This window comes from Xiphophorus maculatus, chromosome 7 (genome assembly GCF_002775205.1).
Source record: "Xiphophorus maculatus strain JP 163 A chromosome 7, X_maculatus-5.0-male, whole genome shotgun sequence".
NCBI classification, from domain to species: Eukaryota; Metazoa; Chordata; class Actinopteri; order Cyprinodontiformes; family Poeciliidae; genus Xiphophorus; species Xiphophorus maculatus.
In genome coordinates this window covers 29,795,484-29,939,662 of record NC_036449.1, presented here as the reverse complement: position 1 = coordinate 29,939,662, position 144,179 = coordinate 29,795,484, and the positions used below count along the sequence as shown (strand labels likewise).

Genomic DNA, 144,179 nt, shown 5'->3' with positions numbered 1-144,179 from the left:
TTCACCCCCACTCCAGCCTTTATACCTCCGCTCTGCTCTGACAGGTGCAGATATCTGAGAATCTGTTGCCTCTGCTGGACTCTGTCCAAGTCTTCAGATTCCTGGGAAACACCAGGAGGGATTTACTGTGACATTTTAACCCAACATGTTTCTCCAGAGTCACTGAGGATTAAATACAAACAGTTCAGGTTACTTTAATTAATGCAGCCGTTTCTCTTACACTAGAGCCTCGCTTCTGCAGACAGGAGTCAGTTAGCATGAAGCTAACAGTTTGTCCTGACAGGATGTGGAAACGTTGCTGAGGAGAAAAGAGACTAACATGAAAACCATCAGGTGGGAAAACAGCAAAAACCCAAAATCTTACCAAATATTTGTGTCCATATTCTAGTGCAAATATCTTTTAGTCCATTTGAAATAAGACAAAGCTAACAGTAATATTAGAGGTTTTTAAAGTCAATATTTATTGAATAAGTTTAAAAGATTGTTTTACTTATAAAATGAGAAAAATGTAAAATAATCCGCCAATAACGATTTAAAACAAGCTTCTACATCTTGCTGAAGTTAGTTTGTCTTATTTAAAGTGCACTAAGATATTTTCACTAAAAGCTAAACCAAATTTATTGGTAAGATTTTGTGTTTTTGTGTCTGAAAAAAGTTCCGAAACAAAGTGAGTTAATTGATCAAATCTGAAGCTAAACGTTTCCTTCCGGCTCTGGGACGCCATTTTGTTTCCTAACAGGTAAAATCCTCCGTCAGCAGCTTTCTGCCTCACTCATTCGGTCTAAATTCAGCCTGCAGCTCTTCGCCCTGAAGGCCGTTTGGCGGCTCGGGTTGAGGACAGAGGAGACCGAGGCTGTCGCTGTCTGTCTGTCCTGTAGCGACACAGCGTCAGCCGTCAATAGTTTGCATGTTTAAGGTTTCTGCGCTGCAGACAGCAGTGCCGCTAAACACGCTGCAGCTCTGCAGGCTGCGTATCCATGGCAACGTAAACAGCACCGCTGCGACAGCCGGACTTCCTTTACCCTTGGATTTGACACCAGCGGTTCAGGGATTTAGCTCCGTGCTAAATCTGTCAGCGACGCTGGATGAGTCCCAACATTCAGCTGGAGCCGGTCCCACTGGATCTCACAACAAGCTTCAGTCTCAACCATAAAACAGAACGTTTTACGACCCTACGGAAGCTCAGAGGGGACATTTTCAGCATGGCTTTCTCCAGATGGTGAGTTAAATTCTGCAAACTTTCTGAGGTGTATGCAAAAATGTCATCGGCGCTGTTGTTCCTCTCTACTTTGTTTTATTAAAATATTGTATGTTTACTTTATTACTGAGCAAGTAAACATAAAAATTCAGAATGAAATAATTTTTTATTTTAAATTTTTTTTAAAAACGTTCAACTTCTTCAACTTCATCTAATATATTAAATTAGGGACATTTCTTTGCAAAACCGCTCAACAAGAAATTTTCAATTTTAAGAGTTCAAGTCTTAAAATTGAAAGAATTTTAAGACTTTTAGCTAGCTTGAATTTTGACAATTCAAGCTAGCTAACAACATCTAAAATAAGAACTTCTCATGAAGATTTTCTCATTTTACTGTGACGGTTTGTTGCTGCTGCCATATGAAGACCCAGCATGGTTTTCCGGTCCAGTCCGGTCCGGTCCAGTCCATCACTCAGCTGCTCAGACTGGAATGTATATGGATCCAGCCGCTTCCTCCCGGCTCTGGTACCGGACAGACGAGGCGTCCAGGACGTCTCCCATCAAGACGAGCCTCAGCCACACAGGGAAAGGTTCGTCTGAGCCGCTGACTGGACCCAGAGTCTTCCTGCGATTGTGCAGAAACTCTGCGCTTAAAGAGAAAACATAGAAAACAGGAAAAACGTTAAAATAAACAACCTGAAACCATGATGCTCCAGAAACTCGTCACAGAACTTTTCAAGAGTTTAAGAAGTTAAAATTTACTAGAAAAAAATAGTCTGATTTTTTTTTTTTTTTACTAACCTCAGAAAATTTCTAGAAAAAACATGGAAATTTCTGAGTTTCAAAAGTTTAAAAATTTGGACTTTTCCATATATTATTTTAGAAATTTTCTGGGATTAATCCCAAAATAATTTCAAGCAATTATTTTACTTTTGGAGCTCAGAAATGTCATCATTTTTTCTAGAAAAGAATTTTGGTGCAAATTTATTCTGTAGAAACAGACTTTCGGTTTGGTAATTTCTTTCCCTTTTACTAAATTACAATCAACTGCAAATACCTAGAATTTTACAAAATTTTCTCTTTTTAAGCGTCTCCAGTAAATTATCATGTGAGATTAAAGAGTAAAATCACTGCTATTGTGTATTTTAACAGGAAGCAAACAGAAACTTGCAGCCTGCTGAAGGTTGAATCCTCAGGAAACAGATCCTGAGGTCAAACAGATAAACATCCTGTCCGCTGTTGGAGTCCGGCTCCGGGGAAAATGACTGATGGTCTGAATTATCCCATTAAAGGCGAAAACAATGAACCCAAAAGCAGCTTTTCCAAATATTCCTAATTCCATATTGAAATCAAAAACTTGACTTTGACTCAAAAGAAAATTTCAGTTTGATGTGAAAAATCAAATCAATTGAATTTATTTTTTAAGCTCCTCCAAAACAACAACCATTAGTTTGGTTAACATAAGTACATTTTTAGCTAGCAGCTCCCACTGCCAGGGTTTCTTCATGTGATGCCAAATATTTTGAAAAGTTGATATTTGGTTTTTCTACTGATGCTGTTTGGCCCAAATCTGAAAATCTGTTCTGAAAAATGATCAGCAAACAGTTTCTAATGTTGGTTAACAGAGTTTTACGTTTTTCAAAGGGAAGTTTAACTGAATATCATCTACATAAAAAGAGATGTCCTAGTCAAAGCAGGGAGAGTGAAAAAAAGCAGAGGTCCAATAATACTGCCCTGTGGTACACCCCAATAATGAAGAGGATTTAAATGTGTTTTTGGCTCGCGTTCAGACGGAGTTTAATCAAATTAATTTAGAAAATGTGATTACATTGCTTTGCAGAAATGTTCACCGTGTTTAATTTGTAATATTTTGTCATGTTAGAAACACAAATTCAGTATTTTGGGTATTTTACGGGGATTTTCTGTAATCTTACAACAAAATGCTAGTGAAGAATTAAAGTGAAGTGGAAGGAAAATGATGCATGGTAAATAATGTAATGAGGAAAAGTATCTAAGCTGTAGAAATAACGAACATCAGTCAGAAAAGGAGCGTCTTAATGTCCTCAGACTTTATTTTGTCCCTTTTCTGATTATTATCGCTATTCGTCACTAAGATGCACAGATTGTCCTCAGCTTGTTGCAGCAGCAGTAATCTTCTTCGTGTTTCATCCCTCAGATAAGACGTCTGTGTAAACAGTCAGAGGTTGTTTACTGAAATCCTCGGCCCTCTTTCGCCCTTCGCTCATACTTGAACATAATTAAGGAAACGATATTGAATTCAGCTCCGCTTCGGTGTGGGAGTGCCGCCGGGCTTCTGTGTCAGACAGCAGGAAGGGAAAGGGAACGTTTTATTGCTGCGTTTAAACCTCAAATGAGAAAAAAGAAAACTCAAGCATCAATTTATATTCATGCACTGAACAACAAGGACGAGACACACACCGAGCGGAGGAGGCGATTCAAGATGTTCAGACCAAATGCAAAACATAAAAACAACTGACTAAATAATTCAACCAAACTCAATAAAAATACTTAATTCATCCCAAAATTAAGATAAATGTTGAAGTATCTTCAGATCCATTGTTGTTGGTGGTGATGCTGTACATAGGAAGGAGCTCCAGTAGCAGTCAGTCTCGCAACTAATCTGGAGAGGCCTCTGACTGAAGACTGTGTTGTATAACAGCCTCAGGCTAACATGCTAGCAAGTCATTTTCCAGGCAGAAGAGACGTTATTCAACAATTTGTTTTTGCTATTTAAATGTATTAGTGCGTACGGTTAGAGAGATGCTGGAGTAGGGGAGAAGATCCTCGTTCATCACGAGGGACGCCAGGGTCCTTCTCTCTTCCACGAAGCTTCCTGTTCAACTCCTCTGGGATTTGGGGTTAAAGTTCAGGTATTATTTGAGCTTTCCAGATGCTAATTAGCTGCTGCCAGTTGTAAAAGCAATACCTTGTAACCACGGTTACACATCATAACAACTGTTAAAAGTGTAGAAAAAAGAAAAATCAGAGCTAAAATAACAGAGCTGCTCCATTATGCTGCCGTCATGAGTGGACGATATTCCACAGTAACATGTCCAGCTCTGCTAATCCACTTCATTTGCTTTTGCTGCTTGATGGTTTTGCTGCCTCCTTTCCAACTCCTGGGTAAGTACTGTTCAGGTTTTGTGTTTTTATCCACTAATGATTGTTGCGCACAGGAAATCATCTTAATTTGCTGAAACATAAACAGAATTAGAATTATAGACGTAAATCATGATGAGAAGTTTCTTGTGCTCCTTGTCAGGCTGGAGTAGGGGAGCGAGCCGCTGGATCTTGTTAACGATGACATGGAAACAGCTCAGTGTGTTTCCTGTCTGACGCAGAACTCTCTTCTTCTGGTGCATGAATGACTCATCAAAACAATGACTAACACAACATGACCGCCAGCTCCCTTCAAGTGACACTTCACTCTCTGATCATAGTCGGCTTTCATAATGTCGCATTATGAAATAAAGGGAAAAAAAGCCAACCCACACAGCTTGAAGCACTCAGGAACAGTTTCAGGGACGGACCTCCGAGTGCTGATGGCTCGCACATCGACCGGAGGCCGGAGGAAACCAAAACGTTGCAGAGTCAGACGGGAAAATGTTCATGCGATTCTGCTGCAGCAGAGAAGCAGAGCGGTGGAAATAAAAGACGGGAGCTGCTGTGGAGACTTTCTGAATCATCTGGAGTCACCAGCTCCTCAGAAAAGTTTATTATTGATGAAAGTTTCTAGCATTTAAATGAACGTGTAGCTTTACTAATGGCGCCCATTTTAATTTTTGGCTGAAGTGATGAATTCACTGCGATCCAGGAAGTCCGTGTTTTATTCCAGCGGTCAGCAGTTGGAGCTGCAGGAACAGGTGCATCCAGCAGAACCGCCGTCGGTGGGAGGATTGGAGCAGAAATGGGAAGTCCTGAAATATTCTCTCTGTCCAAAAGGGAAACTTGGCAGCAAGCGGAGGAAGTCATAACTCCGGCTCGGTTACAACCCGTCCTAGTTAAAGCACCGAGTTTGGCTCCATTAGATGAAACCTGGAAGTATTCAGATCAGCTTACAGCAGAACTTCACAATCAGTGAGTTAGTCCAAGAAAACGGGTCGTTTCCATGGAAACTAGCAGCTCTAAAGCCCCATAACTCGCTGTGACTCCTTTCCATCAGAATCAGCACTTTGAGCTGTTTTATACTACCAATGGAAATGATTTTAACTGATTATTTTAACAGCTAATTACAGTTTATCATATGTTAACGCACACAGTGGAAACCGTCCTGGCGCCGCCACAGGCTAGTTAGTACCTACAGGTTTCTTATGTCCAGCCAATCAGCTCCAGAGAAAATAAACGGCGCTCTTGGCACATCCATCCATCTTGGATTGATGGATGGATTTTATGTATTTTTTGTTTTTGCAGGACTTTTCTTTCAGTCAAAAGTTTTGGTCACACACATTCATCTTCACTGCGTTCTGTGACTCGAGACAGAAGGCGCTGCTGATAATTATGGCCATTAAATGGCCATTAAATGGTCACTTAATGGTCATTTAATGGTCATTTAATGGTCATTTAATGCCAGTTGGCTGGACAACGTTTAGGGATAATCTCTGAAGTCTTAAATTCCATTTATGATGGTCTTAAAATGTCTTTTTAAGGTCTTAAATTAATGTATCTAAACTAAGACCTGAAAATATCTTTTTTTTTCAAACTTTGTTTATTTGGTTTTTAACAGGAATTGCATAGCCATACATTTACAATGTGATACATATAAAACAAACCATACAATTCCCTTAAGTTATAAAAAAACACAACAAAACGACCTCCAATCACTCCCAGGCAATAAGAAAAAGTCATAAGAACAAGGACACACACAAGACAAAAAAAAAAAAAATGTTTTGAAATAAATAAAAATTAAGATGCATTCTGCCACACCTAAAGAAAGTACAGTTTGTGCCCAGGAAAGTAAATATGGAACCATAAGAAAAGGAAAATCCGAGAAAAAGGACACAGGATGAGCAGACAAATACAGACAAGAAGGACTAAACTGGGACAGAATGGAAATTAACTTGACCAACCAATCGTAGCAATGGCTGCCAGATTTCTGCAAATTTGTCAGAGGAACCCCGCAGTGACATCCTAATTTTTTCAAGTTTAAGAAAGTAAACAATATCCCTCAACCAGAGTATGAAAGAAGGAGGTTGTGGTGATTTCCATTTAAGAAGAATTATCCTCCTTGCAATAATGGTCATAAAGGACAAAGAAGTTTCTTGGGAAGAGGACAAAGGAGATGGCCCCGAAAACACCCCAAACAAAACACTCTGGGGGTTCGGATCAATTTTTCTGCCAACCACGTCTGATATAACAACAAATATCTCTGTCCAAAAACTCTTCAGCTGGGGGCACAACCAAAACATGTGTATAAGGTTTGCAGGAGACTGTTGGCACCTATCACAAACTGGGTGCTATAAAATTTAGGCAGATGAGCCCTGGTATAGTAAACGCGGTGCACAAGCTTGCATTGAATAAGACAGTGCAAGCTTATAGAAGTACATATAGAAGACTTATGTACCCGTATTAAGATACGTGACCAAAGCTCGTCAGGGATAGCCTCTCCTATATCCTCCTCCCAGAGGGCTTTGATTGAGCCTAAAGACTCAGAGCGGATCGAAGCTATGCGGGTATAAAGAATTGAAATAGATCCTTTCAGCCTAGGAATGGGCAAAAGCAAGGAGTCAAGGTCAGAGTCCTCAGGCAGCCTAGGAAAAGTGGGAAAATTACTATGAACAAAGCTGCGCACCTGTAAAAATCTGAAAAAGTCTCGAGATGGAAGAGTAAATTTGGCAGAGAGTTGTTGAAAGGTAGCAAAGACACCATCAATAAATAAATCCCTAAAGGTCTGAATGCCAAGGTTTGACCAAATCACAAAAGTTTTGTCTGTGAGAGAGGGAGAAAAGACATGATTGTTTGCGATAGGAGCATATGGACCTGAAAATATCTTAAATTCATAAAATTTATTGCGTTCTGTGACTTGAGACAGTTGAATCTACCGCTAACTATCTACGAGCTAGCTGGCTTTTTGTTTATAACGGATAACTGCTAATTTATGTGAAGATTGAGGTCTTAAATTTAATTTACAATGGTCCTAACATGTCTTAAAAGATCTTAAATTTAAGTATGTGTTGCAAAAGCTTAGAATATAAACACAAACATTTTACATTGTACATCACATTGTGGCGGCGCAGGGGGTTAGCACGACCCGCGTTTGGAGGCCTTAGTCCTCGTCGCGGGTTCGACTCCCGGTCCCGGCGACCTTTGCCGCATGTCTTGCCCTCCTTCCTGTCTGCCTACTGTCTCAAACAATACGAGCCACTACCACCGCAAAAACTCTTTGAAGAAAAAAATAATAAAAATTGTTGGTAATAATTTTATCCTGATTAAAATAAACAAACCTGTGTGATTCTTAAATCAGTCCAAGGGCCACAAAAGGCCCCCGGGCTGCACTATGGACAACCCTGCCGTATAGTTTATTCATTCTGAGATGAACTTTGACCCCTCAGAGTGAGAGCAGTGCTGGGTGAGGTTTGCTTTATGAATAATCAGTCCTGACCCAAAGTGACCGGAGCGAAAAACAGGGCAGAACAATAGCAAATGAAACTGTTTAAAGCTGAAGTTCCTGTTTTCTGTTGTTTTCTCCCTGAGTGAGGGAGTGTGTGAGGCCGCCCGCCGGGGCGTGAGCGCGTCTCAACGTTGGGAAACTGGGTTCAGGGTGGGCTGAAGACCCAATCTCTGGAGAATGCAGGAAACCGAAGAGGAAAGGAAGGAAACGGACGCAGATTTTTCTGTGGGATTGCAAAAGGTTCACCAGACTCGTGTTTTTACTTCCAAGACAGAGAAAACAAAAACCCACTTTGTTCATGTTAATGCATGCTAAAATAAAAAAGGGAAGGTGAAGACTGATGACAGAGGCTTTAATGGAAGGTCATGGGTGGAGAAGAAGAAATCAGAAATAAATAAGTCATGTGTTATGAGTTTTATAAACTTCATGATAGAAAGAACCGAGGTCAAGAAATGGAGGAAACAAACAACTGGGAGGAAAATATTCACATTTCTTGTGTCTGATGGGCTGAATAATTCATAAATGAACCGATTAATATCAAAGAGATTAAAGCATTAAAAACAACCAGCTCTTATCAGCGCTGCCACCTTCATGCTTTCAGCTCTTTTCACGCATTTAGGAAAAACTAAAAACAGTTCAGGCCGAGCCGCCCTGCAGGCTGCCAGATTAATTTCCTAGAATCAGCCTGAATGTGTGAATCCACACCCAGGTTTCTCCCCCGTTTAATCAGAAAGTTGAGATAAATCTTTGGAGGTGTCAGCAGGCGGACTGCATGTTCCCTGGAGCCACAACTTGGACGGAGCGGAGCGAATGGTTGCTGGGTGTGATCGAGTCCGGCATGAAAAAATACTCACAAATAAAGAAATAAAGACATGGAGCAGCTTGAGCAGGACATAGCCACTTTTTAGCTCTTAAATACATTTTGTTACATATCAGGAGTCTCTAGAAGAGCAAAGAATTTTTATTTAGTTTCTCCTGGTTCTGCATAGAAACCTTTATGATCAGTTTAGAATCAGTTCAGTTTTCTCTATTCCCTATTATGTTATTTGAATTATTGCATCACAGTATTTGCTGCTAAACTGCCAAACCAATGATTTTAATAAGCCATTTAATGCCACTTTTGAAACTCTGAAAATTCACACATTTTTGACGTTTGCAGCTTAGACATTTCCAAGGTTTGTCTATAAAATTTCTGAGTTTTTTCTTGCAAATTTTTGCAACTCTGAAGTGTCTTTGTTCTAGCAAATTTCTGAGATTAATCTCAAAATATAATTTATTTGGAGCAAATATTTGGAGTTCATAAATCTCTGAGTTTTTCTAGAAATGTTCAGAAATGTCTCTCAAAATTTCTTTGTTTTTCTAGCAAATTTTCCACTTTTCAATCTCAGAAATTTCCAAGTTTTCTTTCTAGAAAATTTCTTGGATAAATCTAAAATTTTTCTTGTTTTTCTCATAAATTTTTGACTATTTGAGCTCAGAAATTTTATTGTTTCTCTTAGATCAATCTCTACATTTTTGCGTTTATTGGTGAAAATTTAGTCCACCTTCTTTTCTGTCAACAACTGCTCTAACACGCTGTCGTAGTTTTCTCACCTGATAGTCCAATAGACTCGGTTCGATTGACCAACGTTTGGTGCATTTTTAGCCAGCAACCTGTTCCCCTCCTCGCCTGTGGGGGCGCTGCACCAAGAATCACTGAAGGAAACAACACTTAACCCTCTGGAAAAGACACTGAGAGCAACTTCCTTCTTCACAAAATGTAAATAAAAATGGAGTGGCGTCAGATTTTTGCGGTTGTAGGATTTCTCTTTTGTCTTTGGAAATCAATTTCTCTTGCTAGCGCTGAGCTAGCTCGTTTGTTTTGGCTGTATTTATCCAGTCATTATTTCAGTAAACCTGCAAAATATTTTCCAGTTTCACAGATTAAGGTAAGATTCAACCATTAATGTCCTTTTTCCTTATTTTCAATATGAATTTCATTTAAACTCTGCTGACTATCCACAGGCAAAGTATGGTTTCCGTGTTCAAGGTCTTAATCTCTCACCAGAGACTTTTCTCTTCATCTCTGCCTCTCCATCAAAGTGCAGCAAGTCCAGCTTTCCCTGTAAAATCAAGTCCAGATGTTAGAGCAGAAAACTCAACAGAAAGCAGAAGAGAAACGCATTTCTTTAACCGTAAAGGAAATACCAAGCAACAAACGGCAGACAAAAGCTACATGAAAGATGCTTTTTGATGGGTTTTTTAAACTTTAATTGCGCTGACAGAAAAATAGAAAGAAAAAATCTGTAAAACAGGGAAGAGCCTGAATTTAGAAGTAGAAATCACAGCAAAGCAGTTTCTAAAGATGTCTGAAATGAGCTGTCAGCACCTGACATGTTGGCGGCCATGCTGACTCTTCGTGGCGGGGTGTCATGGCGACCGCTGACCCGCTCACATGTGTTCGGTGCTCTGGTACCAGCCGCTTCCTCTGAGGCCGCGGCAGCAGAAAGGCAACAATAAGCGTCAGGCAGGGAGATCAGGAAACCACACAGCTGGCTTTGGTTGGCCTTAGACATGATTTCCAGTTTAGATTGAATTAGTTTCTCTCTGACTGGATATGAAATTAAAGTAAAAGTAAAAATGTTTTTAGAAAATGGTTAAGTTGTTATGACCAGCAGACTTAAAGCAAACCAAGATGCAATGTGATGCTGTGTAAAAACTCATAAGTGCTTCAAAAACTCTATATCTTAATGTTACTTTTCACCTACAGAGGTCACCATTGGTTTTTTTGTTTTTTGTTTTTTTACCAGCGCAATGCATGATGGGCCGATGATGTGGGTAGATAACAGTGGACTAGTCTGTAAACGAAACATAAGAAGTCAAGGCTGTGGAGTTTCACAAAAACGTACTTCCAGTGTTACGACAAACTACCTCAGAGTTTTCATGCATCAGTAGACATGAGAAATCAGTTGAAACAAGCTAACGTGACCACCTTGTGATCTACTGTTTACCATATTAGCTACAGCTACCACCATTAGCTAGAGCTACCATCATTAGCTACAACTACCACCATTAGCTAGAGCTACCATCATTAGCTACAACTACCACCATTAGCTAGAGCTACCATCATTAGCCAGAGCTACCATCATTAGCTACAACTAACACCATTAGCTAGATATAGCACCATTAGCTAGCACTACCATCATTAGCTAGAGCTACCATCGTTAGCTAGAACTAACACCATTAGCTAGATATAGCACCATTAGCTATCACTACCATCATTAGCTAGAGCTACCACCATTAGCTAGAGATAACACTATTAGCTGGAGCTTAAATAAAAAGGGCTGATTGTTACTCAGTATGCAAAAATGACCATTCTAGCTGGACGGAGCTAACTAGTGCTGTACCTAGCATACATCATCTACCCAGGATGCATTTCGGCATAAACAATTTACAGTATTTTTACCGTGTTGCTTTTACATCTGAAATAAATGTTTCTTGAATAAAATCTAATATGACTAATCGTTGATCCTTTTAAATGACTTATGTAATTATTTTTGCAATAGTCTTCAGGGACGTACAGATTTTCATGGTGGCTTATCCAGTCAGAAAGGGGAAGGAAGCGTAAAACATTGTCTCAGAGCGCAATAGCTTGGAGATCTACCAAACCGGCACCCTAAACTGGGAATTTGAAAGTTCTCAGAATTTAAAAAACAAAAATCCTGGCAGCATTTTGGTCGGCGCTGTAACTTCTGCTCCAGTTGTGGCTTCGCCAGCATAAACGCTCCCAGTTCTCTAAACATCTGTCTCAGTAGAAAACCTTTTATGTGAGCCTCACTTTTTTCCATATAATCAGACCATCGTTTACTCTGAGTCCGGTTGTTGTGGTCTACAGTATTGCTAATGTTTTGAAGAGAGCATCCTGTTTTGAAGGAGGTATCTTAAAAAGCTTTTCCTTAGAAAGTGGGAAATTATTTCTCTGCTTTGAAAAATATAAACAGATCAAAATTTCAGTTTTACACTTTCCAAAGGTTTTCTGACTCTGAAAGACGATGAAACAGAGTTTTAGTGGCAGATGATTAGCTTGTGACAACAAAAGTTTGTTTGTTTTTCCATCTGATCTTATTGTGACCAAAATAAAAGTCCGAATCCACCGTCCTGTTCTGGTTGTTCCACCAGAAATCCAGTTTGGCAGGAAAACGGAGCCAAAGGCCAGAGAAAATGCTCAGCCTGAAGTTTGCTTGCACTCAGATTGAATTTTCTTCTGTTTCTCCTCTTCTTTTCCTCAAGCAGCCCCCTGCTGTGCGGATATAAAAAGGGTATAGTTCAGACACAGAGGGGGTTTGGGGGAAGATGTCAGGATTAGGAAGCGTTCCTGAGAGGCTGCGACCAACACGACAACCTGGGGTTGCAACATTTCCCCCCCAGCAATCCTAAAAAACCAGCTGCAGCTTTTCTGAGTCTGGGAACTTTTATATTTTACCTAAAACCTTTTCCTTATCGTTTGTTTTTTAACTGAGAGAATGAGCTCACTGGAGGTCAGACGTGTTTTACAAGCGTTGGCTAACCGTAGCGTTACATCAGAAGAAACATTTCCACACCGAGTTTCACCGATAATATGAGACGTTCGTTATGAAACCGTCTGAATCATGACATGTAGTCTGACTTGGCGAAAGTAAATTAGATTAAATTAATCTTTTCCTGCAGTCGCGTAGAGGTCATTGCTAAAAAAGATGGACGGCTAATTTCTACTTTCAACAATAAAATGACAAGTTTGCTTTCCATCCTCGTGTGTTCAGCCGACCGTGCAGCAACAAGCCACCAGTTTTACTGTGACATAAACTAAATAAAAGTCATATTCTGCAAGGCTTTATGACAAACTTTACAGAAGTTAGCGGTTGGATCGGTGGTTTTGCAGTTTGACGTCACGTCGAAAATCATTTCTAGAACACAATAATAAACATAAATATATATATATTTTTAGCTGCAGTTGTATAATTATGCATCTGTTTGTAGCCATTTTCACATGTTTGTGTAAATGTTGACTTGGGGGCGTGGCCAGCTGCAGCTTGTTTGGATTTAAAGTGACAGAACGCCATAAAACAGCTCAAAATAGATAGACATGTATGGAGCTAAATTGGGGTCATAAAGTTTGCTCAAAACAAAAAAAATTAAAATATAAAATTGAAACTAGGGCCGAAACGATTCCTCGAATGATTCGAGTACCTCGATTATTTAAATCCTCGACGAAAATTTACCTGCCTCGAAGCTTCGTTAATTTATGTTTTATTATTTAGCGCACCGTGTTCCACCCGGAACATTGTTTGCGTTGCGTGGAGCTCTGACTTCTGCCTCTGAGTTGTTGACGAAAGCTAAGTGTTAGCGGCATAACGTCCAATTTTCAAGTGTGGTCCATGGGGAAATTTTATTAATTGATGATAACGCCCGGGTTTTCATCGTTTTTGGGGGACCATTAAAATGACTGGCATGATGCCTGGAGTACGGCAGCCTTTCTCCTCCAGGAGCTGCTGGTTCAGAGCGAACGGCGGGAAGAGCTTCAGGTATTAATACAGGTGAGCAGATAAACTGAATACGGCGGGCGGCTGAGTAGTTGATGGTTACAGTGTAAGTGTAGCTTTACGGACGAACCGCACAATAAATTTCATATCATCCTGGTCTCAACAAACGGGTGGCGGAAAACACCATGGCGGTTCATGGCTGTAGTTTCTGAGTGTGACGGATGAAGGTGCTGTAAATATCCCGTATTGCTTCACCCCATGCTTACTTTCGTCCCCTGGTCTACCGGTCGTCTCCCCCCCCTCCAGCCCACATTAGGTTTGATCGTTCGTATTTCGTTGGCCCGCCCCCACCACCACCACAAGCCCCTTACCCTAAACGACATTTCCCGTATTCTCAAACTCAAAGCTTGACAGGTATGGGGAAAGGTGAGAGTTCATCTATTAAACTGATAGAAGATGAAATCATAAACCAAAAGCTGGAGCATAGACATTTTTATAAGCGTATCTGTGAGCCTGCCTCTTTATTATTAAATTGAATATAATTTCAGATCTTTGTATAATTTCCCCCAGTTTCAAACCTTTATTTTATTTTTTCCAGTTTCAAATCTCTTCTTGTTCAGTTTTAAACTTTTTTCCAGTTTCAAATCCTTTTGTTTCTTTTTAAAGTTGAACAAACATTTAGCCCCAATTTAGCTCCTTATAATATAGAAAACACAAAAAAATGAACAATTTCTCTGAGAAAACATCAGAATAACCAGATTTATATCAGGATTTGTGAGTTTTCTGCCACCAGACTAGGATAAAACAGTCTTTAACCTTTCAACATTAACATAAATAAGTTGCACCTCCGGCTCTAAGCATTAGTCTGCATGATGAACTGCTGTGTCTGCTGCTTAAAGGGGCAGCAGGAGGTCGTCCAGCCATTTATCCATGGACCCATCGCCTCTCCAACCCTTAACGCCATTATTCGACTCAATTAAACTGACATTTGATGCTTCGCCTCAGTCTCGTATTATCTCATTTGGAGCCGTGCACGTACACACGCTCGCCGGTCTGCTGCCTCTGATTTGCAGTTTAAGCCCGTCTCTGTGGCCGGGGGGAAGGATTTATCTGAATCATTTCCAAAGCGCAGCGCAGCCTGTCTGCTCACTGTTCAGCAGATAAAGCGGAGCCGGCTCACCCTCAAAAGGCCGTAACGGGCGGAGCGATCCGGACCGCAGCTCTGACCCTTATCTGAGGCCACGCAGGTGTCAGGATGCAAACATGGCAACCCGAACGCATTATCCCAGCATGCAGGCTGCTTCCCCTTTATTTGCGCAGCTGAAGCCGCTGCGGCTGAAAGGCATTAGTGATGCTGCTGCTGCGTCGCCAAACAGACGAGAGGCCATGAGAAAGTCAGGTTGAATAAACACAGCCGGCCTGACGCGACTCTTTTCTGTCGCAGCGCTCGTATTTTGCTTCGTATTTTGCTTCATATTCAGCTGCTGATTCTCACAGTTATCGCGCTTTTGGAGCATCCAAACACAGAAACACTAAAATCTTGTTCTTAATCCTTAATACGGATTACACAGTTAAAACCTGACGGCAATAATCTGGGTTACTTGATCTGTCAGAAGAGAAAAATGGGGTTTCATTTCTCAAAGTCATATTTTTACCATGTTACTCATTGATTTATAAATGTTACTGTTTCAAACTAAATATTTAACCCTTTCATGCATAGTGGTCACTACAGTGGACAGCTATCTAAAAGCCATTTTCTTGTGGATTTTTATGTTATAAATGCACACAGACCACTGAAGTGGACACTAATACATCATAAAATACACTATCAACTACTGTCCATCAGCTGCAAATGCAAGAAATTATTTTTGTTAAATCCAATATGGCCGACAGACAAAAACTCATGCCAACCGGCCCGGTCCCTCCTTCTACTGTAGACGACTCTAGCAGGTAAAAAAGATATTGTGACATCAGATAACCCCTACAGAACAATACTACTGATATATTTTTCAAATAACAACTTTGTATTTGGAGAAAATTACAATTGATCACCTAAAAAAAATTTTTTATAAAACTTTTTTCCTACCTTTTTTATGCCTTAATAAAATAAAATAAAAAATGAGAAAAAAAATCCTGACACAAAGAATCATAATTCAGGCATGAAAGGGTTAATTTACAAATTAAATATCAGAGCTAAATATTCACCTTGCTAGATAAATATTTAGTTTGCTAACAAAATATTTAAATAGTAAGCAATTAGCTAATAATAACAATCTAACTGTTACATTGTAAACAAAATATAAAGATAAATGTAGGTAAGCATTTTTGGTGCTAAGTTTGTTACTTTGTGAATAGATATACATTTAGTAAGCTAAACATGTACTTAGCAAGCTAAATATTAGGCTAGCTTGCTTAAATGTTGAAATCCAGTTGCGTTAGATCTTTGTATCATATAGTTTGCTAGCTTTGTCTAAATTAATGTCTAGCTCTAAGCAAAATATTTAGCGAGTAAGCCAAATATTTAGCTTCAAGCAAAAATATTCAGTTTATAAACTAAATTGTTACATTTCTAATTCAATATTTAGTCAGCAATGTGAATATTTAGTCCAAACTGAGCATTTAACTAGCAAGCTAAATATTTAGCTAGCAAGATACAGTTTCAGTTTAGTTAACTGAATATTTAGCTTGCTAACTAAATGTTTTGTTCTGAGATATTTAGCTAAGCAAAACTAGCAAACCATATAATTCAAAGAAACATTCAATGCTGCTCAATCTCAACATTTACTTAGCAAGCTAAACAGTTAGCTAACTAGTTAGCTAAACAGTTCGCTAACTATTTAACTTGCTAGCTGAATGGTTAGCTAGCATCCATCCATCCCAGAGCAAGTTGTAAACAGCTGCTCTGCATTTGGGCCCAGAAATCAGCTGAACTCTGATCCGTCCGTGTTCCAGCGAATGTTTGTTTGTAATTAAGTCAGCTGTGAACGGCTGAACGTCCGCCATCACAAATCCCTCTCCCCTCCTCCCTTTATTTGAGCTTTGAGAGCTTTCTTTGATCCGCCCGGCCTGCAACGCACATGTCCCGCTCTCTATTGCTCACAGACGCTCAAAACGCCTTGAAGCTTCAAAAAGCAACATGTTCAAATTAGCATCAGCACAACGTTGGATTGCTTAAATCCTTATTTATCTAATTGTTATAAATGTTCTGTCATGTTTTCATCCACGCTGCCTGTTGCTTCCCATCCAGCCGCCACTTTGATCCTCCAAGGGAAACGATTGTTGCAGAGGAGAGATCTGCTCTCATGGCAGGGAGGAGAAACTCAATCTGCACCACAGACATCATAATGACTTTGTTTTGACAAAGTGGTTTAAATAAATCCTTAGGAAAAAGCCCATTCATCCAAACATGATTAGCTGGGTGGGAATGATTCAGATGGATTTTCCTCCATGTTGCAGCAGTAAATTAGCCACAGTAATGTGACGACGTTATAATGACACTGGTAAACATTCATAGCCTGTTTTATGATCTTCAGTTTCATCATCATGAGCAAGTCTGAGGTTGTGGTTTTCACACTTTTGACGTGAAACACTTTTTTTCTTACATGGTTGGAATAATCCGAGGCCATGGTCTTGAGCCGGAAAAGGGTAGAGTGCCTCCTCCGGGTCAAGGGGGGTGTCCTGCCCCAAGTGGAGGAGTTTAAGTATCTCGGGATCTTGTTCACGAATGGGGGAAGAAGGGAGCGGGAGATCGACAGGCGGATTGGCGCAGCGTCTGCTGTCAAGCGGGCGCTGTACCGGTCCGTCGTGGTGAAGAGAGAGCTGAGCCAAAAAGCGAAGCTCTCGATTTACCGGTCGATCTACGTTCCCACCCTCATCTATGGTCATGAGCTTTGGGTCATGACCGAAAGAACGAGATCGCGGATACAAGCGGCCGAAATGGGTTTTCTCCGTAGGGTGGCTGGGCTCTCCCTTAGAGATAGGGTGAGAAGCTCAGTCATCCGGGAGGGACTCAGAGTAGAGCCGCTGCTCCTTCACATCGAGAGGAGCCAGTTGAGGCTCGGGCATCTGGTCAGGATGCCTCCTGGACGCCTCCCTGGTGAGGTGTTCCGGGCACGTCCCACCGGGAGGAGGCCCCGGGGAAGACCCAGGACACGCTGGAGGGACTATGTCTCTCGGCTGGCCTGGGAACGCCTCGGGATTCCCCCGGAGGAGCTAGAAGAAGTGGCTGGGGAGAGGGAAGTCTGGGCCTCCCTTCTGAAGCTGCTACCCCCGCGACCCGACCTCGGATAAGCGGAAGAAGATGGATGGATGGATGGATGGTTGGAATAATGAAGCCAAACGACGTCTTATTTCCAAAGTTGGATAGTAACTACTTACTTTTACTTGAGTAATGTTTTCTGAAAAAACAAAAACAAAAGAAAGTACTTTTTGGATTTTTTACTGGAGTAACTTTATTTTGAAGTAGTTCTTCTCTTACTTGAGTGAAATTCCTGGATTTTCTCCTCACTGAAAAGTGGAGAAGCTGTGTAAAAACTAAGTTCATGATTTCATAGAACAACATTATAGCCTTATATTAGCATTAACTGAAACACACTGATTTCCACAGCACAGCTACATGCTAAGATTGTCAAAGTCAAGCTAGCATGACTGGCCTACTCCCCACTTTCTTGTCAAGTTTTTTGTAAATGAAAACTTCTCCTAACCTGTGAAATGTGAGACCCTTGGATCTTGATATCTAGTTGTCGTAATGTATTTATATCTTGCTGAAAAGTTATGTCTCACTTCTGTCTGTATCTTTTAGGAAAATAAACAGAGTTGAGCGGCTACATGCTAAGATTGTCAAAATCAAGCTAGCATGACTGGCCTACTCCCCACTTCCTTGCCAAGAAATTGAGGAATTATTGACTTTAAAAACTGTTATATCTTGCTGAAAAGTTACTTCTAAGTTAGTTTTGTCTTATTTCAAGTGTAGTAAGATATTTACAGAAGAAACTAAATGAAACATTTTTGCAATGTAAAAAGATTTTTGTCTTCTAAATGTTGGAATAAGTGATAAATCAGTGTTGACAGGGAAACCCCCTCTGTCATAATACCTACTTGGTCACAAAGCTTAGTGTTAGAGGAAAATACACTTTTAAGACCCTTCCATCCCTCTGGGTATCCGTGTCAGTCCTTGTTCAGCTTCAGGCTATTTCTGAACCCATTTACAGCAAGTGCTGTTATTTTGGGTCAATGGGAGCACAGGTGGGCATGCAGTGTCATAACAACCCCAAGAGACATCACTCAACTGCTGCAGAGTGACAAGGTGTGTGAGGACTGCAGGGAGCTGTCAGCCCAGATTCTTACTCCACACTGCAGCGCTTCCCAAAACGGGTCAGAACTACGTTAAAATAGCCTCCATGATGAGTTTATTTGGTTAATATAACTGAACTGAATATATTATACTGTAATATTTAACTGCTTCTGAATGAGAATCATGGTGCATATGGAGATTATTTACCAAGATATTCAATAATAAACATTCACAAAGCAAATCACTTTGCAGATTGTTTTTTTGTTTTTATTGAACTTTTTAGGTCTAAAAAAATGGGGGTTAATTTTTCATATTTTTACTATGTCATTCATTTAAAGACATCACAGTTACAAACTAATTAACTCGCTTGCTAATTGAATATAGTTTGAAACTAAAGTATTGATTTGTTCTGAAGCTTAGTTAAATTCCTACCTAAGCTAATAATTTAGCTTTCTTAGCTTAGTCCCTAAGCTAACTAAGAAAGTTTTGATAGCTTCCTTACTTAGCTTACTAAGCTTAGGAACTAAACTAAGGAAGATTAGTTCTTAAACTTAGTTAGCTAAGCTAAGGAAGCTTAGATAACTTTCTAGCATAGTTAGGAAGCGTACGTAGCTTCCTAACTATGCTAAAATCAAGCCAAGTTGAGATGCCAAACTGTTGGTTTCGTTCATTTATAAATGTCACAGTTCACAACTAAATATTGAACAAACAAGCAAAATATTTCTCTTTGACTGCGTAACGTTACAAAATGGCGCCGTATGTTTCAGTCTGGTTCATTTTGGACTTGGTTTGCAAATGTGAAAACATGGACTATGGTTTACCTTTAGTTGAGGTTGCTAAAATAATCATCCATTTGCTAGATATCATCACAAACTTATTGAATGTTTTAAAACATCTTTTTCCTTTCATAGAAAGAGGTTAAATGTTGAATTTTATTTTTTAAATAACCAAGAGTCAAAGGTTTGTGCTTGTGTGAGCAGACTGGCTCTGAAGCGCAGTGAAAGGTGATCTTTGCATTTCGAATGAACTGAAAACGAAACCCTTTTTCCATGCTGCTGATTTCCGACACGGCTGTAACCAACGCTGGAGACGAGCCGCTGCTGAAACAATCCGCTGCTCTGTCGCCTGTGTAACGGATCCGCCCTGTCCCACAGCCAGAGCGTTGGCTGTCTGGCCTGACGGGGTTTGAGTTTCCAAAGCTGTGCAGAGCAGCAGCATGTCCCACGTCGGGTCAGCGGGTCGGGACCGCCGGGCCTCCACTCCGTTGGTGCTCTAGCTGAGATAGATTTGGTCTTTATCTTGGGTTTCTCATTGGTTGGGTTTGACTTTGTTGTTTCTGTATCCATTGTTTATGTCTGTTTATTGGTACAGAGATTTTTTCTTTTCTAATAAGATGATTTCTGATGAGTTAGTAGCTGAAAACCTGACAAACAGCAGATGAAATCTCTCAGGGTCTGTGTCAGATCTGTGTTTCCTAATAACATGCTGTCTGCTTTGAAAGTTTTCTTCATACTGGTTTTTACACACAGTGAAATGTTAGAAATTCTAGCTAACTGCAAAATCTAGAGATCAGAAGGTTAGCAACTAAAAGCAGTGGTGGACACCACTAGCTAAAACGTTAGTTGCGCTAACCTAAAGCACTAATAAAGTTAGATCTGCTAATGCTAAAGCGATACATGAACACAGTATTTAGAGTAAGCTAATGCTAAAGCGCTAACTTTAATTCAAATTATAACTGCCTTTGAAAGATTGCTTAAAGACTTATGAAATGTATCCATAAAAATTATTATAAGGGAAGCTACGTGTGCTAAATGTTTTCAAAGTTATCTAAAGCAGTAAATGGGACATTAGCTCCGCCACTAGCCTGATTAGTGATCAGGCTAGTGCCTGATCACTAATCAGGCATCACTGTTCCACTAATCAGCCTTTAGCTGATTAGTGGAAGTGAGCCCACCACTTTCAAAATTAGCTAAAGTACTATAAATAAAAAATTAGCTATGCTATTAGCACATTAGCCGATTCATGGAAGTGTGCCCGCCACTGGCAGTATTGTTTTCAAAATGAGCTACAGGCTAACTTAAAAATTAGCTCTGCTATTAGCGGAAATGTGCCAACGACTGGGAGTAGCATTTCCAAAATGAGCTGAAGCGCTAAATAAAAATTAGCTCCGCGGAAGTGCTCCTACCATTGGCTATATTTTACTATTTGACGGATTTAAAGTTTGCCTGCCAGTTGAACAATTAAGAAAGAAAGAAATGTTTATTAATGATCCATAACTCTACACTTTCGCCTCTGTTCAATTGCTCCAACTAACGGGGACAGGAAGGTTGGAGATTAGCTCCGGCTGAGCGCGGCTGCTATGGAGTGAGTTGTTGGAAACATCCATCCTGATGGGTTTCCGTCTGCGCCGGAGGTGAAACCGCCTCTCATTAGCTGCGGTTAGAGGAATCAGACTCTGGAGAGAAGCTGGTTACCAACCCAACGGAGCTCTCTGCAGCTGATGGAGGTGTTCACTGGGAAAGCAGCGAATTCCCTGCGACTCTCAACTAATCCGGCACATGTGGGAGTTTTTATCTCCAGACAAGATGTTCGGAGTTGTAAAAACGTCAGGAAGAAATATGGCGGTGAGGCAAGCGGGAGGTGTGAGAGTGTTGTCCTCCTGCTGCTGTTTTATGATCCACCAACTGCGTCAGACTGTTTCCATTCCAAGCGCGTCTTCCAGCCACCGGCTTTCTGCGCCTTGGTGCGCCGCCAGAAACCCGAGATCCCGTCCCAGACTGGAGACGCGACTCCGGCCAATATTTACTGGCGGAAAGAAAGCAGCGAATGTCTTATTCTCTGAATAAGAGAATTATTCAGACTCTTTCCCGAGTCTGAATAATTTAAAAGGATGTCTGTCAGAGAGCCATTGGAGCTTTTAATTCAAACTGTGAATTAACTGCGTTATTAATGAAAGCAAATCTGTGAAAATTCTTGAGGAACACCCATCATGACTAAAGGCCTCCGAAACAAACCTGGGGCGATTCTGCCCTCTGGTGGTTGAACTGTCAAACTGCAACTGGATCATGTCGCCTTCTGTAATTACATTAATTGCGGATCATGTAAATTTAAAAAAGAACCTTGAAAAAATATAAAATAGATTATAAAATAATATTGAATTCAATTTATCTGAAATAGTTGACTCTTAATGGGAAATATTTGTTAATTACAAAATCTGTGATTTTGATTGCAAATCACAAAAACAATCGCGACTAATCAACGTGTAAAGATATTTATTATTTAATGAGAAAGTGTTTTTTGAATACAGACTTCTATTTATACATTCTGCCACAACTGGCTCGAAATGAAAATGAATATCACATCCATTGACTTAAATCCATCCATCCATTTTCTGTTCACCCTTTGTCCCTAATGGGGTCGGGAGGGTTGCTGCTGCCTCTCCAGCTACGTTCCGGGTGAGAGGCGGGTTCACCCTGGACAGGTCACCAGTCTGTCGCAGGGCAACACAGAGACATACGGGACAAACAACCATGCACACACGCACACCTAGGGAGAATTTATAAAGACCAATTAACCTGACAGTCATGTTTTTAGACAGTGGGAGGAAGCCGGAGTACCCAGAGAGAACCCACGCATGCACAGGGAGAACATGCAAACTCCATGCAGAAAGACCCGGGCCGGGAATCGAACCCAGGACCTTCTTGCTGCAATGCAACAGTGATACCAACTGCAACCTAATCAGATTTTTTATTACACCGAAGCAGAGATCGAAGCTGGGTGGTTCACAGCTCTGTTGCTGGAGGGAGTGCGGTGTGGTTGCTGCAGGCTGCTTTCATATTTTTTGGGATTGTCCTCTGTTGAAGACTTTCTGGAAGGATGATAATCGAGTAATCTATGAAATCCTGGGTATAACTTTAGCCTTTTCATTTTCCGTTATGTACCTCGGAATACTTCCTGAGGGACTCAGTAATGGGGAAGCATACTCGCTGAAGATACTTTTGATTGCAAGCAAGAAAGCGATTACTAAATGTTGGCTCCAACCTAGACCTCCAACTCTGAAGCTTCTTGTGAATATTATAAACCTGATCCACAATATGGAAATGTTGACTTTTACAATACGGCTCAAGAAGGAGAAAGGAGAGAAACTCTGGGAAAAATGGGATCATTTTATTGCCAAAGGTGTGTAACAGATGATGTCTGTGACTCCACATCACTCGGACAGACACCTGGGAGTTTTCCTTGTTGCTTACCATTTGTGATTTTAAACAGTGAAATATCTGTAACATTGTAATGCCCATCAGTGTGAATACATGCCACCTGCCCTAGCCCTCATGTTCGATTGTATGTAATTGTATGTTTAAAAATTGAATAAAAATAAAGTAAAAAACAAAAACAGTGCTACCAACTGTGCCACTGTGCAGCCCACATTTAAATTTTAAACAATTTAAAATCTTTTATGTGGAAACCGTTAAGTAATATTTAGTAGTTCATTCTCAATTAAAAACATTAAAATTCAGAAGTGTGCCCACCACTGGTTTTCAAAATTAACTGAAGCACTAAATGAAAAATTAGCTCTGCTGTTAAAATTATTATTATTAATAATATTACAGGGTTAATTTTACCCAGGTGCTGTTTGGTACTAAAATAAAAGTCTGGATTCAAACATTATTCATCCTAAATATGATTAATACAGCGCCGTCTCTAAAGTTAGAGCATCAACAGAAAATAATATTTAACATATTAATTTTGATGTCTAATGTCTAAAATGTCCCTGACCAGCGGAAATGTGTCCAGAACTTCAGGATCTTTGAGAAGCTGAAGGAAGTCGCCACATTTCTTTGGTCCTTTGCCGAGAACCAGATCCAGAAGCCCGGTGATGGTTTCCTGTGGGCTGGAGGAAGACTTCAGGTTCTGGTATTGTCTGAGTGAGACGATGGATTTCTGGTGGACGAGCTGCAGGACGTAGCAATGATCGGTCATCAGGCATTCGATCAGCTTCACCTTCTTCTCTATGATCGTCTTTCCAGCAGGATGCTGCAAAATTCAGAGCAAACGTTGAAGATATGTAAAAAAGTACAATGAAAAATGTAAATATTTTGAGTTTTTAGAGTTAAATCTTGTTGGACTTTACGTTGGGTTAGAATCTGTTACCTGGCAAAGATCGTCAGCAGTTTCTGCTGGAGCTGAATGGAAAGCAGGAGAAAACACGACGGCGTATTAGGATAGAAAAAAGAGGAATACATTTCTGCTAAAACACTGACATTTTCTAGAAGAAAATGAGGGCATTTCTGAGTTTGAAAATGCCCTTTTTGAAAACTTGCTGGAAAAAAATGCTGAAATTTTTATATAAATCCAATAAAATTCTCAAGAAAAATACTTTGAAATGTCTGACTTTGAAAAGTTTAACATCTTTTAAATCTTTCGAGTAATTTCATAAATTTTTGACCAAAAAAACTTGGGATTTTCTGAGTTTGAAAAGTCTAAGAAAATTCCAAGTTTTTTTCCTGAAAATGTCTGAGGATGAGCTCAACATTTTTTAGCTAGTGGTGCCATCACTGCTTACTTACGTCTAAATCTATGACAGAACTGGATGTAAAATGGTGGCAAAAGCATCACAAGTTCCCCAGAGAACAACGTTGAGGGTTTGAAGGCGCCAATATTTCTTTAAATATGAAATTTCCCTCAAAAATCTTTGTAAATCTAACAAACTAACAGGTTATCGTTGACTCTACCCTAGCTTGCCTGATGATCTGATCTGATGTTGTGATACGTTGTTAAAAATGAGTGTCGCCTAAATGTGTAAAGTCTGAGTGTAAGCTGTTACCTGAGGGGACCTGGGATGGTCTAACGTTCACAGAGAGGTTTATGTTTTCAGCATTGGCTCCGTCTATCCTGTCAGCAATGATGACACTCCCACCTGTTGCAGTATAACGAGCGCCTGATGCAGAATTACCTGATTTAAAGGAAAATTAAGACAAAAACAGAATGAAAATCATCATTAACTCACAGAGAAATGAGTCAGAGATATTTATCCCTACCAGATGAATTTCCTCTTGGGCTGCTCACTGTTTCCACGTTGCATGTGAGAAATTTCGTATTTATATTACGGAGCGTTCTGCTGGTCACAACACTGTTTTCATCAGCAAATATTGATGTAACAGGCAAATCTGCAAACACAAAATAATAAATCAGAAATCTGCGATCCAATTCAAGAGATTCACTCAGTAACTCTGAGGCTCTGATAATTGTCCAATCATCCTCCTGATGATTGGACACTCAGTTTTATTTGATAAGATTCCCATGTATTTGTGGCTCTAGATAAAGTTTAAATGATAAATCTGATGAGATGTTTCCTGACCGTCAGAGGAGGAACTGAAGAACTGCTGGAGCTGATGGTACCGTCCCTGATTCCTCCTCAGGATGTCCATGAACGCCTCACAGGTGTCTGGTCCTTTTCTAATGATCATTTCCAGCAGGAGGCTCATCTGCTCTTCCTTCGGCTTCTCTGTTATCTTTTTATGTTCATTTACACTTAAAATATCTCCGCACTCATTGAGGATGTGAGCAGAATCTGCTGAAAGCCACAGGCTCAGATTGTCCTGCTGGGACTGCAGTAGCTCCATGGCCTGCAGGGGGCGCCAGAGGGTGACATTCCACCTTCACCAGAAGAAGAGCAACGTAGATTCAACTTAAATAAATTGCTCTAATTAGTAAATGAATTAAATTCATCCATGATTAAGTTTATTAAGTTGTCAAGTTGAACAAACATCATAAATTAAATTCTTTCAATTAGTTGGAAACATTTTATTTCATTTGTTTAAACCATTCTTGCTTTGCAGTGTTCAAAACTCAAAACTTATGAAAAGGAAAATAAAAGTTTTCCATCTTTGTTGTTCTGTTTGTTTGTTTTGTTTTTTTACTTAAACCTTCTAACAGTTCATATTTCTGTGTTTTCCTGTTTGTCATTTTCCTGCACAGATCAAAGCTGCATGAAACCCGAACGGCTGAATTGACCTTTAACCTGCAGTTTTTATTAACTCATCTCATCTGAGAACTTCCCCCCCCCGATTAGAACAAAAATAAACGGTTTGAGCATCAACAAAACGAGTTTTTACCTTTTCAGAGGGAAGGCAGCAGTAAGACGGACGTGAAGAAGAGAGGAAGTTTCTACTTCTTAGAACGGAAACAGCGGTTCTTCCTGTTTGGGTTGGTCGGTAACCAGATCCGGTAACGTGGTTTTACGCGCGCAAACAACATGAGCGCGAGCTGCATAGCTGCATAATAAACACATGACGTCATCTTCACCGGCAGCAAGGTGGAGAGGAATTACCAAAGGAGGCATTAAGATACTGATTATTGATAGATAAGCAATGACTAAATTTTATTAGATTATTACAAAAAATAGGAGTTTTTAGTAAATTAATGAAAGCATCTAAAAAATATAATAAATAAAAAAAATTATAATCTCATCTACCTAAATAGAAGTCTTTAAAGCAAAAAAGTATTCACTACAATAATAACAATAATAAAAATGATAGAAACAAAAATAATTAGACTTAAGTTTAAATAAAAGTAGATACAATAATTACACATATTTACATAATTAAATCTAAAAATATTTGGTAAATAATAAATTAATAAAATGCATAATTAAATTAATAAAAGCATCCAAATAAAAAAAATAAACTGAAAAGGGAAAAATAAAGGATCTCACGCATATAAATAAACACAAAAAACGAAAACAAAACAAAGAAACATTGCAATAGTTATGATATATAAGCTTACATATATAAAGAAATATCAAAATAATAATTAATTACATGGTCTAAAACTATAAAAAAAGTTTAGTTAAAAAATATATGAAATATAAATACAACAGACAAGATGTATTAAAGTGAAAAATAAAAAGTCCCATCTATGTAAATAAATGTGTAAAACACATAAAAACTGTAAATAAACCATGCATTATTATTATTACAAATAACAAATATGCTAAACAATATGAATAAAAACATATAAATCAAATAACAAATTAATAAAATGAGCATTTAAACTCAATTAAATTGGAGGATCCATAAATGAAATTAAGGATGTTGTTTTTTGGAGGTTAGAAAAGTGGTAATTTTTTATTAGTTTGGTTGTTAGTGCGCAGGTCAACTTAATGTTGGCGGACATTTTGCAATTAGGCACCTGGTCGGATATCATAGTGGAGTGAGTAGGCCGCTTAGCTTTTGTTTGAACGCCACAGTTTGAGCTCGCTGCGAGGAGTTTCCGGTAGATTATATTTCGGACAGATTATTCTAAGTAATTGCTAAAATTATAGAAGGCGTTGTTTAGATATTCTGCGGATGTTTTTCAAGGAACGGCCCGACCTCAGCGTGCCGGCGGCCATGTTGGTTAGCCCCGCTGAAACACCTGCGGAGGAGAAACGGCGCGAGGCATTAGCATCAGATGAGGATGGATTTCAGGGGAAAATGGCGCCGAAAAGAAAATGGAGAGTCACTTCAGTCAAGCGGGAATCTGTTGAATTCATCATCTAAAGGCAAGTGAAACAAATCCCGGACCGAGAAGACGTCGGACAAGGTAGGAGCTGCTGGGATGCTAACGCTGCTGGGATGCTAACGCTGCTGGGATGCTAACGCTGCTGGGATGCTAACTCTGCTGGGATGCTAACGCTGCTGGGATGCTAACTCTGCTGGGATGCTAACGCTGCTGATGGACGCCAAACGCTTTGGCTAAGTGGCTGCTGGTTTGGAAAGATTTCAATTAGCTGCTGATTTATATAAAATGGCTGCTTGTTTTGTTAGTTTTAGGTTTGTTGAGTTAAATGGTTTTAGATTAGCTGCTGATTTGTTATGGAAAATTGGCTCAGAAGGATTCTGGTGAGGTGAAAATCCTCATCTTAGTGAGTTTTTATGAATCTTCTGTGGTTATGGTGGATCATCTGATGCGAGAAGCTTATTGAAGTTTAACAACTTTTGATGCTTCAATAGAAAGCTGGGAAATGGAAATACAAGTTTCTGGTTGCTTTCATAGATAAAAATCTCTACAGAGAAAATAATTCAGAGGAATAGTAAACATCATCATATTAAACCTTGATAAATCTCACATCACTGAAGTGATTTGAGATTTTTAAGTTGTGTTTATGCTGACGCGTCTTAAAACTGACCTGATGTTTTTGGGTTAAAATAAGGTTTTATACTAAGAAATGCTTTGCCTCTTTGATGAATGACCAATGAGGTCAAAGGTCACTCGGCACATTGCGACTATGACATCTGCAGGATCTGGCATTGAATCTTTATGTATCTCAAATATTTCTGAACACTCTGGTACCCATTCTTTGTTATAATATTTTATTAATGTCATAATTTTTCTTATTTTTTATATGTTTAAATAGGCCAGATTTGTGTAACGCAGACTATGCAGTTTCCCACCGGCAACAATTGTTGCTGAGTATAAAACCTACATTTTCAATAACCTAACCAACATAAAATGTAATAATTCATAAATATCATGTGTTAGGGAGGTCCAGGGATTGAAATTCATGCACTTATTTTGCAGGAAAAAATTTGGGATTAAACAGGTTAATTCAATATTTATCCACAATTTACGTCTGACTTTGTATTTGTTTTTGGGACGGGAGTGACTCATAATATAGAATATTATCGTCTAAAACTAAGTCAATATTTATCAGCAATTGACGTGACAATTATTTTGGCACTACAATGACTCAATATACATAATTTACATTTTAACTAATATTTGAGAAATGGATATCAATGCTCATCAGTACTGTGTATTGTTAATTCAATATTAACAATTTTAAGTTGAGTTTAAATGTGAGCAATTATTTTGGCATGGGAAAGAATGCGGCAGCGTAATTTAATTTCATTTTTGATTTTCTGCACGTTGATTTTTTGAGAGTTGCTCAACCTGCAGGTGTGAGGCCACAAAGGTAACGTTGTTTTTCCACCATCTTGTTTTTAGAATATGTTTGTGTTGTACCCATTCATTTTGTACAAGTAGTTTTTTCTAGAACCCATTGTTCTGTTATTTCATACCCATTTAAAAAAAAGAAAAATAGAAACTACTAAAGGAAGGAGATGACCTGTAAAAGCGACTAACCCCGTTTTCTTTTGGAGTTTAACTTTGTTCTTCTTTCAGCATCGAACTCACTTCTAGTGGCTTTGCTTTCACGGGTTTTGGTTATACTTGATAACTTAACTTGGGTAAATATATGAAAGTTTTTTGTAACGTTGTTTTGAATACAGAATTGTATGATAATGTAAACTTTTTCTGTAAGGGTTGGATATAATGCACACCTCATACAAACGGGCAACTTGGAGAAACCAATGAGCCAAACAGGAATGTTTTTAGATGAAGCCGTAGAAAACCTACACATGCACAGAAAAACATGCAAACACCAAATAGATATTTTAAATAATAAAATTATTTTCTTACAAACTAAACCCAAACTAAATACTTTGAGAAATATGAAGCTTTTCTCCATATTGAGACCACATCAGCATGTAATACAGACATTAACAGACACAAAGGTTTAAAGTGAGTCGTGCAATCCCTTTTTATTTTCACTAGTGCAGACAGTATAATAGATAGTAGACATTTGCTTCAAACTTATTCAAAAATAGAAAGTTAGTCTGATTTTTATAAATGGAGAACTAATGGATGTGAATTGTTTTGGGGCTTTAAGGCAATTTTAAAGGTGTAATCTGCACCATCTGAACCTTAAATCTGTAAACTGAACCTCTGAAGTCACTGAGTTACAAATATTGGGGCTATTAAAAATAATTTACAGGAATAGTCAAATCACGAGAAACCTCATATTATAAATTCAAAAATGACATGAGAATAGTAAATTCAAGAATCGTTGTTTGAGAACAAAGTTGAAATAACACGAGAATAAAGTCATAATAACTACTGTAGCAAAGTCACAATGTTACGAGGACAGAGTTACAAAAATAGTCGTATTGAAAGAAGCTAGAAATTAAGTTGTACAAAAATAATTAGAACAGTCGTAATGACGTATTCTTGCATGTGTTCACGTAATGACAATTCTCATTCTGACTTTATTCTCGTAAAATTTATTCTCATAATTGTGACTTTATTTTTCTTGCAGCAGGCCTATTGCTCCGTCGTCCTGATTGGACCCAGTTTTTACTGTTGAGTGTTTTTATTCGTCGGGTTTTTAATGAACGTAGCGTTTCTCTCCAGAGTCACTCTCCTCCCCGTCGTCTGATTCAGTTCGCTCAGATCCACTCCGGAGTCCAAACTGGTTTCTCGACTGTCCATGGTCTGCCGTCGTCTCTGCTGCTCCGACCCGGCGTACCGGATCTCCGCGGCCGGTTTCCCCTCCAGCGAGACGAACCAGGCCCGCGGCGGCTGGGGCGACGCGACTTTAGACAAACCCGTGACGGCGTGGACTGAATGTCTGTTTCCAGCGAGTTTGTTCAGCGTTCCCGGTACCGACGCCGATTCTGGCAGGCCGAAGGCCGTCCTGGATGCTGGTTCTGATCCGTCAGTGGTCCGGAGCTGTTCCTCGGTTTGGAGAGTCTGGGTGAAGCTTTCTTTCCTCTGCGGCTCAGCGGCGGTGGCTCCGTTTGTGGCTCGCGGCAGCGTGGCGGACCGGCTCCAGTCGGATTGGGCCGGATGTTCCTCCAGGTGGAAAAACGCCGGAGCGGGAAGGATCGCCACGGGTTGGTTGTAGAAGAACAGACCGTCCGGAGTTCGGGTTTGTTCCGAAGTCGCACCAATGAAGTCCAACTCATTACCATCCAACGAAACCACCACAGCGCTGGGGTTGGCGATCACATCACTGCTCTTCGCTGGAACACAGAACCCATTGCGCTGGTTCTGGTTCTGTCCAGATGTTTCAGATTCCTCATAGTCTGTGGAGGTGGTTTGGTCTTTTCTCACCACTGCTGCCGTCTGCCTCGGTTTAATCTCACTGAAATTCCTCCTGAAAACAAAACACAAAAACTAATAATTATTACAGTCTGAAAGTCTTAGTTCATCCTTTGGTTCTCCTTTCAAACTGAAATTACAATTTATTATGATTAACAGGCGGGTAAAAAACCCAAAGATTATAGCACTACTTCGACGTATTTTTATTCAAGTAAAAGTAAAAAGTAGCCATGCAAGAAATTACTTGAATAAAAAAGTTATTTGGTAAAAAGTCTACTTAAGTACTGAGCAGCTTCCTTGAAGCTTCAAAACATTGCAAGATGATAAAAAAAAGAACCTATGATAATTTGATAATCAAATTACCATTTAATATCTAAGAATTATATCATCAGATGGACCAAAATATGAAGTTAAGTGAAAATGTTGGTATTTTTAGGACCAAAATGACAATTCAGACGGGTAACAAAATCAGGCAAAAGAAAATGTTTCTAAATCAGTTTCTTTCAATAAATAATCTAAAACTGTGGTGATGTTCTCAGCAACAGCATTAAACTAAAATAAAAGTTTTTACCTGCAGTAGCATAAAAGTCCAAACAGAAGACAGACGATGACGACAAGCGTTCCTCCAACCAGAACCACCAGGAAAAATGAATGTTGCAAGATAAAGTCAACAAGAGTCTGAAGTCCAAAGAAACCTACAGGTAATATAAAATTAATAAAATAAGTCAAATACTATTCAGAATACTTTTTATTACAAATCTTTCAGCTAGTTTTATCCCGGTTCATATCAAAAGCTTCAGATCGAAATAATTTCTCATCTCTGCTGAAGGTTGTTTTCTCGACCCTCTTCTGTTCATCTCAAACGTCCATCTTCTTAAAATTGAAGTATTTAACGTCATTTCTATAAAGATGAAATATTTCCTCTAAGGCAATCTACCTTTTGACTCTTAAAGTTTAGCTCACCACAAATTAATGATACGATTTATTGCTGCATTTAAAACGATCCAATATTTTGCTTTTGCACCCGTTTTCTTTTTTCTTTTTATGGAGAACAGGTCCTGATGAGGGACCAGACTAAGCGCAGCCTGAAAACCCCTTATGGTGAGAAATATTTTCAGCCAATATACTCCATATTACTCCAGCCTTTAGGCTAAAGCTAGCGTTTGTTTTGGCTCCATTTACCCAGAATGCCTTGTGTTCTAGTCCACTTTCTGCTTTTGGAGCAGCCTCCAGTTCGCTTGCCGTTCACATATGCCTTCAGATCACTAAAGAGTTCAAGTCAGTCGATCCGACACTTAGGTGGATTAGAGTTGGACTAAAGCGGACCAAACAGGGCTGATGTGAGTGCACCCTAAGTTTGTAGTTTTTAATTTTGTCTTGCTGTGTTCTTTTGACAGGACTCAAACACATCTGAAGTGAAAACCTGCCTCTGCTGGAGGTCAAAGGTGCTGCGATCCAGTATCCCAGGTGAGGAGCGGTGAAGGTCCACATCAGTTTCCCATCTACCAGCGTCATCTTTCCCAGTCCTCTCCTCATCCATCCACCTGCGGCGAAATACATCACCATGAAACCAATTAGCAAGCAGCTGGTCCGGTAGATGGATGAATGAGTGACTTATCAGAACTGACCGGTAGTTCTGCTGAAGAACCAGGCTGGAACAACGTCGGACTCCTGGAGCCCTCGGCTCTCGGGAACGTTGAGGCTGATCTGGATCGGGCCGCTGACGTTCAGCTCCACGTCTCCGGAGAAAAGCCGCACGCTGACGGCCGCCACCGGACTCAGCTCCACGCTCACGAACCCTGAGAACATCACAACCGAAGTCAGGACGCCAGATTCCTACGACAACGTGAGTCAGAAAGTAATTCATTTATTTAGCAGAATTAGGGGGTTTGGTTTATTACGGTTACTGTAGATAGAAAAATAGAGCACATTTCCACCAAAAACTCAAACATTTTGAGATTAATCTATAAATTCTGAGCTCCAAAGTGAAAAATGTGAAAATTTAGATTAATTTCACATTTTTTAGAAAATGGCTCATACAGTTATATATTTCACTTTTGGAGATTTTCTGAGTTTAAAAAAAGCAAATATTTGACTGTTGGAGCTCAGAAATTTCTAAGTTATTTCTAAAAACAAATTAAGCTGAAAGTTTCTGCTTTTTTTTTAAAGTGTAGATTTACTCATTTAGTTTTTTTATATCTACAATTAAGGCCTCCACAGTGGCGTAGCACTGTTGCCTTGCAGCAAGAAGGTCCTGGGTTCGATTCCCGGCCCAGGGTCTTTCTGCCCTGCGACAGACTGGCGTCCTGTCCAGTGACCCAGCCTCTCGCCCGAAACATTCGCTGGAGATGGGCACCAGCACCTCCTGATCCCACTGGGGACAAGGTGTTAGAAAGTGGACGGATGGATGGATATCTATAATTACCCTAGAATTGTACTTTTTGTATTTTTTCTTACTAATTTCCAGCGGTTGGCAACCCTAGCTAAAAAGTTAGCTACACTAAGCCTAAAATGGTAATATTAAACATTAGCTCTGCTAATGCTAAAAGGATATATCAACATAGTATTTGTGTAAAGCTAACGCTAAAGCACAAATTTCAACCAAGTTGATAACCAACATACGGAAAACATTTTTTTTAAATAATTTGGTTGTTCATCTGCTTTAAATGGGACTAGGCTTGTTGTGAAATCAGACAATACCAGTAAAGTGGGTGGAGCCAATCAACTCTGAGCTGTACCATTATAACCAATAGAAAAATTCAACTGCAGTAGCCACCTTTCAACCCAAAGGGGGCAGCACTGAGACAATTTCAGGTCAAATATTGCAGAATTATACGAATACGGAATATGTCAGACATGACATATTTGTGTATATGTTTGCATGTTTTATGCAGATAAATTATTCAGTAATTTATCTTTTTATGCAAGTAAAACAGTTGACGTAGTTTAGGTACTTTAAAGCGTTAAAGCCCTTTCTGAAATGAAGATGGCTACCTGCTCAGTGTGGCGTAGGGATGAAGTCGTTACCTGACTTGCTGCTCACGATGCCCAGAGTGTTCAGCGAGTCGCCCTGGTCTGAGGTCAGCCGAGGAACCGTCAAGTACGATCTGATGGCGGTCAGATTCCCGCCATGCGTCAGGTTCAGGAGCCGCTGAGGAAAACTCACTGTGGCCTGAGAAACTGCAGCTTAAACAGAAAAATTTATACATTTCTGTCCAGTTTTCATGTTTTTACTTCACTGAGAAGCAAAAGAAATATTTCCACCACCTGCAGTTCTGCTGGTGATCAGAACCGAGTCGTCAAACAGCCAGATGTTCCCTCGAGTCAGAGCCAGCAGGGACAGAGTCACTGATGAAAAGACTGCAGGAATGATAAAACACAGGCGAAACTCAAAAACTGGAGCCTCCAGGGGGCGCTGTGGGGCCTCAGAGAGGCAGAGGGAGGATGAGGAAAAAAATACTTTTTAAAAATAGTTTTCTTAAATAAAATATAGTGATATTTTATTTTAATGTTATTTTTGGTGGTTGTTTTCTGATTGGCCAGTCAAATTCATCAAGTTAGCCTGGTGAGCAAAAAGCAGAAAAGTTTGACAAGAAAAACCAAAAGAACAATTCAGCATGCAGAAAACCATAAGAACAGTTGGGGACAGAAAATTAACATTTGATGTGATTAATATAAAATAGTACATGTTTTCTTAAAATCAGGAGGCAATTGTAGTGAAAAATTATTTAATAAAGTCATAATATATCCATAATAGTGACGTAACCATTAATATTTCATGTTTTAATGTTTCTCCACTAGATGGCGCTGTTTTGTTCCCTGACTGGATGACGAGTTTATGTAACGTTCATCACAGCTGAGAATTTAAAATCTACTGAGTTGTTGCATAATAAGGAACAAGTTTAGGACTTGGACTAGACCAGGGAATTCCAAACTTTTCATCACTTGGGCCAAAATCGTCGCCTCAAAAGGAAATGCATATTTCCACCGTATTTTAATTAAAAACAAATTCAAATTTTGTTTTGTTGGAGAGGGAAATGTGTAAATTGTTGTAAATCTAAAACTTACAAAAGGCTTTGCAGGTTTTCCTAATTTAAATAAAGGTCTTTATTAAAAAACCAGAAAAAATTTGGTCACTTCTGAGCAATAAATACAACTATTAGATAACTATTTAAAAATGCTTTTATTTAGAAATTTTAATAAATTATTGAAAAGCATAGTTTGTTTTTGAGTAAAAGGCACAGGAGAAAGTTACTTGGAGAGAAATACTTTGACTTTTGTCTTTCAGATATTTTGTTTTTAAAAACAAAACAAAATTACGTTTTGTTTGACTCAATGTAGTTTTACACACTAGAAATTAAATTGTTTTTAACTGTTAAATTTTAAAAATAAATGTAAATATATTCCCAAAATCGGAATAAAAATTCTACAGTGTTAATTTAAAATAATTTATTTTAATTTCTGATCATTTTGCCGTCATTAAAAATGGTCTTCACTTGAATCATTAAAATATTCTCCAAACTTATTTATTTTGTCCAAAATTCTCAAGTTGAAAGTTTTCAAGGACCAAATCTTTTTTTCCTCACCACAATTAAGAAAAGAAAAATATATATTTTTTTAACATGAATTATTTTAATTTTACCTGCACAACAATAAATAAAACATTTACTACTCTTTCTTTGGTTTACTTTTTATTTTTTACATATATAAAGTGTTTTTTAGTTTATTCAAAGCAATGAAAATATAAATTTTCTAAAACAAATTTATCCACATTTGGCCAAATATAATGACTGGGCGTGTCCAAGTTTGTTTTAGAGTTAAAACCCTAGAAGTTTGTCACACAACTTTTGAGATAAAAAATATCTAAAGAATTATTTTTGTTGTAACATTTTACATTTAAGAAGATTGAAACTTGTGTTGGAAAATCTCATCCTAAAAAGTTACACAAATTTATGGCACTCAGAACTAATCCAGGGGCCACAAATGGCCCCCGGACCGCACTTTGAACAACCCTGGACTTGATCTTTGACTCACTGGGTTTCCTGCTGGTTTCCCACAGCAGCAGAGCGGAAATAAAGCCCTGCTTGCTGGTTGCCACGGCGACAGGAAGCCCAGCGTGGAACGGCACGTGGAGCCGGGCGTCTCCGCCGTCGCCGCTGAAGGCCGAGCTGCGTAGGCTGTGGTTGACGAAAAGCTCCACCGCTGCCTTGCTCAGCGGCCGCCCAGTCAGCATGTCGCTCACCTGAACCCTCAGGATGAAGCTGCTGCCTGTCAGAGGAGCACAAGACAAAACAAAGCGTCACATTTCCAGAAAACCTCCATCAAACTTTCACCCAGGTGAAGTCGAGGCCTTGGAATCAGATGAAACTGGAGCCAAACGTTTGTGCTGCTTTTACTCTGAAGATATTAGCAAAACTTTGAAGGTCAGCTAACGCCTTCACATTTATGAAATCAAACAAATGTGGTGTATGTTTATTAAGATCTTTAAAATGGTAGCCACACGACTCCCCCTAGTGGTCTGGAGGACTTCTGTGTTGATCAAGTTTGCAGCTTTTATACTAGCAGTTTAAAAAAAAACAAAAAACAGTACATTGCTGCATTTTTTCCCTTGCTCTCATTTGGTATTTTATTTATGGTTGCAGAAATTTTCATTTGCATTTTCTGCCTGCAGGTTTTTGCTTCTATTGTCTGTGGTTGGAACCTTTACTGTTTAGTTTTTCTGCTGCATTTCCCTTTGTGTGTGTGTTTTAGATTTTTGCATCATTCATGTTTGCAGCGTGTAACGACCAAAAACAACGTTTTAGCTGATTTTTAGAAGCGATTAGAGTCTGATGGCGTATAAAACCCGCTTGTATTATAAAAGTTGAACCTGTAATTGCTCCCCGTCTCTCAGCAAGACATTTCTGTCTCTTTCTGGTCTGCAAGCAGTTCATCCTTTATCTGCTAAAAGGGGAATTGAAGTTTAAAGAGAAGTTTCTTTGAGCAACCTGCAAATTTCACAGCAATTTGCAACAAAGAAGCCATTTTTCTTCCTTAATGAAGCGCTAAAGCTCGACTACAGCAGGCGCCGTCGCATCACAAACATCAGAGTTTCTCCTAATCCTGCTGCTGGAAGATTTGCCAAAAGATTTACAGCTACAATTACGACGCTTCATATCAGCTTTCAGGCTGAACACGACCCAATCGTTACCCCCAACAGTTAGCGGTAGCTTGTAGCCGCGTCTGTTTTCAGTTTCAGTGAGAAACAAGCGAGTGCATTTGTCAGAGATGCTAACACCACTGCAGATGGACTGATGGCGGTTCTGGGAGAGGAAACGTCTCTTTTTCCTGCTTCAGTGCCAACAGAAGGGGCAGGTCACTAAATCTTTTTTTTTGGTGCCAGATTACTATAATCCCTCCATTTGGCAAATTGAGCCGCAGGATGAAACGACTGTAAAAGAAGATGAAATATCATGTTTGACTAAGATGTGGCTGAAAGTGGGTTGATATCTGTCATTTTCATCAGAGATGATTGAAAAATCATGATGCACATGCAGGAGGGAACAGAAACGTGTCGACCAATCGATCCGACGCGACCACCAGCAGAACAGACAGATGGTCCGGCGGGGAATTATCTCTAATGACCCGCGTCAGCCCGGCTTGTGTTTCTGGAACGAGGCCATTGTTTCAGCTGATGGATGAGAAAACGACGGCTCCCTTCACAGGATTTTTATTTTATTACTGCATAGCGTTTCAGAACATCAAACCTATTTATATCAAACACAAGTAAACATAAACTTCAGTTTTTAAACAAAGGTGTTTATTATTAAGGAATTAAAGTCCAGATCAACAGAAGAATTGTTTTTATGGAACCTGATCAGAGTCAATAATCACCATGGACAGTGGAGAGGGGAAAAATGGAAAGTGTATAAATTGTAATTTTAAAAATAGAAATGTACACCCAAAATTTTATTTAACCTATCAGCTGTATGCAGGCAATAACTGGTCAAAGCATTTCTAATGCAAACTAATAAGGAAGAAGATTAGGAAAAAATTTTTCTCAGAATTACGACTTTAAGTCAGACTTCTGAGTTCTAAGTCAGAATTTAACATAATTCAATTTCAAAGATCTTATCTTCTTCTGTACAAATCAAATGTTCAGAGCACTTTTTGTGCAGTCCAAGATTTCAGTTTCAAAATCTGTTCAAGACTTTTTGTGTGAGAACATCTGTACAAATAAAGTGCATGTAGTCAAAGTTTAGTTAAGAGTTAAATTAAATGTTAAATCTGAAAACAACCCTTTAGCTGATGGAGTTTTGCTGTCATAACAGCAGCACAAACACATATAAACTAAACCAAATACTTCATCAGGTTTGAATTTAAATGAATCCTTCAATATTGTATAAGAATTATTAGAAAATTAAGCAGCAGCTCAAAAACCAAACCAGCCCACCGGGAAATGTCCTGATACTCCCGATTAAAAGGCCAGTCAGGACATTCCCAGTGGGCTGAGCTGCTACTTATTTTTACTAATTATCCTTTTAAAATAACTCAATAGCCAAAGGTTCATTTAAATTCAAACCTGATCAAGTACAGCCTGGAGAGGTGGGAGAATCACTTTCCCACACAGGTTTGGATTTATTTCTCTTTTTAATAAAAACTTTCATTTAAAAACTGCATTTTGTAATTATTTATCTTTGACTCAAATCTAAACAGGTTTGATGCTCTGAAAAACTGAGACAAACATGGAGAAAACAGAAAATCAGGAAGGAGGCAAACACTTTGACAGCGCTGCGTTTCCCAGCTCATTAAACAGGAGAATCGCCCTATACTGTGTATTTATGTTTCGCTCAATAACCTCTCAGAAACACGAACTGGGCTGTCCTCTCTTCCCCGGAGCTTTGACTTGGCAGCGCCAAGCGAAGCGGCAGCCGGGCCGGAGGAGTGCGGCGCTGTTTGTGCCGGAGGTAACAGCACGCTTGGCTACATGTCCAAGTGATCCAGCTCCAGAGCGGATCATGTGATGATGCAGGGCGATGCACTCCTACATCAGCATGAATTAGTCATGATAAGCAAACAGGGTCACAAATCCCTCTTTCAGCTCCTCCACTGCTGTACAGAAAAATCCTGGTAAAAGTTCAGGACGGGCTTACGGGCTTGCTTTCACTCTGTTTTCTGTAAATAATAAACCAGAAACCGAACAAGATGATGAATCTGCCTGGTGAACATTTGGTCTGCAGGAATTTAAAGCGTTCAGTTTTTAGTATCTTTTTTCTAAATGCTGAAGAACTCGAATCGTACCGTAAATTATCAGCACAACAGCTTGACAGAGCAAACAAACAGATGGAGAAACCATTACTCATGAGGATCTATGGCAAGCAGTTGTAGCATATAGTTAAACTAAACTTCAGACTTTGTTTTTTCAAAGCTCAAGAATTCATTTCTACAAACGTTCCTTTGGATCTTGCAATTGGGAATTTCGAATATATTTTCCAAACTGTAAACTTTAAAAAAAAAAAAGGAATAAAGGAGTTTTAAGGTTTTTTTCCAGAGTGCCTAAAGTAGATGAGGCCTCAACAGACCGGTTTATATCTGCCTGTTATTCAAGCATAACATGAAATATGATGGTTTCTGTCAGGCTGAATTAAATGTTTCCCAACTACTGATAAAGGTTCATGTTCAGGCCCAACCTCTTTTGATTCCATTTACCTTATATTACAGTTAATATCCTCAGAAATGTAAACAATTTCTGAACAATTTAGGCAATTTAAGATGCATACACGTAGCAGGTGAATGTTTCTCTATCGGATCATCGGCCGATGCTAAACATCAGATATCGGTATCGGTCTGAACCGTCATGTCGCATTTTATGCTACTTTTACATCATTGACATGAGACGTGCATCATAATCCTTCACCAGTAGTCTTTGGATGAGTTCAATGAGAATATTAGCGGCTGAAAACGTCTACTATAATTCTCTTTGGAGTTGTAAACCGTTCACACAGAAGTCTGATTGTGTCAGATTAAGTTTAGTAGCACAAACAAAAAAAAATCTGATTTCAGCAGAAAATCAAAATTGAACCTGCTGTTTTAACGTTGCTGTAAACTTGCCTTTAATTCAGACCTGGTTGATTTGGGTTTTTATTGACATCCAGCACGACTGTAGACATTAACATCTGGATTGTTGATTGTCAGAAAAATGTTCTGAAATCCTGAAATATTTGAAGCGGGGTTAGTTCTTCAGATGTTTAAAGACGTCTGAAATCACACTCATGATTAAAGACTGTATAGCTGTATGGCTGTATGGCTGGTTCAGTTTGCTTCAGTCCAACTCCAGTCTGTTTGGTCCGGTTCGTTTGTGGAGCTGTGAATGCGTCATTGGACCGAAAAATCAAACTCTGGTCTGTTTCGGTTTGGTTGAAGTGAAGTCTGGTGCAGTTTGAATGCATATGTGAACGCTATGCGGGCCGAAAGAAGGACATGGACTACAGAGCAGGAAATTTTGGGTAAATACAACCAAAACAAACACTAGCATTAGCCTAGCGTTAGCGGTTGAAATGGCTTGTGGTTTTCAGCCAAAGAGAAACTCTCCAACCGCTAAAATGTGATCCTACTCCACTTTAGTTTCCATTTCATGAAGAAGGAAGTAGCGCTCAGTGTCTTCAGTGGTTCTTGGTGCAGCGCCCCCACAGGCCAGGAGGGGAACAGGTTGGTTTGACTCAGAGCAAAGAGGAAGAGAACCCCAGCAGCTGGAGGTGGAGCAGATGATGACTTAATGTGGAAAGTTTGATCCCAAATTAAACAGTGTACTGAAATATTAGATGAGAAAACGCTCTAAATTCGCCTGAAAAGAATTCAGTTGCAGACATCCACAATGTTTTGCTAAAATAGGAAGGATAGATCTGTCAGTCCAGAATACTTGGACAGGAACACGTCCTCATATTTGAGATATCAGAAATGTTGATTTCGATCAAAAGGACTGGTTGAGTTTGAAGAGTTTATATGAAAATTACAGCCTATTTTATGATAAAACTGCTTGCCATAGAGGCTCTTTTCTATCACTTCTTACTCAGGAACAGATTAGTAGATTTGTGGGTAAATCCTCAAACAAAAGAGGATATTTTAGTCTTAATCCGATACAAATATGTAGTTTTAATGCAGATGACCCAAAATTAACTGAAATTATTAAAACATCAAAACTTATTTGATCTAAACTGGAAATAATTGAGCTGTAAAATGTGCAACATGTTTAAATTTGTAAGTAGTTCTTGCTCCAAACCTGGCAGGCCTTGCTGCTGCTGCTGCTGCTGTTGTTGTTTTCTGAAGTCCTGCTTTGTGAAGTTTGTCTCATCAGCATGCAGAAGTCGTCCCTCCGTCCCCGTCAACTCTCCGTTTGTGCCTGCCGTCCCACTCACAGCCAGCGCACAGAGAACCCACTGCCACAGCCCACTCATGACCAAACACACGGCTCCGGGTTTCATCCACTGGCTGGGAAATATCCACTGCTTTACCCATTATAACCCCAACCACACTGAGCTGCAAGCTCCGCCCACTCAACCCTTCACCCCGCCCACATCCACATGTTTGAATTATTTTTTATTGTGTTGAATTCTTAATAAGACAAATAAATACAAGAAGCAATAAATGGTTCACAAATACCAGAGAACTAGAACTGCATAATGCTTAATACTAGTGATATAAAATATAAAAAAATAATCAAAATATGATCTCTTTATACAGATTACATTAGAATCAGGCAACAGGTAGGAAATTAAAGAATGATAAAATAAAAATTATGCATGTCTCTTACATAAAAATATTGCTTTCATGATCATATTAATACCAGTAATTATTTTATATGCTGTTTATATTAATATACATGTTAATATGCTATATTTATATAAACTATATTGGTATATAATATACATATATAATCACAGTGTACTGTTTTAATATAAATATAAACACTTTTATTTCAAACAGACAGAAGTAATAATGATTCTCACACTTGAGACTAAATTAAACAAGATAATGCTAAGCTGTAGTAATGATTATATATCGCTAATTTTAACAGTAATTTCTTTTATATACTTTTGCTGATTATATTGTATATTTATACTTATGTAAATAAAGATAATTATTGTGATAACTGTACATCATTAATAGAAATACTAATGAATAAAACCATGTTTGTTCATTATTGCCATGTGAAATCAAATTAAACAAGACATGGCTATGCTGTGTTTCTGCTTATGCAGTGCTAATTATAGCAGTAATTTCCTTTTCTATGTGGTTGCTGTAATTAAAATGATATAAAATAAGAAATATATATGTATGTATTATATTGTACTATCATTATTAATACAAAGCCATTTTATTTTACATTTTTTCCGTTTGAAATTAAATAAATATGCTATGCTACTGTAAATGTTTTCTTTCTCACCATATTTGCCTTTTTAATTTGACTTTACCAACTATTACATGTCATGTAAGTTAAGAATAGTTTTTATTCCATCCAGAAACATGTTGCATGGAAATATTTATATAAAGTTATTATTTAACAAAACGTTTTATACATGGCTGTAGAACCGTTTAGTTTTGGCCACTAGAGGGGGCAATGCGACAACCAGTTGAGGAAAATCAAACCAACCTTTCATCAGACTGAACTGTGGTACCAGAACCGACCCGGAGGACTGCGGCTCATTAAATCTGCAGCTTGGATCTGGGACAAACTGGAAATAAAGTCATTTCTACAGACTTTTCTGGGTTTGTTCTCCATTAAATATTAACATAGAGCCGCAGGCCGTTGTTAATTTTTCTCTTTATACTTCTATATTTTAATAAGTATTAATTCAAGTCCACTTTCAATGTGCTCCACACCTGTGTGCAGGTGCAGAGCAGCCAAAGGCAACCAGCCCCACTGGGACTTTTACCCAGATAAATGCTGAACTCTGAATTCAGCTTCACACCAAGTTAATGTTTTCCTCCAAACTCTGCTAGATTTCCACATTTTTGGGTGGATTCTTTATTCTTCCCAGGCTCATATTGTCTACAGATATCTAAAATAAACCCTGCAAAGCCTGAGCCACCGCCTGCTCTGAATACTGTCTACATAAAGATGGTGAAACAATTTTATTTTCAGGGTGATTGTGGGAAGACGGTCTGTTCCTCCACCTCTCAGCAGCAGCAGTGGAGTAAATTAGACTGTTTAAAGGTATTATTGACTGAATAACTCAGTGAATGACCTCTTAATGACTTGTAATTTAAAAATCATTAATCTTAATCCTTTTATTGCCTCCATTTTGAGTAGCAGTTGGTATTGATTGCATCGTGCATCGCTTGTTAATTCCTTTCTGGTTAATAAAGTGGCTAAAATAAACACAACTTGGTGCAATACTGCTCCTGTTCCTTGGGTAGAAGATGTGAGTCCTGTTTTATATATTTACATTTATTATCTTTACAATGAACGAGGTATAGTACTACACAGCTTCTTTTCATTTTTATATTAAACCTAAGTTTAATAATGCCGTTGCCACAAAACAAGCTGTTATGTTGAAGAACTTTCAACATAATGAACAGATTTTTACTCTTTGAATGTGTTTATTTCGGATTTAAATTTATTATTTTTTGCCTCTGTAGCTGTTGGGGAAACGTGGATCGATGTAACGCCGGTAAAATAACCGCTAACAGTTAGCAGTTCGCTGCTAAGCTAGTGGGTTAGCTAGCATGCTAGCGCTGAAATGCTAACACAATAGAACGGTTATTTCGCCCTGAAACCGTAGTCTACATAAAACTGGTTACTGCAGTAACATGTTGGATGATATTACATTGATATAAATCGCATTTGTGTGATCGGTGGACGTTATTATTAACGTCCACTGACATTAACCAAAAGTAAATCGAAAACTCTCTACTGTTTGAGCTCTTCTTCATATATCTGAGAGCACAGGAAGCAGGAGATTAAAATGAACCAAACTGCCTCATGGGAAGCACCGCCACCCTGTGGTGAAACTTGGTACAACAGCTTAATTCGATATACAGTATTTCACCCCCTTTTAATTATGTTAAATGATCAATTAAACATAAATTTATCAATTTATTGCATGTTAGATTCATGATTGTGTGTAATCAGAAATCTCACAACAGTTTAACTCAAATTCTCAGCTACTTTTCACTCATTCTCCTTAAACCTCATTATTTAACTTATTTGCGCCGTGTTGGACGTGATTGTGGCTGAGCGTAGGTTCTGATGCCAGCGCAGGAGTGAATCCTTCCTCGGCAGGCTCCTTCATCATCACGGCTCCTGTGTGACATGGGGGCCTCAGAGAGTCAGCGAGATGACACATTTGTCCTCCCAGCTCTATTCCCCTCAGACGAAGAATAAATCGCAGTCTAAACACACAGGAGGAGGATGGATGACAGCCCGAGTCGCCAGGATCAATTTGCCACAAATTAGATACAGTGATGCTTCATTTCTCCACATAAATAGCTGCATCCGAGGGGAGTATTTTGGAAATCTGCCGGCTTTTTACTCTGGAAATCTGTGCCGCCGCCTCTGTGCTCCATCCCCAACTTATTTTCCTTTTATTAATCCTTGTTTTGAGGCACACGGCGCTGCAGAGCTGCACCGCTCCTCTTAATAAAACAAATAAATGGTTTCGTTCCATTTATTTTCCAGACAAATCTGTTAGTTTGGGAATAATTTCCCATTCATAATCATTTGTGTGAATTAATGTGAAATTAACTGCCTGAGAAATGAGAGCTGGCTCTGGCTGAAAGCTCCTGGGAAAAAAATCAGCATAAAGATTATTAAGATTTATGATTGATTTTATCAGTGAGATTTTATTGAAAGGTGCATTTGGGGTTAGATGAACAGAACCGCAAGTGTTAAATTTGTTAAATTAATAATTTATTTCCTGCTGAGTTATTCATGTTTGAAACGAGGGGAAACGTATGAAGAAAATGCAGATGGAGAAATGAGAGCTGGCTAAATTCTGGCATTCAGATAATTAAGATTTATGAAAACGCAGTTCAGCATTAAACCCAGGTTTTTAAAAAGTTAACCCTCTTTTCATAATACAGAGATCTGGTTATCTGGACATAATGATACTTATCTGGTCTTTGCTAGTACGTAAAATTTAAATCCAACTTCAATGGCAGGGGTAGCCACGCTAAGGCTAATCTGCTAATGATAATGTAGCATTTTTGCTAACTTTGAAAACGTTTACTAAACTTGACTTACCTTTAAAGTGTTCACAAACAGTATTGTTGCTTTAGAAACAACAAGCTGAAACCGAATGAAGAATCAAGATTTGTGGAACGTTCAACATTAGGGGGCGCCGTTGAGCTACAGACAATTAACAGCTGTAGTTTGAATTATTTAGCCTTTCAAAAGAGTAAAATATGCTATTCATAAATATCTCGGTTTCAAACTAGATATAAATATTTAGTTGGTTATCTAAATATTTACTTTCTAGCTGAATATAGCTAGAAAGTAAATATTCTCTTCTCTTAGTTAGCTAAATGTTTACCTAATAAGCTAACAAAATAATTAGCACAAAACTATAATTTGCTTTAAACTAGTTATCTGACTAACTACATATTTAGCTTTAAAAATATTTCAATAGCAAGCTAAATATTGAGCTTCAAATTAAATATTTAGTTAACAAACTAAATAGTGAGCTAACTAATTACATTGGATATATTTAGCTTTAAGTTAAATATTTCATTTCTTAACAAAATAATTAAATAAATATTTAATTTGCAAACTAAACATTTAGTTAGTTGGTCCAAACTGGGTCAGCAGAACTCGGCAGCAGATGTACAACAGAATGGATGAAAATGAAGAATCAGTGTTACAACTGCCTAGTCAAAGTCCAGACTTGAATGTTATTGAAAAGCAGTGGTTTAAAGTGAGCTGAGCAGAGAAAGGGGTGTACTTAGTTTTTCTTGTCTAATGGTCAGGATAAGTAATTGTCCATGTAACAACCTGATGGTTTTCCTGTAATTGCCTGCAGGTCGCATCGAAAACGGCGGCAGGCGGCTGATGATGACTTGGGTCTAAAACTGGATCTCTGCAGCTGGGAATCGTGTCTAAATAACCCAGCTGGACCGGCGGCGACAGGCGGCCTGGAGAGACACGACTTCCTGTTAACGAGGGCGACGCGGACGGCGGTACGAGTTCAGAACCCTCAGTGAGTTCCTGCATTGGAGAGGAGACGTTACAGGATGTTACATCAGGTAAAACGCCATTACAGCGTAACTCACTCCTCTTAATGCGGCCTCTGAAAGCTTTTTGGGGCTTCATTTCAGTCAATATTTTATTCAATTTATTTAGGGATAACAAGAATCTTCTTGGCAGAAAAATGTCAGAAGAGAGAGGAGGAAACGCAGGAAGTACCGACACCTGTTGCATTAGACATGTTGAAATGAGAAAGGAGGAAAAAATGGTTTTAAAAAGTGGAAAACAGGAGAAGTAAAAGTGCAGCTCAATATTGCTTCTAAAAATAAATACGTTAAGAAAAATCCACCTTTCAATTTGATAAAAATCACTTTAGGGAATTTCGTCTGTTGTGTGACCGTCTCTAAAACATTGAATCCAACTGTTCACCTGTTCAAGGTTTCAGTACTTTTTGCACAACTTCCTACAAAATGAACAGGTTTTAAATAAATTCCTACTTCGATCAGAATCTGTATTTAGGATGTTTAAGACCTGATAGTCCGGTAGACTTGGTTCGATTGAGGTCCAAAAATGCAACATTTCTTTAATTTTCACCGTTTCAAACGATCCAAACCCTTTTTAAAAACCTGTTTTCCTCCTCACCTGTGGGGGCGCTGCAACAGGACCACTGAAGGAAACGACGTGAAGAAGAAACTGAGCGCAACTTCTTTACGAAATGGAAACAAAAATGGACTGACGTCAGATTTTAGCGGTTGGAGGATTTCTTTTGTTTTTGGCTAAAAGCCACAAGCAATTTCTGCTGCTAGCGCTAGGCTAGCACGTTTGTTTCGGTTGTATTTACCCAGAATGCCCTGCGCTGTAGTCCACTTCCTGATTTTGGAGTTTCTGGTCCAATTGGTGTCGACAGTAAGACAAGAGAAAAAAATGCAAAAATAAAACATTTTTATTCTTAAAACATTTTTTAAAATAACAAATAAATAAATTTAAATGTTGTTTTTGGTGCTCGTTTCTCATTGGCTGCTTGTGAATTTCATCAAGCTAGTGTAGCAAGGAAGAAATGAAAAAGTTTCTGACAAGAAAAATACCAAAATATCCATAAAAATCATGAGATCTGTGGGACTTAAATGCAATTTGATGTGATTAATATAAAGTATCTTTTTATATTTTCTTATAATCAATAGGAGATTGTGATTACATTTTTTTAATATTTGGTAAGAAAGCTCAATCTGTCGTCCTGTTTTATCTATTAAAGTCCAAATTCACATGTATGTCCACAGACCCAATCTGCAGCAACGCACTCACTCCTGCATTAACTGGGATCCATCCGTCATTATTTTAATCGTTGTTTTGAGGAATCAATAAACCAAATCCGCGCCGCTGATGTCATCAAACCATCTGATCCAATCTCAACAGGAAGATGTTCAAACCCGGCTGAAGTTTCCAGAAAAGATGATGGCGCCCCTTTACTTCCCTCTGCTTCCCTAAAACCCGTTTCTTTGGTTCTGGGCTTGCAGCCTGATGCCGTTTAATGAGTTTTGTCTGAACATCAGTGAACAGGACGGACTCTTCCACTCTGGAGGAGATTGATCGCTCCGCGCTCAGTTTATTCTGTGGAAGTATTTTTACAGATTCAAATGTATATTTCAGTGGTTACAGGTGAAATACCACTGGGTGCTGATTGATTTTTAATGTTTTTACAAAACATTTTATTCTTCATGAAGCCAATTCCCACATTAAGGAACAATAACACCGACCTGCTTTAAGCCAAATGGAGATTTTATGATTCTGTAGAGGGAAGTTGGCAGTGGAGCCTTTTCTCCACAGTGGGTGAAATCACAGCTTACGTGGGAAACTGTATTGTTGTTGTTCATGCTGGGAATAGTATTAACAAAAAGCAGGTTTCTCTGTTTCTCCCATTAATCTTGCTGAAACTGAACATGTTGCTGTCACGTCTGCGCGACTTCCTCAGAGTTTTTCCATTATCCCTCAGCTTTCCTGCTATCGGCGCGGCTGCATTTTAACTCGGCCGAGATTTATGAACGAATGTTAACACGACGCATCTAAACCCACCGCAGGGGGTCGGTAACTTTTAAACACTGGGGAGGAGCAGACTTTTTCCCTCTTTAACAGCATTCAGGGCATTAATCTGCATTTTCAACAGAACTACAAAAACAGAAATGTTTAAAAATGTAAATTCAGTGGGAAATAGTGTCCTAATATTTTTCATGCATTCCTGAACAAAATCATTAATATAAAGGTGACCTTTGTCTGAAAGACGTTATTCCTTCACCAAATGATTGATGAAGCCATTAATGTTCTGTAGCTCATGTCTGGTTTGACGGCTTCCAGCTACAACGGCTGAAACAAACAGATCACAGAAATAAACGGGTTTAGTCTCAGAAAGTTAGTTTAGATTTTAAACTCCAAAGGGATTCATCATTAGTTGTAAATGGACTCTGTCTGAATAAAACATTTATTTCACATCTAAAAACATCATGGCAAAAAGTACCTGAGGCTGTTTGGTATGAAAATATTTACACTGCTAACTCAATGTTTAGTTTGGTGCAAAAATATTTAGCTAGCTAACGCAATATTTAGCTTTCTAATGAAGCATATTGTTTGTTAAATAAATATCTAGGTTGATGCCAGGTATTTAGCTACCTACCTTAATATTTAATTTACCATCTTAATACATAGTCTATAAACTAAGTATTTAGCTTTCTAATTTAGTTTAAAACTGACATTTCATGAATGAATGAATGATGCAGTAAAAATATGACTTTAAAAACTAACCCAGGTCCTTTTTCTCTTGACAGGTAAATAAATAACCCAAATTATTGCTGTTTATTTTTTGCTTTGTAACTTTACAAACGGCTCCCCATAGAAACCACTTATAATTTACAATTCTGCAGAACTTTGTGTTTCTCTCACATAAAATCCCAGTAATGCTTGGAAAGGGTTGAGGGGTGCGAATACTTCTGTACTTCTGAAGCTTTTATGTCGGGTCGGTGGCTCAGCATCTTCTTAAAAGCCTGTTTCTATTAGCCTCCTTTCTAAAATAGGAGCCTGCTCTAAATTCCCTTTCAGCGTTTCCTTCCAGGACGCTGAACAGCATGAAAAAGGCAAAGGATGATCCGATCTGAGCACATCACCTGATCAGCTGGTGAAGGAGACTCCAGGAGCCAATCAGAGCTGGATCTGGGTCAAACACCTAATGACTGTCATGGAAATTAATTTTTATAATGTGCAGAGGCTGCATGAATGAGTAAATTACTTTTCAGTCCACGTTCATTACATCCCAGAACTATAAGGTGTTTATCTGATAAAATCCAGCCAGTTGTGTTTACAGGTAGGTTCAGGTAAACACAGCTGAAGAATCAATCAGGGAATCCTGGGAATAAAAGCTCTGCCTGATGAGAGTTATCAAGATTTAAATATCAAAGTAAAATAAATTTGATATATAATCAATAGTTTTGGTCCTCATTCGTCTCTAATTACTGAAAAAAAGACATAAAACCCCATAAACCCAACTGGACCTGAAACCCTCCCATGTTTCCTCAGTCATGGATTCAGTATAAAACTAAAAACATTTTGGTGTCTACTTTGAAAGTGTTGTGTGAAAATCTCCTTGTGAAAACCCAAAGACTGTTTTAAGTTTTCATTATCAAACCTGGTGACATTCTGTGAATATTAGCAGAAAATAACTTCATCAAAAAATCAACCAGACCAGGTGGAACAAGCACTATACCAACATGGTATTTAGCGCAAGCTATTGCTAAATGCTACACCATCATTGCATTTGTTGGACGTTAATGCTAAAGCGCTACACCAACATGCTATTTAGCAGAAGCTAATGCTAAAGTGGAACTGCTGTGTAAACAGCTTTCAGACTTAAAAATAAGACCATAAATATAAAGGTCTAATGAAATCCAAAACTTTAACACAGATGTTTAACTTTATTCAACTGAAAATTTACACAAGCCAGCTAGCTCACAGCTAGCTAGCTCACAGCTAGCTGAATATTTAGCTTGTTACTAAATATTTAGTTTGAAACATGGTGAAACTGGCTTTAAAAATTAACCCTTGTTTTTTCTGTTATGACAGGCTATATAACATGAAATATTGTTAATTTTGACTGAGTAACTTTACAAAAGGCTAATTATTTTCTGTACAGCCCAGGTACGGTGGCTTGTGAAGTCCAAAACTCTTTATATTCCCTGTAGTTGTTTCAGATTGAGTGTTTAACATTTAATTACAGTTGAGTGTTAACTTAATTTCATTTTGGATGAATTTGAAAGACTTTTTAAATCTGTATTTCACAGATGTATTAATTCAAACTGTTTCGGTGGCGCTGTGCGGTGCGTTAGTGTCGGGGATTTATCAGCGCTTCGTCTCATCCTCGCCCTTATCTCCCTGGCATGGCTGCAGTTCTGCCTCACCGGATCAATTTTATCCATGAAAGCAACTTTATGATTTGTAAAATTACTTTTAAAAAAATGTCTTGCATCCCTAATCTGGTTTTTATCCAGTTAGAGGGGCTGGAGGGAATAATGGTGGGAATGAAGTTGGGGCCTGGCTGTCGTGTTCCTGGTTTGATCGGGCCGTCGGATAACGGGAAGAGGCTGCAAGCCGCAGCGTCTCTATAAATAATTCCTCTTTCAGATCGGACCGTTTATAGCCCCAACATTCAGGAACTGCAACCGGCATCTTTTCTGTGTTTCTCCACTTACAGCAAATACAGAGTTTCCCTCCACTTTCCCAACAGAAATGTTTGACCTTTTTCCCAGAATACTTTGTGAATGCAAAGCTCACCTTTTATTTATTTATTTTTTTAGAAATGGATAATCTTTTTCCACTGTTATATTTAAAGTAAAGAGACTTTTCCATGGCAACAATAACATCCTGAAAAGTTCCCGCGTTCGATGTTTCCTCCAAGTTGATTCTAATTCTTTTAGCGCTGAAACACAGCAGGGGGTCATGGCTGACATTTGTAGGAACCATAAAACTGTTTATGGTGAGAGGAAACGATGCTGATGATTCCTCCCTGCTTTACTCAGAAAGGCTTTTAAAGAAAATATTTCTTTTTCCTAGTTTTTACCCACTTGATTGATCAAAGTTAAGTATTAAAACAAAAATTTGGTGAGTTCATCATGAACATTTCTACTCTGGTAAAACGTATCACGATGGTATCTATAATCTATCTATTTTATATAGAAAATAATCTATCTATTTTATAGATAGATTATAGATATCAATCTATCTATAATTATTGATTCGTTTTCTGAAATAAATATTTAAAATACTGCCACACTGGTGATGTGACATTTCCTGTTTTATCCACTGTTTTCACTCCAAACCGTTTATTTGATTATTTTAAGCAGTTATGAGCCGAAACCGTAAACTGCTGCTGCGCAGTTACCTAGCAGATTGTTGCTAGGCAACCAAAGAGTTGTGAGTCAGTTAATTTCACCAACCTAGCTTAGCTACCTGTTAGAGATTTAGCAGCTAAACTAATGCTGTGTGGTTCCTCATCAGGGTTCAATAAAGTTATTGAATCTTCTATATTACAAATTGTAACAAAATGTCAAATCTTCCGCATAGCAAAAAAAAAAGGCTTATTTTTGATTGTTGTATTTTAAAAACAAAAATCAAAGAACAAAAAGAAAAGAGTTCACACAGAGTTCTTTACGTACTTTAGAAATCCGTTGAAACATTTCTCGTATGCGTCCGTGAAGCTCCTCCACGTTGTACGAACTCTTTGTGTTCACAGATCGGAGGCACATCCGTCTCATACGGGTCGATCCTGACAGCAGCCATTTTGTTAATAAATCTTTTTCTTGCACATTGGTTAAGCGTGTCCTCATATTTTCTTTTTGTTGGTCTGGGAGCCATGGGTCTGCTATGCTTTTCGCTGCGCTTGCCTACCAAGATGGCGCGGATAACTTCCGGTTCAGACTTGTGAGAACTATGTATAACGAGAATAAAATAATAAAATTACGAGAATAGTCATAAAATTCTAAGAAAGTTGAAATAATACCAGAATTGTCATAATAACTTTATTTTCATAATTTTTTTAATTTTCTCAGAAAGGCCGTAATACTCCATCTTAGGGACGTGAGTCAGGCGTTTCTTGGATGCTGAGGGTCAGTCCTGAGTTTCCTCCTGCCATCACTGAGGGAACACCTGAGCAGCCCGGTTCTGACATAAATATCTCGGCTCCAGTCCTTTCAGAGCGGCGGTGCCAAATGGGGCAGAGAAACAGGTCAGCTGCAGGTTTCTCTCTCCGTTCCAAACCGATGAGCAACCCGACCGAACGCTTTAATTAGCCTGCCGAATGAACCAACATGCTGTCACTGAAATGTGTTTTCACGCAGCCAACATGAGGTGGCATTAAGCCGGTCCGACTGCGGCACACAATGGAGACACAGATACGGCGGCAAACGGGCCTTTTGTCCCAATTGTCCATCACAGAGGAGAGACGCGCGCAACCCGACGTCTGATTGGAGGTTTCTCCTGAATGTAGCCGCGTTTATTAGAGCCTCCAAATGGAGTGAGAACAAAAGGCTGCTGGTCATTTACTGCGGCTGAGAGGACATCAGAAAAAACACCGTTTGTTTCTGACTGGAAGTGTTGCAACAACTAAACATGTCAGTTTTCATTTTAAGAAATGCAAGTATTTATTTTTGCTAATGTCAAGCAATCTGGCATACATCAGTCAAAGGGGAAGTATTGCATAAAATTTTAGCTTTGTCAAGTTTATTTGTATGTAACATTTCAGCAACAAGGCAGTTCAAATTGCTTTACATCACAAAAATGCAAAGACAACAATTAGGGAAAACCTGTAAGGAATTGACGTTTTGCCAGGTGTCGTCATTACACATCAAAATGTTGGTCAATGTTTCATTCATGATTTAAATGTAACGCTAAGCTAGCACGTTACATACGTCAACTGCTAAACTTTAGCTATTGGATAACATCAAATCCAATCTTTAAAAGTTTTAGCGGAGTCCAGAAAGCAATCATTTCTCAGTAATTGAGGGACCAACAAAGGTGCACCAACCTTTGCACCAACAAAGGTGCTTTTTTTTTTTTTAGCTAAATCAATCGTTAAAAAATCTTTCCATCTGAGCGTCATCTCTGACCTATGACAGTTCATGCTAGCTAAGCTAGCTGGGAGCCGTCAGCGGCTCGTTGAAAAGCTCTGAACCAGATCAGATTCTTATTGGATGAATATTCCCCAATTCCCCAAACACTTTGGCCAAAGTTTTGTTTGCAACTCCAGTTTCCAGTGCAGCAGATTCATCCTCCAGATCGACATGAAAATCTTAAAACATTTGATTAACACAAGCAGGTGAGCAATCCTGGTCCTCTGGTGACCAGGAGGAAGTTGTTGTGATTTAAGTGAAATTCTTTAATTTCATTGTTTATGTGTAGTTATTGGAGCCAGATTTGGTGGTTTTTGTCACTGCAGAGAAAAAGTTAAATGTATTTATCTGGCAAATGTGTGATGAGACAATTTGGATTTTCTATTTAGCTTGTTGAATATTAATTAAAGCAAATTAAATTGAAATGGAACCTTTTCCAATTATTGGGGCATTAATTAACAAGATAAGACAGTGATTCAGGAAATGCTTAAAACGATGAGTGAGGCTTGAAGCTTCCCTTTCCTCCTGAGGCTTTATCTGTGTGTCTATACATTTTCCTTCCACTTAACTTTCCATTGAATACACCTCTCTCCTATAACAGTCTGATATAATTTTCTGATTTGAGTTTTTATTTTCTGTAAGCATCAAAATTAACACTAGAAACCATTTACCTCATTTATTTTTTTCAGCAGTTGTTTGATGGTCCACCTCACATGAAAGGTGATCAAATGTTGAATTCTGTACAAAATTGAGTTTTGGGCTTTTTTGGATCTTTTCATTCTCCTTTCAAAACAAATTGTTCGGTTTGGTGGGACACAGACGCTGCAGCAGATGGATTTATTTATAAAGCGGAGATGTGATCAGAGCGCAGTCTGATCATTAGTCCTTTGTGTTTCCATGTTGGGGGTTATGGCTGAATTTATTTTCAGGGAGTTTCATATTTTATTGCTTCGCTAAATGAGCCACGCTCTTCAGGATGGCTGCCCGTCTGTCCAAACGACTTCACGCTTTCTAACTTTAAAACCCCATTAATCCCAGGGGAAAGTTGCTGCATGACTTGCAGAGGGGCAGGTTAAAACGTCCTCCAGGTACAGAGCGAGGTGTAACACGAACGTTTTACTGCACTAACCTTGTCTGGAAACTTTGCAGGCAGCAGCAGAAAGCAAAGAGGCGTTGGCAACAACCCAGGAGGAGTTTCTTTGAACAGCAATGGCTCCAGCATGGAGACATTTCATCTGTCAAATAAGATTTGCTTGAGTTAAAAAAATCATGTTTGTTGGAGGAAAATAGGGAAATAAACAATTGATGCATTACCAATTTACCCAGTTGCTACATGGAAACTGCAACCTGGATTTATATCCTAAATGTGGAAGCTAAGTCCCGCCTCGGGAAACGTTTTGAAATGAATTCTACCAAAGTGGGCGGGGCCAAGACTCCGAGGGGCGTGGCCACGTGTGAATATGAGTGGAGTGTGAGAGAGAGGACTGTTACCAACTTCATGACGATATTTAGCAACTAATCCTCTAGCAACTTTGTCTCAAAGTGACTAGTGTCAAAACTAAAACTTTTTTTCAAAAGTGACAAGCAACTTTTTATGACGATCAGTGATGAAAAATCCTTCTTAGAGTTTTCCAGACAATAATGGAAAACACAAAAACTTGCACAAATTACTAACGTTTTTTTTTTGTACTGTAACCATTAAAAAAATCTCTCCTTCAGTTCAACCTTATAAGTGGAGACACATTGTTGATGTTGTCATTATAAAATAGCTTACAATTAAGTATTGGCAAAGATCAATGTAATTTTCACTGCATTGTTAGCAGCTGCTGAAAATAACTAAAAAAGTTACTTTTAATGTAACTTAGTTACTTTCCAAATCAAGTAGTCAGTAATCTGAGTTACTTTTTCAAGGAGTAATCAGTAATCCGATTAAAGTTACTTTTTCAAAGTAACTATGCCATCACTGATGATGATTTAACACCAAAAACACTCAAACATTTCTCACACAAAGAACAGGACATTCAGTCCGTTAGTTTTTTGTTTTTAGACTCGTTTCTTTCATGACTATTAAGTGATAGCTAATCTGTGATAGATTATCTAAGATAACTCTGTGGTGGTTGATTAGCTAATTTAAACACCTAAACTACTGACGATCTGTCAGATTTGGTGCTTTGGGTCAACTATGTATTTTTAAAACTGAAATGAAACACTGGATTCCACAGCACATCTACATGTTACTTATCATAGTCAAGCTAGCATAACTGAACTACTGCCCTCTCCCTCGCTATTTTTTTATTATTAAAACGTTCCTGATTTTATCTGGTTATTGTAGTGTTGACAGTTAGTAGCAAAGCACTGTTTCTCTCTTTCATATATCAAACGTACTTTTAAGATTTAGTGCGTTATGTTGACAACTTGATGGCTAAAACCAATGCTAGTCATCGCCAGCTAGCAGCTTTTTGCCCCCCAGCAGAGAAATGGGGGTGGGATCTTGCTAATGTGATGTCACGTTAGCAACTGGACCATTGCGACCAGTAGAAAACTTCAGCTGCAGTACCACCATTCAACCTAAAGAGGGCAACACTGAGAGTTCCAGGAAAAATATTCCAGAATTATAGAAATTTATACAAAAATGTAAATTTTTGAATCCAATCTTGCTCCAAATCCTGCCAAGGTGCCACCAGGCCCCTGCTGTAGCGACTTGGTGTCTGTTCTTTGGTTTTTATTGTCTGTTAGCAGCTTGGTGTTACACCTGACCGCAGTAAAACTGTTCTGTAAATAAAGTTTGATTAACTGAGAAAGAAGAAGGGAGAAAGCCTCCTGTGTGAGTTCAGGCTGATGCATTTTGGTCAATAAATTTACCCTGCTGTGTCCTGGGACAAGGACAACAGCTCAGTAAAACACTGTAAGGGAGCTAAAACTCTTAAAAGTAACCATGTTTCTACTCATGTTTGGTTTATGTGAGAAATTCTGTTTATTTGTATGCAGGCGTTATTGAGATCTGCAAAGACTTTAATCAGAATCCGTTCTGTCTTTAGCGAGTGTCTTTGCTGAACCAGATCAGATTTTTTTAATATGAACTACACAGATAGAAGTTGATCCACTGGTTTTCCTAAAATGTAATTAAATCTGAGAGACTGTGATCTACGGAGAGAGGTGTGAAATCTGCTGAGAGCGTAATGGGATGAACTGATGAAAAGCAGATGCAGTGCCCTCCGATCCTCCAGGAGGCGCCGCAGTCTGACAGTTAGTTTGGTTAAAATGTAGACTATTGTTTGGATCCGCGTTAAAACACTCAAACAGCATCAGGCGACGCCAAAATGGAGACGGATTTAAACGGATTTTCAGTTTAGTAAAACGGGCCGTAAACTTTCAAATGAAGTCTCCTTTGAATATTAATACACTGAAAGTAATTTGGGGGAAAAAACAAGAGAAATAGTGAACCAAACCAAATGAAGCAAAACTTTAGGACTAATCTGCTACCTCTTTATATGTGAACAATACCAGTGGTCAGTCCATTAATCTGCTAATAGCAGAGCTAATGCTTTGTTTAGCGCTTCTGCTAACTTTGAAAAAGTTTAGAGCATTTCTTTTCCCCTGAATTAATCTATTCTAAAGCGGTAATTTACTTGGATGTTTTGTAAACTTTCAGTTGAATAAAGTTAAACATCTGTGTTGAAGTTTTGCTTATCGACTGTTAAAGATTCTTCAAGTCTTTTGACATTTATATTCATGCTTTTATTCTGAAGTTAAGAATAAGAGCAACATTGTATTTAGCATTAGCTTCCTCTAAATACAATGACCTTATATTTAAATATAGTCTTAAATGTCAACATAAGTAATTATTTACTGTGTAATCATCACGTCTGAGTAAATAACGATTTAATCGGAGAAATGAAATGTTTGCAAATTCTGACATTTTAAAGAACAAAACAGACATTAGCACTTCAGGAACCCCAGAAAGACAGTGAGCCCAGGTACGCCGTACACTGCAAAAACACAATCTAAAGTATTTTTGGTCTAGTTTTTAGTACAAATATCTTAGTACACTTGAAATTGGACAAAATTAATTTACAATTAACTTTCCAGCAAGAAATAAGAGCTTTTAGTCACAACTTCCTTATTTTTGATGAAAAATGTGTTTAATTTTGTTTGGTAAGTGAAATAATCTGCCAGTGGAAAAGGAATCGTGAACCAGACAAAACACAGATTTATGTTGAATAAAACCACATACACTGGAAGAAGGCAATAATTGCTTCTGAGGATGATGTTGTTTCTCATCTCCACCATCTTGTTCGGCGTCATAAATCCCGACATCGGTGACATTGTGGAACACAACGGTAGTTCAGTCTGACTCCAGCCCATCATGGCCTTGGGCTGCATGGACACAAATGCATAATTCAGAGCAGAATAAGAACCGGGTGTCATGAGAGAGACGCTGCGATGTCAGCCACAGAAATAATAACGCTGCAGCAGGAAGGAGCAGAAACGTCGGCCCAGATCCCGGCTGCCACTTCCTGAATTTAAACTCGGTTTTGGTTCAGTTTGTTACAAAATGTTCTGATCCAACTCGATAAATTAGAATATTATAGAAATATTTATTTTGTTCAGCAACTAAATTCAGTGTAGAAGTCATATATTCACTAGACATACGGATTTTATTCATTCACAGAGTTGTATTCAAACATGACAGAAAGTTTAATGGAAGGAAAACATGCAGGAGGGACAGAAATATGTTAACATCTGTTCAGAAGTTCCTTAAATAGAAACTTTGTGACGGCATTAAGTAGGCAGACGGATTTCAAAAAGCAAAATGCCTCATCCAGACTTGATAAAGATTAAATGAGAAACAAATATTAATATTTATTTACTAAATATTTAGTTCAGAGCTAAATATTTTGTTAATAAAGTAAGTTGGTAAATGAAATATTTTACTGGCTAACTAAGTATTTAGTTTGGAGCTAAATCTTTACCAATTTGAAATTTGGTAAATGATTGATACCAACTAAATACCCAATAATTTAGTTTGGAGCCAAGTATCTAGCTGATGAACTAAATGTTTAGCTACATTTAGGACTGAATATTTAGTTCATAAACTAAATACCAATTTAGTTTGGAGATGAATATTTTGCTTGTAATCAGTTGGTAAACTAAATATTTGTCTTGCTAATGAAATATTTAGCACCTTGCTAATTTAGTTTGAAACTGTGACCTTTTTAATGACGTTGTGAAAACGTAGCAGTGAAATATAAACCCCTTTTTTTCTTATGTCAGTTTTCTAAACCTCTTTATTTCTTATTAAATAACCCAAATTATCCTTTAAAAAATTTTTACGGTTTGTAATTTTGTAAAGTGTTTCTGTTTCTGGCAGCAGAAATTTAAAAAGTTTTCAGTCAAGCACATTTAAATAATTTGATAAGATGGAAAAAAAAACCTAAAATGAAGGTTTTTGAATGTCCTAGTCAAAGTCCAGACAAATGAAGGTGATTCACAGGAAATCAGTGGAGAATGTTGGTCCAGCTTTCTTCCATGTAGATATTTTATAATGTGAAACGTGTTCTGTTAAAACTGCTGGTTCTGACCCGGCGGCGTGATTAGCGCCTGCGAGTTACTGCGTTTTGCGCTTTGTTCTCCCCCTGCGCCCATCTCCTTGTCTGACTTCTGAATGTTCCCGTTTTAAAAAATCCATTAAGCAGCCGTTGCGCTGCAGCAGGTCACCTCCTCCACTGAAAGCCTGATTTACTGCTTCACGCTGCCTGTCAGCTCCTGACATCATGTTATTGAAACTCCGTATTGATTTAAAAGCCAGGTCCTCCAACTTCTGAAGTCATGTATGGAAAACGTTCACAGGCACTTAACAGACAGCTATTAATCTCTGCTGAAGGGAGGGAGTGACTGCTGGAGCCAGAGAGCTGGAGGCAGCAACGCTAGAAAATTATTTATCTTTGAAAAAACTTTCCACTCACCAATCAATACCGTTCATGCAACTGGTAGAATATGAACGCATGCCAGGCCATCCGTCCTGATAAAACTGGGATAATCAATCGATGAACCCTCATGCTAGCCGTTAGCCACTAGCTGGAAACAAAGACGCTGCAGCAGGCGGCTAACTGATGTGAAAGTTTACAGAGAAAACAAAGTTTATTCTGCGAAAACTGAAAATATTACCAAGTAATTTTCTCTAGTTTTTAGTGAAAATATCGTTGTATACTTGAAATAAGACAAAAAAAAGTATTAAAATTGACTTTTCAGGAGCTTATTTAGTCAATAATCCCTTAATATTGATGGAAAATGTTGTTTAACTTGGGAATTTATAACTTTTCTCAAAACCAACTAGAACTTTTTCCTTCAATTTTAAGAAATTATTGACCTAATAAAAGCTCTTATATCTTGCTGACAAATTACTTGTAAGTCAGTTTGGTCTTATTTCAAGTGTTCTAAGATATTTATATTAGAAACTAGACAAAAATACAAGAATATTTTGTTTTTGCAGTGTAACATGTTCTGAAAGTTTGTATGGAAACAGAAAACTGCAAAACATCCAAGTGAGACATTTTGTTGCACACATTTTCTGTTTATATTCAGTCTGTATATTAATGTTTTCATATTCTTGTAGTTTAGCTTGTATGGTGTTTTTATTACAATGTATTAAAGTTGTTTCCTTATTTATTGCTGAAAAGACACAAAAAATCTAGAATACGATGGTCAGCCTGAAAAAGAAGATACTGAAACTTTTTCTTAGGGAGCAAAAATACTGAAGCACTAAATGGAAAAATGAAGTTAGAGGAAGTTGAGTGTGCTAAATGTTTTAAAAAGTTAGCTAATGTACTAAAATCATGTCAAAAACTGACTCCGTTACTAGCGCATTAGCAGAAGATTGCCTGCTGCTAGGGGATGTATTTAGCAGGTAAAAATAAAACAATTTTAACAATTATAACTGGAAAGAGAAACACAAAAGCACTAAATCATTAAGTTAGCAGAAGCTAAATCTTTTTCAAAAGTGAGCTAACATGCTAAGCAAAAAAACATCTCAAAAGCTAGCCCTGCTACTCGAGGATTAGTGGAAGTGTTACCACTACAGGGCAAGCTAATATTTTAACCATTGAAACCAGATTATGTTTAATAATGCAGATTACAATAATCCAGACTATGTTTAATGCTTAATTTACATGACAGGAACATGTTTTAGCTCTGAGACAAAGAATTAGCTGCAACAACAATAATCAAATATGTCATTTCAGACCAAATTTCAACAAAAGATGCAACATTTCTTAGAATACTTAAACTATAAACTTATAATTCATGTTTGAGAAAACTCATTTCTCTCATCCCATCATTCCACCTTTTTTTAAACCATGAATCGTGACTTTTGTGAGTCTGAATGTCTGAAACCATCCAGGACTTGATGATCCGTGACATCGGACAGATTTTGACATGCGGTCGCTTGTCACCATGTTCAAGGACGTGGTGATGCGCCTGGACACGTTCACCATTTCAGGAAATCAAACTGCGACCTTTCTTGGCAGCGGCCTCGCCACCTGCTACCAACGCCCTCCAAACGGCGCCGGCTGCCCAAACCTGGGCGAGCCGGGGCCACAGCGAGACACAAACTGTCACAAACTATAAACAGTCACGTTTTTACCGCCGGGGAAAACCTCAGCCTTTCAAACACGAAGTTTGGACTCTGTTTTTATGGAGACAGTTAATCATAACTGCTGAATGAATGAATAATCTGTGGATATTTGATGAACGAACGTCTCTTTGTGGATATGTGCTGATTTAGCGTGCCAGTATATAGTAGTGCTAAAAAAAGAAAGTCTTCACTTTCACTTCTAAGCTTGTCTGCTTTGTGTAAACAGCAGCTGCTGATCAAATCTATGATTTAACTGATAATTACCAACTACAAAGCAGGAGTTTGGTTTTCCCAGTTGCCTTTTGGAGCATGCAGGTGTGTGAACACAACGCCAAGACGGATATGGATATGCTAGCCGTTAATCTGGGATTAGCTTTTGGGTGACGTTTATAAAATCTGCAGCCGAAAATGAACAACTTTATCTTAAAATATTTGTGTTTTTATAAGAGGAAAAGCATTAATTTTTACTTGTTGTTCTATAACATCAGTTTAAAACAAAAATATTTAGCTTTTGAATATTTAGTTAGCAAGTTTAATATTTAGCTGCAATCTAGGTATGTAGTTTGAGGCTAAATATGTAGCTCACTAAGTAAACACTTAGCTCCAAACAACATATTTAGCTTCAAACAAAATATGCATTTAACAAGCTAAATATCTAACTTGCAAGTTAAGTATCCAGTTAACAAGCGAAGGTGTTAACTTTCACTTGTTAACAAAAGTTAACAAGCTACTAAATAAGCTTCTAACCCTTATGTAGTAGCTAGACTAAATGTTTAGCTTCAAAATAAATATTCAGTTAGGAAACTAAACATGTAGCAATCTAAATATTTAGCTTCAGACTAAGTATTTAGAGACAACATAGTTGGCTTAGAACCAAAGATTTATCAAGCTAAGTATTTAGCTAGCAAGTTAAATATTCAAATATTTAGTTTCTAAACTACATAGTTTGGTTGGTAATAAAATAATTATGTTCAAACTGACATTTACAAATGAATGAATAACATGGTAAAAAGTACTTTGAGAAATCAATATTTTATTTTTGTGTGTGGATAAAAGTTGAGTCCCGAAACCTCAGAGCTCTTCAACTCTTTCACGTTTTGTTCTTTTACATGTGAAATTATGTGTTGCTTTGAGATCCTTTAGCCTACGTCATGTTGTCAGGCAGATTCTGAAGTTATAAAGTTTTTACTGAAAACTTTTGACAATTTTTAAATTCCTTTCTAAGAAAAGGGCCGTCCAAATGGCAACCGGTTGGAAAGACGAAGCGTAGAAAAGGCGACGCAGCGAGTCGGTGTGCAACCAGGTGCATTGCTCTACATGTTAATCACAAATTTTCATGCCCTTCGTTGAGGCGCAGAGCGGTAAGCTCATCAAGAAGAGAGGATCGGGCCCAGCAGGGGGGCTGTCACTTATAGCAGCCATTAGCGAGCGGCTTCACTCGGCCCCAGCATGGCGGCGGTTCAGAGGGGAATTAAAGCCTCTGCTCTACTGTTAAACGTAATTACTTTGTTCAGGTAGACGGGGAAAGGAATCAATATGTGGAAAAGAATTGCATTATAATTAGTTCCCCGACTCTGTGACAACTTTCACCACTTCCTGAACCACAGCAGCAACTTTTTATCAAACTTCACCCAAACCTGGGTTTCTGTTTGAGTTAGCTTCAATAAGATGCAGTCATGTTAACCACAAAACAGATTCTGGCGAAATATTTTCACCACTTCTCCCCATGAAAACGCTCATCTGGATTTTCTTTTTAGCGCACTTAGCTTCCACTAGATAAATTTTTCATTTTGTGCTTCAGCAATTCACTCATCGCTAAATTGCTGAAGCCTAAACTTAAATTTTGGCTATTAACTGTTTTCTCCCTCACATTCTTCAGCTTTAGCTTTAGTGCATTAACATTATTGCTAACTTTTGAAGCTTTTGAAGGTCAACTTCCCTGAGCGATGTTTTGTAGACTTTCAGTTGAGTAAGGTTTGGCATCCGTGTTTACATTTTGGTTGACTGGTAAAGTCTTCAAGTAGTTAGACGTTCATATTCATGCTCTTATTTTGAAGTTTGTGTTTGTGCAGCAGTTCTGTTTCCGTTTTTCTCTTTTTTTTCTTATTTTTTTACCCCTCCAGGGGGTCTTTTTGTGGCTCTAGTGCCCCTTATATGACAGCAGGCTGACAGGAACGGGGAAGGAGAGGGGGAAAGACATGCGGCAAATGTCTTCGGGTCCGGGAGTCGAACCCGCGACGGCCGCGTCGAGGACTCAAGGCCTCCAAATACGGGTCGCGCTAACCGCTACGCCACCACGGCACGCCCCCGTTTTTCTCTTTTGCCAGAAACGTACAGTAATATTACGACATAAAATAATAAAAAATTGCATCGGGTCACAGGCATGAGGGTAGGGTTAGGGTTATTTCTGAAATTATCTTATGATAATTTTAGACATGCACCAAAATTTGTATTTATGTATTAAAGACAAACTATTTACAGTAAGTGACAATAAAACTGAAAAACAGCAGGAATGTGAATATTTATTAGGTACATCATATGTACTCGGCAATATTCATTCCAACTGGCACTTTGTCTTGAAAATGTCTAAACATATTACCATTATGCTGCACCATTGCTTAAGTATAATACGGTGAAATAATAAATAACAAAGACAATACAATTTCTCTTAGACGGGAGTAATGGAGGTGGTTTTATTTATTACATTCTAGTTTTTATTCCGAATTAAAACACTTTTCGAAGAACTGTCTCGATCTTTATGCACTGATCCAAATCCCAGCACAACCACAGATTTCAGCACTACTGGCATTCCGTACATACTTCTTTAAAGACCCTATAGGACTTGTATTCTCCTGATGTTATAAATTTTTGTTAAATGTTAAGAGTCACAACATTTCTCCAGAGCATGATTACTCAGGTTGTTTCGGGTGATTCTGCATTATTTTGGATAACGTGGCCACATGTCTAATGGCTCTGGAGGTCATGACCTCTGCTGGCTGCTGCTCTGCAGGAGGAACTGAGCAGCAATATGTTGAGCATGCAGGAGCAGCGATGCTGGAGGCGCTCAGAGGGGTTACACGCTGTCCTACACATTAATACTTGGAGGAACATTAGCATTTATGAACAGATTTACATTTTCTCCTCTGACCTCCGTATACGTCACTCAGAGAGGCTGAGGTTTAAAACAAGCTGCATGTTTTTGCTCAGTTAGACTGGATATAACAGCAAAACATGTAAAATCTGACGGGCATTTTGCTTTATGCAGGCGATCTGTGTCCGTTCATAAAGTTATGCAGTAAAAATTAGCAGAAATAATTTGGTCTTTTTGACCAGTGGTTGAGAAAACAAACTCAATTTTCAAAGACACTTCATTCAGTTATAAATGTCACAGTTTTTAAACTAAATATTTAGCTTGGAGCCAAGTATTGTTTAGTAACTGGATAATTAACACGCTAATTTTTTAGGTTCCAGCATTCTTTGCTCTGAACTTGTAGTTTGAAGTTAAATATTTAATTCAGAGCAAAATATTTTGTAAACTAAATATTCAACTTGATAATTATTTAAATTGCAGCCAATTATTTAGTTTGAAGCTAACTGTTTAGTTAGGAAGCTAGATATTTTGCTTTCCATTTAATTCCAAAGTCAATATTTAGTTTGCTCACTATGTATTTAACTCCAAACAAAATATTTAGCTGCTAACTACATGTGTAGTACTACTTATCAAGCTAAACATTTAGTTTAGAAAACTAAGCAAGCTGTGGAACTGTGACATTTATAAACTTGTGAATGATTTTAAATTGAAGCCCGGTTTTTTTTTCTCCTATTAAAGGCTAAATAACCCAAATTATTGCTGCATGTTTTTGAGTCGAATTTGAGTGAAAACTCTCCCTTCGTAAACGGGACTCCAGGTTCTCCATGAATCCCTGAAGCTGAGCAGTTTGCAGTCCCAGGTATCGACTAACGAGGCCGACGCTCGTCGAGCTTCTGCTCCGACTCTTAGGACTTGGAACCTGCTGACCAGATGCATTTGTGTGTCAGAATCATTTGTAAAAGCGGAGAGAAGCAGCTGCAGAAGGCGGCGAACAATACCTAACCCGGCAACAAACAGCAGAGAGACGAGCAAAGGCTGTAATTGCTGCTGTACGCTGGAACCTCTGGCCTTTGAATGGGCCGTTCTGCAGGCTCGCCCTGCTCCCTGTAATGAGTGTTTTATTGATCTGCAGCGGACCGGCTGGTTCAGGGCCAGCAGAACGCCTCTGTGAGGCTTTTTACTTTCAGGTTTGTTCTGGATATTCACAAACGCGTAGAGGGCAAGTTAGGAGGTTCATAACCTGCCATCCACCTAGAAAGACCTCGTTCATAAAACTACATCAGTAAAGTAGCAGTGGAATAAAGTCAGAGACTGAAAAAGATACAAACAGCTGCCGGATCTATGAAAGTACAAGGTTAGGTACGGCTCTGTTACGGCATTAAAACAAATAATTTACTATTTAATTCAATAATTGAATGTGAAAAGGAAAGAAAATAATGCAGAATTTTCAAAAACCTTTTTATAAATAAGTCTGAAAGGTGCCAAGGATATTTTTATTAACCTCTTTTTATACTCTTACTCTTCCTTTTCAGCCGCTTTGATCGACTCCGGTCCGTCTCTCCAGAGAGTCCGGTTCGGTTTGTAGTTCGCTAATCGAACTACAAACCTCGGTTTTGGTTCGGTGGAAGTGAACTCTGGTTCGGTTTCAATGCATATGTGAACACTAAGCGGACCGCTCAGGAAGCACGAAGTGGACTCCAGCGCAGGGCATTCTGGGTAAATACAACCCAAACAAACCCACTAGCTTAGCACGGCTCCTGGTTTTTAGCCTAAAACAGCCACTAAAATCTGACGCAACTCCATTTTATTTACATTTCACAGGGTCTTCTTCAGAGGTTTTTATGTTGTTTCCTTCAGTAGTTCTTGGTGCAGCACCCCCACAGGCCAGGAGGGGAACAGGTTGCTCACAGGTCGTCTAAGAGAATAGAATCTCTAAATGAGCTGTTCATATGTTGGTACTTTAACATGTATATTCCCGTAAAACTAATTTTTTAGTCCCTCCATCGTGTTTTAAAAGTTCAAATCAGTTTACCAGCTTAAAGAAAACACTTTATTTTATAAGGTTTAACAAACAAGACAATAAATACCTCAGATAAGAACAGAAACAGTCGATAAAGACAAAAGCTTGTCTAATATAAAAACTTCTGCATTTTGCAGAAATGAAAACCTCCAATAACAAAGTAAAGAATCTCATTCAGAAAATGCCTGAAAGGAGCAAAATGTCTCCAAATTGGGGTCATGTTGGGGTCGCGCCGGAAGCATAATGTGGAAACAAGTGAGGAATAAACCGAGATGCCTGAGCGAGGCTGATAAAATGAAGACGAGTTTTAAAAAACAAGAGTTCATGTTTTTAAAGTGCTTCTCTGTTTGTTTGCTGCATCTTCTGGGGAAATAAAAGCATGGAAATCATCTGCAATCCAGGCTTTTTATGGCTGATTACTGGATATATTTTTACATTTCTACCTGAAATTACAGCTGAAGCACATCCGGGATGGAGAAAACTTCCTGCATTTGGATTCATCCTGGTTCTGACCCGTTTTTAAGACATGACCCAGCAGCTCTCAGCAGAACCAGCTGAAACTTGGGGAGGGGGGAAAAGGATCTTTAGCTTGATTAAAATGTTTAAAAAATGTTTAAAAAAATTCTTCTGGTTTGGCAAACTCAAAATATAAATGTAATTTCTGAATGTTTGACAGTTAAAACCTCAATAAATCTCCCAACATTCAGCTGTTTTTCACTCAAAGTAAATCAATAAGATCAATGATCAAGTTTCAGATTCCTTCTTGAAATGTTTTAATTTGGTATTTAGTTTCCCAAACTTTTCTTTCAGAGGTTTTGCTTTTATTTGCTCTCAGAATATAAGCTTGTTTACATCCTGTTATGTAAATATGTTAGTTTTACTAAATAATTCAAATGTACATTTTCCTTAATGCATTTAGATCTTGTATTTATGTTTATTTTTACTGTCCGTATTTTACTTTTTCTTTGTTTCTTGTTTTTACAGAATATTAGGGTATTACTAAGAAATAATAAAATAAAATAAAAATTAAATTATGAGAATAAGCTCATAAAATTACCAGAATAAAGTCATAATATTATGAGAACATTACAGTTGTCATAGTGTTTGTAATTTCCTCAGTGTTGTCATAATCCTGTGTTTTAAGTAGTTTCTGGGGAAAATTTTGTTCTTTTTTAAAACAAGTCAATTTGGTAATTTATTGGAAAAAATTAAGAGGAAACTAAATGCATGAAATGTTTGTTAGCTCTGCAATTAGCATGTTAGCCCAGCATTGTTAAAGGGTTTACATAAATCAGACTGAATAAAATCCTAACATTGTACTTTACGGGACTCCAACTAAACGGGTGAGAAAAGATGACCAGTGCAAAAATAAAACAAAGTCAAGCTTTGAATTGTGTTGGTGAAACTTTGTATTTTGCTGGTCCACAAAAATAAAAACAAAATAAAGTAATTATTGGAATACAAAGGAAACGGAAACGATCGACATAAAGGAGCTCTTTCATTCCCCAGATAATAATCAGACCAGTCAAAGTTTGAAAAGACGTCAATTTACTTTATAACATACATAACAAAGTATCCAAAGACAGCAAATTACAAATTAACAGAGAAAAACATAAAATATGTAACATGACTCTGTTAAAACTGCACAGACTGACAGACGGAATACAGTAAGTGAAATTAGTGTGGATTTGTCATAAATTAGTAGTTTGCATTTATTTAAACGACTGCGTAGGTCGGCACACGACAGCAGGTACAGTTAGGGCACAAAAACACGAAACATCGACGTTTAAAGACGTTTTCCGCCTCTGATGGCTGCAGTGGACAGACAGACACCCGGCTGCCCGCCGTAGTGCACAGTGCTGCGGTGCAGAAATCCCACAGGATAGGCACTTATTCACAATTAACTCCAACATACGGCCTCAGAAAACACCAAAATCACATCTACTCCCAGGCCAAACGTGGCAAAAATATCTAAAATGATGATTAGTTTGAATTTATGTTTGGAGCTGGAGTTTATTCATCAAATCATAAACCAACTTTGATATTCTCTGTTTTTATTTGTACTCAACGTTTCCTAACTTAACTTTCAATTTCAACAATATTGAAATATTTCAGTAATATAACCAAACAATTCAAACTAATGACATGGAAGGAGGAAACAATTTTTCAAGTAAAACATGAAAGTCGGAGCAAAATTTGAGACAAAAATCAGAATTTATTTAAATAAATTCTTTGGACAAATTAGTCTAAAACTGAATTATTTGGACTTAAGATAAAAATCTGTTTGCCACAAATGAGAGAAAACCTTCCAGGAAAAGAGCATCAATCATAAACATTCTGCGTTAGCAACTAATGTGCGCTAAAGCACATGGTATTTAGCTAATGCTAACACGCTAACTTATATTCAAAGATCATGAAGCAGTGATCAAAAACATTTGTCCCGCTAATGCTACAGAGCTAAACCTTTAGCATTAGTGTGCTAAATAGTAGCACTAGCTACTAATGCTGAAGCGCTAACTTCATTTCAAATTAGATCTTCGCTTGGAAAACCACAAGCCTGGAGCAAAAATGAAATTTTGACATAATTTGCATGTTCTGTGACGTATTTGTTAATCTCTTGTTCTCTGTGGTTTTATTTTATTACTGAATTTGATTTAGCATAGTTTTAATATTGTTTCCATTTGATCTTTTTTCATTTTAACCTCGTTCTAATAATTCTGTAGTTGATTCGGTTTTTTTCTCTGCTGTTTTTTTCATGGTTTTTAATATTTGAAAGTGTTGCGCTTTGGGGAAAAATTCACTCTTCAGGGACTGTTAATTATTTCTTCAAGACATTTATTCATTTCCATTTTTATTGCTAATTTTGGCAGGATGAGTCCTCCGTAGAGTGAATGTTGAAGCATTTCTGGACTCTACATGAACATTTTAACTTCTGCAGCCAAACAAGCAGCAGGTGAGGTGACCAGAATCACATTATTTTGATTTCCAGCTTCTGGCATTTTCCTAAATCAGTTTATTTACAATGTGATAAAATTAACAGTTCAGATCCAAACATCTGCTCATCGCTGCAGCTACAACAAATAAATCCTTCCTTTTCAATAGACTCCAAATCATATTTTTGTTTAAATAAACATATTTCCACTTTATGGAAAGAAAACAGCAGCTCAAAGCGCGCTAATCTTTACAAGGACACAGAATATTGGCAGTAAAAAAAAATAAAAAATGGGGTATTAGGTGGATAAAGTGCAGCAGCTGTAAAAGAACCATAATGTCCTCCTGTTGTCCAGATCAGCAGCTGTTTGCTTGTAATTTATGCACCAAGTCCAAAAAGTCCAACATATTTGATATGCAGGAATTAAGCAGGTTCAAACATTTGGAAACGTCCAAGGCTGTGGAGAGCGTTCGTATATATTATCACATATTAAAGCATTAAAAAGTCAAATCCCAGCCTGGTAAAGACGTTTCTGAGAAGTTTAGGATTTAAACCCAACGATGGGATCCAAAAATCTTAATGATTTCAAAGTGCATTAAAAAGAATAAAAAATCTGGAAACTTTTCCTTTTGTAAATGATCTGTTGGCTCCAGCGGGACATAAGGAGCATCCTTTCTAAGAGCTCTCCAGTTTATTTGAAGCTTTGCTATTTTATGCTAGCATCTGGAGCGGCTTCATAAATTAGCGCGTAGCTCATAAAATCGTCTTCACCTTGACTTTGGGACATCTGCGGCATAAATCAGCCGCAGCAAAGCGACCAGGAGACTCCGGCCTTCCCCTCCACTTTCACGATTCAATCACATCAAAGCATCAACAGAAATCTGTTCAGTAAAAATATATCATAACTGATGAGAAGGTTTAACAGGCCTGCCTTATTTTGTGCTTTTCTTCTCCAGCTGTTATGGCATAGAGGTTTAAGTTGAACTTGGTTTAGAAATCAGAGATGAATTCTCATATTTCAGAATAAGAGCTGATAAATATCAAAAAATGTTGGTTTTTAAAGCATTAGCATCTTTCGGAGTTAGCTAAAACACAACAATCTATTGTATTTACAATAAATTTCCCAAGTCTTTTGCTGTAATCTGTGTTTGGTTGGTTTGACTCAGAGCAGAGAGAAAGAGAACCACGGCAGGTGGAGATGGAGTAGATGTTTCGGTTTTGGTTCCTAACAGAATCTACTGGACCTTCAGGTGTGACAACAGCCTGTATTAACTGATTTGTTTTAAAACTGTGGCCACTCGGGGAAAAGTCCTCCACTCAAAGGTTGTGAGATTGATTCTGGCTTTTCCCTCCACCAAGAGTCAAAGTAGATTGTTAATGTAACCCAAGTAAAATAATCTGTAGTTTTGAATGTTGTGTTTGCAAACAGAAATTATGAGCCATTGTTATGACTGGTAGAAAATGTCGGAATACTCATCCAATCAGAAAAGCTTTTGTTCCATGGTGAAGGTTCGTGGTGACCCTACCAGGACTCTGCGTACATCGTGGCGTATGTAAACGCTTCCTCCAGCCGTCGCACTCGTCTCCTGTTAAAGAACCGTACTGATGGTGTCAAAGTCCTTGCTGATCTGAGAGTTGCTGGGCAGTGACTTGAGGTACTCCAGGTGCCTCCTGGCGTCCTCCTGGTTGTGTCTGACATAGTAGATCACGTACGCGATCACCATGGTGAACCAGCCGAACATGGTGACAAACATGGCCACGTCGGTCGTCTTGTGGTGGAAGTTGCAGAAGTTGATCCCTGAGTCCAGCACCTGGATGACCGGCTTGCCGGCGTACTCCTCCTGCACCGCCGTGTGGCAGATCACCTCGTTGACCGTCTCCGGGTCCAGCCGCAGCTCCCGCAGCACCTCCTGCAGCGTGCACTCGCAGTGCCACGGGTTGTTGGAGAGGCTGATTTTGGCCCGCAGGCGGGCGAACGCCTCCTTGGGGACGCTCTGGATGTGATTGTTGGATAGATCCAGCACCAAGAGGCTGTCGGAGACGCCCAGGAACGCGCCCATGTCCACTGTCTCGATGTCGTTGTTGGACAGGTCCAGCTCCTGCAGGTAGTGCAGCTCTCTGAAGGCGTGGTTGGGAATGTGGGTGATGTGGTTGGCTGCCAAAAGCAGGACGACTGTGTCCCTGGGAAGGTCAGCGGGGATCCTCTCTAGGTTGCGAGACATGCATTGGACCACCGTCAAGCCGTTCTTCTCCATGCAGTGGCAGCTGGAGGGACACGCCGTCACGGACGCGCTATGTAGGAGAATCACGCCCCACAGCAGGGCGAAGCCAAACATCCGAGGCCTCGCAACGTCCTGCATACTCAGCAGGGACTTCCACAACGTCCTGTCAGGCAGAAGACTTCATCGTCCGGCCTGATTGTCTCCCTCATCAGACTTTAGTAAGACAAAATTAGCAGTTCATTTGTGGAAACGTGGAATCTTATCTTGAGATAATCCATTAAAATTGATCCTAAACAGTCTTTTGATGCATGTTTCATCCAGAACATATTCCAGTGGAAAGCTGTAATCTCCAGATTAACACCAGGAAAAACGGCAGATTCCAAACATCATGTCATGTTCTGGAAAGAAAACAAAACGGTTATTATTTAAATCCAGACTCAACTCCTGTGTTGTTTTTTCAGTCTGCAGAGTTAATAGCATCCCCACAGTGCTTACAAAATGGATAATGTGATTAAGGAGAATGAATCCTTTCGTCCAAATCTCATAAAGCAGCAGGCGGACTTACATGCAGGTCATCACCTGCGTTTTCTCATTCAATTAGGCCGGGCATAATGTCTCGCTTCAGTTTTAATTACGTGATTTCACAGCTGGACAGAAAGGAGGGAGCGTCTCCTCTTCCTGCAGCGCTCCCGTCTCTTCAGGACCGCCACCTCCCGGATAAGAATAGCCAGAGACTCTAAATTTACTCCATCTGTCCTCCAGGAGCGGCTCTCACTATGAACCCCGGCTGAGTCTGAGGTCATCCGCTGAGGATCTCCTCATCCAAACCGCACATACTGGCTCCTACTTTAAGGTTTCTAACAGGAGGGGGGCGTCCTGCTGCTGTTATTCTGACTCCGCAGGAGGTAAAACACTAAAATCTCACCAGTTTAATGTTAACTTCATTCAGTTTTAAGATTCAGGAATCATTTCTAGGAAGTAAAACGTTTCTAAAATAATTGAAGATCGTCTAAAGTTGCTCACCGAAACGAGTTGAAGCTTCTTCTCCTTCTTGACGGAAATGTTTGGAGTTCCTCTGGTTTTTCCAACTCAGGTGGAAAGAGGCAGGATGAGTTTCGCCGTTTGTTGTGGAGGAAATCTGTTTCTCACGTTTTCACTTGTTGAAAGATGGAGCAGGTGAACGCGGAGCTTCGTCTCCCTGAACTGAGCGCAGACTGGGCTGCCGTCCGCCTCCCGTCTGCCTGCTGCACCTCCCTCTCTGTCTCCTCCTCCTCCTCCTCCTCCAATTATCCCCACTCAGAGGGAAACTGGAGCGCCAGGATCGCCGAGCAGCTTCTGTGGCGCCAACTTCTTTAAACTGATGGTTAGATTTTGAAAGATTAGGTCTGCGGTGAGTTATTGATTATTCCAGCTGCTCTGAGAGGAGAGCATCAAGATGTCAGCCTTCATGTTAGCAGCTGATTTCTTTTTTGAACAGTTTCACATGAAAACTGAAATCAGCTCATCACCATGCAGGAACTGTCCACTTTGGATGTAATTTACTCAATATGTAAACTAGAGATGGGGATGGATGTGATTTGCAATAGGTTGCCACATGTAGGCTGACCACTAGAGGGCAGAAGTGATGGGAATGACACAGTAAGAGATGAGAAACCTGTGACACTGGATCTGGAATAAAAATAACTGGTTATGGTAGAACACAAACATGACCTGGAAATTCAAAGTTCCTCCAATGAAGACCTGGATCCTCCCATTGAACATATTAAGAGTGAATTCCCACCTTTCATTCCTCTTTAATGCAACGCCAGTCCATTTGTCTAGAAAGTCCGGTTCTTTTGAAAAGGTCTGAATGCTAATCAAACTCTACAAACCTCGGCTCAGTTCGGTTGAATTAGACTCTGGTGCGGTTCGAGAACACCAAGAGGACCAGAGACCGCTCCAAAAGCTGGAAGTGGACTACGCCGCAGGGCATTCTGGGTAAATACAACCAAAACAAGCGCACTAGCTTAGCGCTAGCAGGAGAAATGACTGTTTCTCAAAGACCAAAGAGAAATCTTCCACTCACTAAAATCTGACGCCACTCTATTGTTGTTTTTATTTAGTTGCTCTCAGTGTCTTCAGAGTTTTTAGTGTTGTTTCCTTCAGTGGTTCTTGGTGCAGCGCCCCCACAGGCCAGGAGGGGAACAGGATTTTCAAAGGGTTTGGTTGGTTTGACTGAGCAGAGAGAAAGAACTGGAGATGGAACAGATGATGAAGTTTTGGCAGGACGATATGGCTGAATATATAGATATAATGGTTTCATATCTTCCGATAATTATTGTTAAATTTTTAAATATTTGAAATTCTGTCAAACTGGTGGCGTGACCTTTCCTGTTCTAGCCGGTTTTCTCTCCACAGCATTGTTTTTATTTTTATGAGGCGCAGTGGGGGAACTCGAAACCTCAAAAGTTACTCAGCAGGCCGTTGCTAGGCAACCAAAGAGTGCGGGAGTTGATTCCTCCAACCTAGATGTGCTCAAATTGAGATCATCCCCAGAATGCCGTGCGGTTCTGGATCGGAGTTAAATGAAATTATTGAAAGTGTTTTCTCTGGACATTGATCACAAGTCTCTCAATTATAGATTATTGATTTACTATCCAGCTCTACAGTAAGTGTAAGAAAGTATTTGGTAAAAAAGCCTGCTCGAGTTCTCGCCCGCTAATAGCGATGCTAATTTCTCATTTAGCATTTTTGCTAACTTTGAAAATGTTAGCTTAAAAATTAAGACACTAATTCAGGTCTTCATTAAGGAATGTTTAGATATTCATGATTATCGTAATTGTGAAAAAAGGAAAATTTTTGAGCTCAACACAAATTAACTTCTATTACTCTCTGAAAGTAACTTTCTATTTTTTTATTCTTTGGTTTTACTCGTGTCCTTTGGGCTTTGGTGAAAACTATTCACTAATATCAAAGCAAATTTTTTATTTAGCACCTTAGCGTTTATGGAAAAGCATTTAACGCAGTTAGCTTACCCTTTAATAGATCTAGAGCTCTGCTTTGTAAACTTTCAGTTGAATAAAGTTTGACATCTCTGCTGAAATATTAGTTGTCGACTGTTAGCCGTTCATATTCATGCTCTTATTTTGAAGTTTGTTCTCTAAAGCTCAGAATAGGACTTTGGTTTTCGGCACACAGACACATTTAAATCTGGCTTCCAAGCAGAGTAGGTTTTGTCTGTTTTCAGACCAGCTTTCTGCTGCACAACTCGTTTTTTTTACATCCGAGCATCGGAAACAAAACGCAGCAGATCTGTTGAATTGATTATTAAACAGTTTTCAGAAAATGTTTTAGCAGGAAGTCCTTCAGATGACCTTCCCAGACGAAAGAAAAGGAGCAAAATGAGCTCTTCCATTTGCAATCCCCTCATGTAAATCCAATGTAGGTCAGCGGTTCCCAGCATCCAGGTGTCGCTTCAGCTCCAGGGCTTTTCACTGGTCCAGGCCCGCCTCAGAGGTTCTGGTGATCCGGCCGACATGATGGATTGTTCTCAACTCCCCAGACTTAATTTGGGGAAATTATGCAACACATTTCAGGTTTGTGGGAGCTGCAGGTTGCTGGTATATCACATTTTATAGATGGTTTTTATGTGTTTTTATTATTATTAAAAACTGACAGGGAGTTTATTACCAGATGCAGAAATTATTCTTACTCCAGTTTCACCGTCTAAAAGCTGCAAATGGCTCTGTCTATTTGCTGGATTATATCAGGTTTATCTGCTTTATGGCGGCTTCGTACCTGAGAAACTTGCTAATTGGAGCAGCTTTAGATAGTGTCATATTTAAAATTAGCTATTTTTGATTTGTTATATCAGCCAATTAAATACTAATATTTAATTAAATATTAGCCAAATATATCTAAGCAGATATATTTAGCTAATATATCTAAGTAGACATATTTAGTTAGTATTTAAATATATTTAGCTAATATATTTACCTTTGAGATAGATAAATATTCAGCTAGCTCAGAGTAGATCAAATATTTAAATATTTAGATTAGCTAATTGAATATAGCTACATATATTTAGTTAGCTAAATATGTTTAGCCAATTATAGTTAGCTAAAGTTAGTTAAAATATATTTAGTTTTGAGCTAACTAAGTGTTTGGTTAGCTAAATCTATACAGCTGTAGTTAATTTAGTTTGTAAACTAGTTGGATGTTGAGTAACTGCACTGCCTCCTAGTGGACAACAGGAAACAAAAACAGAACCAGATTTACTGAACTTCAAGCTGGAAATATAGTAAAATATGACGTAAAAAAGTTTATTTTCACCATAAATATTGGTGTATTATCCCAATTATCTGACTGCATAGTCCAGGTGAGCTGAGGTCTTTATGGAGGTATATTGGTGCCAAATTCCCGTCCGTTTGTGACGAAGAGCATCGGACCGTATCGCCTCGCTCTAATCTGATGGAAGATGGTGTCGCCCTCTCACAGTTTGCATCTTTCAGTCGTTCTCGTGTCGCTGGAATGAGAATGCAAGTGTTCAGATAAGAAGGTGTGATTGTTTGAATTTATCAGCTGCACACAGTCGAGGGGAAGAAGTGCTGCTTGCTGTGCAGTGAGCAGAATGAATTTCCCGGCGTGGATAATGAAGCTCCCCTCACTTCTGCGTGAAGTCCAAGCCGCGGGAAATCATGCGCCGTACAGCAGAGGGTTTAATGACAGAAAGAGCTTCATTCTCGACCAGAGGAGAAAGAAGGCAGAGAGAAACTTTAGGCTTTAGGTTTCTAATCCAGTCAGACGAAGCTAACGAGGCTAAATCCCATTACTGCGTATTTACACTCCTGTTGTAGTAAAAGTACAAACTCATGGGTAGAAACTAAAGGGAGAAAGCCTTTAAGGTTTTGAGTTTGTCACTAAGTTTTATTTCATTGTTACTGTCTATTTATACTGTCTATAAGTTAAACTGGGATTATGTGTCTCCCAGGCCCACAGTGTTGTTTTATAAAGTAACTGTTGCCTTCAGCTGTAAAAATGCTGAATATCAAAGAAATTTGACTTTGTAATTTAACCTCTGGAAATTGGGTCTCTGTTTCTTTAAGAAGCTCCTGCTCTTTCTGAAGCGAAATAATGATTTAGTTTGTTATTGTTTTCCCCATTAATAACCATTTTCATTTCAGTTAAAATGTTTTCTCATTTCAGTTTTTATTATTTCGTCAGTTTTATTTAACTACACCACCATATACTTTTATTTTCTGTGCTTTTGATCTTCCTGCGATCTGGATCGATGGTTCTCCAGGATTTCTGGATGTCTTTAATTTTTTTAAGACATCTAGTTATAACAGATGTAGATCAGCAAAGAAAATCTAAATAGAGCATCAAGGCCTGCTGTGGGAACGTGAGCTTTGGGTCTGAATGTATTTAGACACATTCAGATTCTGATTCCTGAATCTGTTTCAGAAATAAAACTTAACATTTTTACCAAAAGCTTCCTGGAGGGAAAAACAGTCCAAGTGCTTCCTCTCCTCCTCTTTCTTCTTCTGCTGCTGGTAATTAGCTGTCACTGACTTTCAGCTGGAGGGGGAGGGAGCGCGAATGAGACCAAACCACAGGGGTGGAAAACCTTTGTCCAAATTAACCGCATCCCTCTTTTAGGAGTGTGTGTGTGTGTGTGTGTGTGTGTGTGTGTGTGGGCGTGTGTGTGTGTGTGTGTGTGGGGCGGTCACCTTGTGACCATCAGCCCTAACCAAATCTTTAATGGTGGTTAAAGATGCCCCGGTTTCGAGCAGCTCCTGATTGCCCTCCCAAAGTCCCTGATTGCATTTAGCGGCACATTCACTGCGGCTAAATAAGTCGAGATAATCCCTGAGCTAAACAAGCGGCAACCTTCCCCCGAAACGAAGACGCTCCAAAACAAACCGCCAGCATCGATACCTCCATCATGACCTCATTGTCGTCAAATTCATGACTCCTGCAGACGTTTCGACCTCAGAATAAATGTCTCCTCGGCAGGGTTCTGATGACAGCCTTCAAAATTAAAAAGCTTTTTAATTGAAGGTTTGAAAAAACAAGACGTTTTTCCTGGAATTTCAGGGATTTTAATGATTCCAGATTTCCATTTAAGCTGTTCTCTTGCCTCTTCAACGGTCCATTCAGACACTGACGAGCCAAACGTGTAATTTATTGAATTTTTACTAAATGTATCCAGTTTGTACTTTATTCTCTGCTGCTTGCCTTCTGCGCTGAAACTGAACCGCAGGGCCTGCTAGGGAGGAAATGAATCCACCCCGGGGGGAAATTACTTCCTAGCAGGAGTTTTTGATAAAAGAAAGTTGATTTGGAAACTTTTGTTTCACACATGGTTGGACTCTGAGAGCTGAAGCTGTTTTATTTCGTCTGTAGCCATAAAAAAACAATAAAATCAATAATTATGTTGTATTTCTGAAAGTTTGCTCATGTGCATGCAGGTATTCACACAGTCTGAACTTTTCATCACTTTCCAACCTTAACTTGGTATTTTATTGGGATTTTACGTGAGGTCAGCACAGACAGTTCATGATTGTGAAGCAGTCTTAGCGCGTTAGCGCATTTAGCTTCCCCAGCTTAACTTTTTCCTATAAGTACTAAACTTTTAGTTGAGTAATTTGTGTTGAAGTTTTGGTTTGACTTAAGAATCCTTTGAGTAGGTAGAGTTTATTTTCACTCTTATTTTGAAGGGGGTGAAGACTTTTTAACACAGCGGTTCTCTTTCCTTTTTTTACCCACTATAAAAGTACAGCAACAAAATAAAACACAGACAGTAGAGACAAGCCTTAAACACAAGTACAATATTTATAAATTTGTAGAAAATTTGAAGTATAATTTCAAAATTAAATTGCACTTTTTAGACTTGGTTCTTAAGCATTACCTTTCACTAAATACTATATCAATTTAACACTTTAGCGTTAGAAGAACCAATGCTAATGATTAGCAAATATTTTTTTAGCTAGCAGTACTTGCTACTGTTGGCTGGAGGGAGATTTAATCTGAATTCAAAGAATCAAAGAAGTCTAAAAACTGTCATCAGAGATATGTTCACCGTTAAAGTAACCCTAATATTTAATCTGGGAGATTAGCTCATTATTCTGACCCAGCATTACATCATTATTCCGTAAACGGACTGAACTTATATAACCCATTTTGACCACTCAAAGCACTTTACACTAGAGACACATTCACCCAGTCACAAACACACACACATTTATACACCGACACGCAGGCAATTGGTAGGCAATTTGGGGTTAAGTGCCTTGCCCAGAGGCACATCGACATGTGGCAGGAGGAAGCTGGAATCGAACCTACGACCTTCCGATCGCAAGACGACTACTCTACCAAAGAGCCACAGTCGCTCAGTATTTAAGTGAAAAGCTTTAAAGTGTTAACTGAATGAGAATAAATTGCTCTGTACATCTGCTTTTCTTTCTTATGCATCTTTGTAAAACCAAGCGGTCCCGTCTGACCCAAACGGACCTGGAGAAATAACCGTTCCGTCCCCTGCCCCGTCCTGTAGATGTCATTAGCTGCTAACTCGCCGCGCCCCTGGGCACCGATACAGTAAACACGTGTAATTGTGATGAATCGATGTGAACCAAAGGCTCCACTCTTCAGGAGGAAATCCACGGCGATCCACTGGAGTGAGTAAGTGGGTGACGGGGGACTGACCTGACCAGAAGCAGCTGACGGGTCATTCGTCTGCGCCGACGGCAGCAGAGACTCATTAAGGAACAAGCAGGAGAAGGTGAAAGGACTCCCTGGTTTTTACCTGCCGACTAAATTCAACCGGCGTCACAAACTCCAAACACCGTCAGCAGCTGCTCGTCCATCAACCGGGGGGGCGATGTTTTCGACAACAGTTGATAATTGTCCAAGAGACAAATTTACACCAGACTGTGTGTAATATAAATAAATGGTGGTCGTTAGGAACCTTTACACTTGTGCTAAATGTGGAAAAATGCAGTCTTATTTACAAGAAAACGAAAAACGGCTGGAAAATCCAGACAGACATTTTCTTAGTCTGAACTCGGCAAATTTTCTCAGCAAATTTTTCATGTAGCGTTTTTGCTAATTTTGAAAATGTTTTCCTCACTAAACTTCCCCTAAATTAGCTTAGTGCTAATTCTGATGCCCTAATTTACTTGGATTTTTATTGTATCATTTTTGTTCGTCTCTTAAACCAGATCTGAATTATTGATACTTTTTTTTTCTTGTTTACTGATTTATTTCCCTGCACCAAATAAGTTGCTGGGGAAAAAACGATAAAATCCTCAAGCACTAATTTAATTTTGATTCTATAACTTAAACGTGTTTGGATATTGTATTTAAGTTTATATTTTGTTCTCTGCTGTCAGTTTTATTTTATTCCTGCACGTTTTATTTTGAAGTTGATATAGAGGTTCGGGGGCTGAGAAAACATAAGGAGAGGAAATGAAACTGCTGTGTAAAGTCTTCATCCACTTCAAAATAAGAGCATGAAGATAAATGCTTGAAGAATTACTAACAAGCAACCAAGTAAATTACGCTTTTGATTTTTCTGGAAAAAATCATTTATAGGACGTTATGTTCTCTATAATCATTTTCAAAGTTAGCCAAAATGGTAAAACGCTACATGAACATTTTATTTAGCTGCAGCTAATGCTAAAGAAGACGAGGGAGGAAACTTCAACACGTCAAACATTGTTCAACCGGATGTTTTCAAAACAGCCAAGTAAATTAGCGCATTAGAATTTATTTAGACAAATTAATTTAGGGGAAGCTAAGTGTGCTAAATGTTTTCAAAGTTAGCAAAATGCTACAGGACTAATTAGCCTTTTACCTATTATCAGAAATGCTCCCATGCTTATTCTATTAAACTAAACTACCTGTTGATGGTTTTCACTGGGAGAAAAGGTTTCTCTGTTTTGTCTCACATTTTTCAGTCGCTGAAGAAATTTTAATACCAGACAGATATATGTACTAATTTCAATAATTAGCTTCTCTTATTCTCAGTAAAATGTGCTCAATATGTTGTAACGGTCAGAAAGAAGAACTGAATGGAGAGAGAGTTGACAAGAGTAGAGGTGATTTAAGACTTTTGCACAGAAGTCTACAGGAAGTATTTTTTTTGTTTGGCACAAAATTGTACTTTCAGCTCTTCTGCGAATTTAAGCGACTCTTAGGAACAGAACAGTTCAGTTTTTGTAGCGTTTGTTGGGACATTGCTGCTTGTTGCATCATGCTGAAAAGCTGTTCTGGGAAATAAAATCTGGGCAAATGTTAGTTTAAAACCTAAAACACCGAAGTGTAAACCTGAGAAGTTCAAATGAAGCAAATGTCTGCTGAGAGTCGACTGCAGAGCTGCCGGGAACATTTAGGCGGATCATTTCTCTGAAACAACACAAAGGTTTCTCTCCCTCTAAACGGCTTACAAAGTTTGTCTGGAGTTTGAAATGCAGAGATTTAAATTTATCTTAATATCAGATGGATTCAATGTTCATCCTGGATTTGTATCCGTCTGAAGAAATGGCCGCTAAACAAAGAGGATAGCTGGCCATTTCTTCTTCTGCTGCTCTAAATGTGACAGAACGAAACAAAATGGGGTTTTTTATTCAAAATATTTATGGGAGTTAATGAGTACATCTACAGTCATGGTAAGAAATAATCTCACCTGTCAGTACTGGACTGGGTTTGAAAATGATTTTAAATTCTGAAGCACTAATTTACTTGGCTTCAATTTATTTACTTGGCAAATTGATTCTTTGAGCCAAAGCGCAAAGTTAGGTGAGTATTAGCAGGTTTGACCCTGTTGAGGGTGAAATACTGCTGTAGCGCATGTTGCTCTGCTGGACAGCTTCTGCTAAATGCCATGTTTCTGTAGCACATTAGCATTAGCTTCCACTATATGCAATGCTATCTTGTATAGCTTTTCAGCATTAGCTTCTGCTGTATATCATGTTCATGTAGCACTTCAGTATTAGCTTCGCTAATGCTAACATGCCATGTTAGCTTCTCTTAAATGCTTGGCTTGTATGGTGCGTTAGCATTACCAGAACTAATGTTTATGATTAAAGATGTCAGACTTTCTTCTTCAGCCCTTCCAAACCACCACACCTGTTCAGTGACCCGGTCGTGACCTTTAACCTGCTAACTTGGTCATTCTCTGAGCGTTCTCTGCTGGGACTCCAGGGCAGATTGGCAGCTGAATGAAATGTTTCCTCTCTTTAATAATCAGGAAATGACCTTGACCTTTCCCAGAGTGTAAGGTCATTGCTGACACACACCTACACACACTCCAGAGCTGCAAACTGATGAAACTTCTGCTTTTCTTGAGCTGCTCACTGATTATAATCTGTTAATCAATATGTTTGATGAGCAGAGAGCCTGCCTGGCTCTGTCTTTGTTTCATAAGAAATAACGGTGGATTCTACGACAAACCGGTGAAAAGAGAGGAATAATATCAAAGGTTTCATTATCTGAAGGATTTATTTTTTTATTTAAGAACAAAGAAAGTTATAATGAACACAGTTTGAGTCAAAGGAGGAAAAGAACAAACAGTTTTTATTCTTATCATCTCTCCTTTACAAAACGCTACAGACAAACTGAATACATAAGAAATCTGAGATCTTAATGATCAAAAACATAATCATCATATTACAGATCATTACCTTCAAAAATCACTTCATATAATTATTTTTGCTCCTTTTGCACAGAAACCAAGATGGGAGTAAAACCAAATACAGGAATATAACAAACATATTGAATGATCAGGGATAAAAGTGACTGGCAACAAGATGGAGAATCATCAGCCAGCAGTGGTGGGCACATTTCTGCTAACGGGAGAGCTAGCTCTTCATTTAGCGCTACAGCTAACATTGAAAACGTTTAGCACACTTAGCTTCCCCTGCATCTGTTTTTCTAGATAAATTATGACTGTTTTGTAAACATTCAGCTGGATAAAATTACATGTTAACAAATTTTCATATTCATGCTTTTATTTAGAAGCAGGTTTGTCACATTTTCTCTTTTTTCCCCCCTTACTAAATTTATTTCAAACAAAAACATGCAGGAGCAATGTATCTGTTGGCGCTTTAGCATTAGCTTCCACCGAATACTGTATTGTTGTAGTGCATTGGCGTTAGAGGAACTAATGTTTATGATTAGTTCTTTTGGATAGCTAACTTTTAGCTAGCGGTGCCCACCACTGAATTTAAATCAGGTGTTGGCAACTCCAGTCTTTGACCGCAACATCTGAAATTAAAGACTAAATTAGCTCCTTTGTATTGTAGCTGGTTCTGCAAAGCATTCATTTGATTCAGGTGTCGGATGCATCAAAATGTTCCAAGATGGCGGCTGGATTTAGTGAGAATGTGGTTCTGTGCAGGTTTAATAACTGCTGGAGATCCATGGATGGATATCAATATTTTACCTTATAGATCAATAATCAAGCTTATCAGTTTCTCCAATGTATTTTTTAAAGCCACATTATACTAATATACAAACAAACCAGTTAAAACATAGCATTTAAAATAAACCTTCTGTACATTCAGCTTTGACTGGAAAATACTATTTTGTCATTCTGCTTTTGTTCAAAAGAGAGCAAAATACTCTGGCACTAATGAAACTGACACTTTATATTTTTGGGAACTGATTTATGCTTCAATGTTCACAACAGAAAGTGGTGCAAAGTTAAAAACATGCAGAACAGAAACATAATCTGTGTAAGAAATCATTTCTCAGAGCTCCAATGAAGCAAAAAGAAAATCCAGAGAGATTTCACTGGCCTGCAAACGCAACGCAGCCGACTTCTCCCAAAGGTGCACAGAGGTAAAATTACAGCATCAGGAACGCAAATGGCTACAGGTGGATACCAATGTTACTCTCTGCTGCCGTCATTTACATGACAAACCTTCATTTCCAATTTTTTGTCAGGTGTCGCATGGAAAACAAGATCGGCTTGAAAATCTAACAAATGTATTCAGTTCCAGCTTCCATTTCCACATGACTTTAAAATAAATCTGAAATGCTGAGTCATGCAAACCGTTACTGAGAGAAACAGGCAATAACTTCTGCAAGCACACTGATTGCATCAGAAAATCATCAGAAAATGAGTAAGAACTCGTCAGAGCAAACGTTTGTGAAACGTAGAGCGACAAAAACAAAAGAAGGCAAAAGAGTCCAGAGCGCTCCGAGAAAAACAAATGACAGTTTCAGGTAAGAGTGACACCTTTACAATATCGATTTAAAACAGCAGAACGGTCAAACGGAGGTCGATAAACCACGTTTAATGCCGTTTACTCAGAGGTCATGTGATGCGCGGAGGAGGATGGAAACTAGAGCGAGCCCATTCCAGTGACTTCAGAGGTCAGCCTGAAAACGGTGGGAAACAAGGGATGGGAGGCGGGCGTGGTGCGGGGAGGGCGGGGACACAAATAAATAAAAAACTGTGAAAGACAAACTTTCGCTGAAGAGTGAAAGTTATTCTGCAGTGAAATCAGCTGGACGTCGTATTGAAGCCTAATGAGGCCCGCAGCATCACATCGCTCTAACCGCATTAAACCGCTCAGCTTTTTATTCACTTTTTAAATAGTTTTGTTTTATTTTGAACTTTATGCATACAATGACATAATTTGTCATTTTATCTATGATAATACTGAGCAACAGAAATGACTTCTTTGAAATGCTACATGCTAAATAAACGTTTAAAATATAGTTTGACATTTTTAATAACATTTATCTTCACAATTCAAGATTTCGGCAATTATAAATGTTTTGTTATCACTGCAACAAAATTTTTATTTCAAAATGTTTCTGGTTTAGATGTTTCTGATGCTAAGCTAACTGGGAATGCTAACGGAGGCTAAGCTAATATATGACTAATTGTAAGTTCATCTACATTAAACAGCAGGATAAGCATGTTTTTCAAAATGTCAAAGTATTTTTTACACTAATACGCAGAAAACAGGCTTTAACAAAGAACGTATTGGCTCCAAGCTAACAGTGAAAGTAGAATCGAGGCGCTAATGCTAGAGCCAGATTTTGGCGGCCTTCAGGATGTAGTCATGGACGATGGGTCGTTCCACATGGCGGCCACGTCTCTGAACCTGCCGTTGGAGTCGTGAGAAAGCAGTTAGCTGGAGGGGGAAATCTTTCTAAAGAAGTCAAAAACACAAAGCTTTGCTCGCTAGCTCTGCTGAGCTAACGCTGTTTAAATTAACCTCTGCTACTTTATTGGTGCTCAGATTTCTTGTTTTGTTTTCAATTGAATGTTAATTTGTAGATGGATTGTTTGATTGCTTCCAGCGTTAACTTGTCAACCTCCATGACTTACTTTTAAGAAATAGGGTTAGGGTTAGGGTTAGGGTTAGTAACCCTCCTCCGACAGAAATTTCTCTAATGTACATTTTCACACTTTGGGAGAAACATTATTAATGGAACAACTTCTAATGAAAAAAACTCACATTTGTTGCCATTAGCTGTGTTTCCATTGGCCAGATGATTGCGCAATTTGGAATTACAAAAATAAAGTCCCTTAATGGAAATACGACAATTTAAACTCATTTTAAGGATGTTACTACTGGTGGAAATAAGTGGAATAAGACGACAGGAAGTGGTTGGAGGATAATGGCGTAACGTGTTTTTTAATGACTTATCGCACATAAAAACTTGTTCACGTGTGATTTTAATTGTGGTTTTTTGACATTGACAGAATTTTGCGCACATTTGTACTGGAAACGCAGCTAATTACTGAGATACCAGATTCTCTCTTTCTTCAAAGAAGCAGAATAACACAGAGCTGTTTTGCTGGTTTTATGTTTTGGGCCAGTTGAGGCCCAGCTGGTCAGGCTGAAACGTTACCTGGCGTTGATGAGGTACTGAGCCAGGCTGATGTTTGCAGGGGTCCCTGTGATGGTTATCTGCCGCTCTGATGAGCCCTCCATGGCATTGGCGATTTTGATCTGCGCCCCAGACATCTGTCGAATCTCATTTATTTTGGTTCCCTGGCGTCCAATAATACAGCCTATTAGCTGTGAAGGAAAACGAACGAGTCAGAAGAAAAACCTCTGGGCTGTCTTGCAGCGTTTAGACTCAATAATTGATACGTTTAATAAAAAGGGAAGTGTAATGGGTTATGTAATGATCTGGGTTTTTAAAATCGTAGGAATTGTGGTTTGAGTAATGACACGGTCAGCAGATGATCTAATGGGGACGTTCAGCTTTGTGCCAACAGGATGAAGGAGTTTAAGTTTGAAGGATTATGTTTTGTCTAAAGAGACAGTGATATATTATGTTACTCATCAGCTTTTATCAGATTAAACCAATATTATTATTTTTAAAACTCAGGGATTCTTAAAAGTAATATCAATTTAAAGAGACCAATTCACCTAACAGTCATGTTTCACTGTTCAACCTTTTTGCTGCACATTAGTAAAAACTACACCATCATACAGCAGTCATTTTTATTTAAACCCTAATCTCTAAATTAACATTTTCTCTGCCAATAAACTTCTATATGGGTTGTATAAGGTTCTATCTTTGTGTTTCTGTGCGAATTTTGAGATTTTTGTGTATATTTGATCAGTTTCAGTGCTGCCCTCTTTGGGTTGAACAGTGGTAGTGCAGTTTAATTTTTCCATTGGTTACAGCTTGGTACAGCAACAACCTGCATTCGTTTCTAAAACCATCTCACTCAGACACACGCCCCCTAGTGGCGAGTCAGGAGGTGGATTAGTGATCGTTCCCATGGTGATCAATAATCGGTAGTGTGTGATTCATTTGCAGTGTGGACACGGAGTGGAACCGGTCTCCTCTGCTCGGAAAACTGTTGATTTGTAACTTTGGCTCCATATTTTGCAACTTTTTAGAGACTTTTTTTTTAAAGTGACTAGCAGTAAATCTAGTGACATTTTCTCTTACCGCTGCAGCGAGAGGACCCTTTCCACCACATGTCCACAATCACACTAGCTTCATAATGCTATGTTCAATGCTATGTATGCTAGCTATTCCTGCTCTGTGTCACCACCAGGGGGCGTGTCTGAGATGGTTTTATACCGGAACATCCACCAACCTGGACTGCTGGAACCAATAGAAAAATTGGACTGCAGTACCACCGTTCAACCCAAAGAGGGCAGCACTGAGAAGGTTTTAGGCAAAAATATTGCAGAATTTAAATAATTTACACCAAAATGTTATAATTTTCACAGAAATATGAAGATAGCACCCTTAAGAATTACTTTACAAAGCTTATTTGCAAAAAAGTAGTTTATTTATTTATTAGTTACATTTTAATAAAGATAGCAAAATATAGTTTTGGTACTCTTTAATTTGTGTGGATCATCAATGCATCAATCCTGTTACATGACTGTGCATTAATGTGCGATGTGAAATAACTCTTATGATCTGAGCTTAAAACAGATCATAAGAGACACACTTTCTTGTTCATCTTATATTTGATCTTGATGAAAAACACACGTATCTATGGATCTGAGGCTTTTCCTGCTGTACTCACATCATTAGGAATGGTGAGTTCGTGGGTGCTGGCTGGTGGGCTGGCATCCAAACCTAAGATCAGGTACAACAGTTAAAAAACTTTGAATCTACGAAGTTACTAAAATGTAAAAGTTAGATCTGTAAACATTAAATATAGATACAGGATAGGATAATAAGCAACATTGGTTCTCTGTTTAAATATACAAACCTATTTTCATGTAGGACATTCAGTAGCTCAGGTTTTTAAAAGTTGACCAGAGTTGCCAACAATCAACGTCGGCATTTTTCAGCATATGGATTCTGATGAGTTAAACTGGGTCAGATTATGGTGGAGAGGGATGTTAGATTATGGGGCTGAAGCAAAGTGAGTGGTTGATCGCTTTAACATTGTGTCAGACGTGTAGAGAAATGCATATAACAAAAGGAACATATTGGTAAATCCTGCCATAATAGCAGTTTTAATATCTGATATCAGTACTGGTGAAAATGTTCATGTCTGTCCATCCCTAACGATTACTCTTCTGTAGTTTAGAAAATTAACCTGTTGCAATAAAAGCTCATTTTCCAAATAACCAGGACAAAAATTACATAAAGCTGAAAACATATTCAACACAGAGATAAAAATAAAAAGCATCAGATAGGAAAATCTGCATACTGGAGTTTGAGTTTTTGTCTGTCCTCTTTCAGTTTTATGATGTTTGTGTCCGTCATGCGACTTACAGGATCTTTGTAAAAAACAGAAACATATTTATTTTCCAGTTCGTCTGTAAAGCTTTTTCTGTGCTTTGTAAACGTCAGCAGAACGCCGTCTTTTCTCTTTCTGCCACGCGTTCGCTGCCGTCCCCTCCTGGTCTGAACCAACCGCGACGCAGAGAGGACGTCAGCGAACGGCAGCCCAGGCAGTTTAAGTGCATTATTGATCCTCTAAAAACGATGAAAATCCAGAGATTTTCATCAAAGAAAGCCAATCAGAACATGAAGAGTGGACATGTCCGAGGAAAAGAAAATGTTTGCTCACTCTGCATCTCTTTTTGCTTCTAGCAGCATTTCTGTGTGCACACACTGGAGGTGCTGATTTTAGCTCTGAGCTAATGCTAACCCATCTTAACACAGACCCATAAAGATACACAAAATTTTAATAAACACCAAAATATAAAGAAATTTATTACAGCAGAAGTTATAATATTTTAAAGAATGTTTAGTAATTTGATTTAACTTTAGACTGGTAAATTTAACTTTAGCTTAGAAAATAGAGTTGGCTAATAGCTAGCCTGGTGAGATATAAGTTAAAGAACAATACAAGAAAATGTTAATGTGAACATTGCTGTGACCAAACTTAGCATTTTGAAGTAATGTGAAGGAAATTAATTGTCTGAGTGTAAAAATATTTATATTTAATGTGAGTCACTGAATGTAAAGGCAGCTACTGGTTAGCCTAGCTTAGCACACTGGGGGTTACAGTAAACGGTGTAAAACATTAGAATATAAACCCACTTCAAAACACAATGTTTTAAATAGTTTACTTTAACTATTCAGCTGTAGTAATGGAACAAAGTTAAACATTGTTAGATTTTATTCTCATACTGAGATCATTTTATAGTTAGCCTAGCTTAACACTAAGTGCTAACGCCTGTTAGTCATCTAGCTAACACTAAACTCATGAGCAAAAGCAGCAGAACTCATTCTCCTTTGCAAAACATTTCAGTTCTCATCAAGTTGAATGAAGATCACACTTAAAACGTTTTCCTTTCACGTGACGTTGTTACTGTCGACTCATCTAGAGGAAAATGGAGCAGATATGCTGCCAACACTGAAACCAAGCTGTAAACCCAACACTACGACCTCAATCCACACGTTGCCAACCTTCAAGCAACAATAATTCTCCAGAGATCCATTCATGTTGTGGCTGTTCACCAGTAACACTTCATCCAGTGTGAAGGTGGTACCAAATATTACCAACATCTACCACTTTGAAAAATAATAAACTAAGTGAACCCTCGCTGTAACGCGGTTCACGGCTTCGCTGAGTTTTTTGTGCAGGTTTTTTTTTTTCATAGTGCATTGTGTTCTGCGTCCTGATTGGCTAAACCGTCTCCGCGCTTCTTCTCTACCTGTGTGCTAATAACGTTACAGTATTTAAATATACGTAGAAGAAAGAAAGAGCGACAACAACTACCGATAATAACTATGTTCTTCTCCTGAAAACACTCACCTGCCGCTCAGGCTTCAGGAGAAAAAGCCAGTAGAGAGCGGAGTCAGGCCGCGGCGTCGCAGAGGATCAGGGAAACACCAGTCACAATTTGTCCTACTGTACTTCGTATTGATGATTAAAATGATTATTTTACTGTAGTGATTTGTAAGAAAGCGTTATATTGGTTAAAAAAAATGCTTAGGCCTGAAAACAGTTTTTGTTCTTTGGTTTCAATGTAAAGTATTTAATTATGCTGTATAGTAATTGTAAAAAATGAAGGTAACTACTCCACAGATTTCATCTATCACTGGTTCTTTTTGGAACGCAACAACCGCAAAAACGAGGGTTCACTGTAAACCTTCATCTAATTACAACATGAGAACACATCGTATGATTCAAGACCTTCCAATGCTCCTGATTTACACAATAATTTGATTTACTTTTTAGTAATTAAGTGATTTTAAGAAAATATCTGATTTGTTTTAGGATTCTGGTCTAGTAAAGAATGAATTGGTATCTTTCAGGCCTGCATATGTATAGACAAAAATTAATTTAATCAACGTCTCCCATAAATTCCTAATCAACTTTTATATGGAAACCTAAACGGATTGAGAACTTCGGACTGGACAGTCTGAGAGAGATTGAATTTCTGGCAACAAACAGGGATTAGAGCTGCGAGACTTGAGTTTTTTCTGTTTTGATCCATTCTTTGTTAGTCATTTATGTACGAAAGGTTTTTCCATATTCACTTCATTTCTCTGTGGTTATTATTGTCAGGAAGATGTTGCCATATTCATTATTTTATGTGTATTTTAGTTCATCCTCTATATCAGTGTTGGTACATTTCCTTTTCTATGACTCTACTTTTAAACATTTCTATGCTAATCCAAATTTCCTGGTCCATTTTGGCTCTTCAACATCACATTACATGCCAACAGTGGTGGGTATGCTAACTAAAACGGTAGCTATGCTAACGTTAAAAAATAATCATAAGCATTAGTTCCGCTAGCGCTAACGTGGTACACAAACATGGTTTTTAGCAGAAGCTAATGCTAAAGTGTCAGGAAGCTCTCAAGACATTTCACAAATATAAATTATTGCATGTACTTGTTCATGTAAGTGTTGTATTATTCTGTATACCTCCTAATTTTTGTATAGTTGCCGTTTGCTCAATAAAGTTTCTTTAAAAAAACAAGAAAGTGAGGAAACAGAACTACGTAAACAGTCTTCACTCACTTCAAAATAAGAGCAAAAATATAAACGTCTAATTACTTGAAGAATTCCTAACAAAACTTAACACATGTTGAACTTTATTCATCTGAACATTTTCAAAACGCTCACATAAATTAGCACTTTATATTTTTTCTGTAAGAATCGAAGCTAGTGAATTAGTGGATCTGATCGCTTGGTGTTTCCATTTTCCTCCTGAATTTGCAATACTTAAATAAAAGGGTTTGATAAGTTGTGATGTTTTAGATGAAGATGCTGCATCAATCTGTTGATTTTCACTTTTAGAAGAATCTTTAAGTGCATTGAAAATCTGTTGGTAGACTCTGTGACCTGCTGCCTGCGATAATGTGACTGAATCAATCATAAGAGCAGCTTGTGTTTTCCTTTTTTCCCTCTTTACTGGAGTAATATCAGAAAGGAGCAAGAAAAAATATATGAGTTAAAGAAAATCAAAGGAGGAAAGAAACGACGGAGGCAAAGTCATGCTGTGCCAAAAGAGAAAGATAAGGTGCAAGGTAGGGGAAGAGAATAAATATATTTCTCTGGATGGAAAGAGGAGAAAACATCTACAGGGGACCTTGTGGGTACGTACCAGGGAAAGCAGGGGTGGTCTGTCCGAGAGGGGTAAAGGGAGTTTGCTGCATAGCCAACTGGTGGAGCTTGGTCAACTGCTGAAGGGTTAGGAGGGAAAGTAAAACTAAGAGGTTACTGTTACACAGGTCACACCAAGAAATGAAGAAAACATAAACCAGAGTGAAGAAAGGGTGAGGAGAAGGAAGACATGAGACGGGGCGGTGGAGGACAAAAAGCAAGAGACACAAAAAGATGATGGTTTTCTGATAGAAGATGCAAATTACCAGATAATGTGAGTCATTTTCCTGCCTTCTTGTGGTTCTCAAATATGTTTTAGTAATTTAATTTGCTCTCATGAATCTCCACAAGCAACCCGTAGCCTAACGCGCTCGTCAGGCGCTGCTGCGCTCTGAACATCATCACAGGTTGCTTTAAAAGCATCCTCTCCTTTTAAAAGGAGTTTTTAACGAGGGTGGGAAGAGGTGGTCAAGTCTGCACTTGAGTGATTGCACCGTCAGCCGCCAGCTCCTCTGGCATCAATCACCGTTCGGCTTTGAAATAGTGGATCTGACACAAGGTGGCTCTTGAGATGCTCCAATGACAAGGACAGATGAAGGCAGATTATTAACGGAGACGGGACGGGCTGCTGAGGCGTCGGCATCAACGCTGCCCCGCCGTCTTTATGATCCGCACCAGGACCGTTTCATGGTATCGGCCGGGTGTCATGGTACCTTTCATGGTATCGACCTGGTATCATGGTACCTTTCATGGTATCGACCAGGTCTTACCGACTGCTGAGCTGCAGGATCACCTGAAACTAAAGCAACTTCAGAAGATCTGAATAGAGCCTCTGTGTCTACAAACAGCGTAAACCAGAGATTTACTGACACTTTGGATGTTAGCGCACCTTAAAAAGCCTTTAGTTCATGCATCTAAAATTAAGGCCTTAAAATGTCTTAACTTCGTCAGAAATAATGTAAGTTGGACTTAAATACGTTAGTCACAGTCTTAGACTTTGTTGAGGCAGGACTATTTAGTCTTATGTGGATTTTCTTGACCCAGGGGACTTTTCCGTCCATGGGGTTCTGTCACTCGAGGCAGATGAGGCTACCGCTAATTAGCTGCAAATATACCTTTGCTAGCCATGTAGCTAGCCTTTTTTGCACCCATCATTGGTACTTTTATTGCCGGTTGGTTTGGTGATGTTTGTCTATGCGTCTGGCTCACGTCTGTTGCCAAACCGTACGACGCTCCGTAGAGTCTGTGCTAAAAAGCTTGGCACTACTACATAAAATATTCATTGTGATGCAATACAATGATCTTAAATATCACTCAAAATTCTCTTAAAAAGTCTTATATTTGAATTGAAACCCTGACGTTACAGATTTCTTTCTCATGTTTCCAACATTACAATGCATCAAAAAACAGTTCATGTCAAGACTTTCTAATCAAATTCCTTAAATTGAAGCAAATCAGAAGATCTGATTCTGACAGGAACTGGCCTGTCTGAACAGAAGAAACCAATTATTGGGGCCTGCCATGCAAAGCAATGGCAGGAACCTATTACTATTGTCGGAGAAAGTGTTTCTTTCTTCTTCTTTATTTTTCTTCCGTAACCGTTAATGCGGCTCGTACCGCTGGGTGCACACCTACAAATGAGGTATCAAAACGTGCAGAAAATTCACGCCATTCCAGCTATTACTTTTGGTGGGATTTGGGCTTAACGTGGCGACATAATTCGCAAAAAACTACGAAAAAAACCCCATTATAAGTCAATGGGAAAAATCCTAGAAATACCCTATTTTTGAGGATTTTCTGTGTCGTCACAATTTCACCTAGAAATGCCATTCAAATTTCATTTTGTAGATACGTCTGTGATCTCTTCGAAAGTGAAGACGGCTCGTCGATACCAGTTACGGTTTGTCCACAATTTGCCTCTAAGCGACCCAAAGTTTCTCATTTTTCCTAAAGTTAGAGTGCGTCTCTGGCTGCTTAGAGTGAGAGATGAAGACAACTTTTTCAGCCCAAATCATTTTTGAAATCGCCATCACGCCCACAAATATCGCACGATTAGTATCAAAATCGGTCCTGACATTGATACGCCTGTCTGCTCCGGTAAAATGTTTTCGAAATTTATCTAGACCGTACGGTTTTCTGTCACGGTGCTTCAGAGCAAAGTCATGCGACAGGATTTTCTGAGGCTGTCTGAGGCTCTCTCCCATGTATTTGAATAGAATTTCAGATCTGGGCACAACATTTCTTTCTCTCATCGCTGTAAATGCTCTGAGTGAGGTACAGATATGAATCTCGGGACTATCGCAGAAGACACATAGGCCTCTCATACGCTCGAAACGCTTTTCGAATATGTATTACGGTTCCCGAACACGAAGGATTTGTTTCCAATGCTTTTTTTCAGTAAAACGTGTAGGCTCAAACACACAATTGTGTGTTTGAGAGCTCAGAGCTCACAGCTCACACCTGCTGAGACCATTATTTACCATGGCAACGGAACTCAAGAGGCTATTGGCTGGTGGTCAGGACTACAAATACGCATCGCTGTAGTTCTATCTATCCTCAGTTGAAACAGATCAGGACTGAGAACTGGCCTTTACAACTACTTGCTGCTATGGGCTGTATATAACTGATTTAACTCAGTAACTGTTACACATGGGATTAGTTTGGAACTTTAAAATTAAGCATATTGAAAATTTCAAAATAAAAGCCCTGAATATTTTTACATGACGTAATTGCTCTTTTTGGCTTTATTTGACTTTTTCATCCAAAGCACTCTTACATGTGGTATTAGTTCGGAACTTTAAAATGAAGCATACTGAAAATTTCAAAATAAAAGCCTTGAATATTTTTACATCAGCTACTTGTGTTTTGAGCATTATATAACTATTTTCACCCAAGGACTATTACGCATGGGATTAGTTTGTCCCTTTGAAATGAAGTTTAACAAAACTTCCAAAATAAAAGCCTTGACAACATTTTAAATCGTACCGAATGGTGCACGTCCACCTCGCTTAACGTTCTTGCGGTTCTCCGCGTGCCACTGATTACGTCGCGGCGTTCTTTAGCGTCGATGCCGATTTGTAGCGACGACGCCGTGCCCAAACCCCACGGGCGCGCCTCGGCAGGCCCCGGCTAAATTTCTTCCGAAATTTTCTAGTTTACTTACACTGTGCAGAAAGACATCATTATTTTTTTCTGTTTTTATTAAACTTATTTCAGACTTTGACGTTTACAGTCGGATAACAATGCTTTCAGAAACTATTGATGACTTTCTAAGCTCCGATAAGTTTAATTTACAAAAGACCTTGTGAATACGTTAAAATGCTCGTTAAACAGTTATTATCCACAATGAAACAAGTCTGAAACGCCGCTCACAGAGGAAGAAGTCACCGCTCCAACAGTAACGTAAGAAACAGATTACAGGGTTAGACTTCCTGTGGGAACAAACTTCATTTCATATCATTGTGTCTGATGGTAATTAAGTTAAGAGTGTGTTGCTGTAATAACCATTAGGAAAGCAAAGGAGTTGCTTCCTATGTGGGAGGCAGCATCATGTTGTGGTGCCGTTTTGCTGCAGGAGGAACTGGTGCCTTTCATAAAATAGATGGCATCACAAAGACAGAACATTATGTGGAAATAATGAAGCAACATCTCATCAAGTGGATAACGTCACTTAGCAAAGAGTTGGTACAAACTTTCTATAGAGGCCATCAAAAGGTTTTGATCTCCATCTTGCTTCTTAGTTTCTAAATTAAAAATTGTTTCTGTTAGTTCACTCAGTGATCTAACAGAAACAATCCAACATCTGACCCAAAAACTGGGGAAGTGACGCCTGGTTTAATCACAGTGAAGATGGAAAGGTTGCTTCTGTTCTCATACTGTGTGTGTAAATGTCTAGTTTCAGGTGTAATTAAATGCAGAATCTGAACTGAATTAGAGGAAAAGAAAACAAAGAACTTACATCTGGGTGTGGGATGGCGTACTGTCCCTGGATTGTGTAGGCCTGAGAAGAAACAACAGCAAATAGAGACGTTTCACTCATGAGTCGACGCCTCGGCTGGCAGGAAGTAGCAAAGCAACAGAAAGGAGAAGTTTTTCTTTTCCATTTTGTACACAAGTGAACAGTACAGACATCTTAATTTTACGGTTTACTGCTCTCTCTTCTTTGCAGGATTGGAAATATTCATTTAAATCGGCTGGTTTCCTGGCAGAAACTTGGCGTTTAATCAAATGTTCAACATGTTTGGGGCTGGAGTCAGGCCAGAAGCTTTTTCAATCTGAAACCAGGCTGGGTGTTTATTTGGGATCATTCCCCTGCTGGGAGATCCAGCTGTGTTCAGGATTTAACCATCTGACCCAAACCGCCCCCTCAGACGGAAAGAAAAGGGTTAAAATGTTCGAGAACAACCAGGGAAGCGCCCAGTATCAAGCCAGAACCAGTTTAATTTGACCGTGGGTGGACAGGCTGCTGGTCAGGAGGGAAACCCGAAGTCAACGGCTTCAAGCTGGACTGAAATCTGCAGCTGCCCACATGGAGAAAAACCAAATCATGATATGAGATTTTAGTTGTTTGGCCAAACTATAGGAAGCATTTTTGGAGAAAACATGAGATCTAGAAGCACTTTTCCACCTGTCAAACATGGCGGTAGCAGCATCATGCTGTGGGGTTGTCTCACTTTAGGTGAAACAAAACTAAACAATAAACACTTTGGGACAATGAACTGGTTCTGAATTTAACAAGATATTAACCATCTGGGAACGCTCCGGCCTCAAACCTGCTGGAAATGTTCAGATTACGCCAAAAAGATCCACAGAAACCAACTTCTGAAGGATGGACCAGGCAGTCAGTTAAGCCGGGATGTCCAGAAAAAAGTTGCAGGAAGAAAGAATAGTTGCACTCTGCTTCATGTCTTTTACCATATTATTAAAAACAGCAGCATGTTTATCTGCTCCAGACTCCCTCTAGTGGTCTGGAGGATCTCCATTTCACGCTGGTTTTCCCTCTGTAGCATTTCATTTGCAACATTTTCTTGTTGCATTTGGTTTTTTGTGTGTTTTTGAGTTTATCGTATTTAAAGCGTGTTTGTGCCTGCTTAGCTAAGGATGCATTTCAAATGTATCATTATAAGTTAATTAAGTTGGACTTACTGAATTAAACTTGGATCAGCAGAGATAAGAACTGCCATGTATTAATCATGCAATGAGATCTGACTTCTCCAGAGAAAACTTGACCATCCTCTGAAGTGCAGAGATGCCAGGCTGACAAGCGGGAGTCTCGGCTTTAAAAGCAGAATCAAAACAGAGTGATGTCACACTAAAGTGGCCGATTTCCCAGCAAGCCTTGCAGCTGCTGCCTGTTTTCCTGGCTGATAAGACTCACGCTTGGCATAGATAATCACAGATGACAAACGCTGAGATAAGATGATTCAGTGGCTGGAGCGGAGCGGGCAGCGGGGTCACCAGGAACAGGGTTCAAAAACAAGAGAGTTTGCAAAAAATGCAACTTTATTTTTGTTTTTAAAGTTTTTAAAACGTAAAATATTAGCATTGAGATAAAATGTTACGTAACGCCATGAGTGGTGACATTTTTCAAAGGAGTAAAAATAATAAGAACCACATTATTAAGCTCCATAAAAAACAAATCTAACACAATTAAATCACTATTTAATCAACAAAATAGCAACTTTTCAATTGGCATTAAATATACTTTTCAGCAAAGCCACTTTTCTGTTTAATTTCTTTTTCATTGGTTGGACGTAATACTTTAATCTCAAATGTCATGTTTTCATAACTAAACAGAAAATCATCATAATTAGCAGAAATAAAAGTTTAATTCATGAGTGTAATTAATCTGTATGTTTGAGTTTTTATGTTGTGAATCGAGTTACTAATATAAACTTCAACATTATCCTAATTTCTAGAATATAACTTTGTATTTAAAGAATCTTACAAATAATGAGCAAAGCTAATTAGAAACATTTCTTTTAATTTTGGCTTGTATTCTTTTTTTAATACTTTTTTTTCCCATAAGAAAAATACATAAAAAAGGTCAATTTTGGGGTTAAGGAAGAGATCTTAAAAACAAGAATACCAAACATGGCCAGGCAGAAAACACCACATGATTAAGCTCCATAAAAAGTTTAAAATCCTTAAAATGTTAATTATTAGATGTAATTTTATGTTTCTCAGCTGGATATATAGGTTTTTTTTAAATCTATTCTTCACTTATTTCCATAAATCTGCATCTAAACCTTTTCAGAACTGTAATTTGGGCTGTGAAGTAAAAAACCTTTGACATTTTTCCACACAGACTTTAGTATTTCCTGTTTCCCAGCAGCATAAAGAAAACAAACAGCTTCTTCTGGACCTTTTGTGCTTCGCAGCGTCTTTCCTTACCGAGAGCTAACGATCTGCATGAGGAGGCAGGAAAACTCTGGGCTGCTGACGCTGCAGTAAAAATCAGGTTCTGCTGTAGGGACAAACTAATGAGCTAACGCTAGCTCAGCTAATGCTAACTCAGCTAATGCTAACTCAGCACTCACCTGGCCACCTGAAAAAATGACTGGGGTGGAGGCAGGCTTTGGGCGGTAAGGGATGGTGGCACCTTTAGGTGGGGACTGAAAGAAACAGAAAAGATGGTTATTCTGCTTCATCAGCTTTATTTTATTTTAATAAATGTAGAGGAAACGTGTTCATCTCTTAGGAAGGACTCTCGTTACATTATGAATGAAATGAAGCATAGCTGTGCTCCGTCCTGCTGTGAGTTTGTTGCAGTCATATAATTTTAGCACTTAAAATAAACTTGTCTGCAGATCCTTTATGGTGTTTGTTAAAGCTGCAGTCAAAAGCTAAAACAACTGAGTTATTTAGTTTATCTCAACAGGAAAAAATGGGGTTCATTTTTCAAAGTTGATATTTTCATGTTCATTTAATGTCAGTTTCGAATTAAATATAAATATTTAGTTGGCAAGTGAAATATTTTGCTATAATTTGTCTTTGTTGTTAAGTTACAAACACTTTAAAAACTAGCCTCAAACTAAATATGTAGCTGGTTAGCTACATATTTAGTTTAGTTAAATATTAGTTTGCTTGCTATCCAAATATTTATCTTTAAACTATAGTAATTTGAAGATAAAGGTTTATATAGCAAGCTAAATATTTAGCTTTGTAGCCTTAAAAGTAAATTATTTAGTTTAGTAACCATCCATCCATCCATCCATCCATCTTCTTCCGCTTATCCGAGGTCGGGTCGCGGGGGTAGCAGCTTCAGAAGGGAGGCCCAGACTTCCCTCTCCCCGGCCACTTCTTCTAGCTCCTCCGGGGGAATCCCGAGGCGTTCCCAGGCCAGCCGAGAGACATAGTCCCTCCAGCGTGTCCTGGGTCTTCCCCTCCTCCCGGTGGGACCTGAACTCCTCACCAGGGAGGCGTCCAGGAGGCATCCTGACCAGATGCTCCTCAACTGGCTCCTCTTGATGTGAAGGAGCAGCGGCTCTACTCTGAGTCTCTCCCAGATGACTGAGCTTCTCTCTCTAAGGGAGAGCCCAGCCACCCTACGGAGAAAACCCATTTCGGCCGCTTGTCTCGTTCTTTCGGTCATGACCCAAAGCTCATGACCATAGATGAGGGTGGGAACGTGGATCGACCGGTAAATGTTTAGTAACTAAACATTTAGAAAGTTAAATATTTTTAGTGAGCTAAATAACTTCACTAAATATTAAACTAAGCTTTATATTTACTCAGCTAAATATTTAGCTTGAAGCTAAAGTTTTTAAAGTGTGTAACTTGACAAGCGACACCCCATAACATCTAGTAAATATAGTTTAATCAGTGCAGATGCAGCATCTGATTTAAATTTTCTCTGAAGCCCAGTGGGAGCAGTGAGGATGTACTTGGTTAAAAAGCAGGTAATTTATCTGATGTTTTAACCAGCCGGTGCTGTGTGTGTGTGTGTGTGTGTGTGTGTGTATGTGTGTGTGTGTGGGTTTTTTTAATGTGACTGCGGCGTTGCGGCGGAAACTTTACCTCCAGCATGACCACACAGATCTGTTTGACACACTGGATGATGGCTTCTGGGGTTCCAGAGATTGTCACGGCGCGTTCGGTGGAGTTGGGCAGCATGTCCCCCGCCACCTGAACCTGGGCCCCTGTGGACTGGAGAAGAAGACGGGTCGAGTGTTTGCAGGGTGACTCTGTAACCGGCTCCTGCTGGGAAACAAACTGTTCTGTCACGCGGCGCCTCCAGGTGCAGGGTGGATGTTTGTTTTACAGCTTCTCAGTTAATTGAACTAATTAAGATGTTTAGTCTGGCCTCGTCTTTATGGACATGTCTGTTATTGGAGACATGTCCATCTGGGATAACAACATCCTGCCTTCAGGACATGCTGCTTGGCACCAATCTCCCTCCGTACAACATTTCCCAGGTCCCATCTGCTGACATTAACCTGAGGGCAACAGCAGCTTGTAGACACTGAGTTTGAGTTAATATAGTTGACAGTAAATGTTACTGTCTTCTTGTCCCCTGGCTGTCGCTTCGCCGTCTTAGAGGGACGCTTCATTGTTTTTTCTTGCATCATTTCTTAACTAGAGGTTCCATCATTGTTACTTGGGCTTGACGGTTCTGTCAATAAATGCCAAACATGACTTTGCCTCAAGCTTCTGTTTTCTCCGTGTCTCAGAAACTGTTCACACGTCTCAGGATGACCAGCTGGACCTCCGCCGTGACGACAACATGGCCGACACATCGTCCTCTGAAGGTTGTCTGGTGTCTTCAGCCACAGTAACACGGACACATTTCTGTGTCTGGGCCTCACCTTCACATGGCAATCGACTTTCTCATCTACTTACAACCAAATCCAAAGTAAAGATGATGTTATGTAGCGAAACTAAACCCCGAATCACCTTTTGTTTCGCAGATGAGCTGTAGAAATGGTTCCTTAAGGGATCTATCCTCATGTTTCTGTGCAAATTATGATATTCTTCTGTAATTTTTTAAAATTCTGTAACATTAGCCTAAAACTGCCTCAGTGCTGCCCTCTTTGGGTTGAAGAGTGGCTACTGCAGTCATATTTTCCTATTGGTTACAGCGATACACATTGGTCAAGGTTTACTACAGTCAGCTATAAAATTATTGGCTATAAAATCACAGAAGATGGGATAACAACCAGCTGAATGAACAAATTTGGACAAAACTCAGATTTTTTAAAGGTTTTTTACGCTAGGATGTGGTGGTTTTCATGGCTGTAACCATAAATTGATGTATTTTGCAAAACTGCAATAAAATGTCTGTATACAGTAGGAACACTCTTATTTTGGCCTCCGTGGACAACGTCCCAAATGAGAGGAGTTTGATGCTGTAACAGCAGAATTAGCCGCCGCTGCCTCCTCTGATACCAAACATATCTCATGTTAGTGTTTACACCTTTCAGTTTTCTTTCCTCCTGAGTCTTTTTGTCATTTCTACGAGACATAAAAATACATTTTTAAGAAATAAATGCACAAGGCTGTGACATCGAAGGGTCACAGAATCACGCTAAACCTTTTTATTGGGTTATGCAGTATCTTATTGATTAGGGGCCTGGGAATAACTGTAGCTGATTTTACAGTAAAAAAAATCACAGAGTTTTTCTGCACTGACTCTATACAGCTTATTAATATCACTGCAAACTAAAATGCAGGAGCTACAGGATATTTGCGGTCGGTTACTTTAAAGACAAAATAGAAAGTACTCCTGGTCCAGGATAAATTTAAAAAACAATAATTTAATTGGCTGTTTTGTAAACTTTCAGTTGAATAAAATTTGACGGCTGGATTAAAGTTTTCCTCCCTCACGCCGTTTAGCATTAGCTTCCACTAAATACCATGCCGATAAAGCGCCTTAGCATTAGCAGAGCGGTTAGCGCAGCTAGCTTTTTAGCCCATCACTGTTTGGCTTGTTTAGAGTTTAAATGAACTGGACATGCCGCATGTTGTCCACAACTTTAACAATTAATTGCAAAAGTTTCTTGGCCAACATGTTTGTTGCTGAGTGATTTATCAGGTGAACTTCAGGTGGCTTACCTCTCTCATCTCTTTGATTTTGGAGCCTCCCTTCCCGATGAGAGAGCCGCACTGACTGGCTGGCACAACGAGCCTCAAGGTGACGGGCGGCTTGCTGGTGGCTGGACTGTTACTCATCGAATTGATTATGTCCTGAAACAAACGGATCATCATTCACCGCAGGAATAATGTGGCCTCAAACGTTCAGGATGTTTAATTGCATTAGCAGGAACCGTCTATGCAAAGCAAATCGACAGAAAAATGTACAGAATATTAGAGAAGAACTTTTTAAATTTTTCTGTGCTTGTTAAGGGGGAACTGTGGCGTTTGGTTTGAAAGCTTCACACAAATGATTAACGACGCACAACTTTGTGTCCGCAGACACATTGCTCAGTGTTGGATAAGATCAGAGGAGAGGAAAGCAGGAAGGTAACTAATTAAACTTCTTTGCTGATATCTGGGCTGTAATAAACACTTTCTAAAATTGGTTTTATATGTTTGAATTAAAAATAAGCAAAACCAAATGTTTCTGAGTCGGATATTGAGCTCAAAATTTGAAAAATCTAAATCATTTGAAATGGTGACTGGTCTAGATTCTCAGTCAACCAGGAAATGACAATGACTTCTGTTATCTTTGGGAGACTGAATGCTTGGAATGGCCTCATCAAAATGTTAACTACAACCCCTGGCAAAAAGTATGGACTCACCAGTCTTGGATGAGCACTCATTCAGACATTTCATGCTGTAAAACAAACTCAGATCAAAAACATGATACAATATTAAGGTCGTTCCAAAGTGCAACTTGTTGGCTTTCAGGAACACTCAAAGAAATGAAGAGAAACTATTGTGGGAGTCAGTGAATGATACTTTTATTGACCAAGCACAGGGAAATAAATATGGAATCACTCAATTCTGAGGAAAAAAGTGTGGAATCACTCAAATTGGAGGTAGAAAAAAAAGGACACACCCAGTCTATTTCCTTTCCCTAAATGGACACCTGCCCCAGATTAGATGTGCCCGTTAGTGTGCAGTTCAAAACACCTGCAGTCATGACACCTTGGAGGGCTGCTGGACGAAGTGGAGTGGTGAGAACCATGGCTCCAACAAGAGAAATGTCCCTTGAAACAAAAGAGAGGATTGTGAAACTTCTTGAGGAAGGTAACCCTTCACGCATGGTTGCTAAAGATGTGGGCTGTTCACAGTCAGCTGTATCCAAGATATGGACCAAATACAAACAGCATGGAATGGTTGTTAAAGCCAAGCGTACTGGTAGACGAAGAAAGACATCAAAGCGTCAAGACAAACAACTTAAGGCCATTTGTCTTGAAAACCGAAAGAGTACAACTAAACAGATGAAGCATAAATGGGAGGAAGTTGGAGTCAATGTATGTGACCGAACCGTAAGAAATCGCCTAAAGGAGATGGGATTTCAATACAGGAAAGCTAAACGAAAACCAGCATTGACACCTAAACATAAAAGAACGAGACTCCAATGGGCTAAGGAGAGGCAATCATGGACTGTGGATGACTGGATGAAAGTTGTCTTCAGTGATGAGTCAAGAATCTGCATTGGACAAGGTGATGATGCTGGAACTTTTGTTTGGTGCCGTTCCAGTGAGATTTATGAAGAGGCCTGCCTGAAGAAAACAACCAAATTTCCACAGTCCTTGATGATATGGGGCTGCATGTCAGGCAAAGGCACTGGGGAGATGACTGTGGTTAATTCTTCTATCAATGCACAAGTTTACATTGACATTTTGGACAGTTTTCTCATCCCTTCAATTGAACAGATGTTTGGTGATGATGAAGTAATCTTCCAAGATGACAATGCATCGTGCCATCGGGCAAAAACAGTGAAGGCATTCCTTGAAGAAAGACACATTCAGTCGATGTCATGGCCTGCAAATAGTCCAGATCTCAACCCAATTGAAAACCTGTGGTGGAGATTGAAAAAAATGGTCCACAAGAAGGGTCCAACCAGCAAAGCTGATCTGGCAACTGCTATCAAAGAGAGTTGGCACCAAATTGATGCAGAATACTGTTTGTCACTCATCAAGTCCATGCCTCACAGACTGAAAGCTGTTATAAAAGCCAAAGGTGGTGCAACTAAATACTAGTGATGTATTTTGAATGGTCTTTTGTTTATGCGTTTTTCATGATTCCATACTTTTTTCCTCAGAATTGAGTGATTCCATATTTATTTCCCTGTGTTTGGTCAATTAAAGTATCATTCACTGACTTCCACAATGTTTTCTCTTCATTTCTTTGAGTGTTCCTGAAGGCCAACAAGTTGCACTTTGGAACGACCTTAATATTGTATCATGTTTTTGATCTGAGTTTGTTTTACAGCATGAAATGTCTGAATGAGTGCTCATCCAAGACTGGTGAGTCCATACTTTTTGCCAGGGGTTGTATGGTAACAAACCCAATCAATCACAAAACAAGAGGAGATGGTAAGTTTTCTTCTACTTCAGTACTCAGTTGTCGAGTCTTATGAGAATCTGTACCTCACCTGAGAACAAAGGACCAAAGAAAGACCTTAGGATGTTTCCTAACGTCCTTATTTGATCCTTCGTTGGGAAGAAGGATCAGGAACGGTGCAGGACGGTGAGAAGATGTTAAGAATCCAATTCCGATCTACAATTAAAGACCATCAATCAAACCGGAACCTTTTCAAAGCTCAGAACAAGTTACTTCAAGAGAACCTGACGGGGTCAATCCAACGAGGGACTTTAAGACGGTGTTGTCCAAATGCACCAGTAGCTTTCCACACTTCTTCCTTCCTCCGACATTGAACAAGTTTCCAGGTTCATTGAAAAAGACAAAGGTGTCAAGATCTAAGAGACTTCCGGTCTGGACAGTCGAGACCAGTAAGTGAGGAATCAGTGTGGAAGTTCTCACAGGAATCACTGGTAGATGTTACAGCTGCCAGACAGTCAGTCATAAGAACATTATAGAGGCAGAGCAACCTTCTCCTTTTAACATCCAAACCCATGAAAGGACGACAATATCATCACTCAACTGTTAAACCGTCACTATTTTGCCAGTAATCAAGAGGAGATGCACAATGGTCTTCAACAAATTTTAGTATCGAAAGAAAACCTCTGAATTACTGGTTTGCACAGCAAATGGATCCAACAAGCGCCTACAAGGAGAAGGTCCCAGTATGTCTACAGAAACTGGAAAAGGACGGAGAGTTTGGCCGAGTTTCCTACAACAGGTTGTACTTTGGGTAGGCCACTACACTCCACCATTTTGACTGGAAGGTCTTCAAGAAACAAGAGAAGAATCTAGTTACTCTCTACTGAAATATACTGATGACATCCTAACAAACACCTGACTGATGGATCTGAAAGAGTTTTACACCAACAGTGTAGAACACGGTCCAAGTCCAGTCCTCAAGAGCCGTCCTGCAACTTTTAGATGCATCTCTGCTCCAAAATGTCTGGATTCGCTCACCAGCATCCAATCAGCTCTGCAATAGGCTGGTCATGAGAAGTTTATTTGATCCAGGTGTGTTTCAACAGAGATTCATTTAAAGGTTGCAGCCCTTGAGGACTGGACTTGGGGACCCCTGGTGTAGAAGATTCGTACCTCCTCAAATTTATAGGCAATCATAGCAAAAGCCTTGAAAATGGTGTCTGTAGGTCCAGTGATGGTGACGATCCTCTCTGGACAGTTTCCCTCTGAAATGTTGATTCTTGCTCCGCTCTGAAAGAAACGGCATAGGAAATGTTTTTATATTTAGCTTGAATATTGGCCATTAATGGCCACCGTATTCAAAGCTTCTCAGGTAGTCAGTCATATTCTGTCAGTAATTATAAAATATCAAAGCAGAAAAGGTAAAGCAGAGAACCCTGTTTTAGTTTTATGTATATAAATAAATATCTGCTACCACTTCATAAGTTGTTCTAGTTCAAAGCTAACAGGTTTGGTCAGCCTGAGTTTTCTTGCATCTTTAATTAGATTTCTAATGTTTGATTCAATAAATGTTGATTCTTACTGCAGGATCTCACCTCTTCACGCATTTTCTTCACAGTTTCTCCTTTCTGTTCAAAATAAACCAAATACAAAACATTAGAGTATCAATTAATGTTTAAGAAATTATATATTTTTTATACATAAACAAGCATACGCACCTTACCGATTATACTTCCCACTTCCTGAAAAAAAAACCAAAAACATCTTTATAGAGTTCATTCAATCAGTAATTACCACTGGTGGGGTTAGCTAACTAAACCGCTAGCTCTGCTAACCCTAAAGCACTAAGCATAATGCACCAACACTAAAGCAATGCACCAGCACAGTCCTAGTGGAAGCTAATGCTAAATGCTATGCTAACATGGAATTTAGCAGAAGCTAATGCTAAAATGCTACCTACCTTGACAGACTACGACCCTCCAGCTTCAATTTGACATAATTTACATGTACATAAGCACAATATGTATAAAATCCATCCATCCATTTTCTATCACTCTTGTCCCTAGTGGGTCGGGAGGTTCTGGTCACCCTGGACAGGCCCAATATGTATCAAATACATATTATATTTATGTATTTTGTTCTCTACTGTCCATATTTTACTTTGTTCCTGCATGTTTCTTGTTTTAAATAAACTTATTGAAAAAAAAAGAGAGAACTTGACAGGAAACGGAACTGCTCTGTAATTTACTCACTTCAAAATAAGAGCATGAAAACTAAAATCTAACTACTTTCAGAAATCTTATCAGTTGATAACTAAAACTTCAACAAAAGACCTCAAACTTCACGTTGTTAAAAGTTCATTATTGCTTGAGATTTTAATAATTTAAGGGAAGATTTGTGCGCTACATGTTCTCAAAATGTTTGGTAGTTTTGTGGCACCAACTTGTTTTTACAGAACTTAAATCTGTAAATATGAGTGGTGGTTCATCTATTAAAATCCTGACATTAACCCAAAAAGCTCAATGTGTGAAGGTGCTGCTCTTTATTTTAAATAAAAGTCTGAGATCTGAAGCGCTGCAGTCGCCACATCCAGGTTTTTCTTACTTTTCCGTGCATGAGGAGGCGGATGGTCAGGGTGACATTCAGCCCGCCCTCTGACTGGACCTTGGTGTTCTCCATGCTGGGCGGGGCAGTGGGACAGTTTCTGCCCTTGGACAGAGGAAGATGGAGAGCAGTGATATTCCAGCCAGCCAGTCACCTGTTGAAGCCAACGACAGAAACACACATCAACGCTCCGAGAGCTGGAAACGTTTGGATCAGGACAACATTTTTAAAAAGCTTTGGTTGAAAGCAAACCATTCATTACGTCTTCCACTGCTTACTGCAGATGCATCCTGTTGTTATATTTATTTCTTCTCTACATGTTTTGGTTTTTGTGCTTGCTTGTCCAAACTTCAGTAAAGTCAGTAAAACCTCTGTGGTTCTGCTTATTATTGAAGTTTAGTCATAAACAAGACAAACACTTTGTGTTGTACCTAAATTTTTCCACTATGATAAAATGATATTGGTAATAATTTCACCGTGATTTAAAAATAAAAAGTCAGTTTGGATGATATCATTCTCAAACTGCTGTTGGGGGCCACAGAAACTCAGTAAAATGGGCCACAAATGGCCCCCGTGCCGCACTTTGGACACCCTGTCTTCAGATAAAGGATGAAATTTAATTGTGATAATTCCTGCATCTTTACGCTGCCATGAATTGTGGTAATGTTGATTAAAGTTAACTGTTCTAATCAAATAAAGGAAATTAAATTGAATGTTTTGACTTGAGAACAAGCTAAATGATTTCTACTGTCATTATTGACACAATATGACTAATCAGAACGGTATTTGTAAGTGATTTAAGGAGGAATTCCTCCATGTGTTAAAGTCTCCCAGGGATCTGATCGTCTCTGAGTTTAGTTCCCTTCGCTGGGAGTCGATATAACCGCCTCCCTCCTCCTGCTGCCGGCTTTTCTCTGCTGTTTTCTGCTTTTATTGCAGCGCCGCAGCTTTGAGCTACAGGTTATAATTTTCATTTCCATGCGGCTTTTATGTGGCGCTCTGAAACAAAAAGCAGCAATATTCTTCCAGAAAAGAGACAAAGATCCATTGTTTGGCGTAACGATTTATGCAGCAGCTCTGTGGATAATAACAGGGACTCCAGTCGCTTCAGACTGGATTGTCAAGTTTTCATTTTCCTGGTAGAAGTTGTCCAACAGTGATAATGATAAAGGATTTATGCATCTGTCTCCTGTCCAAAATGGACTCATTTCTCCACATTATCACCCGTTTCTGTCCACTTCTGCAATGTGAAACTCAGAAATCCCTGCAGCCTGTTAGACTCTCCAGATCATCCTGGGATGTTTTGAAGCTTTTCCAGGAGAAAAAGAGGCAGAGACTTTAACTCCCTCCAGCCAGTTCCAGGAACGCTCCAGAACCATTTCCCAGGATGTTCCACCTCCAGAACCCGACCGACTGAGACTCATCTTCTTTACAAGGTTAGGAAACGATGCTGCATGTTTAGAAAGATCAGCTCAGACCGGCAGGAAGCATCGTCAACATCGTGGTTGTTTCTCAAAATCACAAATAACTAGAAATCAGCTTCAGTGGTCATCAAAGTGCAAACGTGAAACTCTGAAGTAAGATTTTAAAAAAGGAGGAAAACCTCTGGTCTCTCCTCTCCGGACCGTTTTTTCTTTATTGTTCTGCTTCACCTGCAGTTAAAAAAAACTTCCAGAGATAAAGAACAAGATTGGATCTGAATGAGTGAAAGTTTTCTGTATGTTTAATGGGACGTCCTCAGAATAAACTAACATTAATGCTTAAAGTGAGGCCACTTTAAAAACCCACTTCCTGTCGGACAGTAAATGTTGCAGCTTTGCATCAAGGGCTGATTTGACAGTCGGTTCTTTAAAACACGACCTGCACACGTTTTCTGGGGAATAATGGTGACAGAAGCAATTATGCAGGTGGCTCTAAGACAAGGACGCACTATTCAGATTCACAGGAAGTGGCTGGGTGGGTGGTGGTGACCTCCAGCACTCAACTCTAGAAAAGGTAGAGACGCCCTGGAAGGAAATTCATCTCAGTTATTCAGCTCCTTGAAAGAGAAGCATAAAGTCAGTTTGTAGTTCATGAAATAAACATGTGAACCTGAAACTGTTTTATTCCAACGTTTCACATCCTTTATGTATATCAGGCTTTTATCCAAGGATGAACCAGAGTTTGGAGCAGGAAACATTTCTATATACGGTTTATTTTGAGAAAAAAGTAATCAATCTACAATCAGAGAATAATCGATGTATTTAAAGGAACAGTAATCCATGTGTAAAGAAGACTTAAGGAAATAAAAATCATTTTTGTGAATCTAATTTTGCGTTTCTTGCAGCCATGCAAATCAGCAGTGAAACCAGAACTGATGTGGACAAAACGAGTTTAATTTCATGTTGGCTTGTGTGATTTTCTTAAATAGTTTGATGATTATTTGATGTCTGAAGCACCAAAGTAATTAGAAACATGTGAACAACGGTGCTGGGAAAGGTAAAAACGACTTTAAATAAATGTGTCAGGTTTGATTTTGGTGCTTTTCTGAAAATGTGGAGCCTCAACCAAAAGTGTTAACAAGAGAATCTGTCAATTCACAGCTTGTTTTATGAATGTTGGTGTTTTTGAAACAAATCCAAGAGTTTCTGCATGTTTTGCTGGGATCAGGAGGAAGTTAGAAAGAGTTTCTGTGATTACTGGATAAAAGGTTCTCCTCAAACAGGCCTTGGGTCCTGGACCCGGCCGGACGGGTTCGACTCCCGGACCCGGCAGCATTTGCCGCATGTCTCCCCTCTTCCTGTCAGCCTACTTTTGTATAAGAGACACTAGAGCCACAAAAGACCCTGGAGGGGTTAAAAAAAGAAAATGTGTTCCTTTGTGAAATTTGTTTTTCTCATAAAATTACAACTTGATGAATTTCCCAAATTTTTCTGGAAAATATGTGAAATTAATCCTAAAACTGAGCTTTTTTAACATCAGATAATTTCTTAGGTTTTTCTGGATTATCTGTGAAATTAATCTAAATATTTCTGGGATTTTTGGAGAACATTTACTCTTCCTTTGTTTTCCTTTTCTACGAAGGCCCCAGAACGCCGTCGTATCGAAACGGCGACTAGCTTGAGGAAACGAATCTCCATCTGCGTGTGATGATGATGATGATGATGATGATGATGATGATGATGAGGGTTTTTCTGGAGCAGTTTTGGGTCTGAAGCAGGATTTTTTTCTTCTGCCCCCGACTCTTTGCGTCTCCATGACCTACTACCAGGCTGAAACCTGCCATGTCCAATCAGTCGACCCGATTAACATCCCAGCTGAAACCAACAGTCCTGCTGTCATTGTTCTCCTGCCGCGGCGTTAGCTTGGAGGGTTTTAGCTTCTTGGTGTCTGATTTTCCTCCATTGAACCAGAAATCAGAATAAAAACTTCTTAAACACGGTGGAGATTCTGTTTGCTTCATCTGCTACCTCGCGATGCCACAATAATAATAAAACGTATTTATTTCCAAATTTCTGAAACATTGGAAATAAAATCTGTCCTTAAGATATGCAACGTGACAGTCATAGAAACAAATCACAAACCCAACATTTCTCATCATATTTAGTGGAAAAATACTAACTAAATGTCAAATAATTATACAAATATTCTATTTTAGCTCACAGTTTTAATGAACATGAATGTTTTCTGGGTGAAACGTCAACATGTAACCCGTCTGTAGAAGGAAATCATTCTGCTCCAGTTCCTGAAATAAAGATATGCATGAAGTCCTGCAGCGGCGGCGACCGGAGCTAATACAGTAAACATTAACTTACCAAGACAATAAGGACATTAAAACAATCCTGTGAGGTCATTTTCAAAGATTTAGAAAATATTTACCTTCCACGCAGCTCCAACTTTGCAAACGGCGCCTTTAATCCTAAAATATCTCCTGAGCTCCCAGACTATGTCCCAGTTTGACGCGCTGGCGAGCCACTGGTCAGGACGTGAGGTCATGCAGGCGATGAATCACGACTCGTGACGTCACAACGTTTGACACGCGACTCGTAGAGAAACCAGGATGTGGTTGAATGTTGGAGCCGATGGGCTGATTGTCATGTTTTTAGCGTTCTGAGCAGAAAGTTTGAGCAGATTATGAGGAACCTCAGGCTGGGGCGGATAATCTGGGTGGCATGTCAGCTTGTGAAGCTCTGATGTTGACTTACTGCTCTTCACTTTCCATTCATGTAAATCAACCAAAGTTTGAATTTTGACTTTTCTGGACAACAGATCCCTTCCAGCTCAGCTGAAGAGGAGTTTCATTGTCATCTCAATCCTCAGGATGAAGAATTTATTATTCTGTCAAAATCCATGAAGGATGAAAGATTTCAAAGAGACGAAGAAGATCTCTTGCTAATTAGATTCCTTTTAATGTAACTATATATATAATTTAATGTGTTGGATCCCACAGTACATTAATTGTATCTTTTCTGAGTGAAGCTCTGCTGGATTTCCGTTAATTCATGTTCAGTTGCTCGACCAAACCGGGTTAAAACCGAAGTGAAGAAAACCCAGAAATTCAAACCCGGAGAAAAAAGAATGTTAAAACTTTTTCTTCTGTTTCTGATTCTAATTTAACTGAAATTATAAAAAATGAGAAATAGATCCTAAAATTCCTTAAATTACCCTGATGCGCTAATCATAAACGTTAGCTCTGCCACAGCTAAACATGCTAGCTCGCTAAGCTCAACCATGATGGCACCCATTATGTGTTAATGACATAAAATGTGTATATATAGGGTCAAATTTGTCACTAACACCTACCTATACGGTTTATGCTAAGTGTTGTTAAAGTTAACTAAAGCGCTAAAGGAAAAGCTAGGTCCGCTGTTAGCACATTACCAAACGACTCTGTGGGTTTAAAAACACATTGTTTATATTTAAAAGGAGAATAAATCTCTATATTATCCTGTTAGTTCAGGTTTTACCTCCATGGAAAAGTTAATAATTCATCTTTGAACAAATCAACTGTATTGATCAGGTTTGATCGGCCTGACACTCATTTCATGTCGTTGCTACATCGAATAAAATCAATACGAACCAACAGATTCAGGATCCATCTCGGCTGAACCGAATAAGTTATCACCAAATTAAAAATGTTCAGGAGTTGATGCTTTCCAGTAGCTACCAGCTAACAGAACAAACACTAATGAAATATGAAACTGAATGCTTGTATGTTTATGCCAGGAGACGAGGTGATGATTTACTGATAACACATTTGCAATTTGTGCCCGGGTCAATACCGACACCGACACACGGAGCTGATGCTGCAGCCATTCTGTGCCTCTCTGTCTGATGATGTTTGTGCTGCTCGGTGTCTGCAGGTCACAGATACGTTCTCCGCTGCAGCTCTTCCCACTGAGGCTCTGCATACAATATAGATGATGCTCTGTTTGCTTTCTGCTGTATGTGCAGAGTTTATGTCCAAATCAGGTGATAGCAGCTTCACACACACAAACATAAAAATACCAAGTCATTAATAATCCATTAGGAATAAACGAACCTGTTCTGCTTCATTGTGTCCAGCAAATAAAAATATTTCTTCATGGATTTATCCCTCATCTGTTCTGTCCAAACCTAACATCCCTTTCTGTCTGAATGAAGCCTTCAACTGGTGCAGGCAGCGTGAAACCAGCCGTTTCATACTGGGAAACTGGGTTCAGGAAGCGAAGTGAATGACATTGCTCCAGGCGGAAATTAGATGAACAATAATGTCTAATTAATCTTACCTGCTGCTCCGTCTTAAACACATTACATTTAAAAACGCCATGACGGCTTTAACACCTTTGACTTTCACAGAACTCTGGTCCAGACCTGCTTTCATCGTCTTCATTAATTAGCATTAGTGGACAAACTTCTGCTAAAAGTGGAGCTAATTTTTGTTTAGTGCTTTAGCTAACTTTTAAAACATTTAGCTTCGCCTAAAATTTATTGTCCTGGATAAATTTGCTGTTTTGTAAACGTTCAGTCAAATAAAATTAGATTTTTGACTAAAGAATTTTACAAGTAGACGTCATGCTCTTATTTTGAAGGGGACAATAACTCAGTAGTTCCATTTCCTCACCTTAGATTTTCTTTTTTCCTCCAATAATTTCATTTCAAACAAGAAACACAATTAAACTGGTGCTTGAGGGTTGTAGTCTTTCAAGGGCAGAAACGATGTGAGTCAAAGTTAGCACTTTAGCATTAGCTTCCACTAGATGCAGCATTGGTCATGTGGTTTAGCATTAGCTTCTGCTAGATAGTTTGTTTTTGTAACAGTTTAGCATTAGCTTCTGCTAAATCCAGTGTTAGTGTCATTCTGTAGCATTAGCAAAGCTAATGTTTATGCCTAGTACTTTAAGGTTAGCGCAGCTAACTTTTTAGCTAGCAGTGATTATATGTCTGGTTTGATGACAGAATTTGATTAAAATCCATTTTACATCAGAACTTCCTCAAATAGAAACGTGTCTTTCTCAGCCAGACAACATGAACATAATTTATGATAAAAACTCTTCCAGTGGTTCACATGTGGATTCATAAGAACAACCAACAAAACAAAACTCAGAGAATCTCAACCTTCCTGTTTTCAGCCATGATGTTAAGTAGGACAATTCATTCAACCTGCTGTACGTTTTCACCAGATAATAAACGACGTGGCGCAGAATCTAATTTCATTTCCAATAAAACATTTTTCTTCATGACTGCATTTTCAGAGATGTATTGCAGAAATCAAATGGGTGGGCTTGTGAATGATGGATAATCCCATAAAGATGAACAATGTAGATGAACACAGTGGAGCCCAAATTAAATGAGTTTCCCCCAGAGAGCGCCGAGTGTTTCCAGATGCCCTCGACATCGTCTGAACGCCCTCATGCAGCCCCGGCTCACCTGCTGGTTGGTTGTTATTATGAGGAGGATTATTAAGGAGTTTTATTACAGGAACAAAATCAGTCAGAGCACAAAGGTTCATAAATATAAGAGCTCAGTAAGACGATCAGATGACTGATTCCACAATTTAAGCAGAAATATTGCAGCTTCTAATTATCTTGTGTGAAAGTTTGCTTAAATATTTTTTAATTATGAATTTTTACACCAAAAGGAGCCAAACAAAATCAAAATATTTACTTAAATTCACATTTCTGATCCTTCAGTAGTTTTTCCTGAATTTTCTTTCTCTTGTTTTAAATGTTGAATGCTAGCCTGAGCTAATCGGGTCGCACCTCAACTTTTCAGTTTTAAACGTTGCTTACAGTTTCACTTGAACAACTGATAGTTAATTCATGATTATTTCATCCATTAGTTCCTAATTAGACAGACTACACTACTAGAAATGATACCTTCTAGCTTACAAAATATCTTCATGGTATTTTTGCTTCATAAAAGTTTTACTTTTTGTGCAAAGAATGAGGATTTTCATTAAAACAAGTTAAGAAACTATTAAATGTAAACATTTATGTCAGTTTTGACGTAAAGCACGATCTATAACATGAGCTGTGAAATGAAAGCCTGACCCCTGACCTCACGCTCTCCTTGCGTTACTTACTGGGGAATTAACGCACTGAGGTTAGGAAGCCCATCAAACATCCACAAACACGCCATAACTCATTCAGACGGTTGCCTAGCAACCGAGTTGTCACAAAAACACCTCTGACGTTATAGTTGGATTAAAAGCTTGTTGGTGTGTAAACGTACAAGGCGGTTATGATGGAATATCCTGCTGGGTTAAAGCAAGAACTGGGTTCAAAACCTGAAAATACATCCAAGACTTCCTTCAAGGGTCAAAGTTCAACCTCAACACTGTTGAGATTTAGGGAGTCCGACCCAGAAAACCAGAAAGTTTATTTAAAATCCACCAATTCTTACAAGAAAATTGGTCAATAAGCATCAAGAATGTAACAAACCCAAACGGTGTGTAGTTCAGGTGAAACCTGCTAACAGAGATTTAATCAGAACTAGTTGGGGTGTAAACTATTTAGTTACCAAGCTAGCCTGCTAACTAGCCTTCTTAGCTTCTGTTTACTTCTGTTAGTTTATAAATCGCTTGCTAACTAAATACGTAGCTAGTTAAACAGCTAGTAAATAGCTTGCTAGCTAAATATTTAAGTCCAAGCTAATTATTTTGTTTGAAAAATTAATATTTTGTTTGGAAAATAAATATTTCATTTGCTAGCTAAATAATTAGTTTGTAAACTTTAGTTTGTTTTGCTCAGCAGTGTATGAATAACAGTGAAAATATGACTTCTAAAAACAAACACCCTTTTTGTTTTGGCAGGCTGAAAGATCCAAAACTAATTTTTACTGTGTGATTTAACAAATGGCAACTTTCTGTGGAAAAGACAAAAATCTGCTATAAATTCAAACGTGCACCAGATTTTAGTTTTTAAAAAAGACCAATTTAAAGCTCTGAATGAATCTTATGATCATAAACACGATGAATGTTTGTAAACTTCTGACCAAAGAAACAGTAAAGCTTGATGAACTTTTGCCAAACGAGACATAAACGTGTCTCAGACCACAAGGAGCTAAACCCTCTAATCTGATTAAACGAAGATTTGGAAGCACAATCCAACAACAGAAGTGAAGTGGCCTCTTCTTATCAGATAAACCGGGAGACGGCGGTTAAAGCGCCGAGGTATTTCATTTCATTTCATTTCAGCAGAACTGGCTGGGCGACGATGTGGCATGGAATCAAACATGGCTGCTGAAAAATGCTGAGATCTTTTCTGTGAAAATCTTTCCTGCTTTGCTGAAGACGCCTGTAATTCTCCAGCTGGATTGTTCTCCATGGAGTTGATGTAATTTAAACATAATCCTAAACTGGGAATATTTTGTGCCAATAAGAAACAAATGTGAAACTTTCAACATCAAACTGAATAAAAATCTCCTCAGGTTCAATCCAGGTGATAAAAAAAATGGAAATATTTTGTTCTGAATGATGTAGAGCCGAAAATATGCAAGAACTGCCATTGAGAATGACAAAAGCTAAATTTAAACTTTCAGTAACCGCGTCTTTGTGTTTAATTTTCAGATGAGTGAATTAACTGTTTGTTTATGATAGAAATCTTTCAAACACAAACCTTCATTTTATCCTCAGGGATCTGAAAACGTAAAGAACGACACCATTAAAGTAAATAAAGGGCCTCAGTATTTGTGTTCACACTGATTAGGACTCAAAACCAGATTCAATTAATAGATAAACCTATTTTAAAACGACTAAAACGTGAGATTAATGAACAATAAACGGACCTAAACGACCCAGTTAAACTCCCCATGTTCCAAACAAACAAAGCGTAAAAAGCGTTCAGTTTTATTTTAGCATTATTGTTCATTATTACACAGATTTTTAATGCGGCCTGAAGGGTTTCCACAGCGCAGCCTGGAAGAGAAAATTGCCTCATTTGTGTGAGTAAAAGCGTTTTTGGTTGTGAGTAATCTGGGAGTCTGTGGTCGGAGGGAGCAGCAGCTTCCTCCCTTTCAGGGCTCTGACAGGAAGCCGGTATCTCCTGACTTAGTCCTATCAGTCCAACGCAGCGCTCTGCAGAGACAGTCGGCTCAGATTTAAATATTTCTGAGGGATGAAGCGCCGCTGCGAGTATTAAATTGTCAAAACATATATATAGACATGTGCAGGCACGCAAACTTGCTCAAAGGATTTGAGTACAAACAGAAAGACGGACAGGCTAATAAATCCATGCAGCAGACACCTGAAAGAAAATGTGTGCATGTTTTTATTTCCTTCCTCCGACTTGCTTTAAAGGAAGTGGGCAGCGTTGTTCATGGCTCCACGTTCGGGTTCCACCGAGTTTACTTTAATCTGCCACACAATCCTGTTTGGCAGATCAACCGAAAATTGGAAAAGTTGTTTCTGAGAAGGAGCGTCCCGGTTCCAGCTACACTTCACAAATCCTGTTTGTACTCTAAACTGGATTATATTTACTAAACTTGAAAGGCTCCATTATGTAGCTTCAAGCTTGGATTTGTAGAAAGTGAGCTTGTTTTTAAAGAGGTCAGAAACCCTGTTTTATGGAAGTTCTTCTTTTATAATTGTTATGATTGAAATACGTAACACCGTGAAAAACAAAACAACTTTTCTCACACACACACACACGACTATGGACATTTTAGAGCAAGCAGATAAGCTAGCAGTCATGTTTTAGACTGAGAGGAAGTCGGAGTCCCCAGAGAGAACCAACACATGCAAACCCCACACTAAGAGACACTAAGAGACACTAAAAGCTCTGCTGAGTAAACACAAGTATTTTAGCTCTCAGGCTCTTCTCCTCCATTCTTCCATTACTTTAAGAGCCTTTTAATAACAAGTTAGTACAGACGATGGATAGACGAATGGCTATGGCACCACTAGCTAAATAAACATTAGCTCTGCTAGCTCTAAAGCACTACATCTACCTTGTATTTAGCTGAAGCTAATGCTAACGTGCTAACTTCAATTTAAACTGTATCTGCTCTTGGAAGTCTACAACCCTGAAGCACCACTTTAATTTTGACATTATAATTTACATGTTCTATAAAGCTGTTAAATGTCGTACTTATGTTTATATCTTGCCCTCTACTGTCCGTTTTATGTTTCTTGTTTGGCTTCGCCCCCTTCAAAATAAGAGCATCAATATAATCGTCTAATTGTTGACAGTCGATAACCGAAGCTTCAACACATGTTAAACTTTATTCAACTGAAATTTTACAAAACAGCCAAATAAATGAGCAATTTAATATTTATGAAAACATTCATTTAGGGGAAGCAAAGTGTTTTCAAAGTAAACAAAAGCGCTAAATAAAAAATTAGCTCGGCTGTTAGCACATTAGCGAATTACCAGAAAAGTTCTCACCAAAGAGTATTAAAAGCACAGGTGTCTTCACTGCCGTCTCGCTCTCAGCTGCAGTCTACACTGAAAAGCAACACAAACCTTTAAATTACATTGAAATGTTTTATTTGTAAATGTGGTTATGATGCGCCCCTCTCCTGCTGCCGCTCTGGGCGGCTGCCCATAAAGCTCACATCACTGTTTTCAGTTGCTTTTGTGATTTAAATTATGTTCACTAATTGATTTTGTTTTGAGTAACTATTGTGCAGAAATGGACCAGTTCTGGTCAAAAATTATTAAATGTTTCTCCAAAAATATATTACAATGAAATTTGACTGAGTAAAATAAATTCATCCTGGCTTTCACAAAGTAAAATGACTCGGGGGCAGAAAGTGAGAAGCTTTCTTTCTGTAGATTAATCTGTTTCTACTCCTGATAGCATCACTGATCCGTCGTTGATTTATTCTTGTTAGATAAAGAAGCTGTTGTTCAGTCAGACTGTAAAATGCTCCATTTTCAGGTGAATTTCTCTACGGACTCAATCTGGTCAAATCAAACTCTTCCTCAGGATAATTTTTTACTTTGTGGCTTTTATTAGCTTATAAAAGTTATGCCACAGAATAAAAATCTCTTAATGTTTGTGCATCAGCGTGCGAAGAGAGTATTTTTTCCAGCATTGAATCATTTTTTTATTACAGGTATTAATGGAGACAATTTGCTGTATGAACTAATGTCGGTCAGCCTGGGGAAAATGGCTGTTTGATTAAAAGGACATCATCAATGTGTGAATCAGAAATGCTGCAGTTTCTCTTTCCAGATTTCATTTTTGTGCTTTAGATTGTTTTCACACCTGATAGTCTGGTGGATTTGATTTGATTTGGGCCAAAACCTAATCATCTGCTCCACCTCCAGCTGCTGTGGTTCTTTCTCTCTGCTCTGAGTCAAACCAACCAAACCCTGTGAAAAACCTGTTCCCCTCCTGGCCTGTGGGGGCGCTGCACCAAGAACCACTGAAGGAAACAACACAAAATCACTGAGCGCGACTTCCTTCTTTATATAATGGAAACAAAAATGGAGTAGTGTCAGATTTTAGCAGTTAGTGGATTTCTCTTTAGTCTTTGGTAAAATACAACAAGTCATTTCTCCAGCCAGCTTTGTACGCACCCATCGGTTTTGTTTGTATTTACCCACAATGCCCTGCGCTGTAGCCCAGTTAGTACGCTTTAGTCAAACTAGTTTGAACTCTGGTTTGTTTGAGGAGGTGTGAATGTGTAACTGAACTCTGGATCACCGATAAACCTCGGTCTCGGTTCGGCTGAAGTGAACTCTGGTTCAGTTTGAATTCTAATGTGAAAGCCAAGCGGACCGAAAGCAGGAAGTAGACTATGGCGCAGGGTTCTCTTCCTCTCTGCTATGAGTGAAAACAACCAATCATTGGCTGGGTTCCCAATGCTTTTTAGAAAAATGAAAGGTAATAAAAATGATTGAGTGCATCTTTACTATTAGCTGGCACTGTGCCGTTACCTAGCAACACCTGCCAAGCCCAGCCTGTCTCCTAGCAACCTAATTCTAGTTCCGCTGGCAGATTCCTCAACCTACAACATAACATTTTCCCATGGCATAAGTTGAATAATCTGCCAGTAGAACTAGTAATCCTTCAACAATGTCAGGCAATTATTAAACCAAACCAAACCAAGCTCCAAAATCTTGGTTGCATTCTGGGTAAATGCAACCAAAGCAAACGAGCAAGTCCAGCGCTAGCTAAATGGCTAATGGTCTTTTAACAAAGACAAAAGAGAAGTCCTTCAATCACAGATGAAATTTAGGCTTCACTGGATGAGACCAACAGATTGGGTCAATTGATGGTTGGCTGGGTTCCCAATGATTTTTAGAATAGAAAGGGTAATAAAAATGATTGAGTTCATCTTGAAAGCTGTTAAGTTAAAGTATCAGAACTTGTATTTGCTTCAGCAGAAGTTTTACGTCATGTTACTCCTGGATAAAGATTAGATTGGAACCAAAACAATCTAAGATGATGGAAAAGTGGCAAACGGCTAAGGCTGAGAAAATATTAGCTTATCACATCTGTCAAAACCCAGAATGATTTGTCATAAAGAGACGAACATTAGTGGAGCACGTCTGTTATCAGCAGCCGACTTCAGTCCAAGGACACCTGTGTGTTCAAACGCCTCCAGAACAGACGGCAGTTTACTCTGACAGGCTGAATTAGCTTGGTTACCCACCTGATTAGTGCTGGGCGCGGAGTTCCCAGGGCATACAGGACACCAGATGAATGCGCTCCCACTCAGATCAGTTCATCAGCCTTTTGACCTCCCTTCAGGTTGATAGCCAGCCCATGCTAAAGCACAGCAGCAGGAAACAGTCAGTGCCATCAGTTACTCATGAGATAGCAGAAACAGAAACTAGAAGGTGCGTCTCACCGGAGAGCAATCCCAAAAGCCTCCTGGGTTTTTTCTTCCAGGTCATGTGACCTGTGACCTCCAGAACTCAGATGGAATAAGGTCAACTGGATCTCTGGCCGACAAGTCTGGATAAAGATCACAGAGTTAGAATGTGATGGACGGATGGATGGACAGTTGGTCGGTTGGTTGGATGGATTGTTAAATGGTTGGTTGGATAGATAACTGATTGGATGGTTGGTTGGTTGGTTGGATGTACGGTTGGATGTCTCTCAGGTTCTCCAGTAATCATTCCAGCGGCTCCAGCAGAACCATTGAAGTCCAGACTGGATTCAAACTGGATTTGGTTTTAAAGTTTCCTGGTTTCCATCTGGACTTCGGCTCTGCTGAACTTCCTGCTCCACGTTTCCTTAAATTCACTTTCTTTGCTTCTCAGGGAAACGACTTTCATTCTTCATGTCCAAACACAAAGATCCTCTGCTTGGAGAATCCGACTTTCTCAGCAAAACCTTTCTGCTCTCACCATCGATCTGCCAAAGAACCTTTTCATTTTTTATGTTTGGAGGGTAGAAACGGAGTTCTTCCTGAACAAATTGTACCTTTGCTTCATGTCAGAGGACCAGTTCTGTGTAAGTTTTAATACCAAATGGCTGCATTTTAAAGCAGGCCGGAAGCATGTGAAGATGACCGACTTCCTGAGGCCGGTAATTTCCCCAACGCAGCCAGGAGGAGCTCAAAGTGAGATTTCTTTTTCACCACCAGGCAGAACTTGTTATCATCCATGAGAAATTACAGATCCCTGTCAGCAGCACGTGTTATCCTAACGTCTGGAGGCTCCGTTTTTAATATTTATTGTTTCTACAGACACTCCACCAAACTTAACCTTCTTTCTAATAAAGCTTTTAATAACTTAAAAAGCCTGAAGGAGTCTAAAAATGTCACAGTTTCCAAGCTATATTTATTATTCAGTGTGCAGTTTGTGAACCAATCATAAAAATCTAAGTACAGCCCATAATCCAGCAGTTTGTTGATCCGACATCAGGAGCAGCTCCTGGGTTTCTGTTTGACTCTTTCAGTCTCTCACATTATTACATTATTGTGTAGCTTTAGTTTTAATTTATTATTATCAATGTTATCAATATTATTTGTTTTTGAAGCTCTGCTAACTAAAAGCAAAAATGACAAACATTAGTTCCCTAACATTAGAGCATGCTAAAGCCTACATCAACATGCTATTTAGCAGAAGCTAATGCTAAAGCGCTATCTTCAACCATGTTGATACCCCACGTGAGTCGAAGGCGCAGAATAAACGGTTTGCTGCGACATGAGGAAGGAAACAAAACTACTGGCTTCTCCCACTTCAAAATAAGAGCATGAATATAAACGTTTAGCTACTTAGAGACTTCTTAACAGCCGATAACCAAAACTTCAACAAAGATGTTGAACTTTATTCAACTGAAAGTTTAGAAAACAGGCTTGCATATTAGCACTTTAGAATTAAGAAAGATTTATCTAGGGAAAGCTAACCGCGCTAAAGGTTTTCAAGGTTAGCAAAAGCGCTAAGCTGCAAAGTAGCACTGTATTAGCTTATTAGCAGAAATGTACCAAGCAGCAGCTGCTCCTTTGGTCTTATGCTGCATTCAGACCGAACGCAGCGTTAGAGAACGTGGTTCCAGACGTCTTATTCTTCATTTAGCTGCAGATTTTATTCACTTCAATTCAAGAATTGATCCTCTGTTGATCCCTGAGGAAGTTAAATGTTGTTGTAATTCATATTAATTCAGAACTCTTAACATCTCTTAACATATTCTTTCTTGGGCTTTCTTCGTAGACTCTTCCAAACAGCCATATTGTTTCATTGTCATGAACTTTAACCTTTAACCTTCCAGCTGAGTCCTGTAGAGTCTGACCTGGAGCTCTTTGGCTTTTTGGGAATAATCAGTCCGTGTTGGCGTTGTGTCAACCGGTACTGACTGAAGTCCTGGATGGATGATGGTGCTCAGTTTTTCTCCCTTACTTCCTGCTCACTTTGGTTTGTCCATAGCAGCAGAACGCCGTGCCGTTGTTGCAGCCTCTGTTCGACCAGCTCAACCTCCTTTTAGTGAACATATCTTAACTCAGAGATCATAAAAATTGTTGTGATTTGGTTAGATTTCCAACAAATTGCATTTATATTAGCATTTTTGACATTTGAACAGATCCTTTTAACTGGATTTAGGGTGGAATAAAGTACAGAAGTTTATAAAAATGCACTTTATATGTAGGACTCACTTTGCTGCAGACGTTGAGCTGAGGTGTTTTTAGACCAAATTACCTCTGGCAGCCGAGCTTAAGGATCTGTTAGAGAAGGAAAAGAAAAACTGTGCGTTAACGATGCTCAGAGGGCATTGCTCAATATTTCAAAGCACATCATTCATCTGATGTTAGCAGACATTTCTACAGAGCCACACAGCAGCATGGGCTGAACCCTGAGCGGCTTTATTCTTTTAAAGCGGCCCGTTTAATGGCCCATCAGTGGAAATGTGCTGATGTTTCTTACTGTGTGAAGCTGAGGTCTTAGCAGTCAGCACTCCAAACAGAACCAGAGAGGAATCCCTGGAAAGATAAGAAATTATTTATCACAAAGCTAACCTGGCTTTATGTTTGTGCAGCAGCAGCGCCCTCTGTCGGCCACCATCTGATCATTTCATTATTCTAACACATAAAAACACACAGCTCCTCTGAATACACCCGTGAGCGCATACTGCCCTCTGCTGGGGATTTACATAAACAACAAAATAAACCTCTTTAGTTTACAGTAAACATATACACACAAAGATCTGAATCAGAACTTTTTATTTTAATTTTTCACCAAAAAAAGTAAAAATATGTAAAGGCTCTGTGTTAATATCCATCAAAGCAATAAAATATCTAATTTTCTGCTATTACAACTAAAATCAAACTTTACATTTAACTTAAATGAAATCTATATTTATTGTACAATAACTCTGCTCAGAATTTTTTTTTGAATTTGAGTCTGGAAAAATTATTAAGATATTTGAAATTGAGAATTTGTGTAAATCCTGAACAAAATCACTGTTGATTTTTCTCTCTTCTTGTTTGTAAATTTGAAAGTTTTTCCCCACTGGAAACAATTTTACCAGCCAAAGCAAATCTAGGATTAATGCAAACTTTCCACATATCTGTCATTCTTTAAATCTTTTAAATTACATTCACACACTCTTAATGTAAGTTTGACCTCACTACACACTTCTCTGCTAAATTTTTCATTTGAAAACTATAAATTTGATTTAGGATCTGATTCCTCCTTCCTTCACTACATTCTGTAAATCAGTGGGATTTCAGGACACTCTGGCCTGTAGATGGCGCCATCCACACGTTTTTGCCTCTGACCAGTTTCTCTTTGTGCCTTCGGACTCTGATGGTGACAATTTTATTTAGCTTTAAGTCTCTCATGTTTGTGAAGTTTCACATTCAAACATTAACAGCAATAATTTGGGTTATTTAGTCAGTCATAGCAGAAAAAAACAAGGGTTTATTTTTCAAACTCATTGTCATTTTCACCATAAACCAATTTATAAATTTGAGTTTCCAGCTAAATATTAAATTACCAAACAAAATATTTAGTTTACTAAATATTTACTTAAATATTTATTTACTTAAATATTTAAGTAAATATTTGATTTACAAGCTAAATATTCAGTTTGAAACAAAAATATTTAGCTTGCAAGCTAATTATCTCTATAAGTGTGGCTAAATTTTAGCTCAATATGCTAGTACAAAGCTAAATATTTAGCTAATATGCAAAGTAACTTGCTGATAAGTGAGAGTAGACTATCACAATAAAAGATGGGTCTTGTGAACATTTTTATAAACTGCTGGTGAACTGCACAGTTAAAGTGGCTCATAACTTTGTTTTAAACTAAAATCTAGAAGAAAAGTTGAAAGTTTGCTAACCAAATATTTAGCTATAGTTTAAAATTATTTTTTAGTTTGCTAAGTATTTGGTTTGAGGATAGATATGTAGCTAGCTAACTAAATATTTAGATTTAATTACATGTCTTAACTTGCTTGCAAAATATTTAGTCTGAAGCCAAATATTTAGATAGGTAGCTGAATGTTTAGCTATCTAAATATTTAGCTTGAAACAGAAACATTTAGTAAGCAAAATGTTTAGCTTCAAGCTAAATATTTTGCTAGCAAGTTAAGAATTTAATTTAAGGAAAAATATTTAGTTAGCTAGGAACATAGCCTGAAACCAAATACTTAGACTTGCCTGCTAAATATTTTGTATATTTTGCTAGCTAGAAGCAAAATGTTTTGCTTCCTAAATATACAAAATATTTAGCTAGCAAGTTAAATATTCAGTATAAAGCTAAATATTTAACTAGCTAGATAAATAAAGTAAAGGTTTAGCAAGCTAAAATATTACTTTAAAGGTTGTAGCTAAATATTTAGCTTGCTAACCATTACATTTACAAATGAATGAATAATATGGTGAATATGTATACAAACAAAATAAACCTCATATTGTTTGTTAACCCAAATTATTGCCGTTATTTCTGCCAAACGACTCGTCTTACTCCTGTGAGTGCATTCATCATTGTTTGACTCGTGTGAAATCACCTCTGGGCAAATTTATTCAGTCTTCCGAGGAGCTTTTATACTTTTAAATGACTGTATTGTACAGAAAGGAAAGAAAAAGGATTAATTTGAGTGTTTAACCTTAAATAATCTAAATTACCACCCAGGCTGAATAATCTCATCCTCAGAAGCGAGGAGGTGATCTGATCTCTTTTTGCTTCGGCTTTGGGGGGGAAGGGTGCAGAGTGCTCAGGTCCCCGGAGGTGAAACTCTATTAGCACCCAGCATGAAAGTCAATGAAAGGACCCCAGCGAGCGCCGGTCCCCTGACAGTATTAATGTTTAATGATATCTAAAAGGGCTAATTCCCCCAGCCCTCCCTGTTGCTCTTATCCTCTCATTAAACATCCTCGCAATGTCTTCACTTCCTGCGATTAGAGCGCTGACCCCGGCTGCTGAAGGACTCACTCTTCACCGATTATAAATTCATCTCGCTCCGGCTCTTTTCCTCCTCTTTTCAGAAACCGGAAATGTTAGCGAGGAACGGCAGAATAGGGCCAAATTAGAAAAATTATAAAGTGAGTTCATGCACCGGTCATCGCTTTTGTAATACATTTTGATCTCTGAATGACTCTCTACTCATTCAGTCAAACTGAAAGCTAAAAAAGGAACAAAAACAGAATATATAGGTTAGGCTAACTCACCAAAACTGCATAAAACTGATGCTACATATTCAAACCCACGATTCTTTTAAAGCATCTGATCAGAGTTTATAGCTGTTTCATTTCTTTGAGAAGGAAGAAACATAAATCTCACTTAGATCTTAGAAAACTTAGTAAGTTTCAAACCTGAAATTATTTTGGCATGATTTTCTCGAGATAATCAGTTTGCTAATGTGGTACCTAAGGCTAACAAGCTAGTTTTACATAGTCATCTGAAGAAATAGGCTTCTGGTTTTCTTTAAGGAGGAATTAATATAGTTTTTTAATGACTTGTACATATTTTATTGTTTAATTTTGCTGTCACTACATTTGGGATTGATAAGTAAAATCATGTTTAATAGACAATTACAGCATAATTATAGTCAAATTAGCTGCAGCTGATGGCCGTGGCCTCCCATCTCACACGCTTTCACACATGAAAGTGTGTGAAAACAGATGCACAAATATACAACCATACACCTTTGAAAAGCAGAAGTGAAGCCTCCTGCACAATTATCAAGAATGCAGCAAGTGGTTTCTGGAAAGTAAGTTAACCATAAAGCAATTGTCTTTCCCAGCAGCCATAGGTCCTGTTACTCTGCTGGGGTTGCTAGGTAACGGGGTGGAACGCTGCTGGGGTTGCTAGGTAACAGCTAGACTTTGCTGGAGTCACTAAGTGAAGAGCAGTTTTTGCTGATTTCTGACTCACCATTCGAAAGGTTTTTGAAACGACTCATTTTCTGACACCAGATAATATTAACTTATTGCTAAAAACTGTCTCTGTGTTTCTTTGAAATGCTTGGGTTGTTTTTAGAAGCAGTAGAAACCCAAAAATGTGAATTTTGCATAAAAGGTCTCTTTAAGTGTCAGAAAATATGCTGGCAACTAAATGAAAACATTACAGTAAGTAAAAATAATGTGTTGCAATGCTTTCTTTATTTCTTTCTTTCTCTAACCTGAGGCGTTCGGCTCCAGAATATAAGGTGACATAAAAAAAAACAGATGTTTCTCCCCTGGCAGAGAAAACCTTTAACGCGCCACCAAGCATGCACGCACAACATCAATATATCCACGAGGACACACAAGCTCACGCATTGCAGGCCAGCGAAATGTCCGAGGAAATGCTTATTCCCACAAACTCACTCCAGAGAGAACGCGCAGCACTTAAGTGGTCACCGTCAGGAGCTTAGCTGGCCCAGTGAGCATTTCTGAAACTGCTTGTTTGGTTAACTCTGTCAGCCAAACACACAGGAGCTTCATCATTCACAGTCCGACTCCTGGCTTCACTTTGAAGTCTTTGTGAGGAAGATGACTGGGCCTCGTCGTCTGTTAGGGGATTAGTTTATTGGGGAGCGTGCATCTTAACTGAAGCAGTTCAAGGATTTCTGCATCAGGAGGTTTTTTGTTGCTGTTGTTGTATGCTGACGCTGAATGAGCATCATGCTAACACCACAACTGAAGTGTTAGACAATCCTTACAGAGCACACAAAGCCGGAGTTTTCCCTTCATGGACAGTTTCAGGTTGCTGAAGTTCACAGACTTCTGATGCTGCAAAGATTGTTGAAAAGCAGCTTCTGTGGCTCGATGGAAAAAAATGTAAGAAAAACTCTGCAGCAACTGATTCAGTTTATTTATCGTCATCGCAAAGTCATAAGTCAAATACAGCGAGTTCAGAACCAAGTTTTTTCTCTTTCAACAATACACAAATGAAATGTATCAAATGAATTATAGACGTGAGGGAGGGAGAGAAGAAAGGAAGTGAAGAAGGAAAGAAAGTAAAACGATAAATTAAGGCATGAAGGGAAGAAAATAAGTGAGGGAGGAAGGATGGTCTACAGTTGTAAGCATTTTCTTCTGCAGCATCAGTTTGTTCTCATTAATCTCCAACTGGATAGTTTCAGTTTTACTAAAATTTACTATCGCTTTATTAAATAAAGTGTTTAACGTTTATCTGATTCTGTACAACAATAAAACAATACTGCAGCGTATGACCTCCTGATACACAAACAGAGCAAAACAGCTACAGACATTCACCTACAAACGTCTGTAAAAAACAAAGAAATTATAATTAGAGGTGCCGTATGTAGCTTCTATAAAATATAAAATGTAGCAATATTTTATTAAAGCTAAATACAAAGTTACAGTTTATGCTTCATAAACTGTCACTTTGTTGTGATAGTTTATGAGACAGTTAATGAGTGAAAAAAATTCAGCTCCTATACCGTCTCCCAGTTTGATTGACAGCATTAAGCCCCTCCTCCTGGCTCTGATTGGTTGTTTCTTCAGACAGCAAGATACATTTTTTTCACAGATTATCTGTGTCACAAACTTTCACAATATGGTGACAGTTTCAACAAATATATAAAATATTTTTACATATTTTTAATTTTTCTTATAAGAGTGACATACTTCAGCTTTAACAAAAGATTTATAACTTTTACATAATAAGCTGATAATATAAATTAAAAATGAAAATGATCAAGGTTTTTAAATGAAAAAACTTCCAGTGTGGTGATTGTTCTGTCTGTGATTCATTGAGTGGACCTGTCTGTCCTTCATTATGTCTGTTACTGGGACCAGATTAACCTTTCATCAGTCCCAGCAGGTGTTCTTCCTGTTTACTCCTCCTAGATAAAGTGTGCATTTGATTTGAATCTTAGCTACTAAAAACAAAAATAGGACATCTATGCAAAGAATTAACACAACAAACTGAGCAACCTTTGGTTTTTCACCTGTTATGTGGATATTCTGCATGCAGAGCTGCACACAGCGTGTTTCCTGCATGAATTGCAGGAAAGGTGCAAAAAGCAATCGACCAGGCTTCCTCTGGAGATGGAATTGCTAGCCGTAAATCTTGAACATGGACATATTTATGAGCAGAGACGTTTGCCTTTCCGCCGGCTCATCACACGGATTGTCTGCTGCTGGACTGCATGTTTGCTTTCTGCTGGCTACACACACACACACACCCACACACACACACACCCACACACCCACACACACACACACACACACACTGTTCCATCCTAAACAGGAATAATAGGTACATATAACTTTAAATTAGCTTTCGTAGACGTTCTTAATTGGCCTATCTAATGTTAGCACATGTTCTTTTGAAAGGCAGCGATGTCCAAACTTTTTACAACATGAGCCAAAATTGTCAAGTCAAAAGCCCTGGTGGGTCAAAAACATTATAAAAACTAAAATCACTGTTTTTTTAATGGTCAACAATAAACTAAGCCTATAATATTTTAGTTAAAGTGGACATATTTTACAAAATTCACATTTTGCTCACTTCTGTACTTCCATTTGGGTTTCTACTACTTAAGAAAAAACAACCACTCAGACATTTTTGTCAATAAGTTAATGTTAAGTTGTGTTTATTTAAAAATGACAGTAAATTTTTCAGTATATATTTATCAAAAATTATAAGTTATTTTTTCTTAAAATGTCAGGTAAAGTCTTTCACAGTAAACATGCTTTATTTAGCTGGACCAAGTGCAAAAATGACTCTTTGGGTTGTAAAGGGAAAAAAATCAAAAAGCAGAACAGCTATTAATATGGAAAATGCCTATTACAAATGATTTTTCTGTCATCGTTTTGGCGCCCCCTCTGGTTGTGGCACCCACATATAGTGTGAAACCCACATTTAAATATGGCTTTAATAATGATAACAAAATCCTTTAAATTCTCATGAAAGATTTATTATTTTAAGAGTTGTTTATTATTTTGGGTGAATTATTGTCACGACCAGCAGTTAAAGGGTTAACTTTTCAGGAAGAAAAACGCTAGCATCGCTCTTAACCAATGAGCTCTTTACAAGAGGCGCATTGTCCCGCCCACCACCTCGGTGACTTCCTCCTTCATTTCCGTTGCTACTTGATCGCTGAGCTGCTAACTGAACATGGAGACGGAGATTCACGGAAGAAGAGGTACACAAAGCAATATAAAACGAATCGTTAGCAAACATTGCTGATGCTAAGAATGGTTTTATGTATGTTTATTGCCAAAACGATGAGTTAAGTTCACCGATGTTAACTAGTTCGGTTCTCTGTGCTTCTGGTTGTAGAGTGTTGGAGGTTAGAGGAGGCGCCATTTTGTGCTGCTGTGCTGTCCTCTGAAGAGACCGGTGAGCAAATTATTTTACCTATTCGTTATTTATTTGCACTTTTATCAGTATACTGTTGAATAGAATGTGTATAGCATTTATTAAAGAAGTAGTTTACAATTTAAAATTTTATTATTTGTTTAAAAGTGTGATTGAATTTGTAAAAAATTAAGCCATTGAGAGAAGACTAAATAAGCATTTGAAAAAATGCTAAGATTGCTATGTTTATCACTATTTTCATTTGGAAACATGGTAAATGTTGCAGGCAGTACTTCTAAGTGCTAACCAGTTTGGAAATGTGATTATTTGAAAACGTATTGTGACTTTCGTTGGCATGTCGGGGTTTTTTGTATTAGATGATGTATGCTGGTAACTTGAGTGTTGCATGTTCTCAAACATTTATTGCAGTTGTTTGCAGAAGAAAGTTTAAAATTGTTTTTAAAATTCAAACCTTGAATTAGCTCTATTTTCCTGACAAGTTAGATTTTGACCTACATTTATAGCCATTTAAAGATCCAGTTCTTCAGTTTTCAGTTAAACAAACTAAAAATCAGTTTGAGTTCCTATTTATTTGTTTTAATTTGAGAGTCAAGATCAGAGTGCCTGGTTCTGAGATGATAATAATTCTCTGGAGAAAGCTGAGGCATAAAGCTGAGGAGATAAACATGTTTTATCTCCTTATTGAGGAATCAAGCTGCTTGGTAATGCATCTTAATGTAAAGAATAAAATCAAGTAATACTTCCTGTCAGAAAAAATGACTGGTCAACAGTTTGCAACCAGTCATCTATCAGATTTATTAAAGCTGGCACTTTTCATCCGCAGAAAAAATATGTACCAGTCAGGGGAAAACCAGCTGTGCAATAAGCACACAGAGGAGGAGTAGGAAGCCGTCTCATGATGCATGAAAAATATTTGGCTGACTTTGTGTTAATATGGTGCTGGGATGCAGTGGACGCCTTCAACAGCCTCATTGTAGGAATTATATTTTTGTCTAGGGAGAAAAATCAGAGTTTCTGAACTGGACACAACTCTGCAGGGTTGTAAATACAATCCGATTAAAATAATTTAAATTTACCTTAAAATCATATTAACACTACCTGTTTGTGGACAGTAAAAATTGCAACATAATAAAGTATTGTAGTATTTACCCAAATTTTTGGGGTATTAAATCGCATTGTGCGCGTGCACCAGAAAGTATCCGGTCTCCCCTGGAGCTCAAAGCGATACCCACACAGGAAGTTAACCACCAACCTCCCACTGACTGCGTCCGAATGTAAGTAGAAACACTTATTTACATTTATTTTATGTTCATATTGTAAATGTTGACTTATGGTTCAGAACAGTTGTCAGAGTGCTTTATGTAATGTACCATGTAAGCATTTGAAGCAGAAAGTTTAAATCTGTGACTACGGTTGCTTTTTTTGGGTGGTTTTAATCAAAAACAGGGATAAATCACTGTTAGAGGTAATTTTAATGTAAAACAGTCATAAGAGATGCTGCATCACTGGTTTGTGCTCACATGAGCTTGTTCTGTAAATTTGGTACCAAAATTTACTGGCGCCACAACATCTTGACTCTGTAACTGTTTGTTGGGGCGTAATGGCCGAACCGTTCCTTGTATTTCCTGAATTTTGTTGGTTGTTAGTTTGATGATAGAGAATGCTCTGTAATGACGTGAAACTAAAGAATCTCAGCGGTGAAGGAGTAATCATTCTAATTTTACTCCAGATGTTTCACCTGAATCACAGAACTGCTGCTTCTCCATAATGGCTAAGTTTATGTTGGCTGATTCTGTTTCTGTCTTGATTTACAGATCAAAAGAAACTTCTATAACGTCAAGAAACTGCCAGCAGAGGTAAAATGATTACAGAGGAACTGTAACTCAAGTAAAGGTACTACGAATAGGCCTGTCACAATAACAAATTTTGCTGGACGATAAATTCATGTTATTGTGTATTTAAACACATAACTTTGAATTTTGAATGGTCTTTTCAATGATTTTCTAATTTAAGACGAAGTTGTAATAAAAACTCAAACTAATGTTCATAATTTCAACAGATGATTAGGTCCTGACGTGTGTGCTCTTTCACACAGATGTTGCAGAGGATGAACACACTAGAATAACCATTATGAGGCCTCATTTATCACACACAGACTTTCAACAGCCCGTGAAATGATCAGACTCGGTTTACTTCACTTTTGTGCTGCAGGACTTTGCTCTGCGAACATTTACTTCCAATTATTCATGTTTCCAAAGAACTTGAGGCGCTGCAAAAACCACAACATTGTCTCTTTATCTCTTCTACCTTATCTCCTCATCTATATATTACCATGAAGCTCTGATAAAACACGTGAAAGCAATTATTATGAACTTCAAACAACAACAGTGTATGTTTATCTAGATGTCTATTTCTTTATTAATGCCAGTTCCTCATTACCGATTCTATGCTGCAAAAATACCCTTCTGAAAACAAGATAAAAAATGATTGAAAACAAAGTTTTTCCAATGTTACAGGTGAGAAAATCTGCTAGTGGAGCTAGTTCTTTTTATCAATGTTCAAATTTTATTGGCTTAAAATGAGCAACCCGTATGTTGCTGAAAAGTTGTTAGTTTACTTTAAATAAGATAAAAACTAAGGTATTTGCACCAGAAGTTGGGCAAAAATACTTGGTTATATTTTGTATTTGTATTGGAGTGTTTCAATGTTGAACATGCTAATAATGCAACACACACACACTCACAGACACACAAAGGCAATAGAAAAACACAGCAAGCGGAAAAATGCTGCAATCAAAATCTACAATAAAAAAATACAAATGAAAAACACTGCAACAAGAAATGGAATCGAAAATGTTTAACTTTTTTCCTGTATTATGACTTTATTCTAACATATTTATTTTTGTATTATTACAACTTATAGGTTTATTCGCGTAACATGTTCTTATACGACTTAAATCTTGTATTATTTTGACTTTATTCTCGTAAAATTGACTATTTTATTATTACGACTTTGCTCTCATTTTACAACTTCATTCTTGTAACACTGACTTTATTCTTGTAGTTTTAAAGCATTTTATTATCCTGACCCTAATAAATACTCTGCCATACGTTTCAGCTGCAGTAAAAAATTTGAGGCTTTTTTACGTTTTTACCAGGAGAAGCAGTAAATGTGAACGGTGCTGCATATTAATCAGTGCATGAACAAATTGCGTTTAAATTCCTTTTTGATCTTCATAAGCCTCATGTTGTTTTGAATCCATAAGTTCAAACAGTTTATAGATAAGACGTCCTTTTTGGTGCCTGTCCCACTGGGGAAACCATATTATATCAGACTGTTAGTCTTGTTGCTGAAAAGCTGCAAAAAGCTGATCGTACAATGAGATCCAGCATATTTATTACACTGTTTGCCTTGAAGGCATCTGGACAGCTCTGAAGCCCACGCGCTTCCAGATGAACAAAGGTCGATGCAGCAGAGGTGAGGAGTCGCCTTTATGCCGGCTGTAGTCTGGAGGAACATAGAGGCGCAGGTTTAAGATGTGTGTGTCTGCACGCTGTGTGTGTGTCAGGGGAAGTCTTATATCCTGTTGTGTTAAGCAGCATTTGACATCCTTGCGCTCTCCCAACGCAGAGCCTTTCGCTGACACGAAGACGACACCAAAACCCAAAAACTCTTTGATGTTCCAGCTTTTAAACGTTTAATCCCAAACAAGCAGCAGATTTTAAAACCCTCCTCAGTTTAAGAGTCTGTCTAGTTTTCCACATTTTTTCACCCACATGAATCCGTAGAGAATCATAGAGACCCGTTTCTGTTTCCCTTCCAAGCATTCAGATGTTCCTGTGATCAGAAACTGGTCCTGATCGACAGCTCTTCAGATATTGTGAAGATATCAGTTGTTTCTCTGGGGTTTGGCTGCTTGTTTGAGGCTCTGGAACGTCAGCATCATGCAGTGTGTGCAACACAGCGCCCCCAGTGGTGAGGCACATCTCATCACTCGCTTTTCTCCAATAAATTTAAACTTCATGCTGAAAATCAACATCTTTGACCATAAAAACCTTAAAATCAAACAACAACTAAGTGAACAAATGGATTTCTTACATGATTGTTAGTATTTGATTTGTCATTATGTGCGTTGAATAACTGCTCTAAAAACAACAAATAGAATATAATGGGTGAAAATAAATTAAGTTAAAGGAAAAAACCTTCATAAAGTTTGGAAATCTATTGATCAAGACCAACATGGCTGTTTGGAGGCAAAAAATATACATGATTCATAATTAGAAACCTTTTATAGAGATTTTTTGTAACTATTTTCAAGGTATATTTAATTATTTTGGAAAGAACTTAGACACAAAATTTGAAGAAGTTTCCCAAAAAGTCTACTGTGATGCAAAAGGATTGCAATGTTTATGGTTGTGGTTTGCGAACTGAACAGCTAGCTGCGCAAACCCTCACACACTTACCATAAAGATCAGTTCTGCTAATGCTAAAGCGCTATGTCAGCATTGTATTTCGTATAAGTTAATGCTAAAGAATGTGAGTAAGGAAATGGTCCAACAATAACGCCAACACAGATGTTGAACTTTATTTAACTGAAGGTTTATAAAACCACCAAGTAAATTAGCGCTTTAGAAATTATCCTAAAATTATCCAGGAAAAAAAGTTGAGTGAAGCTGGGCGCGCTAAACATTTTCAAAGTTAGCAGAAGCTCCGACGCACTAAACAGAAACTTCAGTTCCTCTAACGCTAAAACGCTACATCAATGTTGTATTTTGCGGAAGGTAATGCTAAAGAACGTGAGCAAGGAAACAATAGATAGTAAAGACTAAAACACAAATGTTGAACTTTGTTCTGTTCAAAACAAAGTTGGAGGAAGCTGGGTGTGCTAAACGTTTTCAGCATTTGCTAAAGCAGTAGAGGAAAAATTAGCTATTCTTTTGGCACATTAGTGTCCATCACTGGTCTCTGTGATGTCATAAAAATTATCCATGTATACAGAATACATTTCTGCTGATTCGAAGCAATTGTTTAGCTATAGCTAAGTGCTTATTTGAAATGTATTTTCTCAAGACGGCCTATGAAAAGTCTGGAGGTGACAAAGATGTGAAGACATGGTGGAGAGGAAACAAAGATGTAGAAAACTGGAGGCTCTCGCCGGCTCTGACACAGTTTCAGAGGTCCATTAAATGAATAATGGAGGAGGCTAAGAGCATTTCCTTCATCTTAATGTGGAAAGAGGAGAAAGAAAGTTTTCAACAAGGCTTTTATGTAATAAGGGGGTAACCTTCAAGACATGGGATCTCCGTATGATTGGATTGACTTATTTTACTAACTGTTTGAGGCACACATTCAAATTTCTCTCCACTTTCAGAGCTGTCCCCATTTTTCCGAGCATTTTTCCTGAAAAGAAAACTGGGAAAAGCGACCCATAGAAATGTTTTCTCAACCTCTGAAGTCCTTCCCTGCACCCCCTCCACCCCAACATCTGCTTAAGCTCACTTTTCGGCATTCCCGCTGACTTAGCATCCTTTTCTGCAGATGCTTCTGGAGCTGCACAAGAAGAGAAAAAACAGCAGTCTAAAAATAAAAATAAATAACAGCTTTGAGTAAAAGTGTGTCAGGGAAAGAGCGATGACTTCTGTTTTCTGAATTTCTACTGTCGAGTAGAAAAATGAGACTGAGATGAAGTTGAGAGTAAGAATAAAACACCAAAATATCTGCAGTTTCTGTTCTCTCGTCATGTACATAGATATCACTTTCTAATTATTTGAACTGTTCTTGATGTAACGACACATCACCGCAGATTAATCCATTTTGGATTTGAATTTGGTTGTAAACGATTACTTTAGTAAGGGATCTATTGATTATGATGATGATTAATCAAATAAAATAAATACATGAAATTTAATTTCATTAAGAAAGCTTTTCAATGCAAAATGTGAGGCGATTTAAACATCACATCAAGTTTGAAGTACGAAAACTTTAAAGTGTAAAAAGATGGGAAATGAAACGTTTAACACTTAAAAATTAAAAAGCAATCTTCATTATATTATACTTTGTTTAGTCTCAAGTTTGGAGAAGATTCTGTATGAACGATCACAGAAAAAAGTTGGTCCTCTGCAAAGAACAGCATCCATTAAGGAGGTTGATGCAGGAGTAGATGTTTCCTGCTGAGGTATTTGAGGACAAACTCCATTTCTATTGTGTAGTAAATGCACTGAGCCTGTTATCTTTTTTTTCTATTTAAACTGATCCTACTCTTTTAACACATTCTGTCTTTTTTTTGGCAGTGATTCTTTCTGTGCCTCAGTCTCTCCTTGGATGTTTGGTAGCGCTTAGCATTCGTCAACAGCTCATTGGTGGAAGTGAGAGCGTTGCGCAACACAAGTAATAATCCGACTGGAAAATGCCGCGCTAATTGGTAAAACATAAGTTAGCAAAGCTTCCAGGCATATAATTTGCCTTGAAGATTTTTTTTTAAAATCAAGTTTGAATCATTTGTCAAATCGTTACACCTCTAAGTCTGTCACCTTTGTGCATTGCACGGCCCATTTGCTTGACAACTGATGCATTGCTCTTACCACTAAGCAATTTTGCTTCATCTGATGGGGAATTTTGGATAGAATGGCTGAAACCAGCAAGACAATGATCCTAAGCTGGCATCCTGATTGGTTGAGGAACAATAAACCTGGTTAACATTAGGTTTCTGGAAAAGCCACCATCTCAATCCAAGGCAGAGTCATCTCAACACAGAATGTTATGTTGGTTAAAAATCCTAAAACTATTTGTACATTTCGTCTTATCTGGGCCTATGATTTTTGTATAAAGGAAAATGTTTGCAAAACATACATACATACATACATACATACATACATACATAAAATAAAACAGTTAAATATTTGGAACTCACCAAAAAAATGGCTTCTGCAACTGTAAGTCAGGCTCTGGCCAACTGTTTTAACTCCCGCATCTAAATAACTACCAGTAAATTTATTACTGCACTGGTGGATTATGCGTGATCAAATTTCTAATTAAATATGCATATTTTCCATAGTTCTTTTAAAATCAGTTGATTTAGTTAAAAAGTGTATCATGCCAGGAAACCAACAAAGTTGAACTAAATCTTAACAATTTTGTCCAGAAATGTGTTAAAATAGTTTACAAACTGCTAAATCAGCTCAGGATGTTCATTATGTTTTCTTCCATTGTGTCGGCTGAATCCTGAAGCGTCCACAGTTTCTGTTTTGGCCTCGGCCACCAACTGGGACCAATCTGTTGGTCAGGTGGGGCTCAGCGGTAAGCAGCCGAGGCCCATCCTGCCAGCTCAGAGCCGCTCAACACATAAAAAAAACACAACCCGCTGCAGAGCAAACAGTCCATTCTGAACGTTTCCAAAGGGAATTCATTGTTCTACAAATTGTAATATTTCTGTTTCGACTCGGGCAACATTTAGATGGAAATGTTTTCAGGTTTGTATCTGACAGGAATTAGAATAACCTTTCTCACTGCAGCCAATAAACAAGGACAGTGATGCAGAAACTGACATGCTGCCAGCGCCGTGCATATGGAAAGGCAGTAGACAGGAATAATGTACAGTTATGCACAAAATCTTTGAGCTACTACAATTTTTTTTAATGTTTGTCCCATGTACCCACTGTTTAGGGTTTCTGAAGGACGTTTGGCCTTTTTTCACTCCTTTTCCATGCAGGGTGTTTTTGTAAAATCTGAGCTCTGACCCAATAACTGACGGTTAGCCACTTTAATCCAACTCCAGTTTGTTTTTCTAGAAAGTTCGGTTCAGTCCGGTGAATGCGCTACTCAACTGTGACTAAAATAAAAAAATAAAACGCTCTGTTTGGATTGAAGTGAACTATGTTGAGCACCTAGCGGACCGGAGACCGCTCCTAAAGCTGGAAGTGGACTATAGTGCAATGCATTCTGGGTAAATAAAACCAAAACAAACACTAGCAGGAGAAATGACTTGTGGTCTTTTACCAAAGAAAAGAAAAATCCTACAAAATTTAAAATCTGACACTACTCCATTTTTGTTAACATTTTGTGAAAAATGACATCGCGTTAAGTGTCTTCTTCACAGGTTTGTGTAACTTCCTTCTTTGGTTAATGGTGCAGCGCCCCCACAGGCCGGGACAGGAACAGGTTGCTCAGAGTTTAGAAAGAGATCAAAACTGCAACATTTGTTTAATTTTCTATTTCTGCAGTTCGCTTTCACACTGCATTGTGTCAAACAAGCCAAACACTTTCAGCAAGTCAATGAAAAATTGGAAAAATATAATTTTTGACGAGCAGGAAATAAGGTTTTTGCTCCCAAAGACTGATTTAAAAGGACTGAAAAACAATAAATGATCATTGGAAGGACAATTCATCTCTCAGGGCTTTGAATGTTTACAGTCGTCGTCCTTTTGCAAGACCAGTTGGACTCAAACCTTTAACTTTCCTGGCTTCTGTATTGAAATGTTTCTTCTGTTTCCTATTTTATGAAACTCACTCTTCCTACAAATAAACGCACACATTAGTGCTTCAACCTCTGCACATAGTTGGAATGCTGTTCTCTCTCCACTTATTTTCTGCTTTGTGCTCAACTACAGGGTCGGTGTTTGGGTAAAATGAGTGAAAAATATGTAGAAAAGCACCAACAGTCCTATCAGAAATCCTTGATGTTATTAGACAGTGAGAAGGAAGCATGAGAAATCAGCCAAATTAAAACTTTTGCGCAGCAGCTCTTATGTTAAATACCACAGAAAACCTCTAATGTATTTATTCCTGCATTCCCTCCTGACTGTTGGACAAGACTGCCCAAAGAGTGGCCCGGGGGCCATTTGTGGCCCCTGACCCCATTCTAGAAGAGTATAAATTTGGCCCTCGAGCGCAAGCTGTTAATGCAGAAGGACACTTAATATTTATTTAGGACAAATCTCACACATTCACTTAATTCATTAAAATGGAAAATATTATATACTATGGAAAGTTTTACTCTTTTATAAAGCAGACTTTTTGCTTTCTGCTAATGCGCTAATAGTGGAGGCAATTTCTTTGTTTTGCTAACTTAGCGCACTTAGCTTCCTTTAAACATTTTTTTGCTTAAATTCTGATGCGCTAATTTGCTTGGCTGTTTTGTAGACATTCAGCTGAATAAAATGTAACATCTGTGTTGAAGTTTTGGTTTTCAATGTTTATATTCATGCTCTTATTTTGAAGAGGGTGAAGACTGTTTACACAGCAGTTCCATTTCCTGTCGTCACGTTCTCTATTTTGTCCCAGTAACTTTATTTCAAACCAGAAAAGAACGAAATAAAACATGTAAAATAGAGAACAAGACTTGACCATGAATACAATACCTAAGATCATAAGGGAACATGTAATTTAGCACTTAGCTTAAGTTAAAACTTTAGCATTAGCTTCTGATATATACTGTGTTGCTGTAGCTTTGTAGCTATAGTGAAACTAATGTTTGTGGTAATTCCTTTTGGGTTAGTGCCGCTAACTTTATAGTTAACGGCACTAACAATGATTGGATCACAGTAAATAATGTCCTGGCTGTCTGAATCAGCGCGTCGCCGATCTGTTCACCCTCTCAGACAACAGGTTTGCTCTCTGCGAGGGCTGTCACCTGGTTCCCACTTGCTCAAACTGAGAATGAGAAAAGTGCAGAAATCAGAAGGGGAGAGCGAGGAGCTGACGTTCATCACTCGAGTGCCGAGGCTTAGCCTAAGAGGCTTGAATAATCAGTATGCTAAGCTGTCAGGGCGTGCGCTCACACCTACCACACGCTTACCAACTCCTGGGCGCTTTTTAATCAAGCAAAAAAACGGCAAGAGGCAGCCGACAGCGCCGAGAGATGAGCTTTAGAATATCTCTTACACTATTCACTGACATTAACAAACGTAAGCTGCAGACGCGCCTGTTTTTTTTCCCAGTTTCCTTTACTGTCTTGTTTCATGTGCTTACTTCATTAAATAATGTTCAGTTCTTGTGGTTAAATGTTTAAAAAATGTACTTCTGCCATGCAGCGCTCCTCCACTGGCCTGCAGGACCTCAGTGGACTCAGAAGGCTCCATTCATCAGTTGAGCTGAGTCATCTCAGAGAAACTGTGGCAATAATGGATAAATAATTGCGCTGCATTCACATACAGTGACGTAGCTGCACCCTGTTCGAGCTGGGGGCATTCAGAGGTCAAACCTGTATGGAAAGGAGAGCTAAAAGTCGTTTTCAACTCGCTGCATTAAATGACCTGATGTTTAAAGTCAGTGACGATTTACAGATGATTCCAAACTCATCTCTGAATATTTGTACAAAAATAAGGCATTGTGTCGCTCCACTATCAGCTGATTGGAGCTTCCTTGTCATCTCTGCTGGAACTTTAAATCCGAATGACGTTATCTGTTCAGATTGTAACGGGAGCACTGAACCCGTCTCTGCGTGCAAACCGCAGGAAGCTTCTTCACTGCTTATCAAATGTTAAACATCTGTGGATCTGATGCGGTGCTACGTTCGCCTCTTCCTCATGATGAATCGGTTTAGTATTTAGTCTTCAGACAGATGACTCTACCCAACTCATGGTAACTGTCACTCTACAATCTGCATCGTTAGCTCAAAACAGTATATGATTTAAAGAGAATAACCAAAAGATTAAAATGGTTTAATTTCATTTTGCTTGGCTAATTCCGCTGCTATTTTCTGTAAATAAAAAAAAATCACACTATTTCGCCTGTATACAATAATCAAACATGAAGTAGTTGATTTGTTTCCCATGAAGAGATGGCATACAGGGCTGTACAGTCTGATAACCCCTTTAATCTTGTAGATCTACATTTTATCAACGTATTTCTTTTAGCGCATGCAAAAATGAGCTAACGGTGAGGATCATGCAGTGACAGGCAATCTTCCTAACTTTATGTAGTTGAATACAAGCCAGCATTAGCACCGCAGCAAAGAACAATCAGTTTTAGCTTTATTTCTGTGTAAAAGTAACTAGTATATCTTGTAATCATTCCTGCTCATTAAAAAAGAATAGTTGATGCTTCAAGGAGGAAGGAATGCCTCTCCTTCCCTTTCAATTGATGTGTCAGCTGTTCTCTAACAGAGCAACGCTGTAAACGTAAAAAACAATCCTTTCCGACAATAATTCATTCCAGAAATCAAGGGCCGGCGGTGCGAGGCATTACTGAAATTGAACGCGACACCTTCTAAAAGTCGAAGCCATCCAGGAGAATTATGGTTGGTGAAATCTGAGGACCATCCTGTCGACGAGGAGCAACAGAGTGATGTAATTTAAGCTTGTGAAGGTTTCAGAGATCAATCAGAAAAGATGGAGGGTAAATGGAGGCAGGCTGAGAAACAAACTGTAGTGCAGTAGCTCCAGCCTTCCCTGCTGCTTCCCCAGCACCACTCTGGGTGGTGAGGGATGGTCATGAACAGGCGGCCCCCTCTGACCCGTCTGCTATTTTTATACCCGCTAATACAGGGGTTGAAGGAACCAGCTTAACCAGTGAAGACAAGAAAATATTGTTGTTGGCCTCAACTTCACAGCCAGTAAAACCAATCGTGCGAACATGTTGAGGAAAGCTGAGGCAGAATTAGCTTCGTGTTATTTTATAATAAACTTGGAGCTCCAATAGTGTAACTCAGGACATCCTGCAGCCTGTGTGTTTTCATCAGTAAGTCCATCAAGTTTATTTGTATGGCACATTTTAGCAACAAGACGATTCAAGGTGCTTTACATCATAAAAACAATTGAAACATTGCCAAGTGCCGTCATTACTGACAAAAATGTTGGTCAGTGTTTCATTTATTATCTATATTATCATCTCTTAACAGCTGAGTTTTTAGTCCAGATTTAAAGGAAATCACTGTTTCGGCTGTTTTACAATTTTCCAAAAGTTTGTTTCGGATTTTTGCTGCAAATCTACAATAATGTTTAATATTTATTTTAATAATATGTACAAATGCACGATTACAAAGACTGAAAGTGTTAAAAGAGAAGCAGTTTCTGGTGAGGAATCACATTACAGATGTAGATAAAAATCGATTCCATAAAGAATTGCTGTTGGTTGTCCTGGAAGTCCTGAATCACTTCAAAATGCGCTATTGATTTTAAAATACACTTACGTTGTACGTCTTTGGCACTCTTATTTATGAGGTATAGATCATTATGCTAGTCTCCTTGACCATAATCCTGATATTGTTTTATTTAAGAAAAAGCAAGGTAGCAGTGCTAACCTACTACTGGTAATTTAAGGTACAGAATTTTATTCCCAAACCTATTTTTTTAAATAGAAACTGATGGAACCTTACAGAATATTTTTTAAAAAGTCCTATTTGTTTACACTTGTCAGTCAATTGAAGCACAATCTCTAGACCGTTTGAATAGAAAAAATGATTTCTGAATTGAATTGTGACCCTAACAATTGGACTAGTATCGATAGACACTGAAGATTTGCATCTCTAAATGCAAATAGGACAACTCCATATAATTAATTTCCACTAAAAATGGCAACTTTTGAGTCTGTTAAGGAGGTCAGAAAAGTGTTTACAAGTAAACACTGGACAGACAGTCCAGGTCTGTCTGTCCAAGCAGGTTCGCCCTGAGAGCAAACCGCAGCATGCTAACAGAAGTCTCTTCATATGGTGTATTTGGTTTTCTCCAAACATGGTGCTTCACATTAAGGCCAAACATCTTGACTTTGGTCTCATCTGTGCCAAAGATTCTGATACAAAAACCTTCACGTTTCTTTCGGATCCTGTTTCACAAACTTCTGCAGCCAGAACAGTCTTTCCTCGTCAAATTTTCCAAACTATTCAGTCCTACCATTGACCTTCAACAAGTCAGTCCCGTCCACTTTATTTACATCAGACAAATTCACAATGAATGTCATCTTCTAGGTTCTTTTCAAGAAAATATGTCCAAAAAACCTAAATTTTACCGATTTATCATAAAGGTATGTAAATTACAATCATTGACTTGCAGTCCATTCTAGTACCAGGCAGTCTAATTCAATTTATACTGCAGGGGTCCCCAAAGTCGGTCCTGGAGGGCCGGCATCCTGCATGTTTTAGTTCTCTCCCTGGTACCAACAACCTTTTCAGGAGGTCAGTGTTCTTCTTAGGCCTCTAATGAGCCATCATTTGATCCAGGTGCGTTAAACCAGGGAGTAAACCTGGACAAATTCATCCTTCAAAATAAAACACGGGGAAACAAAAACCACATTTCACTTCCCTTCAACAGCAGGAAAATAGATTATCACAAATTTAGAGGTCAGATATCGTTTGTCGGTCTGTCTCCTGCGGCTGCCTGTTGATCCTCCTGCTGCCTGTCATAACAATGACTGTTCCAGTTGGATTAAAGCAGATTTCACATCAACTGCTGATTAAAACGTAAAGTTGGATCACTTTGCAACAGCTACCATCAAACTCTGAGCCAGATCCTTCCAGGAAACTCCCGCCACATTCGGAGCGCAGAGTCAGGCCAGCGGGAAAACCGGAACGGTTCGAAAAGGCCAGGACACAAAGAGCCAGCTGCTTCCCTGCAGAGCGGCGGCTCTGGAGGAAGCGGGGCTCACGGTTCGCTGTGGGGGTTTGCTAATAGTCCAGCTACGTCACACAATAAGGGAAGAGCTATGAAAACGCGTCTTTGACTTAATCCAGCTTCCCTCAGTGTTACTAAGGTAAACTAAATTTACTAAACTTAATTTATTCTAGTGAATTAAATACACTAGATGGAGCTTCAACTGGAGATTCATGAGGCTCTGATTACATCCATAAAATGTCAAAAATAAAAGGAATTTCAGTCGAATAAAGTATTGGTTCAATCGAAAATTTCCAAGAATATATCACTCCAACATATTTTCAAATTTACATTGACTCGCTTTCAGCTTCTCATGTTTCACTCATGAGTGACACATGTTCAGTTTTCCAGCAGTCTGAGAGGAACGCCTCGTAAACCCCGAAATCTGTTTCACATACATTTATCTGATTTTATTTGTGTTGTATTTGCTAAACACATTCAATAAATTTATAAATGTTTTAATCTATTTATAGTTTTTATATATTTTATTTGAATACAGTTAAAATAACTTTACACATAACATTTATATTAATGAATTTTTAAAAAATATTTTTGCATTCATTTAGATTTACACAATTTAATTTACATTAAATTTTTAATTAAATAAATACCTTAAATTTAATGTTACATTTCAATTTATATTCTGCTGTAATCATAGTTTGTATTTATTTAATATTTTAATCATTTATGAAAAATTAATAGTTAACTTTATTTAGAAATATTCTTAATGATATATTTTCATATAAGTAAAATTTAAATGAATATATAAATGTACTTAAAAAAATTGCAAAAATTTTAAAAGGTGAGTTTTAATGTTCTAAAATTTATAAACATAATAAGCATAAAATTAAAGCTGAGTGAAATAACAATGAACAAAATTCAAAATGGAAAAAATCTTCCTTTTTTATTCATTAATTTGTCTTTGCAGGAATTTGTAGGGAGCAAAAAAAAAAAATCAGCTTATTTTTCTAGTCTTTGCTAAGGTCCAATTTTCAGATTTGATAAAGTGGCTTTAAAATCTCTTGGCTGGCAGTATTGATGTCTAAAGCACTTCAGTATAATCACACACACACACACACAGAGCACTTCCCCTTCCTGGTGGAGTGCAGGATGTGCTGCTGAAGAACTAAGCAGTTTTTCTCCTCCCTGCTGCTGCCAGGAATGCTTTATGAGCCGCGTTAATATCGGCGATCCGCTGCCAGAAGGATTGCCTGATTCAATCAAGCGTCTCACTGCCTTGTAAAGTCATTACGCTTTGTGCAACGTCATGCGTTCTGGAGCCGACCAACAGCCCTGTGTTTTATCCCGCCGTTTGGAAGTGGCCGCAGCTTTTCCAGGAACGGTAAATAACCGGGAGAAACAGAAGCTTTTCCTACTCAATCGCTGCTGCTGCCGGCTGAAAGTTAGAAAATCTCTGGGAATGTGCATGTGAGGAAGTTTATATCTGAATATCAAAGGGAGGAGGGAAAGCACTGTGACCTCACTGACAGCATCTCCTGGAACTGTGTCACTTTGCCGAAGGGAAAACTTGGACTATGCGTCCGGAAAAGGCGAAGATGAAATGGAATATTTTTGGACAAATAGTGTAAGAGAACTCCCAAAGGAGAAAAGCAGTCGAGCACTGAAGGTTGGAGAAGCAGAGACTTACCTGTCGGGGTGGTGGTTGGTGGGACGGAGAAGTGAGGAGAGTCAAAGGGTCCCGGGGCGGTTCGGGTGGATGGGGGTCCCGGTTCGGGCTGGAAACAGGACTGGAGGGTGGTCCAGGTCAGGGGAGGAAGGATGGAGTGACAGGGAGCAGGGGGGAGAAAAATAAACGCCGCTTGGCTCTCCCTCCCTCTCTCCGTTTCTTCCTCTCTCCTTCCGACACACACACTCACACACACTCGCTCAGAGGCAGAACGCTGAAGTCACTCAGATAAAAGCCGGAGAAAGACTCTTTACATTTACAAGCTCAGCTACAGGAGCAGGGGGAGGATGGCCAGAGCTGCCCCTCCCAACCTGCTGCAGCCGGCCAATGGGTGGAGGCAAACAGGAGACGAAACAGCCAATCACAGCAGGGACACCCAGTCTCAGCGCAGTCACTCATATCCAGCTGGAATAATTAGAAAGTAAACAGAAACATGGAAAGCTGCTGGTCTGAAGGAAGGTGAACGCTGAATAGTTTACTTCTTTATTTACAGCCTGTAACTGAGAGATCACAGGTTTCTCTCCAAGACGAAGCAACTAGAGGAGCCACTATGGCATGAACGCTTCTACTTTCCCTTAACGTAGAAAGTACTCCTAGACCAGCTCCTCTGTTTCTCTTTGTGTCTAGACTCTGTTTTCTCAAACTCCCAGTCAGTAGTGGCAGATGGCAAGGAAGGAAGGAAGGAAGGAAGAAAGGAAAGAGTGAAACTATGAAAGGAGGGACCTGGGATGGAAAGTATAAGGAAGGGGTGATGACAGGAAGGAAGATGGACGCGACTAAGAGCAGGAAGGAAGACATGATGATGGGAAGGAAAAAAGAGACGAGGATAAGAAAGAAAGATGGACACAATGATTAACAGGAAGGAAGGAAAGATACAGGTGCAAGGGGCTAATATATGAATGTTAGCAAGGATGAGGCTGAGAATGGAAGGAAGGAAAGAAAGAAGGAAGTGACTAAAATAGGAAGAAAGAAAAGGTTCAAGAT

At 38.7% G+C, this 144,179-nt stretch overlaps 4 protein-coding genes across 7 annotated transcripts; all 4 read right to left on the bottom strand.

Moving 5' to 3' along the window:
- Positions 1 to 22,761: 22,761 nt before the first annotated feature.
- LOC106699594 lies at positions 22,762 to 25,827 on the bottom strand. The gene is made up of 6 exons (XM_023336440.1): positions 25,732 to 25,827; positions 24,975 to 25,273; positions 24,655 to 24,783; positions 24,441 to 24,569; positions 23,768 to 23,799; positions 22,762 to 23,650 (listed from the first exon to the last, which is right to left on the bottom strand). Exons 2-6 carry the CDS (start codon positions 25,237 to 25,239, stop codon positions 23,357 to 23,359), a joined length of 849 nt encoding a protein of 282 aa, XP_023192208.1. The 5' UTR covers positions 25,240 to 25,273; positions 25,732 to 25,827; the 3' UTR covers positions 22,762 to 23,356.
- A 3,346-nt stretch (positions 25,828 to 29,173) lies between these two features.
- On the bottom strand, positions 29,174 to 41,025 carry LOC102236230 (protein FAM171B-like). Its single transcript, XM_014468472.2, has 8 exons — positions 40,797 to 41,025; positions 35,573 to 35,806; positions 33,806 to 33,898; positions 33,566 to 33,724; positions 32,167 to 32,337; positions 31,966 to 32,082; positions 31,110 to 31,233; positions 29,174 to 30,593 (listed from the first exon to the last, which is right to left on the bottom strand). Exons 1-8 carry the CDS (start codon positions 40,996 to 40,998, stop codon positions 29,792 to 29,794), a joined length of 1,902 nt encoding a protein of 633 aa, XP_014323958.2. The 5' UTR covers positions 40,999 to 41,025; the 3' UTR covers positions 29,174 to 29,791.
- Positions 41,026 to 67,134: 26,109 nt separating this feature from the next.
- LOC102236480 (leucine-rich repeat-containing protein 3-like) lies at positions 67,135 to 72,158 on the bottom strand. The gene is made up of 2 exons (XM_023336557.1): positions 71,765 to 72,158; positions 67,135 to 71,139 (listed from the first exon to the last, which is right to left on the bottom strand). The coding sequence occupies exon 2, from the start codon at positions 70,877 to 70,879 to the stop codon at positions 70,109 to 70,111; it is 771 nt and encodes a 256-aa protein (XP_023192325.1). The 5' UTR covers positions 70,880 to 71,139; positions 71,765 to 72,158; the 3' UTR covers positions 67,135 to 70,108.
- A 9,110-nt stretch (positions 72,159 to 81,268) lies between these two features.
- On the bottom strand, positions 81,269 to 143,453 carry LOC102221261 (poly(rC)-binding protein 3). Of its 4 annotated transcripts, none has more exons than XM_023337614.1 (17): positions 143,157 to 143,453; positions 121,073 to 121,128; positions 120,805 to 120,870; positions 118,555 to 118,661; positions 118,357 to 118,472; positions 105,294 to 105,447; positions 104,408 to 104,431; positions 104,285 to 104,317; positions 103,863 to 103,979; positions 100,290 to 100,421; positions 98,256 to 98,384; positions 96,776 to 96,850; positions 94,195 to 94,236; positions 90,238 to 90,313; positions 86,244 to 86,296; positions 84,593 to 84,762; positions 81,269 to 83,104 (listed from the first exon to the last, which is right to left on the bottom strand). In XM_023337614.1, exons 6-17 carry the CDS (start codon positions 105,366 to 105,368, stop codon positions 83,068 to 83,070), a joined length of 963 nt encoding a protein of 320 aa, XP_023193382.1. In that variant the 5' UTR covers positions 105,369 to 105,447; positions 118,357 to 118,472; positions 118,555 to 118,661; positions 120,805 to 120,870; positions 121,073 to 121,128; positions 143,157 to 143,453; the 3' UTR covers positions 81,269 to 83,067. The 4 variants fall into 4 exon arrangements, with proteins under 4 accessions (XP_023193382.1, XP_023193381.1, XP_023193380.1 ...); XM_023337613.1 differs by having other exon boundaries at positions 90,238 to 90,316; positions 143,157 to 143,452; XM_023337612.1 differs by having other exon boundaries at positions 81,269 to 83,838; positions 143,157 to 143,452.
- Positions 143,454 to 144,179: the final 726 nt, after the last annotated feature.

Coding starts and splice junctions, on each gene's coding strand:
- LOC102221261 (XM_023337611.1), bottom strand. CDS start 105,368: ATGGAGAACACCAAGGTCCAGTCAGAGGGCGGGCTGAATGTCACCCTG. Junction 100,422..103,862: donor TTGCCTATAAATTTGAGGAG/GTACGAATCTTC, acceptor CGTTTGTTTCAG/GACATAATCAATTCGATGAG. Junction 86,297..90,237: donor GACCACCCCTGCTTTCCCTG/GTACGTACCCAC, acceptor ACCTGATCTTAG/GTTTGGATGCCAGCCCACCA.
- LOC102236230 (XM_014468472.2), bottom strand. CDS start 40,998: ATGAAACCCGGAGCCGTGTGTTTGGTCATGAGTGGGCTGTGGCAGTGG. Junction 32,338..33,565: donor CATCGTGAGCAGCAAGTCAG/GTAACGACTTCA, acceptor TGATGTTCTCAG/GGTTCGTGAGCGTGGAGCTG. Junction 30,594..31,109: donor GGACTTTTATGCTACTGCAG/GTAAAAACTTTT, acceptor TTTTGTTTTCAG/GAGGAATTTCAGTGAGATTA.
- LOC106699594 (XM_023336440.1), bottom strand. CDS start 25,239: ATGGAGCTACTGCAGTCCCAGCAGGACAATCTGAGCCTGTGGCTTTCA. Junction 24,570..24,654: donor CCCAAGAGGAAATTCATCTG/GTAGGGATAAAT, acceptor CCTTTAAATCAG/GTAATTCTGCATCAGGCGCT. Junction 23,800..24,440: donor ACCATCCCAGGTCCCCTCAG/GTAACAGCTTAC, acceptor CTTTCCATTCAG/CTCCAGCAGAAACTGCTGAC.
- LOC102236480 (XM_023336557.1), bottom strand. CDS start 70,879: ATGCAGGACGTTGCGAGGCCTCGGATGTTTGGCTTCGCCCTGCTGTGG.